Here is a 141438-nt window from a genome sequence, read left to right on the forward strand (position 1 = left end):
AAAAAACACTTTGTGCAGTTTATTTCCTCCAACATTTTAATTTCTTAGTTTACCAGACCTAAAACATTATGAACTTTCTCACCAGCTGTTTCCAGTCTGAAGTCATAATTTGCTCCTGATCTATATCAAAAAAGGCTAACTCTAATATTCTATTCCATTAACTAGCTTGTAGAAATACATCTGAATAATACCAATTTATTTTTTATGGCATGTATTTATTATTATTACAAATACATATTTTGCAATTCTTTTTCTTTTTCTGAACTTCACACACATATGTCCATGTATACTTCCTGCCATGCTCCTGTTTATTTCCTACTTATGGAACTCTGAGATTCCATATTGTCACTTATCATTTATTGAATTGCTCTGTTATTAAAGTTAGCCCCAACAGATTGTCATCTATGCGAGCTCCATGTCTTCAGTGAAATTGTAATTCATCAAGCAGAGAGGATCAGTTTCCCCTTCAAACTGATGGCGGCTTAAGTTTTCTTTTTCAGCCAGAGATCAGAATCTATGCAGACGCCATCCTGCACCAGGACGACTGATAACTTGTGAATCCAATTAGACCCCACAGACCCGGATCAGGATAAAACCCTATGCGAGGCCATCTCCCACCATCAAGATCAAGGGAACATGGCTTTGACTGCAAATGTAGAGTATAATCCGCTCGGTGGGTCTTCATGGAGTCCCTCTGAGTCTTGGGTCTCAGGTTTTAAACCGCAAAAAGTGTTAAAGATCAGAGCGAGAGGATGAGTTTTATGTGACTATGAAAGGAGCGAGCGCTCACTTTAAAGCCTGAGGAGACGTGAAGCATGTCTGTTCGTACGTCATAATCATCTTTGTAGAGCTCCTGACATTTGGGCAACGTGTGACCCCGGGCCTATAGGAGGTCAGCCTGAAACCCTAGCGCCATTTAACTAGCTTTATGACAATGGATTGAAATCAGATTCTGGTCACACTTTAGATCAGGGAACCCATATGGCCATAAATAATGTACTGCTGCGTATGTGTACTTGCAGCATACTAGCTTGAAATTCATCATTATAAAGTACTCATCAGTGTCTTGATAATTCCGACTATGCCAAAAATTGTACTGTTTATTGACTGCAGTTTATTAATATGGCTGCCCCAATCTAAAGTGCTAGCCAGTTTCTTAGTTACTGCATATTATTTTAATATTTTTATTTTGTTTATGTTATTATTGCTTTAATAGTATTGGATTTTTTTAATTGAAGTTTATATTTTCCCAAACTAAAAATTAATGTTTCTAATGACATTTTTTAATTTAAAAAAATAAAAAATCAAATACCATTTTATCTTTGGATCTGACCCAAATGTTTGCCATCTCAAGTTGTTTTTTTTTCTCATATAATTTAATGAAATATTTTTTTTTCTGAATATTTATCTAATTATCATTAAAATATTTCTCTAAAAAATAAATTAGATGAGATTAGATTAAATGACAATTGAAAGTAAAATGTGTGAATATGTATTTTCTCATTCAGAATAATGTCTATTTGTCTTCTACTTCTTCTTCTTCTCATTATTATTGTTATTATTATTATTATTATTATTATTATTATTATTATTATTATTAATGCTTTTCCCTGTTTCATCTAAATTGTAATAGACCCGTCTGAAACTGAACTGACCCACCTGCTTCAAATAAATTTCATCAATCATACAATTTCATATTCATAAATATCCTATATCATTTTTAGCAAGTTTTTCCACTTTGATACCAGTGTGTTGCTTCTTAGCTCGCCAGCATCACACAGTCAATCTCCACTCAGCTCACCCATGTCCGACTTTCATCTGCAACATAATGCCAGAGTGTTCAGGGTCTGGCCTGTGGGCCACTTGTGACCCATGATCAGATTTCAGGTGGCCAATAGCCTCAGCCATAAAATGTATTATCTGTGGCTCATAAATAGTGTGAACCAGAGATGGGAAAGAATATCTATATTTTTTAACATTACATCAACACCATCAAGCACGGCGCTAATAAAAGAACTGGGCGTCTCTTTGAAAAAATGTTTATTTATAGTTTAAAGGATTCACTTGTCACATAACTAGGCGGCTGAAAATAATCTTCTCTCCTCGAATAAGGTCGAACTTTTTTATTTCCTTCTAAATAATGCATTGCCTTGAGCTAAATACGCTGCTGAATATGTATCATGAAAAATGTCTGTTCTTAGGGGAGCTCAATAATAAGGAGTAATTAAAACATCTGCACAATTGCTGAAACCATCATCACGAACTTTCTGGCATAATGACTGTGCTGTTCAATATTTAATGCTGCCACTTGGTTCCAGAGAGTGTGATTTATATTTTTATAGATAGATTTATAGTTTTCATTTTAACTGAGGCAGGTTGGGATGAAAGGAGTTCATGTCACGTCCGCACTTTGTTCCGTTCATTTTTGTATTTCCTCTGTGTTCTGTCTCGAGCTTTTATTTTGTTTCTCTCGGTTGTTCCTGTTTCTTGTTCCTCCTTTCTCTCCAGCTTCAAGGGCAACACAGCTGGCGTTCATTTTCTCATCAAGCCTTCCAGGGATATGAACCAGTCAACGCCAGCTCCTGTTGCCAGATGGTTGCTTCTCGCTCCGTTACGGTAACTCTATCAAGACTTCCATGCTCTCAATTTCCTCCCTGACCTTTTTCTAGATTTCTCTGCACGCTCGAATCCCCATTCAGCCGCCTCCTTTAGTTCCTCGTTCCTCCTCGCTCCGCTTCTGTTTCTCCTCTTCGCCATTCAGCCCGCGTGTGAGCTGTTTTATACTCTCACTTTTCATTTCTCTCTTCGACGTAGTTTATTCCTTGTGCGTGTGTGTGAGCGTGTGTGTTTCTCCACCACCGAACGCTTTCTGTTTATTGCCGCCTTGTGAGCTTAACTCCGCGTGTTCGTGTTCTCCCAGTTTTTAGGCTTGAATTCTAATTCGCCTCTCGAGTGTTTTCAGATTCTTCCCTAGTGCCTGCGTTTTCTTCCCAGTCTGCGTTCTGGTCCCAGCGTCTTTTGTTATCATTACTTGTCTATTTATTATTTCCCTCGATTAAATCTCTGTAATTTAATCCCGTCTCCTGTGCCTTCTGTCGACCAGCACTTCCAGCACTTGGGTCCATCCTTCCGAAATCATGACAGTTCAGCCGTCAAAGTGAAGATGGTGGGGCAGAGGAGGCTGGATTTATTTAGAGGCCCCTATCTGAGTCCTTGACGCACTCTGAGTTGGGGGACAAACCTTTTGGATTATAATTTAATATTCCTACAAGACAGACGAGTCACAGCGAAACGAATCAATGGCTGGAAGTTGTCTGCTAGCCTGAAGCTAAATGTCGCCAATAGTTCTTGACCAAAGCAAGAGGCGGCAGTACAGCTCGATGATGACACACTTCGCTCGTGAATTATGCATTTCATTTAAATGCTGAGAAACACAAGCAAGCGCTTCCCTGGCGACTGTTTCTCCGAAATAGCAGGTGATCCTCTTCGCTCCGCTCCGTCTTGCATCAGACTGTCAACAACAGATCTCGTCTGAGAAAAGCTGTTGAGCCAACTGACTTATTTTTGGAGACAGTCAACAAGAATAATTCAGACCCACACTGAAACTTTGTTTTGGCTGTGATTTGATGCGATGTTTCCAGTTCAGCATCTTTTCCCGCTGCTGTTAACCCACCCTCCCTGGGCCATTCTCTGGGGTATGGTCTGCACTAATAAAGTCGCATGATGCTGTGATCTCTGGGGGAAAAAAAAGTAGAGTCTAAGCATGTATGTGTTTCATTAGACGGATGAGACCCAAGTGAAGGCATTACTCCGAAGAATTATCCCACCAGCAGCCAATTAAGCGAAGACATTCAGAGACAAAGGCTCTCATTGATCTTCACTTAAGTCAAATGTCAGAACCTTTTTTCCTCTCGCACAGATACGAGGTACATCAATGGACCAACGTGGTGTCGAACATTAAAGACTCTTTCTTTCCCAGTGATGTGAAAATCTAATTCACCCCTGCTCTGACAGACCTCACGTCTCCTCTGGTGTATTGATGAGGTGATCATCTTCTCCAAACAGTTCTGGAATCCATCGCTCACAGCTTTACGGAACAATGTGAACAGCTTCCTTTTATCAGCACAGGGCTTCTGTATCCACCTTTGTTTGGCCTGCATGGGCTTCTGTGGTGGGGAATTCATATTTCTGAGTTAAGTAAATAAAATGAGTAGCAGACTGTATGATTGTGATTTTAAACATAACATAAAACAGATTATTAATAAATATACAAGCAGCACTGGAAATGTAGAGAGGCACTATCAGTTTATCATAAATCAAAAATATGTATTAAATAATTTCATCAAAAGGTGCTTTGCTGCAACTAGTAGCAACAATCTTGGATTAGCAGCTATGATGAGAGAGTGTGAGCGTGATAAAGACTCAGCACTGCAGTCCCATTCTAAGATTTTGAATTGAACAATATGAAGTATTCAAGCTATCAATTTCTATTTTTGGAAGGCATGAAAGCAGTAATATATTGTTTTAAGTTTAGATTGTATTTGTGCTAAGCAAATACAAAATGTGAAAGAACAAAATGGAATAAAAACAATAGAATGAATCTTTCTAAACTATATATTCCAACACTACTCTGCGATATGTGTTCAAAACATTCAAACAAATCTGCTGTTGCTGATGTATTTGTTTGTCAGAGAGAGCACCTGCTGGTACTACTGTAAAGAAAAGGATTTTGACGCCCTCCAATTGACCCCTGTGTATTCATCTTTTTGGCTGCCCGTCCTCAGCATCAGCAGCTCCGCCATCTGGTTAAGTCCACACCCACCCGAGCTCCCTGGTAGTTGGCCGCGTTGAGCAAAGAAAGTGATGAGACTCAACAGTGATGAAGGTTAAGAGACCACATGAGAGATGGAGAAGAGACAAGCACAGTGTGCTCTCCGCTCTGTGTGGGATGTTTATTTCTGACAATAGTAGATGGTGCTTAACACTGGATTTATTTCAGTTGTGTGTGTCAAACGTGGCACTCGCTCTCAACAGCACACAGTCCTGGACTGAGTCCAGCCACGAGGCCACATGAGACCCCTCACCTGGATCACTTTTTCAGTTCAAATTATGTTTAACCTTCCACAATATTACTGAGAGACAATGCAAGTATTTAGAGTATTATAAACCTTCTGTCTATCCTGATAGTATTTTATACCTTTCATTCACCAGTGCAGTCTCATGAGTCTCCTTCATGGATGATGTGGCTACAACACTACACTGTGGAATGGGGGCAACAAAAACTTTGTTGCTTTGTTGTCATAAATTGTTCAATATGAATGCATTAATGTATTGAAAATATCTTGACAGATCTTGTTCATACAGTGAGCCGTGGTTGCAGTGGTGCTGTCAGCGCCGTAGAAAGTGGTCAGTGGGGCATTAGTCACTTCCAAACTAGTTTTGAAAACAGGCTCCAGCATCGAGATTTACTCATGAAACAAACTCTGAAATGTTGTGAGCTTGAATTCTGAACATTTTTTCATTGACATGAAAGTGCTGAAATTCAGGTGTATTTACCTGCCTGTCCAAAGTTCCGACCCCACAGCCGGTCTCAGCTGCTGCTTCTCGTCTCCAGTCGTCCAGGACATCGGCTCAGTTGGTGAAGCTGCAGACACGAAGGTGAAAACAGCTCATGTTGAGCACTTTAAGGAAAATAAACTCCTGTGATTTCATTGGTTTGATGTGACAAACCTCAATATTTTTGGCAGCATGACGCTCTTCAGCCCGTAAAAAAATGCACGCAAAATGTAAGCGCACCCAGTCGCACGTCATCAATGTTTACAAACTCCAAACTGGGCTAATTGTGTCTTAATATCATGTACATTTTTCAAATGTTAATGCCTAGATATTTTCTACAGGTTTATGATGTGTCTATAAAAATGACATGGAATGTACCTATTTACTGTTTTTTTTTTTTGTTTTTTTTTTTACGGGGAAAATGATCATAAATACATTTGTTCCTGAGTAATGCAGGTAGATTTAAGTAAGAAGTGGAAACAAGGCCAGATAGACGAATCAGATCACAAACAGAACTGGCAGCTCAACAAGATTTAAGTCAACTGTATTTCGATTTTACTTTACTCCAAGCACAGGTATGGTTAGCCATTCCAGCTTCTTCCTCATATTTATTCAAGTTTCCATGCTGGATATAAAACCTCTCTTGGCATTTGAAGGTTAAATTATAATAAAAATGATGGTGCCTTCGCACTGCAGTGCCCACAAATTATTAAGTGTTTGCTCGCATGAGAAACAAGCCTGTGTTCAGTTCAACCTCTTCCCATAAATTGGAGAATAATTCCCCCTCAGCACAACACAAATCAACAGCCACACACTTGTGCGGGTTGAGCAGCCGTCCGGGATCAGGAGTGTGTGCGGCACCTGTGTCGCATGTGTGTCCACCATTTGGTTTTTAAATGATCATTGACGAAGCTGTTTCTCAGTGAGACACTGAGTGGCAGTTTAACGTGACTTGTTGACTTCAGAATGAGGCACTCGGAAACGCCGCGAAGTGTTCACCTCATTCATTATTCATCCATTCTGGGCCTCGGAAACATATTCTTAAACAAGCAGGGTCACGCAGTGGTGAGCGGCGTCACCTCACACAGGAGGCTACAGAGTGTGAGCTGGTGGGTTACCGGTATGTATGTGGCTGTTCGCCGAAAATAGGACCTGTTTTTGACAGTACCCAACAGAATGAAATTAGCATCTGTATGAGAATGCTTGTTTAAATCCAACTGGGAGGGATTCTGGTCCCATCCGCCCAACGGTGCTGGTTGTTGGGCTTCAACTGTCTCTCCTATTCCTCCCAAAGTTTGACGCGTGTCCTTCTGCGACGTGAACAAAGGTCGTAGTTCCTTGTGTGGGGCAGAAGGTTTAATCTGGATATGACTTGGAGGCTGCCATATATCTGAAAAGAATCAGCCTGATTGCATAAGTGTGGCATCCCTATGGAGGTCAATGGTCGTTGTGGACGTCATGAAGTGCTGTTGGGGTGCACTGTTTAATGACCAGTATTGATTAGGATGAGGTCCTACAGCAGCAGAGCAAGACACGATGTGAGTGAAAAACTGTCATGTCCGCGTTTTATATGTCTGTATTGTTGTTGTCACGTCCGCGATCCTCCATGCTTTCATTTTTGTGATTCCCGTTTTTTCCTTTGTTTCCGTTTCCTCTTCTCTCTCCATCTTTCCGAGCGACACAGCTGGCGTGCATTTGATCATCACGGATATCACCCCCTCGACGCCAGCTTGTGTCGCCAGATGGTTACTTCACGTTCCTAATGGTAAACTCTCCCACGACTTCTCTCTTACTAAGCTCCCTTGAATATTCTAAATTCTGTGTGCGCTTGATTTCCGTTTCAGCCGCTTCCTTAGTTCTGTTTCTTCTCGCTTTGTTTCTGTTGTTTTGCCTGGTAGATTTCCATGTGTGAGTAATTTGTAGATCTCACTTTTTGTTTTCTCATCTATATTGTGTGGGTGTGTGTTTTCCACCACCGAGCGCTTTATGTTTATTGTCCTCGCAATTAACCCCCGAGTGCGTTTGAGTCTCTAAAAATTAAATTTTTAATTTAATGTTGTCTCTGTGCCTTCTGTCGCCCAGTAATCATTTGACAAAAGCTTTCCTGAGAAACGCACAAGGAAACCTGGTTGTGATCACAAGTATAAAATATGAGACTTTAGTTTGATGTTATTGGACTTTTTGGATATGCAAGTTATAGACACAGTCAAAGTTGAGAAAGTTTGCTATTTACTGCTACACTGTGAGTGGCAGCAGGATGTTGTGTTAAAAATGCATCCTTTTGGGTTCAGGTGCGCCAAGTCAAGGTTTGTGACCTCACTTGGGTTGATGACCTGACAATGCTGACTAGCACGGTGGTGGAAGTTGGGAGAAAGCGTCTTCTTTCCAAACTTAATATAACATTTTTTGCATTATGTCTTCGGTTGAGTTTGTATCAGTAAAACTGCCATACTACTACTATATTGAGTCTTGTTCTAGTACCCTATTTTTGAAGGAAAAAAATAAATAACACAAAAATTAAACTGAAACTAAGAATTTTTCATTTATTAAAATGAACTATTTTTCAACTATTAAAACTAGCAAACCCACTCTAAAAATGAATTAAAACAAAAATTCTAAACTAAATAAAAATAAAAACTTATGAAAACTCCAGAAGTATCATAACCTTGGCAATGACAGAGACCTTTCACACTGCGGCAACGAAGACAGAAAACTTGGAACAGGAAATACCTGACTTTAAGTAGATACATGCCAATGATTGAAGGGACGCAGAACTGCAGCTGCAGGAGTGTGTGTAGAGTGGAGTAGTTGTTAGCCACCCTGTCACGTGAGAATCGTCATCGGTGCTTCGTGGATTGAAAAAGGCGACGTCTATGTAGAGTTTATGATAAGTGTTACATAGAATGGTCCGCTCAACGCTCAACCTCCTTAACCTTCACGACTCCACATCCATGTTGTCACAAAAGAAGCACTTTGTTGACTGCCTTGGAGTCCCACTCACTGGTTATAACATAATGTTTACACCGCACTCTCACCAGTAAAATGCGAATAACATCTACACATAGTGCTTTATCATGAAAACTTTAGTGGATTCACATCACCCTTTCTTAATACAACCAAGAGCAAATGTGTAAGAAATGACAACAAATAAAATCTAGTTCTACAGTACCTCGCAGCACTAGCGGTGGGGACTGCAATGGGTGGTCATAATGTTATGGTGTCAGAATGCATGGCGTCCATCACAGACAGTCCTCCTATGTAAGCCTGGTGGATAACTGTCTCCCTGCATGAGACAGTTCTTCATTATTTAGAAGGTGTTTCTCCCCTCCTGTACTGCGGTTCTACTCTGACTAGGCATCCCCTTCATAGATCTATTATTGAAGACGCTCACGTATGAATCTTTCATTGTTTTTAGAATACCCATCGGGATGTATTATTCAATCTTCTGCGCCAAATTTCAGCTACAGGATTTCCATAAAGTGAATTTACCAAAAATACACAAGGAGCGTTCATGAGGATGCACTCCACTTGATGATGTTATGTAACACAAACAAACCGAAAGTGAAAATTGCTGACTGTCTTACGATGTTAAAGATGACAACGCTTTTGTCATTGTATTTGTCTTTATCCTTTTAATAAACCACAGACTAGGATTAATCACCTCATGTTTCAAGTTTTTCCTACAATCATTTGAACGTAATTCTCATGGCTTCTCGCAGTATTTTCGGTTCTCAATCCAGCATTGTTGACATATGAGCATGTGAGTGTGACAATGTAACTTTGAGAATTCAGCCAAAAAAATTGCTTTGATGCGGATATCTTGTTCACGTAAATCATCAATGGCTCTGTGTTGCAGCAGGGGTCGGATGAGGGCTTTGGTACGCTCATCCCTCATGAAAGGACTTGGTGGAATTCGATTTGCCACATGCAGAGGTTTTCTGAGCCTGTGGCTATATATCACGCTGAGGGTTGAACGTGAAGCAATTAATATCATTAGAGAGTGATAAAAGATCAACAGCTCTGAAGGTTGTAGGTTATAATATATTCCGTCATAGAGATATGTATACAGAAATACCAAATATACATGGTCACAGTCGAGAGGAAGCAGCGATGCAGTGAGTCATTGTTTGAAGGACAACACAAGTATGAGCTAGCATTAGCACTTGCTACAGTAAATGACTTCTAGTCTTCTCTAATATGAGAGTCAGACTACACATCACTTTCACACGTTCATCCACCCTTTTCTCACCCCTTTTCTGGGTGCCATTGTATAGGAGCTTAGCCTTGCTACGTTGATCCCAAGTCCCTCCCCCCGTGACATCACCCGATGTAATGCTGCGTTCCAGTTACCTCGGCGGTGGGAAGTCAGCGCTGGGAATGATGTCACAGCTGAGTTCAGCGCGTTCCAGTTACCAAAGCATAAACAGCGTTTAGGCATCGACCAAGCTAGCCACTGTTGCATGAACACTTAAAATTACCCAACAGAAACATTTCTATGAATAAGCGTAACACTACTATGTTTTCTATGATTTAGAGCAAGAAATATGCAATATAACAAGGGCTCTACATATTGTTTATGCTCCGGGCGGACATCTTGGATTGCAAGCTCAGGGCAGAGTCGGGAATATCCCACTTCAGAGGAAAAAGCAGCATAATATTTCCCCGTTGGAAGATAGGATAATTCTCACCACAGTAATCCAAGATGGCTACTCCAAACAGGAAGTGGAAGTTTTGAATGAATGAAATGTACCGAGCCCCTAAGGGGACATGACAAAAAAAAAAAAGAGAAGTTTAGCGATATCTCGCAAAAGTATTGCGAGATATCGCTAAACTAGTATTACGAGATCTCGCAATACTAGTTTGAAGTGACAGCGAATTACTTCCGGATCAAACAACCATAACCTTGCTGAGTCAGCATCCGTGGGAAAGTTTCATTGAATTTTATTTCGAAATGGGACTAAAATATGAGGACATACAGTCCGTGCTGTGTCGCAAGCATGGTTTTGGTCATCCTCCATGACTCCTCTACTTCTCGCAGCAGAATCAATACATTTGAACGCCGTGAGAAGTTGCAAAAGTATTGTAGCGTCTGCTGGTAGTAGACAAAAACAGCCATTCTGTCGTTCAGTTTCTTCTTTTATTTTACTCGAACACTGTGTAGTGGTCTGCAGAAAACAGAAACAATTGCAGCTCCTCGCTCTCCTCAACAACTTCCAAAAAACAGAACTCTCTCTCACCCCCAGCGCAGCATCTCGCTCCACCCTCACTCACTTGTCTCTATTGAACTCTTAGAGGAACAGTAGCATAAACCCAAAAATCTTGCAAAACTTCTTTTATTTTTGGTCATATCCCTAAGGGCTCCGTGGAAATGTGCCAAAAGAAGCAAACAATTCCACAAATTTGTATTCTCTTCTGCCTGTGGGTTTTCTAGTTTCAAACCAAATGCATATTGATCAAGAAGTTGCTTATGTCTTGACAACACATGTGAGATTATTCTGTGATTATTGTTTGTCGTGGTTCCAGATGGTTGAACTGATGGTTGAGGCATTTATTCAGATCAAAAAAAGACACTCAATTGACATTTTCATTCAATTCGAACTCCGATTGTGCTATGATGCTAGCAATGTGTTATTAGCTGCATCTTCAGCTAGCTTAGATGCAGCATGAGTCACAGGTAGTTGTACATTGTTTGCCCATCTTCCAATTGTTCATGCTTATTTTTCTGAGATTTAAAATTTTGTGTTCAAAAGTCCAAGCCAAAAATGAAAACAAAAGTAATGACAAGCTCACACTGTAGATCAGGAGCTCTCCCACGCAGCTTTCCTCCCCTCGCATAACAACTGGAAGAAATATCAGTGCCCACAAAACTTTTTCTTTCTTATCTATTATGTTGGACGGCTTAAAGCTTTGTCTTATATATTGAAGGATTTTCCTGTTCACTTCTTTACCCACTCTTTGTTTGTGCTGTCTGGCTTGATGAAGTTGCTACATCTGCACAAGCTCAAAGCTGTTGGGCGAAACAACACGTTGGAGTGAGGGACAGTGAAAATCTATCGCCTATCTTTTGGTACAAGGAACATTTCATTTGTCTCTGTATACTAATAAATCCGCCTTCGCTGTGGTCCAGTGAGCTTGTTCAACTACAGTAGGGCTCTGATCCCGCCCTGAAATGCAGCAACACCCCTCAGTTAATCAGCTGATAGTCTGTCCGTGCGGAGACTCATTTTGATATTCATACAGCAGCGGGACAGAATTTATGATGTATTTTATGGCTGTGCTAATTTCATGGACCATCACTTTCTTTTCTTTTTTTTTTTTGCTATTCAATTGATTTTTTTCCCTCTTGCTTGTGCTGCCTGACTTGAGGTGTCTCTTGACCTTTGTGTCCAGTGAAACGGGGACATTCTCTCAGGAGACAAGCCGCAGGACTACCGTCACAGAAGCTGAACAACATCTCATTCATGTTGGAGTGCACAAAGAAGTTTTTTAAATCCTTTCAGAATAATATGCGCTGTTAAATATATGCTATTTATGTCATCAATTTATATCTGCGAAGATATAGTTTCATGTGTTACAGATAAATTCCTGACCTGCAATCGTTGTCTTGGCTCTTTCCTCTACACTCTCTCGTTCCTCTTACTCTTCCTGCTGCTGTTGTTGTTGCTCTTGCTCATACGTTTTTTTTCTTAGGAATTTAAGATGAAAGGTTGTAAGCGCTCCAGCGAAAACGGCACTTTTCTCATGCAGTGCTGGTGCTTGAGCACCTCTCGTGGTCTATCTGTGCACCAGTTAGTTAGCTGGTGCAAGTTATCTTGTCGAAACACGTCACAGAAGGTCACCTGATGAACATCACTGGACACAAAAATAGAGCCACCAGACTCTGATATATTATAATTATAAATGACCTGAAACATCATTTCATGACTTCCATTATTAATGACTGGTCCGTGAAATGCACTTCCACCTCTTATACAAGACTCATAATGCTATGCAAGAGATGAACAAAGCTCTTCTAGCGGCTAACCTTAGCAGGCAGGCAGTTCATATTCATGTGTTGGAGTGTTGGTCTCCGTCAAAAATAGGTTCGAGTTGCTTTTTCTATTCTAGTTATACTTATTCTTCTGCTTATGTCTCGCTGCCAGTTTTTACATCACCTTCACCTTCACCTTCATCTACCGCTTATCCGGGGTTGGGTCGCGGAGGCAGCATTCGGAGGCGTTCTCAGGCCAGACCAGAGACATAATCTCTCCAGCGAGTCCTGGGTCTTCCCCGGGGTCTCCTTCCGGTAGGACATGCCCGGAACACCTCCCCAGGGAGGCGTCCAGGGGGCATCCGGATCAGATGCCCAAGCCACAGTGTGGACGAAAACCACACTGTGGCACAGGAGGAACAGTGTGGATGAAAACCACACTGTTCCTCCTGGATCTGAGTTTTTACATTTCATTCACAAATATTGCTTTATTTCCATTTTTTTCTGTGAATGACTGCTACACCGACATCTCTGAAGTGACTCTCAAATAATAGTCACTTTTGGTCTCACACACACTAATGTGGCAAAAATAAAACCCATGCTTCACAGACCTCAGCTTCATAATATATGGCAGCCTCCAGAGTCAATTCAGTATCTGAGATTTGCATTCAAACCAGGTGCTAATCTTCTTCATCTGGACATCTTGAATACATGATTTCCATTAGACACGTATGTGAATCCAGGTTTTCTGTGTCCCCTGTAAAATGTAATTAAGCTCAGATCTATTTATGGCTGTAAACCGTCCCCTTCACACGTGGGCCATTTGTAACGTACTGTACGCTTCACCAACACTTTGAACACCACAGAGTTGATGGATGGTGAAGCATCAAAGTGTTCTAATTATGGTTTTGTCGAGGGAAGGAGGCACTGTGCTGGTTGCCGCAGGAAAGAATCTATCTGGGTGCAATTATCTCCATCATTTTTCTGCTAAACTTGAATGTCATGTTGTGTTTCTTCGCCCTTAATTGGCCTCTCCATTGAACAGCATCCTTCTCGGCCGTGCGGCGGCATCATGTAAATCACGGGCACGAAGCATCAGGGGTGATGAATGAGAAGAGGGCTGGGTAATTGGGATTATATTTATGACCTGGGAGCACCCGCGTTGATGCAAAAGCCTGCAAATGAGTTCATGGAAATTTAAAGCACGTATTTTCAGTCGATGAACTTTAACCGCTTTCCGTGATGTGGGATTGGATTTCCATCAATCACTGGAAACAAGAGCCAAACCCGACGTATCATCAGTCTGTGTTTTAATTCTTAAAGTTCAACTTTAGCATCGCTGGTGTGAGGGTCAGAATATAAAGATGTTGTCCATCAATCGTGACTGCCTTATAACACATCAGCTGCAAGTGCTGCAAAATAATCTGTTGAACAACAAATCTTTGAATGCTGTATTCTTTGTGGGTGCTGATATCAGCATTCATCAGAGGGGATTAATAACCTGAGCACTTTAAATCACAGATGATTTCATTTTGAGCCACCACCATTTGTGGGTTTAAAGCCTTCACAGGCCACAAAAATGACTTTGCTGGCCGGATGCGGCCCCCAGACCTTGAGTTTGACGCTGAGGTCCTCAGTTGCAATCCAAAAGCAGACTTGCGTTCATCTTACAGTGTTCATTGGGCTGATATTCAGGTTAGTCGGAAGACTGTCATAATTTGGAAATAAATCAGAAAAAATAAACAGAAATAAATGGAAATGTTCTGTATTTATATTTCTACAGTTTCTTTCATTTCCCCCACGTTCTGTAGTTTGCTTTAATTACTATTATTTATTTATTTCCACATTATTATTTTCTTCTTGACAATTATGGCACTTCTAACAGTCAAGGTGTCTTTTCGGATTATTTAACACAAAAAAAAGATTTAAAAAAAAAAGTCAACAAGATGGAAAAAAAAATAAAATACAGTTCTGTTTTTTTCCTTCTCTTATCTGTGACTGCAACTTTGGTTCACATATATTATATTATATTATATTATATTATATTATATTATATTATATTATATTATATTATATTATATTATATTATATTATATTATATTATATTATATAAACATCATTTACGTTACTTTATTTCTGTCCATGTTTTTTTTTCGAATTATGACACTTGTGTTGCTTGTCAAAATTAAGTTATGCTGTTTAACACAACGGCCTGCCAAAAAAAAAAAAAAAAAAGTTGCGTATGAATTCATGGATTCATCCGCTTATTTATTCACTCTGATTCGCGTTTCTGTTAGTTGATTCGTTTGCTGCTAACGAAGTAAACTGAATGTGTACTTCTACTTACCTCTAGTGGTGAATGTTTGAAATTGCACATCAGGAGCCAGAGAGAATGTTTGGAATGTGCGACCATCCGGCAAACTAGTCTTCATAACCGACAAACATGCCTGTGTAAAACAAACAGAACAATATAAATAAACACTTCATCCTCCACAAACCTGCACAAAGAAATTCTTCAGTGAGGTTTGCAGATGTCAGCCCACGCTGGAAACTTCTCACTGTGCTGCTACAGGAATCCAAACACAGGAAAAACCATGGGCTGCATCTGAATTCAGGACAACTTTGCTGGAGTTTTTGACTTGTACTTCTACTTTCTTTGATACAAATGTACTCTTTCTTAAGTATCATATTTTGGATAAGTCCTCTCATCATAAAGCTAGGATCATTTTCCATGTTCCATTTTCTCTGACGCAGACTCACTGTATGATGGAAATATTGGAGCACAGAAAACCACAAAATATATGTTGCAGCCATGGTTTATGAGAACTTGAAGCTCTCCCCAGGTCTGGTGAAGTGCATGATTCAAACATGTTAAATGGATATCTTGCACTTTCAATCAAAATTCCATTAGAATATGAAACGTCCAATAACATTTTTAAACCAAGAGTGCCACCAACGAAGGAACTCAACAGGAGCAGATGAAAACTATCCCAGTACAATTCCAAGTTCAGCTGGTGTTGAGTGTTTTTTTATTTGTGTACATGAGTGTGCTGCAGAGGCTTTCCCACATCACACCCAACGTGCTGAAAAACACTTGCATCCCACAGCGTCACCTCCTCACCACCATGACCCCACAGTTGGACTTCAGGGCTCCTAGTAGCCATAGAAACTTCTGAAATAGTGTTGTTTTTCTCCCACGTTCCACTCCAGCCTGACCTGGCACCCCGGGGTCACGCTGTGGAATGTTGCACTGCTACCTGAGTTCAAAGACGGTAGCAGACAGGGAAAAAAACCAAGGTGACAACGAAAGGAAGAGGGAAGTGAGTAATGGTTGGGAGAAAAAAGGAGATGGGAGGCCCTGAAAGACACAAGGAGGGGAAACTGAGACGGAGCACAAGCTGTAATTGCTTGTGAGGAGGAGCAGACAAGTTAAAGTCAGTTAAGCTCTAGTTTCTCCTCAGACTGGCCAGAGACAGGTGCGACTGCTGTCTTCAAACAGGTGCTGCAACAACACAGTCCAAGATGGGTTCATCTTCATTTTACAACTTGAACTGTTGCAGTGCAACATGGGATGAAGAGACCTCGGGACACTTTTTCCAAGGGGCCACGTTGTCTACTGTGTTGGGCCGCAAAGCCAAAGACAGATGAAAGACTCTTAAATTTTGCTTCCAAAATATTAGAAAACATAGAGTAGCATACATCATGATATTACATCTATGCTTAATAAATATTCTCTATATTCTCTATCATAGAAATTGGATTCTTTTTTGTTGACTGTATTAATCTGTTGCTTAGAATCTTACATTTTATTTATGTATTTCTTTAGAGGGAACAAGACAACATAAACAATTGTGTCAGACATTAAAATAATCTAACTTCATTTATGACTCCTTAATAACAATTAATATAAGTGGGGGAAGAAAAACAAAATGGCAGAAAAATGGTCTTTTACATCTTTTACATCGAACAGTTTTATTTAGTCAATACGTACTGCTCCTGGTTTGTGCTTTGCTTTTTGTTTTTCTAGAGGCTGCTGTGAACAGTTGGAGGCTATCTGCAATCAGACCTGCAGCACTGAAAAAGGATGAGTGTCCCTGAACGCATTGGCAGGTGATCTCATCTCCTGTCCTGGTCTCAGTCACGCGTTATTTTGATTGACTGTCTCGTGAACCATCTGCATTTCAAGCTACCGCATTGCAACACTCACAGTTCTGACTTAACAAGGTCCACATAAATGCAGGTAAAGGACCGCATGTGGCCCCCAGGCCGCACTCTGCCTACCTCTGCTTTAGAAGCTGTTCAATTGCGATTTCATAACATAGGTGGAAAAAAAAATGTCAGCAGAAAATGAAACACAGGAGGGCAAAATAACTGAGACATAAAACTGGTTGTATTTGTGTGTTTTTATACAAAAAAAAAATCCTTCTAACTTCTGTTCATATTTGAAACCAGTAGCAATCCACATTTGTCGGTTGGCACAATAGTGCTCTACCCAAATTTTTCAACTCAGTCTCCAATTGATTTAGTGTTTGTTTTTATTTTGAAATGTAGAAATCAAACTGGATCAATGTGCCAGTCGTGTGTGTGCATCACAACTAATAATAGACCTCTGAAGTCATGTCTGGCTGCTGCCTCCAGCTGCTCCAGGTTTACATTCCATTAGAATCACATTGAATGCGGTGACGAAGCCACAGCTAAACATTTAGAAGAGAGGAGAGAACCAAAGTGTACTTTTACTGCTGGTGATAAACTAGGCTTCAAATTAGCTTTCAAATGAACAGCGACTTTAGGCACTGGACGATATTTCCTAAGTCTGATGCGGATTTAAGTGGCACCACACAGAGAACATTGTCAGAAAAAGAATTGGCCTCCAATGAAGTGAATCATCTTTAACAGCAGTGGAGACCTTGAAGTAAAGAAATTTACTGCCACAATTCCTCTTCACAATATGTGTTCTTTGGAATTGTTTTTGATTTTGATTTTTTTTTCTAGTTCACTAAACAATGTCAGTTCTCATTCTTGTGTTTACAAATTGTATTTCTTCACCACATGTTTTGTATGCACCCTCAAGTCTCACTGATATACTGCATACCTTTTTTATGACACTCAAAATAGTTCTCTTTTTGTTTTAATTATTCATTTCAATTTAAATTCAAAGTGTTTTTTGAAAAGATTTCATAATGTTCTCATACATATATTTTTTTCATGAAACATTTACTCAATATTAATTTCATTTTCCTCAATAATATGCCTTAGACACCAGCTAAATTAAATTAAATTACATTACATATTACTCATTTTCAAGTCAGTTTTGTAATTGAGTATAAATTTAATCCAGTTTAATGACACAGTTCCCGAAAAAAAAAACACTTTAACATTGCTTCATTTAGAGTATTTGTGTTTAGCAGCGAAAGACTAGGCAGCCAGCTTCATACAAAACAGTTGGCCCTGACCTCTGACCTCTCAGATTGAACTCTGACCACAGCTGCCGGAGCTGATTTGGGTTGAGCTGCTTTGACAGGCTTCTGCTTCAGGGTCCTGCTAAAGTAATTCTCCACATTCGAGGTGAAGGGAGGTGAAGAGGTGACGCAGACTTAGACGTCTAGATTATCCGTCCTCAGAACATCAAACCTGAACATGCTCATGTCTGATAGTTTCAGTAAAGCAATAGTTTCCACGGGGAAAGAGATTTTTTTTTTGTTACCTTGAATAAACTTTAAGTACTTTCCCCAACATGACAGCAAACACAGGCCAACATTATTTCCTTACAATTGTCTCATGTGTCTATTGTGTCATTGACGTTTTCAGCATTTGAAATATCATTGATCGCAATGAGCTACAGATAGTGGCAATAGCATTCCATCTTTAGCTTGCAAGAACAAAGCGGTCCAGCTCACTCGACACAGAGTGAGACGAATATTCTACTGATTCATGGATCCAGATGGTCATTAGAAACACCCCCAAAAAATGAAGTCATCTGTTCTTTTTCCCATTAGCAACATTCCCTGACACTTTAATGGACATATATAAAGGCAAGAGGCTGATCTTTCCCAGGGCTGGAATTTTAGGAGTAGTTGAATGATTGAAATCTGGACTCCACGCTCAGAGTCGAGAGGATCATCCAGAATGAAGAGAACCTGTTTGTCCTCCACCAGATGGAGACTTCAAAATAAAACACATGTCGCACACATTTGCCATCTGGTTGATATGAATGACCCTCCCTGTCTACAGTGCGCAGCGCCAGCCTCCGACCTTTGACTGAATTCCGTCTCTGGACATATATTGCGCCCCGAGGCTGAACAGGTTTAATATCGACCGTCACTGTAGAAATATGTGATGTGAGACACACAGACGCTCCACCCAGCATTCCCTCCAGAGGACACGGCTCAGATGAAAGAAATCTGAAGAATCTTTCTCTCAAACCGCCCAATCATCCATCACTGCGCTGCGTATCGGCCTTCATTCCCAGCTTCCTTTCTTTTTGCTGAGTCATGCGAACGTGTGTCTGCGTTACCGGAGCCTCTGAATGTTTCTCAGACAAAGTGTAATTTCTGTTGCTGAGAGACAAAGTTGATAATCAATCACTACATTTTCCCCTGAAGTTTCCCGTCCCCTTCTCCAAGTATTTCTTTTTTTCCCTCCCGAAAGTCTTTTGATGGGTGTGAAAACGCTGACACACCAGCCCGCGTACACTTGGCGCTTGTTTACTTTATTTAACCTCCAAGTGTACATTCCAGGTTTAGAGGGCGGATATCAGTGATGGATGTGAGAACATGTCCCTGGCCACTTCTGCAACAAGTCATCTATTTCCTGATGACTTGTTGCAGAAATATATGAACTATAGGTAACACACATTTACAAAGTGATGCTGTTCTGCCACTTGTGTAAGGTTGGATCATAGGGGCAGCTATAATCCATTCAGCGTGTCCTGGGTCTGGCCATGGGTCTCCTCACAGTAGGACCAGGTAGAAGTCCTTAACACTCTTGAGACACTCTTGACAAGATAGCGGAGAATTTGTTCTCTCCTTGAGGAGGAGCTGAGATGACAGTGGGAATGTTAAGTATTGAGGTTATTTTGGTGACAGTACCTCTGAGAATCTGAGGCGGTCTGGGTCAGAACTAAACTTGAGTCTTAGTCTTGATACAGGAAGCTGTTTTATATGTCCTTGTTTGAGGACAGTTTTTGTTAGTTATTGAGTGATGACAAAATAACAAAATAGGACACGTTCCTAGTGGACATGGAACACATTATTAAATTTGGGTGGTATTCTGAATTACCATACAGTATGGACCTATGAATCAGAGTCGTCTCTTTCGTTCTTACTGTGAGTTGTGCATGTAAGTTTCACAGCAGTACTGCCTCCTGCTCTCCCACTGATCTTACAGCTTACCACTTAAACTAGATAAAAAAAGGATTTTCATTTTGTCATTTCATAAACATGGCTATAATATTAGTTTGAAAAGATTTTTGCTCACATTGGTGCCACCTTTTTCTCACTGAGCTATGCGGGATAATGTTATATCACCATAGGAATCATACAGGTAAAGTCCCAGAAAGTCAGCACTTTAAAAAAAAAGTACCATGGTGCTGAAAGGAAGAAGTTAATGGACCCATACGGATTCTGCAGGTTTTGAACGATTAAATGTCCATTTCCATAGGAGTCATGTAGAGGACATGGTTGCTTAAATTGAGCCATGGTTATTCCTCTGTCTTTGTCAGCCATTCATTCATGCATTTCTCTTCCCAGATCTCCATCGCCCCCGTCTGCTGTCCCCTCCCGCTCTTTACTCTGGCTATTGTGCGAGTGAAGCCGGGGCCTCCCGATGACATGAGCCCATGTCCTGTAAAACCAATAATGACGGAGATTTGTGCGGGTTTAGCATTCCTTCCCTCTTTCAGTGTAAGATAGTGGGATTGCAGAGAGGAGAGGAGGAACTGCCAAGGTGGCAGTTAGAGAAGTGCGAAGGTATTACTGTGCGAAATAATCACTTCATAACTCGAGCATTGTTTCACACAAGGGTCCATAGGTACAGAGAATAGAGAATAGAATAGAAAAGAAATTAAAGGCACTTGGAAGCTAACTGTAGGTGCTGTTTAGCCAGAGACGTAAACATTTGAATACACCTCTTTTATCTTTCGCCAAAGTGCTAGTTTTCAAGACAACGTTGTCTTGTAAACTAACGCTGTTTACAAGATACCGTTAGTTTAAAGTTGCGCTGTAACTTTAAAAGTACATTTGAGTCAAATACAACGGATGCAACTTGTTTGGGCTGACAACGTTACAGTGTCGGCACATTTTTAGCGGCACAAATACTGAAGTTGAAAAATCTGAACACGGATGACAAGTCGAGGAGCGTCAACCAATCTGAACCTTGATTTCACGTTGCTGCAACCAGAGAGCGATTTAGTGAAGTGGACAAGAAGCTAACAATTGCTAGCATTCACGACTCACCAAGCTAATAGCATACATGAAGCTAAACATTGCTAGCGTTCGCGACTCACCAAGTTAATAGCAGACATGAAGCTAACCATTGCTAGCATTCGCGACTCACCAAGCTAATAGCATACATGAAGCTAAACATTGCTAGCGTTCGCGACTCACCAAGCTAATAGCATACATGAAGCTAACCATTGCTAGCATTCGCGACTCACCAAGCTAATAGCGCCCATGAAGGATCTGATGGTGACATACCTTTTCTTTACTTTTACCATACTTCTTCAGTAGAAAAAAGGCGCCAATCTACCATGTTGACTTTCCACTAGCCCACCCAGCTAACTGACCTACTTTTTTAACACCATTTCAGAAGGGGAACTTTTCTCAACACCGCAAGCTTCGCCTCTGATGATATCAACTGAATTGTAGCTTCATAAAAGCAATGCATTTTAATTTTGGTCTTCTATATATTTAAAATCTCCTCTGAGCCATATGAAATGACCTGGTCTCGGGGCCTTGTTTTTGACCCACTTGATTTACAATCTTCCTCCATCATCTTTAAGAACTCTGTGCAATATATCAATTAAAAACAGTTTTATTTTGTGCTACTCCACCTAATCACCACACATACTGTACATTCATAACTTAAGTTCCTCACTTTTTACGCAGTTTAATAGATAATGAAGCAGTGAAACAATATATGAACTGTCTCTCGCCGTCACCGAAAGATCGCCAGATGTGCTGTGAGATGAAACCAGAGGGCAAAGTGGGGGAGGTCTCACACTCACTGCCCTTTCAAACACTCCCCCCACCCTCCAATTACCCCCTTTCTCTCCTCCTCTCAGTGACATGTGCACTCACTGTGCAGGCAGACAGTTACAGCACTCCACAACTGATGTGCTGCTGTTTCTTCCCCTTTTTTTCTTCCTTTTGCTCCCCTCAAAACTTTTCTCTTCTCTCCCCTACACAGCCTCCATTCAACCTCGTCCTCCCCTCCACTCTCTGGCCTGCACTTTTCCTCAGGCGGATATAAAGGCAGGTCCTGTTGCAGGGAGAAGGCTTGTGTAATCTCTGGCAGCACATGAGCAGCCAGAGAGTCCCAGCCGAAGAGCCAGCGCAGTGGAACCTCACACTTGAAAGGAGGAACTTTGCGGGAAACGGAGAGGAATACCTGAAACGCATGATGTCCTGCAGGAGTTTTGCACTGAAAATGCCAGCTGCTGTGGTGCTACTGCTGCTGTCCCTGCTGGCCCTTTCCACGGGAAGTGATGCCAGAAGACTCAGGAAAAGAGCACTTACTCACAAGGTGGGTCTTTGATCCATGCATTTGCTCTTCTTTATGAAACCAGGATGCTGCGAACACAGGTTTAGCTGAGTGGAGATCCAGCTGACTTGAACTTTCTTGTTACAGTCTGACTGCTACTCACATCACTCACGCATTTTAGGAACGTATGCAGCAGCTCAACCTCCAACTGTCTCGAATCTATGAGCACAGGCTGCCCTGCCACTGACCCTTCCACGAGCTGAGTTCACAAACTGATGTTCACAACATATGTAACGTTTCAGCACCAGAATTCAAAATTAAAACTCTTCACTTGCAGTAATTATTGTATTATTAGTTACTAAGAGTACTAATAGTACATCTGGAGTATTGAAGTGGACAAGGGAGCTAGCCAACTAGCCTTGTTGCTATTGATCCAGTAAATGTTGGCGGGTAGCATCACTGTTGCATTAGTTCATGAACAATAAGAAATATTTTTCAACTCCTCTTCTGTTCTCATTTGTGAAGGATCACCATGTTTAAGCATCAATCCATATTTTCTGGTGTTAGCATGCATAGTGCAGTTATATTTCACTTGTTAACAGTCCTGTTTTGACTCACAATTGCATTGGATTGGATTGAATTATTATCAAATCACCTCCTTAAAATGATAGATAATACTGGGCCCTTGTTCTGTATTGAACATGAAGTACAGAACCAAATGTGTTACTATAAAACAGATAATGTCTGAGATCACATTTCCATGTGAGTAATTGTGAAGCACACGTGACGTGTTCTTGAGTGGATGTGTGTGAGCACATGACCGCAGGTTGCTCGTAGTGTGGCCCCCCGCTAGTTAACTCCGCTCCGATTGATCATCTTTAACAAGCGGCCACTGTAGCGTGCTGCTCTCGTCCTCCTCACAACCTCTCGTGCGCTCATGTTCTCACTTTCTGACTGGTCTGTGCACCCGTCGGCCTCTTTGTCCTTCCCCATTCCCGGTCTTTATCTCGCCCCTCTTCCCCCCTCCAAACCCCCAACAGAAGATCTACTAACTTTGTCCCATTCTTTGCTTCTACATTCTCTGGCTCTGTTGTTTTCCCCGCGCTCTGTCCAGCTCTGCAGGATGGACTTAAACCCAGTGACTTGCTGGACTTTGCTTCAAAGCTGACTACTGACTCAAACCTGAATTTGCACCACATGTAAAATAGTAATAAATTGTTTTTTTATATTACATTAAGTCCTGGTATTGCTCGTCACTGTACCGCTATGCGTTGTGTTTTTGCAGTGCAATTGTGTGGTGCCGCACTCCTTCATGGCATGTACAGTAACACAGCATGAATAGTTGAATGCGAGGTAGTGTGCACTGTTAGTCATGCCACATTGTTGATTTATATAGTTCAGCTTAGTGTCACCCAGTTTTTTGTGTGGTACACAATGGTACACAACAACTCCATGGTCTGGTAAAGTATGCTAAACTACCACATTATGCTTATATTATTTTATTATTTTTATGTTATTATATTTACAGCGTTTTCTGTCCAAGAATCTATTGTTCCATGAAACATAAAGACGGTTAAGTGTCTCTTACTCACCCAGCTGCACTTGTCAGTTCCACACAGCAGATTATTTAGTCTAGTTCAGCCACAACAGTCTGGCTCACACACCTGTTTGGGCACGTCAGTGTACATGAACGGCAAGGCTCAAATCATCTCCCCGCACCGTTTCATTTCACTGTAAGTGCTGTGGATCATCCTGACAGCATCGCCACAAACCTCCTGTGTGAATGTGCCCGGGGAGGAAGGCACCAGATTATACACACCAGGGGTAAAATTAGGATGACGGACACAACATCTGCTGAGACTTGAGACTTCATGGACATTACAATATACATCAACTTAATTTGAGACCCACTAGCTTTGCTCGCTGCACAGCTATTACACAAAATCTTTGGGAATGTCAGCCAAATTACTGAGCATTTCCCATGAAATATTAGTTCCCATAACATCACCAATCATACCTCAGAAGGCAGAAGCGACTGTAGTCAACAAATGCAGTGATATAATTTTATAATCCATCTTGACTGGTCACCTCTGTCAGGGTAATAGACGACAAAGCAAAACTCATCGGGGGATTGAACCAAAAGTTGCTTGGCACATTTGAATGTGAGTGATACGTCATATTTCTAAGAAGTAATACTTTACCCATTTACTATAACAACAATGCTTATTTGATCATTTTATAAGACCATAAGTCGCCATACTAGCTATCATGCTGTGTGTACATTATCTAACCATTTTTCTAGTCGCCTCAAACTCAAGGCCCGTGGGCCAAATCTGGCCGGTCAGGTGGATTCATGTGGGCTGCAAGAGCTTCAAATACATATTGTTGGCACTAAATATATTCAATACAAACTTTACAGACACCAAAGTCTATATCACCTCCGGGGTGAGTCTATCATTACCGTGATTGCTGTATTTCAAGAGTTGCCATTTACATCAGGCTGTTTTCCAGCCCCTGCAGATGAAGTCTTTGTTCGGCCCTCGTCTTGGCCTGAGTTCAAAATTTTGCGTGACCAAACAGAACAGGAAACACAGTCCCAATTCCTCGCGATAAACCAAACCATAAATCTTTTCGTTTCAGTTACTGTAACTCCCTCGGCTTACTAAGCCGTGCTCACTAACAGGTTGGTCAGCAGTGCTGCTCGCTGATGTGGGTCTAAGTGGTCCTAATCCAAGTCAGATGACAGTGGCATGTTCTACACTTCCACTGGAGCTGATTCTCTCCAGCCCGCATACGTGCTGGCCTGCGCTGTAGCTTCACTCCTGTCTTGTCAGAACTCATTACCTTTATTCACATTTATTCAACCAAGACCCCACTTTGCATGAGTTTAGTCTGGTTTTTATCACTTCAAGGTGGCGCTCTACAACAGACTGGAGGACTGACATTGAACAGGTGTGCGTCTTTCGGGTTTCTGTTTTAGGCCAGAATCTAGTCTCTGACAGAGACCATCTCACCGCATGTCTGCTGGCCCACTTACTCTTGAGGAAATCAATGTTGTTCTTATGGGATAAATGTTTGTAATTGGCAAAGGATGTAATCTTGGTAACAAAAAAAAGGAAGGAAGTTCAGTATCAGTCTGTGATCTTGCAGCAGAACCACTAACTGCTCTGAGTGGCGTCACAGATAAAGGTCTTTTACCCCCCCTACGTGTCGTCCTTTTAGCAGCGTTGAGAAACAGGCCATTAGAAAGAGAATCAAGGTGAAAGATGAAACGATGAGAGCGTGATCACACATGATGTGAAGATCGCAGGCTCCCAAGAGCAAAAGTAAACAAGATGGAACATCAGAAAGAAGAGCCTGGGCTGTAAATCCGAGCTGGGTTGACGCCACAAGAGCAGACACATCAAAGACGCTCACTCAAAACGCACATAAACAAGCGCATATTTTACAAACAGGAAGGAGGATATCAAGTCATCCTCCAATCAGAGGCGCTCTTTTGTCGCCATTCATGAGTCTTGAACCACAGCAGCACATATGCCATGATATGCATTTAAAACTCAGAATACTACAAACAGGTTTTTGCTGTCACTGCTTTCTGGATTTGAATAAAATCAAAGACAAACAAAATCCTAATAATTCCCCGCCAACCAACCGCCAGCTAATGGTGCTGCTGCCAGAACAAATTAAAGTGTGTTTGAGGAGAAAGCGTAACCATGGTGTGTGCCAAGCATTTGCTTTCACTCTTTCCCCTCACTTGCTTTGGAAGAATATCGGCCCAGCTTGCCAAATAAACAGCGCCGTTTTAATGATGTGTGTGCGACACACCAGCTTATTATTCAATTAAAGGAATCAAAGAATCCCCTCATCTGCCAAAAATGAGGTTTGATTCAGAAACACTTTTAAAATTTCAAGCGATTGTGTCTGTGCGCCAACTCTTAAGAACCATAATGACATTGTTATTAACTCATGGTGACTCATGCTGTCATGAGGGTGAACAACTGTGAGCGATCATTTGCAACACGAGACTATTACTGTATACAGTATATCAGAATTCTAGATAGTGATAGTTAGCTGAACAGTCCTTTAATATGTTTGTCAACAATATGAGTTGGTGATGAAGCCTCATGAAGCAGTGGCCTCATTTCAGTAGGTGGCGCACTTCAAAAATGAAGTGACTAGCAAGACGTGAGTTGCAGCTAACTTCCTGAAGCATCATTAGCTCATCGCTATGCATCAGCGACGTTTATAAATTTAAAACATTTAATTTAAATGCTACTAACTATCAGTGGTGGGATGATGATGGTTCAAGAAACAGTGACATCATTTTGAGAGGCCACTAGATGGCGCTCTCCACTATTAATACAAGTAACATCCGACTTATGAACGGGATCGGTCGAAAGTCCGGTTGGATGTAAGTCGAATGCCATTCAAAATGCCTGACGCGAGGGTTATAGGTACTACTGTATAGGATACACAATGTCAGTCTGTTGCGTTTTTAAGCAACCTTTTCTATTGAATACTATTATATACCAAGCTGTTTACAGCCGTAACTGTCGTACGCGATGCCGGGCTGCTACGTGCTGCAGTGCCAGACATTGAATTAAAAAAAGCATCTGCTGGCTGTGGTCGTAACTATAGGTGGACGTAAGTCGAGCGGGTCATAAGTCGGATGTTACTTGTATCTATCTTTAAAGAAAACAAATCTCACATCATTTTTGAGGCAAGAACGACACCTACTGATCTCTGAAAATGTGTTACTTTGCATTTTCATTTTCATCCATTGTGTAAGTTATCGATGTTAACCTGGCTTGACATCTTTAGCTGCGACAAATTTTAATTTTTTCCACACACAATTAGTTTGGGTTATTAGCGGTGTTGAAGTGTGTGGCATGTTTGACGCTGTTTCTGTGCGTGGACAGAGAAACCCGATGAGAAAAGGAGAGGGTGACTCTAATTTAAACTTCTGGGAAAGTTTTGTTTTTAATACGAGCCATATGTTCTACAGAGAGAAAAAAAATGAAGCGTAGCATTGGGGTTAAACTAAAGCCAGGTCAGTGGTTGTGTTAGCTTCTGCTGCTGTGAGAGAAAACAACTGTGTCCCTTTTGCTGGGCGCGTGTGCGGCTCTGCCATAATTGCGGAGGTGTGAGAATCCTGTTTCTGGGCTTGCGGTTTTGTGGCCTAGTTCCTTGCTTCGAGTCCAACCAGGGAAGTGTTTGCGCTCACAGTAAATCACCTTCCAAATCCAGGTCAGGAAGGCAGAAAAGCCTCAGGGCCTCTTTCGTTCTGCGCATGTTTGCAGTGCTGCCCTCTGGTGGTAATTGCCTATGAAAAACACCATTACATTATAGATAAATGCCATTTTAACCTAGAACAGATTAGCAAAGGAGAAACAGACTTTTGCTGAGTGAATGAATTTACAGTTTGTGTGGCAGCACTGCAGTGTTTGATGATTCAGTGGCTTCAGTGGATGATAGATACCTGTTGGTCGCTCGACTGACTGGTACTTAAATACAGTGACCCAGATGTAATTCTCAGTCATTATACTTGTATGTCATTTCCCCTTACCCAGGACTACGAGTATCCCAACCACCCTCAGTCCACCCAGCACCAGAAGAATGACCGCTGCCCTCCTCCTCCACAAATGCTGCCGGAGAGGGCCTGTGAGGTGCCGGGCTGCCGATCCGATTCAGAGTGTGAACGCCACAAGCGGTGCTGCTACAACGGCTGCATCTACGCCTGTCTGGAGTCTGTTCAACCCCCGCCAGGTCAGCAGAGCGCTCATGCAGCAGACAGAGGGTTTTCTGACTTTCTAAAAGTGTTTTTTGACTTCTGTCCAGTGCTGGACTGGCTGGTGCAGCCAAAACCTCGGTGGTTAGGAGGCAACGGCTGGCTGCTAGATGGACCGGAGGAGGTTCTGCAGGGTAGGTGTTTTAAAAGGGTGGCAGCAGTGTCCAACTCAACCGAACAAGAGAGTAAATAAAGACACAGGTGGAAATGACTTCTATTGAAAGGACAACAACTAATAATGCTTTGATATCAATAGTTGTTAGTATTGGAAGCTAAATCAGCACAACTTTATGACCCACATCCGTTTTTTGTTTTTATTTATTTTTGGACTTCTCCCTCCAGCTGAGGCCTGCAGCACAACAGAGGACGGAGACGAGCCTCTCCACTGTCCAACAGGCTACGAGTGCCACATCATCAACCCAGGAAATCCTGCACTTGGCATCCCAAACCGTGGACAGTGCATCAAGCAGCGTGTAAACTCCGGTAAGGAACTTAAGACAACTTAATCACCGACCCTGTGTTGACTTTACAAGCATTTCCCATATTGATGAGATCAAATGGGAACAGTCTGATGTTTGTGTTGCTGAAAAGCACCGCAGGGACTCAGGCACGATCAGTGTCTGCTCCAGCAGATGTTTTCTCTCTGATCTGGAATCTCTTGGCACATCAGAAGGAACTCAGTGCCAAGTTCTGCGGAGAAATGGATTGTTAAAGGGATGCAAGGATTTCTGAAGGCATCGAAATTATTACTCCAAAAATGTTGCTTATTTTATCGCGTTAAGAAATTCCATACAAAACCACAGGATTGTGTCGAAATTTGAGGTGGTCATAAGTTTGACACAGTTTAAGGTTATTTGTCACATTTTTTCCAAGAACTCATATACAAGTCGAGTGCGCCATCTAGTGGCTTCTCGGAATGAGGACACATTTCATGACAGTTCATCTCCACTGTGAGGAATTTGCCTCTTATGAAAACTCCAGTTTGCTCCCACTGCCCAAAATAAAACAAAGGTTTGTGGATGACTCAGTAGGTGTGACAGTATTTGGGAGGGCGAGCCCATGGTATTGTCTGACTCTGGCCCCGGGTAGCTGGGATTGTGACCAACCCTCTGATGGGATTGTGCAACGATAGAATGAGATGAATGAGGAAAATAAAATGAATGAACAACAATAACAAACTCTTTATCCGACTGTGTTGTTGTTCAATTTAAATTAAACTTATGTATGTTTTGTGACTCTGGGAGTAACCAGAGGAACCCCAAACCAACATTATCACCTTCACATTAATGCTTAGATTTTCAAACTAAACTCTACAGTAAAGGCGATATATCTTGTTTTCTTCTCTCCACAGATGGGCGAGGGCTTCGGCACAAATACTTCAAAGACTACAAGGACTACTTAGGTAAGTGAGGTAATGTGGTCCAACTTCTGAAACTACAGAATCCTAATGAGAGGCGTTCTGTCTGTGCTGACGGGAATTTCTCCATGACAGGTGTCGGAACAAGCAACACTGTTGGCTACAAGAAACACCACCAAAAGCAGCTGGGATTAAGCGCACACTAAAACTTTGACTTCAGACAAGCCCCATGTTTTCAAACCCCTGACTTCAATCCAAGCCTGGTCCAGCTGCCTCGACTGATCGTGGGTCGGACACCTGACACAGAAAGCTTCTACCTCCTTTTCTCCACCTTCATCAAAAGAACACTGCCAAAGGAAAACCATTCAAGAAAGAAAACCATAAACACCAAAGCTCTCAACCAAATAGTGTCTCCCCAGTTCTGAATAACTTTACTGAACCAGAATAGTTATGACGCCGTTATTAACCTTTTTTTTTTTTTAATGGCTTAGCTCAAATTCAAGGAAGAGATGGGTCTGCAGTAAAAACCATGTGGTGCTCAATTTCTATCTTATGTAAAGGTCAAATTTCTTTCTCACACTGTGTTCCATGGACAAATGGGTCATAGAGAGTGAGAGCATACCTGCCTCAGTTTACTGAACCAGCTGAGAATCCAAATGTCATTGGAGTCTTGGTTCGCTTTGAAAAAGAAGAGTGTTGTTCTGTAAATCTTGCAGGCTGAAATGTAACAACAGATGACAGCGTTCTGTTGTTTCTATACTAAAACATCACACTAACATTGTGAGGCATTTTAATGAACGTCAGATCGAAACCATCTAAAAGGAGTTGAGTCAACGTTCTCATCTGTCGGATATGTTGCTGCCTTTGTGTACAGAACAATAAGCTGGCCTCACTACTGAGACTGACTCTTCAGTGTACAGGACTGAAGTGACAAGCTCTCACTGCAACTGTCTGTTTCAATAAAGCTTTTGAAAATCCCTGTCTTCTTTCATTGCTATAGAAAAATATATAATACGTAGGTCTGAAATACTAATGTAATTATCATTAGTGTGATTTATTGTTATTTTTGTGGGAAACATCAAAAGAGAACACATTAAAAAACGAACAAAAAAATCACAAAAACATTGCATTAAAGTCACTGATGTCCTTAGTGCTCTGTTTCATACATGTTGCGCCCGGTAACGGACGTTGTATTGGTTTATGCCTTATAAGGCATCGCCTTTGCACTGATACATCTTTCATATACGCTCCACACAACTGGGCACAAACCAATAGCGAAGTCCGTTTGAGGGCGAGCAAGTACTCATAGAAGTGCAGTTTACAGAGCAATCGGTAACCTTGACTACACCCAACGTCCAAATGGAATCCCATGGAGACGCTTATTTTAGCTATCATGGCCCAGATCTACGGAGCCTACACTTGAAAAAATGTTCAGTGGATGCAGAAGTAAAATCATTCACAGGGTGACATTTCAGGTGCCAAAATAACCAAATGAATTCCACAGGTTGAGTTACTAATGGTCTAATTATTAACAGTAAAATGTACATATTTACTAGCCATAATGACTGGTGTGGCTTTTGACAATCATAAACACTGTCACAAAGAATATGACGGTACTCTTTTGCTGGGTTCAAAAGCAGTCAAATACTACATGAGAGCTCTCAACCTTTAAAACTGTATTTTAAATGGTTTCATCAGATCAGGATTCCTTATACGTGAACGGTCTTGGTGGGAGTGGATTCCAGCTACTTGTTTTTGGAAAGCCATGCAAGCACAGGTCACCAGAGAAATATGAGGATAAGAATTTCACAGAGTGTCGCGTCATTTCCTGCAATTATAAATCACTGTAAGAAAATGTGACAATATAACAAAATCATTTTTTCATAAGCAGAATAAGGCCCCCAGATTCTTGGATTTCTCAATATGCTTTGGCCAACATGTAGTAAGTGACGTCCAATGGCACTACTCCCTCATTCTGCCTTTGAAGACAGACTGCTGAGGACCACTTGTTCTCACCTGTGACTTCTACGTCTATGTCAGCACTGTCAACAGGCTTTTTTTATTTCATCCAACACCATATGTAAATACATACATCCATCTTCAGTTAACCAGTTGCAGGGAGTGCTATCCCAGCAGTCATTGGGCGAGAGGCAGGAATATACCCTGGACAGGCGTCCAGGCCATCGCAGGGCACACACACCATTCACATGCACAACTACGGTCAATTAACCTAGTAAGCATGTTTGTGGGCTGTGGGAGGAAGCCGGAGTACCCAAAGGAAGCTCATGCAGGCACTGGAAAACCTACAAACTCCACCCAGATAGATTTGAACCCTGAGCCTGCCTGTTTAGAGGCAGCAGTGCTAACCATTGTGACCCTGGGCTATTTTGTAATATGTATATTGGTATATGTTGATCGTGTCACAACCATTTTTTCAAAAATTCCCCCACTTTTGCATTTTAATCAATTTCTTCGCTTCCGTAGACGTTCAGATGGTGCTATTGAAATACAATTGAAAATTGGAAGACCAATTTTTCTAAAAAATAAAAAAAATCAACTTTTTTTTATTTCAATCCATTTCTTCGCTTTCCTTTATGTTCAAATAGTCCAAGGAAGCCATTTAAGTTGTTTTTGGGTTATTTTTTTAGTTTTTAAAAAATTTAATTTTTTTGGCATTTTGAGTCAGGGCCTGCCCTGTTGTCGTCGTGTCAGGACCAATTTTTTAAAAAATCGACTTTTTTTATTTTAATCAATTTCTTCGCTTTCCTTGATGTTCAAATAGTCCCAGGAAGCCAGTTAAATTGTTTTTGAGTAATTATTTGAGTTTTGAAAAAAATTGCATTTTTTAGCATTTTGAGTCAGGACCAGCCCTGTCGTAGTCCCAGGAAGCCAGATAAATAGTCTTTGAGTAATTTTTGGAGTTTTGAAAAAAAAGTTAAGAAAGTTATTAAAATACAAAAGTCGAATTTTGGTCATTTTTTTGAACAATTTGGTCCTGACTCGACAACAACAGCGCCCGCCCTGACCTGAGTCAAAATGCCAAAAAAATGACATTTTTTAAAAACTCTCAAAAACTCAAAAACAATTTAACTGGCTTCCTGGGACTATTTGAACATCAAGGAAAGCGAAGAAATGGATTAAAATACAAAAGTCAAATTTTGGTGATTTTTTGAAAAATTGGCCCTGACACGTCAACGACAGCTGGGGCTGGTAAAAGGGGAGATCTGCAGGCTGTTTACTCGGATGCCTTTGGGTTCCGTAGTCAATTTTGCAGTCTGATGCAACAACTTGCTTGATATTCCATGTGTATTCTGTTATGTCCTGCTCTTGTGTTGTTTTCTTTAATCTTGTTTCTGTCTGTCCGAGAGCTTCACAGTCCTGCTGCATGTGCGGCTGAGTGACCTGCACCTGAGATGATGTGGTCTTCAAGATCTCCTGGCTCTAAACAACATGTGCCAGATCTCCACTGTTCCTCACTGACAGTCAGGCTCTGGTCTTGTTCCTCATTCTTTTTTATTTATTTATTTATTTATTTTAAGACCAACCAATCAAAATTTCCCCTGGCAAATGAATGAAACATATGATTGCCAACAATGAAGTCTATTGTGATTTTTGTGCGATGTAAAAGAAAGACAACCCTTCGTTCATGCCAGCCAATCACGGCGTGTGGTTCAGCCAACACGGAAGTGGTAGGACCGACTGGGCCGGGGTGAAAATTCCTTGGTAGATGCACATTTCCCCCGGTGATTAAATAAAAACATCACTGGAGGTGTATCATTGTCTAATATGATGTCCATTGTGATTTTTGTGCCACATAGAATAAAAACAATATTCCGTACATACCAGCCAATCACGACGCGTTGATCCGCAGACCGCGGAGAACGACGGACAGAAACGTCGATGACAAACATCGTATTTTGTGGAAATAAATGTTAAATATGTGGTAGAAAGTACCATCAAATCCTTCATGTCAATTTTCTGTGCCTCATTACAATGTCAATAAAGTTTTTAGCGGGAACGGATATGACGTCACTGTCCAACCCTGGCTGCGCTATCAAAACAATGGCGGACTTACGAGTCAGCATTCGCTTTTCAAAACATTGACTCTCACCTGGTTTCTGTGTTCGTGACATAATGGTCAGATGATGTGAATATTGAGTCGTTGCAGTTGTTTCCGCTGCCTGTGTTGCGCATTGGCCGACATCATGAGCGATGTGGTGGAGAGAACCTTGACTGCTCTCCCGAGCCTGCTGTCTCTGGACTCCCAGACTGGATCAGCCAAACTGTCCTCCACCTCCAAATTGGGGAGTTTAATCCGAGGAATCACTGAGCTGACGTCCAAACATGTGAGTTTTTATATGCCTCTTGTCTGTCAAACCACCTCTTCATGCATTGCATTACATTGGACAGAAGTAGTTTGCTGTGCTGCTTTAGTGAACAACGCCTTGCCGTTTAGATATTTGCTCACAGTGGTGTATGGCGCTGCTTCCTCTCTAAAATAATGCGGACTAATCCTGTACAACGCACGAAGAAAGATGTTCCTACTAATTGTATTAAAGGAATCTGTATTTCTGCTCTTCAGGAAGAAGAGAAATTGATTCAACAGGAACTGTCATCTCTCAAAGATCAAGTATCGTCACCCTATACCTCTATGGTTTGTGTCTACAGGTTGTTCCCAATAAGAATAAATCAATTTTGTGATTATTGTCTTGTCTTATCTGCAGAGGCAGATGAAGGAGCTCATGGTGAGAGCAATCTATTGTGAAATGCTGGGTTATGAAGCTTCCTTCTGCTACATTCATGCCATCAAACTGGCTCAACAAGGCACTGGTTTGGAGAAAAGAGTTGGTGAGTTCTTTTTTTCTGGAGCTTTTTACTTGAACAAAAAATGTTTTATAGAACTCAGAAATTTGGTCTTATAGTACTGTTCTACTCTACTGACTTATGGGTTCTATTTTTTCTGATTCCAGGTTATCTGTGTGTGTCATTGTTCTTGAATGAAAGTCATGAGTTACTTCTTCTGCTTGTGAATACAGTTTTAAAGGTGAGAGATTGATTTTTGTTTGGTAATTTTCAGCTTTAGAGCATGTAAATCTAGACAGGCTTTGATATTATTACTATATTGTAAAGAAAAAATATTTTTTTAAAAACCCTAATGAGTGATATTTTAATCTTGTTGTACATCTAACACATGAAGCTCTGTTTATAGCTAAAGTAAGAGTGTTCCTCAAACTTGATTGAACAAGAGAACAAACTTTTCCTTGCAACTTTCATTTAAGAAGGTGAGGTTTATGAACTTTGATTTCAGGATCTACAGAGCACGAATCTTCTGGAGGTGTGCATGGCTTTGACTGTTGTAAGCCAAATGTTTCCCAAAGACATGATCCCTGCGATTCTGCCGCTGGTTGAAGAAAAACTTACTCACCCAAAGTCAGTCACTTTTTTTTGTCTTTTGCTGTGTATTTTATTTTGACAATATCTTGTTTTTTTTTTAGAGAAATCATTAGACGGAAAGCTGTGCTGGCTCTTTACAAATTCTACCTAATGGCACCCAATCAAGTTCAACACATCCACAACAAGTTTCGGAAAGCCTTGTGCGACAAGGATCCTGGTGTGATGACGGCATCGCTGCACATCTACCTTCAAATGATTACGGTGATATAAAAACTAAAAATCTTTTTGTATGTCCTAATATTGATTTTGTTTTGACACCTTTAGAAGTCATCATTGAGGTTTGATCAAAATGATCTACTCTTCTTTACAGGAGAATCCAGAAGGTTATAAAGACTTGGCAGCAAGTTTCGTCACGATACTGAAGCAGGTAGTGGCTGGGAAACTTCCAATGGACTACAACTATCACAGTGTTCCTGCTCCTTGGCTTCAAATCCAGCTACTTAGGATACTGTCTCTACTTGGGAAACATGACCAGAGGTATTTAAGTCGACCTTTTCTGCAGCATTTTTGGATGTTCTTCACTGAGAGTTTTCTTTCGTCTGACAGCACCAGTGAGATCATGTATGATGTCCTGGATGAGTCATTAAGAAGAGCAGAGTTGAACCATAATATCACATATGGTGAGTTGAGTTTTGACTTTTAACTTAGCAATATGGCTGTAGACTTTTTATGCACAGTTTTCTTTAAAAAAAATGTATAAGTGTGTAAAAATGTTATAATTCAAATAATAAAAATGTTGAGATTAAGAATCAGAATACTTAGAAAAGGTATTTATTATTTTATTATTTTTATTATTAGGTATATATTATTATATAGTAATACTACTGTCATTACAGCAAGTTTGACATCATTCATGTCATAGAATCTGTGTTTTGTCTCTTACAACATGCATGCACGTTTTTTTTTTTTTTTATTTGCATCCAGCAATATTATATGAGTGCGTGAAATGCATTTACACCATCCATCCCAAATCCGAACTCTTGGAAAAGGCTGCGAAGTGCATCGGGAATTTTGTCCTCTCACCAAAGATAAACCTCAAATATTTAGGTGAGTTACTTGCGGTTGTGGTTTACTGATGTTTGAAGATTTGTGTCATAACATAGTTTATTTCCCGTGTTGCAGGTTTAAGGGCACTCACCTATGTCGTCCAGCAGGATCCGAAACTGGCCCTGCAGCATCAGATGACCATCATAGAGTGTCTGGATCATTCTGATCTCATCATCAAGCGTGAGGTGGGTTTTTTTTATTTGGATTTTGACTGGAATAGTTTTTCAACTCTGATCCATTATTTCTGTTTAGACTGTGGAGTTACTCTTCCGGATCACGAATGCCCAAAATGTCACGGTTATAGTGGAAAAGATGATTGAGTTTCTCCGTATCAGTGAAGACGACTACACAACTACTAACCTGGTGGGGAAGGTTGCTGAGCTGGCAGAGAAATATCCTTTTCCTGTGCATGTCTGTGCCCCCATGTTTGTTTGAGGTACTCAACTCTTGTTGATATGTAAGAAAGAGTTTGGTATGTTATTTAACTTGAGACTGCTTACTAACAACCTATGAATATGTCAAATTGTCATTATGGACACCTTTAAATGTAATTATAAATTAGACGTTAAAAGTTGCAGCCATGTTTTGTTGGTCCTTGGTTATGTATTTTCCTATAAGCTGCTGTCTACATATGCACCAAACAACAAGTGGTTCATCGACATCATGAACACAGTGTTTTCACTGGGTGGTGACACAATGCAGCCTGATATTCCCAACAGCTTCCTTAAACTGATGAGTGAGGGTGAGGGATTGTCTACTTCAAATAGCTTTTCATGCCCCCATGTTGGTTCTAACTGCAAATCTAATGATGTTCCCTCCAGGATTTGACAACGAAGAGGAGAACAGGGAGTTGAGGGAGTTTGCTGTGGATTCATATATTAATCTGCTACAGAGTGACTTCAATAAACTGCCCCAGCGTTTCCTCCAGGTCATCAGTTGGGTGAGTGTGGTTTTTAGAATGAAATCATCATCAAATTAGATTACTTAAATCTATTCTATAATAGCGTCACATATAAAATAATATAATATAATCGTCACAGGTTCTTGGTGAATATTCCCATCTAAAGGACGGTCTTGACTCTGCCACAGTCATCTCACTTCTGGCAAAACTTTTGGACATGAAACACAGCAGCAGTGAAACAAAGAGCTGGGTGCTGATGTCCATGACCAAGCTGTGCCAGGGCAGCGCAGGGGCTCCTCTGCTCCAGGGTTTTTTTGAATCATACTGCAGCTCCATGGACACTGTGTTGAGGCAGCGTGCTGAAGAGCTCCAGCACCTCAGCCTTGATACCGAACTGCGAGCCCAAGTGCTGACTAGGCATGACGCGATGCAACCTCTGGAGGTAAATAATCATTTTGCTTTATCGCCCTCTTAAAAGTTATATCGCGTGAGAATGCCTGCCCTGTTCTTCTGTGTTGCTTGTTTGGAAGTAGCGACAGAAACACGAGGTCTTAGCAACAAAATGTTGTCCATTGCCAAGAATCTTCAAACAGAACTTCTTCATTTGTAAATTGCTCTGATGAATCCTTGTACTCATTATATATATATATATATATATATATATATATATATGAGTAGACATAACATGTCGACACCTGATTTTTGGAAGTTGCAATAGCTTTACATGCCTAATAATTATCGTGTTATTAGCTCCCCCTGAAGGTAACATGTGAATTCAGTTTCAAAAGGCTCTGAAGGAAAAGGCTGGAACAAAACAGGGGACGTCTTGTCAAGGGCGTTAATAACAAAGAGTTCTTTTTTATTATGACTGATGATATTGTTGTTACTTGAGGCAAAAAACAAGTGGTGTTTACAGGTCGATTCTTCACTCTCCTTTTTGGACGGATTTGTGTCGGAGGCGTTGGCTGCTGGCGCAGCGCCTTACAAGCCTCCACATCAACGGCAAGAGGAACTGGAGCAAAACAGAGGTAAAACACACTCACATGGACCTAGATTTGTGCTGACATTTTGTGTCCTGCCTCAGCTTTGAGCCTGCAGCCCTACATCAGTGTGTCTGGCTGCGCAGCAGCAGACAGACAGTCGCCCACACTGCTGTCGTTGAGCTCTGGTCTGTCAGGGGACAGCGTTGACCCCTCACACAAAGGAAGGTATGTGACCACTGTGAAGTCTCACAACAATAATGTAGACAGTTTCCTCTTTTTCCGTCCACTCATATGAACAGAATAGGTCAATATTTGGAGAGAGCCATTCATAAAACTGCCAGGAATGAGAAGATAAAGGGGTTCAGACAGGAGCTGCATGGAAACAGGAAGAAAATTAGAGAGGATGTTCAGGTAGATGAGGAGGAGGATAGTGTGAGGGACAGAAGGAGTTTAAGTCAAGATAATAAAGTATGTAACTGACTTGGTTCTGTTCCAGCTCCACCACTTTGAAACTAGATGGAGTGAAAAGATTATGGGGGAGAGAGGGTTATCTGGTCCAGAAGGGACCTGCGGAAGAGACAGCCCAGGTTGAAGTGCCCAGTCCAGTCCGGGCCCCGAGCCAACAGGCGGAAGCTGAAGCCACCAGTCATCCATCTGTAGAACAAGACAAGCTGCAACTGGCCTCCTCTCTCTTCCAGGGCCTGGGCTCACAAAGTTCTCTGTGTTTGGTGAGCGCATTACTATTGTTACTATTATCGTCAAAGTTGTTCTATCATAGCTTGGTGGACATACTGTGCATTGAAGAGGCAAGTATCACCTATGTTTTCTGACCGATCTTTTTTCGCTGAGCAGATGGAGAAGTCCGACCCAGCAGTTCAACGCTCCAGACGAAAAAACAAATCCCACTCCTCCTTCGCTGAAGTTAAGGAAACAATGTCAAACACTACACTCCCTGCTTCTGCTAGTGCTGATAACTTGCTGTCTCACGATCTCCTCAACTCCAACCACCAATCACCCACATTAGCTCAGACATCTGAACTCCCTCAGGAGTCAAGGACCTCCAATGGCACCTTAAGCACAGACGACACAGACATCACAAGGGACGCCATAACAGCAGCCTCTGACCCAATTCAAAACAAAGAGCACAATAGTGCCGGACACTTGAGTCTTTTATCTCAACTTCCGGCTGACTGCACTGGAGATCCTCGCTCTGACATCACTCCTCTGTGCTCCAACCAAAGTCTGGAACTTTCTGCCTGTCATGTACAGAAGGAGGACTTGTTAGTGTTTGTTGTTTTTGTCACCAACTTATTGGACTCCAACATTCAACACGTGCAGCTACAGTTTGACTCAGATGATCTGCAGGTAAACTAAGAAGCTAAATCACAACGTAATTTGCTGATGCTTGACCATTGGATCATGTCTGTTCAGGGGACTTGTCTGTCTGAGAATCCCATCGTTGAGGTGAGAAGACGCAGCGTTGAAGTGTGCCAGTATTCACTCACAGTCACAAGACCTGCAGTTCACCTTCCAGTAGTCGGATTAGTGTCCTTTCAAACACCCGATGGCGCTCTTCAGACAATGAACTTCTCCTATCAACTTCCTCTCACCTGCTTCATCAGGTAATGCTTGAAGGGGCACATGGCTTTTTTCTTTAACTTTAAAGTGGTCACTATGCTTCAGTCTGAGTTCCTGCTTGTGTGCCTGAACAGACCCTTGCTGGTCTCCACTGAGGAGTATGGGCAAATGTGGCTGGACTTCTCTAATGACACAAAACAAAACCTGACCCTGGTCAGTGATCAGGAGCCACTCAGAGCCACGCTGGATGTGCTGAAGGAGAAGCTTCACCTCCATGTTGTGGAGATCATAGGTAACCTGCCTGTGGATTGCTCTGAAGCATTTGTGTGAGCGTGGTCGTACTTTGGTGTATTGTTGTTGTATTGTCTGTAATAATTAAATTAAATCTCAATGCCATAACAACATGCATTTGTTCTCGACAGGGACAGAGGGAATCGTGGCGTGCCGGGTGCTGAATGATAAGCCCTGTTTGCTGCACTGTCGAGTTCATGCCGGCTCCCTGGCCGTGTGGCTGCGGTCACCAGTATCAGACTTGCCCGACTGCCTGCTTTACCACTGTCAGAGGGCTGTGCAGGAGCAGTGACACCACTGAGCTGCAGACGCAATAAAGCAACAGCACACAGAGAAGGAGGAAGAACAAGTAATGGCTATCTTAGCTTCCTTATGTTTACATTGTATCCATCCTATTCACAATAGGTCATGTATTACATCGCCAGTGTCTGACAACCCAAGTCTTTATAGAATGCAGTATTTAAAGTGAGTGTTCTCATATTCTCAGGCTTAACTACTCAACTGGTTTGTTTTCACAATTGTACTGATGTCGTAACACTCATAAAAGGGCTCCAGAGAAATTGAAATGCTCACAACTATTTGTTTTTGTGCTCAGCCTTATTCTTATTGAGGATCTTGCATGTTTTAACAAGTTTTCTTCCCTGTCACTTTGACAGCCTCCATCTTCGTTTAAAAGTTTTTGGGTCAAAATGAAACCTAACTGTCGCGTGTTCTATCCAAAAGAGCCTGCCCAGACACGCGTCGGGCAGTTGGCCTTCATTCAGGATCAAACATTGTCAGTCTAGCTGTTTTTTAATGTCGACTTCACATTATTGAACATAAAACTTTATGCGACAAAATATCACAAATATGTGAATCAAATTTAAAAATGTATAGTCATTGAATATACAATTATGAACTTTGTTAAAATGTCACAAATTACTATTTTGAAGTACAATTAATATTTTTTACATTTTGATTCTGCTGAAACTTCCTCATGTGTGTTTGTGTGTCTGTGTGCGTCCATGGCAACACGAACATGCACTATCATTGCTAGTCGATAGTATTGGCTATATTTTTATATCAATGCAAGCCTATTTATTCGTATTTTCTTTTTCCTGAAGATTTATTTTCAATGTCATTGACAGGGAAAGGGAAATGGATTGTCTAATGATGCCATGGCATAATTGTTTTTAAAATGTTGCATGTCTTTATTTGATGTAGAGCTGAAAACCTAATGCCTTATTTTTATGCTGAGATATTGTGCCTGTGGTACAAAAACAAAATCACTGTCTCTGCAATGCGTTGAACTCAATAAATCTAATATTTGGAGAAAGTACAAAGAGTGTTTTTATCTGACTGTAGGACACCCCAACTGAACCTGAAACCCTGGTGAACAAACTTCTCAGTCATAATTTTCACATGTGATACATTAACACAGATCCATTTCCAATATTATTATTTTTATTTCATTTTTATTTATGTTTTATATTGTTGTGTACATTTTTATATTCACAGGTAATACGAAAAAAACAGGTTTTAAGTTCAGTTCACTTGCACACAAATCATGAGAATATATGCGGAAATACCTGTTGCAGATTTTACGATTTGTTATATTTATAATGTCAAGTTTACAGTTGACTGACTCCTAACATCAAAGCTGCTTGAATATATTGTATGAAGAATGGATGAAATGTTTTTAATGCAATGCACTGTAAATCAAAAGTAAAAGATCAACCATTTTTATTGTGTTAAACTATTTCCATTTTATACCTTATGACTATAACTATAACCCTATCTATAGACAGATTTAAAGAAGAAATCTGTGGTTCATGTACTGTAGGTCACATGACCCCGACGCTATTGACCAAAGCTTTGAATCAAGCTTGAACATATTTTATCTGATATTATCTTCTTCTATATCCAAAGAAAATGGCCCCTGCCCTATGAATTCATATGCTTATGTACGGCCGTCCTGGTCTGCCGTGGTCATTATGATTTTAGTGCTGTCAGTAGATCGAATAGAAATGTTTAATCTCGCACCAAAGCTGAGAACGAAATGATGAATTTATCACACATTTTCCACCTGTTCTAAATGTAACTTACTGTAAAGGAAGATGTCATCAACACAATAGCAGCCATTAATGGTTTCCTCATGCAAACATTTGTTGACCCCAACAACCCAATACTGTCAAGAACACTCATGCACAGAATAACCTCAGAGGCACATTGTAAGCATTAATGACCACATGTGTCGATGAAATGTCCCTTTAAGATGCATTTTAAACTCATGCAAAATGGTTAGTTTGCCAATAATCGCGAGTTAATTCAGCTTTAGTTCGATTAATTCAGATGAAAATTTTGATCTGTTATCTATTTCATCTGTCGACAGCCATGAACAATGCATACAGCATAGTAAGTGTTCAGGAGACTTCTTGGTGACTCAGTGTTGCACGTGTGGCTGAGGCACGGTCCGAGGGATGAAGCGCATGGTGAGACTGTGCTCGTCCTCCACTGGATGCTGGGACAGGTTGTTGGTCTGCTTGATGCTGCTAAAGCTGCAGCCTTGTCGCGGACACACGGTGTAGCTGGACAACAGAGTAACCAGGATGGCCTTCATCATCACCATGGCAATATGTTTACCCACACAAGAGCGAGGCCCGCAGCCGAACGGCTGGTAGTAACGCTTTGGAACCTGCCAGGAAAAAGGTCTGTAACCACAGGGATTCAGCACCACTTTGTTTGTCAGACTCACGTTTTTGTCAAAGTTGACCAAATTGAACTCTTTTGGTTTGGGGAAAAAGTCATGGGTCTTGTGCATCAGCCCGATGTTGAGGATAATGTTGGTGCCTTTCTTAATGTGGATGCCACCGATGTCATCGTCCTCCAGTGCTTTCCTCATTGTGAAGTCCACCACGGGATGAAACCTCAAGCACTCGTTGATGAAATTTTCCAGCACTTTTAATGTTGAATAATCCACATGTCCGTCCCCACTTCCACCTGCAGGTGAAAAATGCTAATATAGACACTCGTAAACAGTTGGAAAAACAATGGCTTAAAAGTGACAAAAGCTCATCAACTTTGATGAACGTGAATAAGTTCATTTAATTCAGTACCTTTTAATATTTAAAGTCTTTTGCAAGTAATTGTTTTGAAAAAATGTTGAAAAAATGGAGCAGCAGTTAAATGTTTTTTGGAAATACATTTACCCCAAAATTAAATGCATATGGAAATAGGGAGCTAAATGCAACTTAATATAAAATTAAAATAAATTAATAATTTGAGGAATAGAATAATAGAATAATAAGAATAATAATCATCATAATTTATTATTATTTTATTATTATTGGTTTATGGTCATTAAAATATTCTACTTTTCTTCAGCCAAAATCTAAACAAAAACATGCTGTATTTGTGGTTTGGTTTACAGTGTAAGAAGGCATCACATTTTCCACCACTGTCGCTCATTCTCTGGTGAGTCAGTTGATGGCAGGTCAGAGGACTCACCCATGGCCGCCTTCATCTCCTCCACTATCTGTTCCTCCACGTCTGGGTTCAGTTTCAGCAGCATCAGCATGAAGAAGAGGCTGACAGAGAGCGTGTCCGGGCCTGCTATCACCATCTCCAGCACACACTGTCTGACGTTGTCTGCCGAGAGGTCGCCCCGGGTCTGTCAAAGGTCACCATGCTCAGCAACGCACACGGCTAAGATGATGCGTTGCCGTGGACACAAACCTGAGCGAAAATCAACTCAGTTGCAAAGTCAAGATTGTCGTCCAGCTTCTCTGCTTCATTAATCATCTTTCGTTTCAGCTGCAGAATACTTTCCATAGAATCTTGTAGCTCTCGACTGGAATATTAGCCGCAGAGAATGGAAGTCACTGCCCACTCACCGTCCATGCATTAGCGCGTGTATAGAACTTACGCTGCTTTTATACACTTGCTCGACAGAAAGCCGATATTAAAGAAAATGTCCGGCTTGATCAGGACTGTTTGCCAAGCTTCAAAGTACTTTTGGATCTTTAGCAGCAGGTCCTTCTCTGCGTTTGGAGATACAGCAAACATGACGTGAGAAGATGGATGTTTCTGGACTGGTGGTGAGAAGAACACCCACCTTTGAGAGGAACACGGAGGAACAACCTGTTGGAGACCTCAACCATGATTGCTCTCAGAAGATTCAGAGCGTCCACGTGTCCAGAGGAGTCTGTCATCTCCTGAAGGTTGTCCAGATGTTTCTTAGTGGAGCTCACACACGTCGCTATCGTCGTCTGGAGGCCTGGTCCTGTCAGAGCTTCAAAGGCAAAGTCATTCTTGATGAATATACAGGAGGCCTGGATCCGATGTCACCTTTGAACAGGGGCTAAATACAAATAGTTGACTGACAGACCTTTCATGAAATAGGCCCTGTTTTTTTTCCAGAGTGGGATGTCGCTGTTAAAAATGATTCCCTTTCCCTCCATGCCGATGCACTCCAGACCTCTCTTGCTGCCGAACCTGGCTGCGTAGAGGTCGCTCTTCAGGATGTGGTACACAGCTGAGGGCCTGGAAGAGACTCGCAGAGTTCAACTGGTGGCCAGTGCACCACAGCAGCAACTGTTTTCTTGAAGCATGGACTTGCTTGCTAATGATAATGGTCTCCTCGCCATTTATCCACACACGCACAACACTGCCGTATCGGTTGTTGAAGTAGTTGCATGCGGTTCCAATCCCAGTCCAAATAAACCTGCTGTAGGTGAGGAGAGGGCCGAGTCCTGCTAAGAAGGGCGGGCCTGGCAGGGAAGCAGAGACTATGCTGTGATACTTGAGAATACTTTGCTTTGCATAAAACTGCTGCAGTCATTTCTCTCTCAGCCGGGGGATGAAGCAGCCTTACGTCTGGCCAGTTTAGATTTGTATCAGTCACTCGCCTGATCTACAACTCAAGCTCTGACCAAACATACTGCTGTGATATCATATTGAAGACCCTTGATCTTCACTTTTACAGTCAAGAATTGATCACCTGAAGAAAAACCTTGTAACGTCGCACTGACCTGGGATCTGAGACTTGTTATTCTTCCTCCAAACACTGAGCAGAAAGAGGAGCAGCAGCAGAAGCATCAGTGTGCCGACCTCAGACACTGTCTCTGCCATGACAGTCCCACTGGTCGGCTTCTCCTGGGGCAACATCTTTCAATACAGCTGTTGGAGACACATTGCCAAGCAGGAAATGTATTATTTTAATGAAACATAGGAGAGTTGTGGTTATGAGCCCTGGCAGTTGAGCTTCCCATGAGAAACGTGTAGGTGGAACTAATAACAATCACACTTCCTCTTTTGTATCTAGTCATATACATATCTCCATCCATCCATCATCCACAAACCAATGAAACCATCATTCACCCATCCATCCATGCACACAAGCCCATCTATCCATCATCTTAGCCATGCATCCATAATCCATCCATCAGTGAATCATCAAAGATTCCGGTCACCCAGAACACTGACTGTTCACCCTCCTGCCCTCAGTGAGGCGCTACAGGAGCATCCGGACTAAGACCATCAGGTACCAGAATAGCCGAGTCCCCGCAGCTATCAGACTCCAGGACCTGGCCTCATGACATCTGAATACATGCACTTAATATCTTTCATTGCACTTCTGTAAATGCTCAGCAGATTAATCTTGAGATCATATACCATATATTTCTAATGCACTTGCTGAGTCACCTCTGGATAGATGCAAAATGCATTTCGTCGCTCTGTTCTTGTGACATGCACAACGACAATAAAGCTGAATTCTATTCTATTCTATGCATGGCCTGTCCATCCATCCATCCATCACCGAACCCATTCATTCATCAACTATCCATCCATCCATCCATAATTCCATTTCATTCCGTCTATCCATACACACAAACACCCACCCATCTAGCCATCATCCCCTCCATCATCATCCACCCATCCACCCATCCATCCATACATCCATCCATCCATCCATACACACAAACACCCACCCACCCATCCAAGCATCCATCAATCCATCCATACACACAACCACCAACCCACCCACCCATCCATCCATCTATCCATTCATCCATCCATCCATCCATACACACAACCACCAACCCACCCACCCATCCATCCATGCATCCATCTATCCATCCATACACACAACCACCAACCCACCCACCCATCCATCCATGCATCCATCTATCCATCCATACACACAACCACCAACCCACCCACCCATCCATCCAAGCATCCATCAGTCCATCCATCCATCTATACACACAACCACCAACCCACCCACCCATCCATCCATGCATCCATCTATCCATCCATCCATCCATCCATCCATCCATCTATACACACAACCACCAACCCACCCACCCATCCATCCATGCATCCATCTATCCATCCATCCATCCATCCATCCATCCATCCATACACACAACCACCAACCCACCCACCCATCCATGCATCCATCTATCCATCCATCCATCCATACACACCACCACCAACCCACCCACCCATCCATGCATCCATCTATCCATCCATCCATTCATCCATACACACAACCACCAACCCACCCACCCATCCATGCATCCATCCATCCATCCATCCATACACACAACCACCTACCCACCCACCCATCCAAGCATCCATCAATCCATCCATACACACAACCACCAACCCACCCACCCATCCATCCATGCATCCATCTATCCATCCATCCATCCATACACACAACCACCAACCCACCCACCCATCCATGCATCCATCTATCCATCCATCCATCCATACACACCACCACCAACCCACCCACCCATCCATGCATCCATCTATCCATCCATCCATTCATCCATACACACAACCACCAACCCACCCACCCATCCATGCATCCATCCATCCATCCATCCATACACACAACCACCTACCCACCCACCCATCCAAGCATCCATCAATCCATCCATACACACAACCACCAACCCACCCACCCATCCATCCATGCATCCATCTATCCATCCATCCATCCATACACACAACCACCAACCCACCCACCCATCCATGCATCCATCTATCCATCCATCCATCCATACACACCACCACCAACCCACCCACCCATCCATGCATCCATCTATCCATCCATCCATTCATCCATACACACAACCACCAACCCACCCACCCATCCATGCATCCATCCATCCATCCATCCATACACACAACCACCTACCCACCCACCCATCCAAGCATCCATCAATCCATCCATACACACAACCACCAACCCACCCACCCATCCATCCATGCATCCATCTATCCATCCATCCATACACACAACCACCAACCCACCCACCCATCCATCCATGCATCCATCAATCCATCCATACACACAACCACCAACCCACCCACCCATCCATCCATGCATCCATCTATCCATCCATCCATCCATCCATACACACAACCACCAACCCACCCACCCATCCATCCATGCATCCATCTATCCATCCATCCATACACACAACCACCAACCCACCCACCCATCCATCCATGCATCCATCTATCCATCCATACACACAACCACCAACCCACCTACCCAACCATCCATGCATCCATCTATCCATCCATCCATCCATCCATACACACCACCATCAACCCACCCACCCATCCATCCATGCATCCATCTATCCATCCATCCATCCATACACACAACCACCAACCCACCCACCCATCCATGCATCCATCTATCCATCCATCCATCCATACACACCACCACCAACCCACCCACCCATCCATGCATCCATCTATCCATCCATCCATCCATCCATACACACAACCACCAACCCACCCACCCATCCATCCATGCATCCATCTATCCATCCATACACACCACCACCAACCCACCTACCCAACCATCCATGCATCCATCTATCCATCCATCCATCCATCCATACACACCACCACCAACCCACCCACCCATCCATCCATGCATCCATCCATTCATCCATACACACCACCACCAACCCACCTACCCAACCATCCATGCATCCATCTATCCATCCATCCATCCATACACACCACCACCAACCCACCCACCCATCCATCCATGCATCCATCTATCAATCCATCCCCTCCATCCATCAATGAATCCATCATCCATCCTTGAATGCATCTATCCATCAATGAATTTCCCTGATTTATTATTCATTACTATTAGTTAAGTAATTGCATATCGTCAGGGTTTTCAGTCTACTAATCCATCCATTTATGAAGTCATTTGTTAAGTTCATTTAGTCATTGTTTACTAATTTATAATCAGTCTTCCTGCTGTGCTAATCCAATATTTTCAATCTTAGTTTTAAACAACTCATTTAATCTACATGGCCCAAAACAGCGACTGGTTTAACCTTGCAGTACAGAAGCCACTTTCACCCATTGAAGACAAGAGAAACATAAGATAAACATCTGACTACACAAATAGGAAGTGTGATGGACGCCTTACTTTTCTGGAGTTGTCCTCCTCAGCTCAGATGAGAGACTTGAGAAATGAAGGAATTCTTCAGCTGGTTTTTGAAGACTAGCACTGTTCCCTGAAGAGTTGCGTGGTAAGTAAAATGTCCTCACGCGGTCCTGGGAAACACTTCAGAGACCCAAATATCACAACCCAGACTAAGTAGCTGCTCCAAACAGAACCCAGTCCAAAAAAAAGCCAGCTCTTTAATTAGCAAGGTTGAAAAAGTGAAGGTCTTGAATGAGGTTTTTTTTTTTTGGCAAGACTTACATCACATCCAGCTCTGTTGTGAAGAAAAAAAAAACTGTGTCCAGATCTTTCAAGTAAAGGAGGCTTTTCAGGGGGGACTGAACTAGCTGGGTCACAGTGACCCCAGTCTAACAAGTACGGGATTTATGCAGCAGCAGCAGCTCACTGGCAAAAGAAGGCACTGATGACTCTACAATTACAAAAGACCAAACAATTAACTATTACATGGTCTGTTTGCTTGTTCTGGTTGATCTTGGTACAAGCTTTGACATGTGATAGGCAGGAATTATTGATGCTCGAAGTGATTCATGGTCAGGGTTGAATAGCAGGTGAGCTTTTATTGCTGACACTGAGGCGGATAATTGAGGCTTTTTTTGGAACAGGGTGTTCCTCTTGAATAAAAGCACATTATGAAATGCATTATAAAACACAAAACCTGGAAAAAAAGGATTTCTGTTTTGTCATAGCCGAGCACATTATGTTCTGCTGGAAACCCATAGAGTCCCTTTGTGTGCCAAATAATGTTCCTCTTGTGTGTCTCTGTGTAGGACGGTAATGAAGGAGGGGAAACCCAAAGTGGTGGGATTTGTGTCGTGGCGGAAATATTTCCTTTCATTGCTACAAAATGTAAAACAGTTTCCCAGATGCGTGTTGTTGTGTAACAGGTCACGTACAGATTCTGACATGTTTATCGCTCTTCAGCAGTTTAGTTTTCCACTGATGTTTCATTTGCTGGCAGTCTGACAGAGCGGCGCTGCCTGTACTTGTGAATGTTAAACGCCGTATCAGAAGCGGATCGCAGAGTGAGTGCAGAAATATGACGGAGAAGAATGGACTTTCCCCTGCTTGGAGAGCACTGCTGGTGGGACTGGGTGGTCTGCTGCTCCTGGTTTCAGCAGGTCTGGTCTACCTGCTGGCTCAACACCAGCAGCTCGCGCGTGACGTGGTGAGACTGGACGCAGAGATGCAGCTGATGTCGCAGAAGTGCACCCTGCAAGAAAAGCTCATGCAACCGAGACAGGCCTTTCAGCGGCGCCAGAGAAGGGACCAGGAGGAAGAGCCCTCGGATATGATGGACAAATATGACAAGGACATGCTCACGCTCATGGCTTCGTCCTTGATGCAGGTAAGACCCTCTAGTACTTTTTATTTGAAGTAAGTTTTATTATGTTTTTAACCCTATATTTCACTGCAAAAGCACTGTTCAATCTTTCAAAAATGATGATGATACTTCTGTCAAACTTAAGTGTCCCGCCCCTTCCTCCTCCAGTCTGTGCTGTCTCCGTCTCTATGCAGTGAGAAACTACTCTGCGGCCTGTTTTTGGGAGAGAGCCTGAAGAAGCAGTCCAAATGTCTATTGTGCACACGTTCCTTGGATCTAGCCAGCACTTTGGAGTCACTACTTCAGTGACCTGGGCCCCAGGTTTCACGGGTCAGATGGTGTCATTATCATGATGTGCACGAGGTGCACTTACTGAGTCAGAGCCTTGAACACTTAATACTATGTTTATGTCAAACCAAAGCATGCAGGATACAACAGGAATCGACTGCGTTCAATCCAACACCTCGTGTTTGAGGACTTCACTCTCCAAATAAATGTTTCTGATCGATCGAGGGTGATGTTTCTGTGGATTTATGCAAGTCATTTAAAGTCCTTGGTGTTGGTGTTATGGATCGTCTGATGGAGTCCATAGAACACTAAAATCAGTCCCTAAAAAGTGCCTGATCTGTCTCGTTTTTTTTTGTTTATTTTGTTTCAATTCTTGCACAACAGGTAGCATGGCGCTGCAAAGTCAAGTATTTTAACATCTGTTCAAGTCAGTCAGAGTCTCAGGGAAATCTCCAGAGAGTGATCGGTTTACCACTTCTTTTATTTGGTCTGAAAGTTAAGCACTAGGAACTAAACAAACTTTCTAATCTCTTTTATTTCCCCCCTCATATCTTAAGCATGAATTCATCTTTTCACATGGAATAATGAGGTGTTGGTCGTGGGAAAGATCAGTTGAATTAATGAGCTCTTTTTTTTTTGTCTTATTTCAGGTTCAGTCGATGATCGAGTTGTGCAATATCTCCAGTGACATTTGCCAAGGTAAGCTCCTCTATTACTCATCCGTTTAGAGAGATGTTTTTTTTTTTCTGGCACATGATGTTTGAGTGATTCTTATTGCTCTTATTATTTGCAGGCGCAGCTGGACCCCCAGGTGGGCAGATTCACTACCTGGCACCATTTCATTTGCTCTAATCTAACACTTCTGAGTTCCCAGGATTGCCAGGAAGAGAAGGACCTCAGGGGCCTCCTGGGTTGCCAGGACCGGAGGGGAGACGTGGAAGAAGAGGTGAGGAAGATGCAGTGATGAATCAGAGAACAGTGAACTATGTGAAAATAATCTTGCTGTATAGCTGTTTTGAGTTGTCAGGTTGCAACCTCATGTTTTATTCAGGTCACCCGGGGGAAAGAGGAGAACCAGGACCTAAGGGAGAGCCAGGACAACTGCCACTGAAGGCCGAGGCAACAGACATTCTGATCGAGGGTAATTTTTTCACTCAGTTGTCGTAACTCAGGTGTAATACACCTCAACTAAACAATAGTCTTCAGCAAATGTTTATCCATTTCTTTTTTATCTGTATCAAAATAAATCTTTGTCATCATTGTGCTCACACATATAGAATGTGTTTTAAAGTTTGCATATATGTGATGATGTTGTCTGAATTCAAATGAAGGTCCTCCAGGTCCAAGAGGTCCACCTGGGCCACAGGGACCACCGGGTCTATCCTGTGCTGATCCCTGCCTTCCCAAACACATTATAGAACAGGCTGTTCAAAGAAATATCTCCGCTGGTAAGGACCTCTTAAAACACAACATGGTTTCACTGGAGGAAGACATGTCACCATGAATAAGTAACTTATATAAATAGCTTATTCTCCTGTGTATTACCAGCATAGTAGCCAGTAACTAATCATCATACAGTACTGATTTGCATCTTGTTGAGACTATATTTCAGCAGCAATGTCTAGTGAAAGTTCACTCTAAACCAGCAGTTCTTAACCATTTTGATCCCAGGGCAGAACACACGGACCCAGGGCCCATTCAAGTCATAGAACTGATTCATTACTCTTGACTTCATTTGTGATCAATAAGCATATTTAATCTACTTACACGTAAACAAACCAAAACCTTGTAAAATGAGATGAAACCATGTGAACATCGCAATTATATTTGTCATAGAAAAGTCCAAACCAGTAGGAGAACCAGGCGCAAGTCACATTCATCAAATTTACTAAAGAAAAAAAGAAAAAATAATACACTTGATGAGAAAAATGGAAAAAATGAATAAAAGAAATATAATAAAACCATGTCTAAATATATCATAAAATCAAAATAATATATTTTATTTAAACTCCAAATAAGATATAAGTAAAGTGTAAATTAAAGTATTACCATAAAATGTTACAGTTTTTTTCAAAACTACTTCAACAGGTGCTTTCATGAACAGTTTTTACTGTTGGGGGGTGCAATCACTTTTTTCATCATTTTTTCTTCTATCACAGATTGGCAGCTGTCAAGCCAGTTCAGTGACACACTACAGCCACCATACGTGGCTAATGTATTAAAACTGAGCGTCTCGCGGCCCTCACGACACAAAGGTGTAAAATAAAGGGTGCTCGCAGCCCAACCATCCTTAACTGCACCGTATATACGAAAGTAATCGGTTTATTAATGGTTAGAAAGTGTTCCACAAAATATAAACAGTGAAAACAATATTCATCCCATCTAACTACCTCGAGCCATTTCAGACACCTTGGGTGTCTCGCCGTTTTGTGGTCATGTCAGCCATGTTACGAGGGGTCTTCATGTTTACGTCTTTTTAGTTGAAGCTGACATTTTACCCTCGACAGATTCGGAGCCACTCATTCCTTTAACAACTCAAGAGACACAGAATGACACAGATCAGTTGAACACAACCACCTGGGCAAACCACACGTCAGGTAGTAAAATGTTTGATACTCTCCAGTTCAGATTTGATCCTTATGACCTGTCTCCTCCTGTTGGACATGTAATTCCTCCTGAAGCATTTCCTGCTGCTCCGGTCATAGATGCCTTGAATGCATCTCTTTCTGAGATGCTTTTTAACATCAGCATGGAGAGTGGTAGGTGTCTCATAACGTTCATGATTTATAAACATGGCTGACATATTTCGTTTGATTTATGCAGGTCTGAATCCAGAAAACGTCTTCAATGACAGTGGAAATTCTTTTGATGGAGGTGAGGGAAATGGTATGCACTTTATAGACTTGGTACCACCTATACTTACTTACTGATAAACATACTCATTCAGTTATTGAGACTTTCTTAAACACAGTAACTGTATTTCTTCTCAGACACTCATTCTCCGATTCCCAGGAACAGTACAATGAACATGACCTCGTCCCTCACTGGTGAAAAATATATGTGCTGACTACAAACGTCAAAATGTTGTTCACTTGTATTGCTTTTATTCCCCTTTTTGAAAATTCAGACTATAGGGTTGCAACGGACGTAAACCTGTTCAATGAAAGCAACATGGATAACGGAACAAGTGTGGTAAATTCCACATGTAAGCAGTTTGGGTGTAATTTTTTTAATTAAATGTTGTTTTACCTTATTCATGTATTGCTTTTGCTGCAGTCATTGTGTCCCCAGATCTTCAGGATGATGAAGGCCAGACCAAAAGTGTGACTGAACCAGCGACAACAAGAGGTGACACAAACGTCTGTGTGTTTTACTGAAAATGTGATTTCAGAAGCAGAAAGTCTGTCTGAAGTTGAAAACTTTTATCACTGATCTTGAACGGGATCATCGCTCTATGAGTAATCACCGATATGTACGAGTGGTTATTTACATTAAAATGCAAATCCCTGCAGACCTTTCAGCCTCATCATCAGACTACGACCATCAAGATGATCTTGGAACCAGCAGCACCGCATCTGTCACACATGCGACAACAACAGGTGAGAGGAACCTGCCGACAGTTATTAAACTTACTGTATATATATATATATATATATATATATATATATATACATATATATTAGCGAACAAAAGCAGTTTTTGTTTGCTTTTGTTCAGGGTTGTTTTTTTTCGCTACACTGCCACCATCGTGATTTATTGTGCTATTGTCAAACTGATGCAAAATAAACAATATTTTGTTGTTTAAATGTATGTATGGGTCCATCATTTGATTCAGTAATATACCAAATTCATTCAAATTGAAAAATGTGGCTTCTTGTGGCAAATATTTTTATGCCATTAAACTGCCACTAAACTTTAGTGGCTTGCACCTTGCGAATGTTTACATCTTGAGTACTTGAGTTCAAGTGGGATTGATCAGGAAATAGATGTTTTTTTTCTCTTAAACCTGAGTGGCGAGAGGAAATCTCTCTTCACTCTGCTTCTCCATTATTCATCAGAACTAACAGGGTCAGTGTTGTGAACATTTCTTTGGTTAGCTTGTAGGCAGACACCTGAGCAAGTGATATTGGGGAGATGACTCACTTTACTGTGACATTTATGACATTCATTATGTAATATATTGATGTTTTTATTTTTAATTCACAATATTGGCGTCCCTTTTAGATGACTCCAATGACAACATGATTGACCTTCCAAACAGATTCTGGACTGATACGACAACACCAGAGTTGTCTACAGGTGGGAAACGTTTGATGGACGTTTGAAGTTGGCATGGCAGCGATAATAAAGCACCTTTGGCAGGTGATACATATAACAAACAACAAGGTGACAAAGACTAGTTTTTGTTTCTGCAGAATCGACAACACTCACTACATCTGAACACAGTCTAACTACTTCCGGAGTCACTGAATCAAATGTGATTTGGGGTGTAATACCTGGTAAGTCTCGTCCTGCAGATCGGTTTCTCCTGCTCTTTATATTCAAATGTATTTGCTTTTACAGAAAGTGAGACCACACCATGGGCAGGTGACAATGACATCCAAACGCAAACAACAGATCACAGTACAGGTGAGATGCTCTGCTAGCACCATTAAAATGAACCTGGATAATTTATTCATTTTAAATTTCACAGTTGTAATGACCACTGAGTCCACACAAAGTGAAACACACTTAATGAATGATGCAAATTCATTGGGTAATGGTATGTATACTGATTTATTTTTTCCTTTTTTTTGTTACTTGTTTTATTCAACTTTTTTAATAACTTATAGCTTGCTAATACTTTAATGTTTTTCCTTTGAATCTTTTTGGAATGTTTATTATTATTATTATTATTATTATTATTATTATTATTATTATTATTATTATTGTTATATTTTTTCCACTATAATCTTTTCTAGTGGTGAACAATAGTGTGCAGCCGTACAATGGCAGTATGATGTATAACGCAACAGGTATGGTGACATTATGGTCTCATTTTTCAATACAAATCTGCATTTTCACGCATTTGTTTTCACTTATTTATTTAATCTTTTCCTTTAGAGTTTATTTCGACAAATGAAGATGATGATGTATCTAACAGCAGATGGGTTGATGAGAGAATGTCTGGTGAGTAAAATGTCAATGAACGACAGACGTTTTTTGTTTTGTTTTGTTTTTTTAATTTCATTTTATTTTTTCGCTTCGTACGTTGCACTTTTTAATACATGTTGCACAGATCACCACAAGGAGGCAGTAAAGATGCGTCTTAAAATATGACGTCCACTTGATCAGACAGCAGCAGCGGTTTGAATTAAAATTCCTGAAGTGCAAACAGATACCGGCTACATTTTTCTTTTTTATTCTCATACAGAGCTGATGTGTTTTTACAGGCTGTTGACTGTGTCTCACTTTTGTGGTGCCTTAGTGGTAAATAAGTCACAATAGATTTTCTTTTCAGATCAAATATCTGTATTCAGGTGTGGTTTTTACGTAAATGTAACATTGTGGGAGTGCTGAGATTTTGACAGTATTTAGCCCTATATTTGTGCTGTGTCTTCCTCCAAGAATGTCGTATTCAGGCAATAACATGCTCGGAAGAAGGGCTCAACATGCAGAGCACCTTTGGGACCCTCATGTCAGATGCTTATTATCCGAGTGAAGACCATCGATACTGGCTGGCTGAACACTTTTCCGGTACTGCAAATCCACTGAAATGTGCTTTAAACCAAACTGACTGTAATGTTCTCGCCAGGTCGACTTTTGACAGAGTTCAGTGGCAAGGTTTTATTTACAAACAACAAAACAATCAACCTCAGGACGTATTTTCAGGGTTGTGGCCATGTTGTCTACAACGGCTCTTTCTACTTTCATGTAGCTGGGACTCGCAATCTAGTGAAGTAAGTGACGTGTCGTTTCCCTCCATCATCACAATAAAACGCTGCCTGATGGTGTTTGTTCTCTCTCCAGATTTGACCTGGCTACCGGAAGAACAACCACTCTGACTATGGCGCAGTGCAGATACAACAACCTGAATTATCTGTTCCGGAACTCAAAGACTTATTTTAAGTTTGCAGTGGACGAAAACAGCCTGTGGGTCATCTTTGCGTCGGACACAGAAGACAACACCATGGTGGCCAAACTTAACTCAGAGTCTTTCAGGGTGGAGAGGATCATTAATGTAGCTTACCCGACAAGTAAAGCAGGAAACGCATTCATCCTCTGCGGTGTTGTCTACATCACAGATGACAAAGACAGAAGCGTGACCTATGCTTTTGATCTAGAGGAAAACATTTCACTTGATGTCAATGTGGATTTCAGGTCAGCCAGTGGCATTCTGTCTATGCTGTCGTACTATCCCGACAAAGAGATGCTGTACTTGTGGGACAGCAGTCATTTTAAGATGTGCAGTGTTCGACTGGCACGGGCGTAGAAATCGACTTACACAGTATTTGTATTTCAGATACCAAATATTTCAATACATTTTCAAATACCTGGGTATGTATTCAGTTGATTGTTAAAGATTACTGGTTGTTTGTGTGTCTTAGGTTTATTCTTGAGACCTCATGTCACTCTATGTACCGCATGTATACATCCAGACTGCTTTTGTCTATTTTAATATTGTTTATTGGTCTTCTTTTTTTCTTTTTTTTTTTTTTTCAATTTAACACTGGTTATGTAAACATATCACAACTTTTTTGATGTGTGAACATTTAAAAACATTCTAAAATTCTTTTATTCACAGCACATGTTGAGTTTTTGAAAAGAACCTGTTTGATTCAATTATTTGGCAAAACAGGAATATATCTGCACTTAATGTTATTATATGCCGAGCAGTATTTTGTCGTTTCCACCGGGGAAATGTTCCAGTTCCATGTTCACAGAATTTACTGTAAGTGGGATCAGTTCTCGCTTATCCTGGGATGCATTCATGGACTTTGTGCACATCAACAATGTTTTCAACAAATCACAACAACTGGATTCTTGAGTTTGTCTTTTGAAATAAATTGCAGTGGTGCAAAATATTCCGTTTGATGTCATTATTGCTTTGTTTTGTTCAGAGACTAAGTTTCATCAAAATGACGCCACCGACCATGATTTAATAAAACTGGAAATATATTGTACGAGGATCCCTTGAACGTATCAAAGAATATGTCATTCTTAGTAGATTTCTAAATGCTCTGGATGGGTGGTGAGGGCATATACGTAAGACTCCTCCATGTGCGTGTTGCCTTTCGCGTCATTGGTAAATCTGGCTAACAATGCTAACCGCCTAGCCGAATAGTCGACCTACTTCATAACAGCGAGTGTTACATCACTGTGGGTCGTGTCCCACCTGGAAATATCGGCCTCTACAAGCCAACACTGTCGGGCTCCCTACACATATTCTACGACACTAGCATGTCACATTAAATAGACCGGCAGAAAGAACAACAACCGTGTCTACTTTTGTTCCGGGGGCGACTGTTCATCATTTTTGTGAGTACGTCCGCTCGGCTCGCTGTGCCTTTAGCTAAATTAGCAGGTTGCTACACTTACATGTAGTCGAACATTAAGTACTTATATAGCAACATGTCATTGTTTTTACTATGGTTTTCAACCACGTTTAGCCAGCAAATCAGGTCATTCTGTTATAGAACGCAGCCCTCGTGTAGTCCTGTACGTTTTCGAGGCGTTGTGTTTATTTTTGCAATGTCATGTTTGTGTCGCATCGACACAGCTGTCAGTCACATCCAAAGACAAGATTACTGTTTGAAATTATACTGTTTTGGTCAGCTGCTGCGCTCACACAATCGGTGACACTCAAGTTATGAAATATCTATCGGCCTGTTCGTGTTGACACCGAGCCAGTTAGCAAGCTGCTAATTTGTCGTTCTCGAGTCTGGACGCCTTTGATGTTGTTTTTCTTTGTAGGATTGTGAGACAAACGAAGAGTTATGTCCTGTCCGTGCACATCGGCTGCCAGGTTGATTCTCAGTACAGCCCATCGAGGTAAGAGAAAGTGCCAGTTGGCTAACGCGGCATGACATTGTGGTATTTGCAGCGCAGCTAAAGTAGGTCTCCAGCTAACCTAGATCCCAGTTTGTTTTGGCACCTGTGACTCTCGAGCTGGAGCTCAGCTCACTCTTACGTGACTGGACTGTCTTGAGAGAAAACCGTTCACGTTTACGAGAGATATTTACTTTCACCCAAAATAAATGCTAATCATGATCGAGTCGATATACCTTTTGTTAAAGAGCTAAGTCTTGCTATATATGTCTGTAGTCCATCTGAAGTGAATATAAGAAACCCAGGAAGGACATTCCATACTCTCTGTATGACTTGCTAATGGCACAGTTGGTGATAGAGCTTTAGGGCAAAGATGCCATTAAAGGTTGTCACTATTTTGTGGCAGTTTTACTGGATGTATCGAAAGGAAGTCTTCACAAATCTTTCAAAATAAATGTGCAGTAAATGTCAAAGATATCAACATAAAAGTAGTTAGTAGTTCAGGTAGTTATCCACACACAGAAATGAAGGATGTTTGTTCTGTAGTCTATACTATGGCCAACACATAGTCTGATACGGTCAACATAAATACTTATTCTGTCTAAGCCAGGTCAACATATTATCATGGAATGTGATGAATTGCTGCTTATATTGTATTGTATCTGTCATTTAAGTATTGAACTGTAAAAAGAGAACACTTTAATCACTGTAGAATATTGACTCCCAGCATAGTATGTTGTATAATTGTCATTAACAGAGAAAGAAATCAGACAAGCCTAAAGCACATGTAAAGAAATATCTATAAACAAACCCTGGTCCCTAGTGTTATGGGGTGACCCCACCCCCAAAACTCTGACTTGAGTCTAGACTGGGTTCCGCGTCATTCCAGAGTACAATGGATCACTTTGGCAGGGAGCCAGTCAAATGAAAGCAATGTGGATCCGACAGGCCTGATGATCTCACTCGAAGCTTAACACCAGAGACGAGAAAAATGTTTGAAAAATGAAGAGCAAACATATAAGACATAGGTCAGACAGTCCAGATAGCCTTAAACTGTTGTTGAACCCCTCCATCTTGGTCATTAGACTGTGTTGTCGGGGCTGAAGTCATGGCACAGTGGTGGAGCAGGTTGCCAGTTTTCCTACCGCAGTCTCACAGGGCCTGCTTGAGCTCCACGGCCCCCTTTTGTTTTTCAAATTGCAGCTTTTGTGATTCGGAAATCACAGTCTATTTCATTGTAATGATTTTCTCAGGCCTAACAAACTAGAGTAACAAAAATCCAGTTATTTCAGTATATATTATGATCTAACATACATATTTGTTTATTGGTCATGCGTGCTTGAGCATGTATTTGGTCCTAACAGTAACACAACATAATTTACATTTCGCCACTTGTCGAACAGATGTAAAGCCCTATCTTTCTGATTAAGTGCTAGAGCAACCACATGCCATGGATAACTGTGTTGCTTTTCAGGACTATCCTGCTCGAGGGGCCAGCTTTATTCTTTGAGTCGCCATGGTTCTCGCGAGGCTCACTTTCCTACTGGTATTCGGGTGAGGTCCTTTTCAGAGACCACAATATGCTTTGCTGCCAAAGATGGTACAACAAAGGACGGTGGAAATGATGGGGGAAAGGTAATGATTATTACTGCAGGTCAGTCAACCTGATTGGACTGCCGTAATGTAACTCGATATGTGCTCCCACAGAAAAGTGTCAGCGAGGGGAAGAGGTCCTCTGGCTCTGGCGGCTCTGGGAAGGGTGGTAGTCAGCTGCGATGTCCTAAATGTGGCGACCCTTGTACACATGTAGAGACGTTTGTAAGTAAGTACAAAACAGACGGTAGGTCTGACGCGACAATCTTCAGTGAATTAAGTGTTATAAGGCACTATCTGAACTCTTGACCAATCTGTCCTGCGGTGACATTCAGTCCACACTTTAAACCCAAGTCTCTCAGCGCGAGTATCAAAATAAATAAATTTTGTTTATGTGTGCCTTGGGGCCCCTCTAAAAACCACGAGCCTCTTATCTTTACTTGCGTGTTTTTATAGCCTTGACACAGAACATTTGTATCTCTGAGTAAGATAGGGTGACTGTCTGCTCACCATATGTAACAAAAATGTTTCAGTTCTATCGCCCTTCTGATATGGTTTTCATCCCCTTCACTGTCCGTGTTTTTCCATTGGTACTCGTTTCATAATAATAATTACTTTTTGTTGTTGTTTTGCAGCTTCAACTCGGTTTGTAAAATGTGAGAAATGCCATCACTTTTTTGTGGTTCTGTCTGACACCGACTCCAAGAAGGGGCTAAACAAAGAGCCAGAAACTCACACCGATGCACAGAAACCACCACCTCCCCCGAAGAAGGCAAGGAAGTTAAACAACAAACCTTATTTGTTTTGAGTGGGGCGACGTGGCAAACAAAGCTGTCATCTTTCTTCTTTCATTTCAGATCTATGCTTACCTGGATAAGTATGTCGTTGGCCAGTCCCACGCTAAGAAGGTGCTGGCAGTTGCAGTCTACAATCACTACAAGCGCATCTTCAACAACATCCCAGCAGGGAGTCGACAGCAGATAGAAATGGAGAAACAGCCCTCCCTGACGCCTCGTGGTCAGTTTTGATTGTGTATTTCTCACTGATTGCACATTCTACTGCGATACTTCTGGTGTGGAAACCTCACCAGAGCTACTGTAATGATAAAGTCAGGCCTTTAGAACACAAGCAGCTTTGCTGGTATTTACCATGGTCATGAAGATTGATCAATAAGAGTTAGAATTGTTTTTGTAATTTAGTTATTTGGCATTTGTTCAATATCTCTTATCCCTAAACTAGCTAGTAGGACTGCACGTCTTAGGAAGTATATTGATTGGAGTACTGTCATCCTCTCCCTGTAGAGTCAGAGATGAGAAAACGAGAGGATGAATACAGATTCACAAGTAAGTGAACAGCCGTCACAATTGGACCTGGCCTTAGTTAGCTGTAATGCTTTTTTGCATTTCCATTGCAATTGGTTGCACAAATGCCAAAATTCCAATTCCTTTTCTCCCACAGTTGTTAACATCTGGAGAGTGAGTAGCGCTGGGCTTGATCCCAACTGAGGAATATATTCCAGCCACTTACTGTCCATAGTGTCTTTCAGAAGGATTTATGGCTCTGTCAAAAACATCTGCTTGTTAAATTGCCATTTGATCTGGCGACTGATAGGAGCGCAGTCACCCTGTGTTGGCAACATCTCCACTCCTCAGCACATGCGATAAGCTCACCCAGTGACCTACATTCACATTTGTTCTATTTACAGTCGAGTAAACCGTACTTGTGCTAGTGATGACACCAACATGTTTTTTAGCTTAGCAGCTGACGCTGTTACGCTCATGTCTGTCCTCATGAATAGTCAGTAAACACACTGACGCTTGACTTTTGCGTTTTGTTGCAGAGCTGCTGCAGATAGCAGGAATCAGCCCAAACGGAAACGCGCTGGGAGCCTCCATGCAGCAGCAGACCAACCAGCCGCCGCCTCAGGAGCGCAGGGGCGGCGAAGTGCTGGACTCCACTCATGTTGACATCAAACTGGAGAAGAGCAACATTATACTACTTGGTCCAACTGGCTCTGGTATGCCAGTTCCAAAATGGTCATTACATCCATGCAGCATGTCTTATTTAGACCAGAGTTGTTCGAGATAAGAGTTTAAAACCACTTACTGTCAGGACGTCAAGAGATGAGGCTTCAGTTGTAGTTCTGCTGAGGCCGTTCATGGTCTCATTTCATCAGTCAGATGAGTTTAAAAGTTACAGAACTTGACTTTTGTGTCTTTTTTTTACTTTCTTTGAACAAAGGGCAGACATGTTTTTAGTTCATCCAGAAATAAACTCTAAATGTTTTGAGAGTTTCTCTGCGTGACAAAAGATTTTTCACTGGTTCATGTGTCTCGTACTCTTCAGGAAAAACATTGCTGGCCCAGACTCTGGCTCGCTGTCTGGACGTTCCCTTTGCCATTTGTGATTGCACCACACTGACTCAGGCTGGATACGTGGGAGAGGACATTGAGTCCGTTATTGCCAAACTGCTGCAGGATGCCAACTACTCTGTGGAGAAAGCACAGCAAGGTGAGAAGACAGCTCACAGCGTTTGCTTCATTGTCAGTCGCAGGAACAGGAAAGCACAAACATGTTGCAAATTATCTTAGTCTTAGTCAAAGCTCAAAATCACTTAGATCAAGTTTCTTTGTTATGGTGCTGTTCTGTATGACACTTGGTTTCATGTCGATGGAAGCAACTCTCAGCTTCATTTAGACGTATTTCTCTCTGGAGGTCTACTTTTTTCTTCACTTTTGATTTATGTGGAAATAGCTTCCAAGTGACTCATACAATAAATAATTTCCGGTGCTTGAAACAATGCCGAGGCAAAGTCCAACGTATTCCTTCTTGTTTGATCATGCGTTCAGGTATTGTGTTCCTGGATGAGGTTGATAAGATCGGGAGCGTCCCTGGCATCCATCAGCTGCGGGATGTGGGAGGAGAGGGCGTCCAGCAGGTCTGTGTCTCTCCCGTGTTACAATGTCCTTCAACTGCTGTTCCGCCCCGTAATTGTTGTCATCCATGCCAAAGAAGCTGTGAACGCTGAAGCCAAGGAGCAGAATTGAAACACTGTGTGTGGTGACTCTTTCTCCACTTTAGGGTTTGCTGAAACTGCTTGAGGGAACCATTGTCAATGTCCCTGAGAAGAACTCCAGGAAGCTGCGTGGAGAAACCGTGCAGGTGGACACCACTAACATCCTGTTCGTTGCCTCCGGTGCCTTTAACGGACTTGATCGAATCATTAGCAGAAGGAAAAACGAGAAGGTATTTTTCCCACCTGTGGAATCATTCTGCAGGTCTGCCAGTTGTCTCAACACCATTCTTCTGTCCTGCTCAGTACTTAGGTTTCGGGACGCCTTCCAACCTGGGAAAGGGGCGCCGCGCCGCGGCAGCCGCTGACCTGGCCAACAGCAGCGGTGAGACTGACACCGTGGCCGAGATCGAGGAGAAGGACCGGCTGCTGAAGCTGGTGGAGGCTCGCGACCTGATCGAGTTCGGAATGATCCCAGAGTTTGTGGGGCGTCTGCCTGTGGTGGTCCCTCTGCACAGCCTGGATGAAGACACGCTTGTCAGAATCCTGACCGAGCCCCGGAACGCTGTGGTGCCCCAGTACCAGGCGCTTTTCTCCATGGACAAGGTGAATAGACTCCCGCTGTTGTCTGTGCACACTTGCTTCATGAGACTGATGTTTGCTCTTGTGGCAGTGTGAACTCAACGTGACGAACGATGCCTTGAGGGCCATCGCCAGGTTGGCCCTGGAGCGGAAGACTGGAGCCCGTGGCCTCAGGTCCATCATGGTGCGTTCAGATGACTCTAGTGATAGAGGAACTGTGGCGTTGTGTTTTTGACATTCAGTCGTGCAAGAGCAAAGGTGATGTCATGGTTGACTTAGGCTTCTCTTGATGTCATTGGCTGCATGTTAGGAGAAGTGCCTGGGTAGATGTAACCAGGCTCATTGTTTAGTGCTTAGAAAAGAAGAAGACAGAAGTCACTCAGCTACGTGCTCTTTTCACTCCCTGAAGGAAACACTACTCCTGGAGCCGATGTTCGAGGTGCCTCACTCCGACATCATGGCGGTCGAGTTGGACAAAGAAGTGGTTCAAGGAAAGTCCCAGCCTCGATACATCAGGTCAGTGTCGTGACTCCAAGTCAGAGACTCTCTGGCGAGAAAGAACCAAACCTGAGCCTCCCTTGCCATCTGTGTCTCAGAACTCCAGCCAAGGAGTCCTCAGATGAGGAGTACGACTCCGGGATCGAGGAGGAGAACTGGCCACGACAGGCGGACGCTGCCAACAACTGAAGTCACCCATTTCACCTCGAGGCGCGGCAGCGGGACGTGGTTGAATCCTTGAGTTTTACAACACAGCAGTGGACGTTTTAGTGGACGATGAAGGCCGGCCGATCTCGCTGCGGGGCGTTTTAATGACGAACAAGTTGAGATAGCGTAACAACCTCTTGTCCTGTGCGTCACTTGTTAATTCTCTAGCAGTGCACTCACAGGTTGGACCTTTCTAAAGAACATTTCAATCTCTGGGGATTGTTAACATTTTTATCTATATAAAGATAATGCAATTTTATTCATAAGGTTTGTAGCTAGTCTGTTTTCTTCTCGTGCGGTGATGGGCTGGAAAGGAAAGGGAAGGGAAGCGAAGCGAAGAGAAGAGGTGGATGTATCGGGGTCAGCCTGTGAACGCGGCTCGCTAGCACGTCTCCATGTCGAGCCATGCCTTAAATCATGAGGGCATGATATTCCATGAGCCATCAATATTTTGATGTTTTCTTCCTCCCACCATTGTGACAATGGTGTCGACAGTAGAAAAATGGGCTGTAAGATGTTCAGCTACATCGTGTAGAGAACCTTTGTATGACCTTGTATCAGGCGGGTTTAGCACACCAGCACAATCTACGGCAGGATCTGAACCGCTGGTGACCTTTTTCCAGGACAGAATGGTTATTTTTCAGTGTTGGTTTTTTTTTTTTTCCCATCCCAGTCCTGCTCATTTATTATGGATTATATTTGCTTTACGTGTGGCCAGAGCAGGATGTGAAGATTTTGGGTTTGTTAACCATCAACTCCAGACTGACTTGGGTTCTTATTTTCAAAGGCGTTGTTGCTGAAGATCGATTTGTCTTTAATTTAACCTCATGTAAGAACAAGAGTGATTTTTTTTTTTTTTTTTTTTTTTTTTTTTAAACAGGCTCTCTCAGTTGGATACTGGCCACGAGTGATGTAATATCCTGTTACTAATTGGTGCACGTCTGTAATCGAACCTCAACCCAAACACTCTGACCGAACCGCTACTGTACTCTCTGCTGTGTGTGTTAAAATGAGATTAAAGCAAAATCCGCTCATCCTTTTCTTCCACATTTTCCTTCCGTTAACTGTTTTCTGAGGTCTGTTACAGAACCAACACACATTTGTGAATCTTAAATTGAAATGTGATTGTTAAAAATTATACAAATAAAATGTATATCTGTACACAACTCGTGTGTTCATTGTCGAGCTTAACCACTCACGCAGCTGACCATCCTAACGTTTATAGTTGTGTGGAAGTTGCCCAACCGCTCGGCTGCTTTGATACACAGTCGTGCGCGTCTCTTCACGATGACGCCGAGGTCTTGGTCGTCACATACTCCTTTATGACCTTTAAAGTGAAAGTGCTCGTTTGGAAAATTGTGCAACACAGGGACCAAGCATTGGTGAGTTAGTGAAGGTTATTTTCAAGGTCAATCGTGGCGTCACTTGTCTCAAGATCTGTTGACTCCTTAACAAAATAACTCCGAAACGGAACGTATGTCAATAATCAATTTTATGGCAGACTGGGAATGAGTTCGCTTAGATACCAGAACCGACGAGCCCTTCTTCGTCCGCCCCGGGTGATCGTGTTGTAGGCCCTGGGACGCTACTGCCATCTTCTGTCCAATTGAGCTCACTGCAGCGGGTCATTTTAGATATTTTACACCTCATTCTCCTTCATGCATTCTTTTAATCATCCACATTAGCCAACTATTTAACAGCAGATTAAAAGAAAATCTGTATTAAAATATGAAAAACTCACTCGAACTTTAAAAAACGAAAGAAAGAATAAACTAGTAAATAATAAACGTCTGTTACGTATTAGTATTTATTGTATGAAATAATATATTGTAACGCCATTTGAGATCTGCAGATAAAATAATATAACTGGTAAAAAGAAATAAATAAATTTGCAAGATGGATCTTACATTGGAGAAAAGTCACCCAGACCTCGACGACAGAGTCAGTGTTTAGTTCATGACCCCGTCTTTTGAATGATCAGCTAATCTCTGTCTCTGTTTCCTCGAGGCTCAGCGTTTCCTGAGCAGCCTTAAGCTTCAGACGTTGTCAAAGTGCTCAGCTGATGTCAGAGGCTTACGGAGGTTTATCACACACGATGATGATCGAGCCACCTCACACTCCTCCACAGGTGCTGCTGCTGTCGTCTTCTTTTTCAGTCAGTCACGACAGTCCTTTTTTCTGACAACAGGCGACGACAGGAAGATGAACACGCTGGAGGACGTCCCGTTTCAGACCCCTCTGGGCTCACTGACAGAGCAGGTTCAGCTGGTGTCGCCTCCTGACATCAACATTCCAGACTGCCACAGGATACTGCAGGAAACTGAGGTAACCCGTCACCAGGACACGAATATGAGGCGTGTCCTTTGATCCACACAACCAAAGTCTATGTTTGTGATTATTCGGAGTAAAAACGTATTGCTTTGTAGTACACGTTCAACCTGGAGAAACTGGTTTTAACCGCCCAGCCGCTGCTCTCCATGGCTCCCTCCTGCCCTCCTTACTGGTTCATGTTCGGCAGCCCTCAGGGGCCCAGCAGGGTGATGCCCAGGCCCCGGCCCCGCAGCCACAGTCTGAACTCCACAGACGGCCACCGGCTCCGCCACCGCAGCGCCAGGTTACTCACCTCCGAGTCTGAAGATGAGGACGGGTACCATGAAGACAGCGAAGGCTCCTCCACTGAGGACACACCCACGAAGATCAGGCCCCGCAGCGCCGCACCCAGAGACCCGCTCTGCAGGGTCAAACACATGCACGTCGGCTGCTGTCTGCCTGACACCCTGAAGACACCCAGAGGCCACAGAGGGGGCTCGGCCGCTCCGCAAGACAGGAAGACCCTGGAGCTGCAGAGGTCTCAGCTGAGCAGCAAGAAGAGACAGCGGTCCCTGGGATCAGCAGGCAGACTTCACATCCAGAACTCCCCACCTGCTGCCTCCGCCAGACTCCATCAACAAAGACCTTCATCAGCAGGGCCCGCCGTCAGGAACCACAGGGAGAAGGTTCTTCACTGAGCCGTCACAATCTCACCCCACTCTTCTGCTCCACTGACCGCATCTGTGTGCCACACCCAGGTTCTCTGGACAGGAGGTTCACGGGGGTCTCACCTGGACTCCGCCACTGAGCTGCTGTCGGCTCTGTGTCAGGAGGAGAGGGACCTTTTAGAAGCCGTCACTGAGAGAGGCTACGCTTTACGCACAGCCATTGTGGCGCTGCAGAGGACCGGCTACAGAAGTCCAGAGAAGGTGGGGAGAAGAACAGTGATGACTCATACGTTGGCTGACATGGTTTGTATTGTGCAGACTTGACTCTTGCTGGTCCTTCAACCGTTGTGGGGGAAATTATTTCTGCTGTCAAGAAACCTGGATGGAGTCTCTCTCCTTGTTTCCCTCACCAGATCCTGAAATACCTGGCTGCCACGGAGCGACTGTGTGAGTTGGGCTACGAGAAGAGCCAAGTGGAAGAAGCTCTGGAGATGTTCCAGAACTGCGAGAGCAAGGTGAGGTTGATCTGATCGCTAAATAGTTGAAGACACCTTGTGTGAATGTGTTTTCTACCTTTTCCAGGCGGGAGAGTTCCTGCGCCTCCTGACCCAGTTCAACGAGATGGGCTTCCAGCAAAGTGCCATCAAGGAAGTGCTGCTCATTCACGAAAATCATCGAGAGAAGGCTCTTGAAGAGCTGATGACACGCATGAGCTGAAACCACGTGCTTTCACTTGGATTAAAACAGGAAAAAAAAAACAGAAATTTCTCGGAGTGAGATTCATTTCTATTCATTTACGACAGACAGAAGCAGTCGAAGCCAATGATACAGATTGATGGGGTATAAACCTTCTCTCACAGGAACCATTCCTCTGTGCACCAACTCCAGATGCAGTGTCATACAGTGTGCTGTCATCACTGAAACATCCATGACGAAACAAACACTGAATGAGGTTGTGTTGAAAATTGAAGCTGAGAAAAACTTCGGGAGGGAAAAAATAAACATGTACACTGAAGCCTTCGGTCATCGTCCCACCTTTGAAGCTGCGCGCACAGACTCAACTTGAACCCAGTCAATCTGGTGTCGAATATTAAAATGTTATTCTCGTAGCCAACAAACTTGGGACCAGTTGGAGGCAGAGAGTGTGGAGGACAGCAAGGGTTGATTCCAAGCTCGTGATCCTTGTTCCTTTCTGAGTTTGAACTCTCCTCTGCAGTGAAACAACACAGGTTTCTTGGTCCATTCTGTGCAGCAGTGAGTGGCTGGGTGTCCGGCGAGAGGGTCTATTAGGCAGGGAAGGCTCCAGGCCTCAAGTCCCAGTAGAAGGAATAAGTGAATGAAGGTTTTTATTTCATGTTTGTCACAAATGAGTCAAAAAAAGAGTAGATTTCCAGAAGTAGATTTCATGTCTTCGGCGAGTGGAGACTGGAGCAGAGTTTGTTTAAGTAGCACAGAACCTATAGTGTCTTTGCTGAATAAAAAAGTGCTTATCAGACAAATTGTAGGCAATCCATCAAAAATAGCTGCACATTCAGATCATCCATGTTCACGCAGAATGCAACGTCATAATAGCGACTGAAGAGCAGCCTGGTTGACTGTATTTGTCTACACCAGACCTGGGCAAAGGGCGGCCCGATGCCTGTATTTTCGTGGCCCTCTTTGACGTCATACTAAAACTAGAACTCATATGTTATTTTCTGCTATTTTTTGTTCTCTCTCTTTTGGTCACCACCGCCACTTGAGCACTAAACATAGCATGTTCTTGTTTGAAGACTGTCATTTTCTTGCTTTCATTGGCCATTCTTGTGTTTTTCTTGTTCCTCAAAATACATTGAAGGAATATTGAAAATACATTTTAATAAATAGCATTTTTGTCTTGAACATCCATAGTTATGTTGATTTATATTCATTTTAATGCATATAAATTTAAATATTTCAACAGGTTTCATGGTATATTTACGCTTTTAATATACTTACTTACATTTAATATTTTTAGTTTCATTTTGTCCTTGTTACTTCAGTATAGAAATTGGATGTTTTTCATCATATCCCCCCCACCCCCAGAGTAAAATTGTCCACAGCCGAACAACCAGGGGATTATGGTCCTAATCTCTTTGGCATGTCAGCAGATAGGTACAATACAGAAAGGACTTTCATATTTTGTGTAATCACAGATAAAAAAAATGTAGTTTGTGGGATCAAGTCAAGAGGCACCACACCAATGCTGATTTTACATTTTTTTATTCGATTTTTATTCACCGGCAGATGAAACATGTTGCAGTCATCCTACTTGGTGACTCAATCCTTAAGAAAAAAAAAAAAAGAAAAACAAGAAAAAATGAAAGCGATTGAGAGTGTAATATCAGCATCAGAGCAGGAAGAGAACCAGAGAAGATGAAGCTATACAGAACAGGACTGAAACCAGAGCAAATTTTTACATTGTTTTTTTACATTAAACTCTTGAAGGTGAGCAGCGCCACAAAACCTCACTGGTGACTCACAGTGGAGTTCAGAATCCCTGTGCTCACGCTTGATTTAGAAGCCTTCGAGAGATCTCTCTGTGGGGGAAACAAACACTGGTGTCAGGGTCGGAGGTCAAGGAAGTGTCGGCACAACGTGAACAAAGCATCTGTGTTATTTGCAGCAAATGTGTCACATCGATCTGGAGGTCTGAAAACATGCTGGTGGCTCGACTCTTTGGGAACGCAGGTTCAAGTTTTACGCTAGCTCAATGAACCTCGAAACGGATGTAAAACTGCATTTACCGCAAATTCCAAATAGGAGCTAGTGGTGAAGGTGTGATCTTGAGTATCCTGAGACCTGAGTGCTCCACTTGGCGTGTTTCTGTGGAGGTGGGAGATGTTCTCCTTGTTCCTGTCCAGTGCTCGTGGAGTCCTGGCGTGTCCCGGGGTGCGCAGACTCTAAACAGGTGTAAACCAGAAATGGCATCGGCTTCAGGTGCGGCGGACATGAGAAAGATCTCACAATAATGATATCCATTAGGGACGCACCAAATTTAAAAATCGTGGCCAAAGTCCAAGACAATTTTAAATGGTAGGTCGAGGCCAAAAACTACTAGATATCCAATGTTGCTAAGAGTTTAGGTATTAAAGAAAAAAAAATTGTCAAGAAAGTATTAACGTACATGTTAGTCAAGAAAAGCGAATGTTTAGATGATAGAATTTGACTCTTATATTTCAGACTATGCTTTTCAAAAAAAACAACAACATGTAAACAGAAGGCTCTAGTTCAGTTCCATTCTCCCACACCTCAAAAGAACTGAAAACTATATGAAGCCATGGGGTCTTATTTCATTTTAACTGCATTTGCAATTTGGGTGAATATAGAACAGGATACCACTGGAAGTACAAAGTTGAAATGATACATTTGAAATATCTGCAGGGGGAAGTGACTCATTTCTCTACATTTATATTGTTAAATAAACTTAGATAATGTAAATCAATTTCTTCTGGTTCTGACAAATGCAAACTTTAATGTGATAAATCGACAAAAAAAAAGATATGTAATAAAGGGCATATCGCCTAGCACTAGTTAGTGACTAGAAGTCCATTTCAAATAACCAGTAGAACCAGGAACATTCAGCAAAAGATAGATTACATTTTGTATATCATTTAAAAAGGGACTAATCCTTTAAAAAAATGATACTGGACCCCTATTGAACACATCAGCACGTTTCTGTCAGCACTGAACCACCTCTCCATGTGGTTTGTTTAGAGATGGAAATACACCTTTGGTGGACCGGAGGACAGTGACGTCACCAGAGCGATGGAGGAGAGCCGATCTCCAAAATCAATAAAGAGCGATTTTGAGTTTGCTATTGGTGTAATGACTGAGACTCGGCTCAGCAGTGTCTGCCACTTCCGCTTCAGCCTGAGATGACCAACGCTTGGGAGCATCAGACATAACATGTCTTGTTCTCGAGTGTCTTGTTCATGCAACAAAGCATCTTCATGATGATGGACTTGCTGCATCAGAGAGGACTTCAACATTTGAAACATATGCATTGAGTCAGGAAAGTAAACAATATCAGTCTTCACGTTACAGTCTCTTCAGAGCAAAAGCGTGTGAAGGCACCTTGCTGGCGGAGAGTGGGGGCTTCAGGCTGGAGGTCTGGCATATGGTCCCACCAAGGAAGCTGTTGGGTGTGGAGAGTGTCGAGGTTCCGTTGAGCTGCACGTGAAGGAGGGGGGGGAAAAAAAGCAGTCAGACGCCTCTAGATGCAGCAAGTTAAAGCAAAGTTCGCCCCTACCTTTCTAACTTTGACGGGCGTGGGCGTGGTTGCTAGCCGCCGCTTGCTTGGCGTCTTCACTGTCCCATACAACATTTCTTCCTGGATCATTTTGGTTTTCTTCATTTGCTGGAGCAGACAAACACTGTTCTCCACAAATGTTTCACAACAAATCTACCGACGCGTAACACAAGTCATCACCAACCCTGTCCATTTTCTCCTTCTCTTTCTCGGCGTGATGTTGCTCCCACTGCTGCTGCACATATTCCAGAAACTTCTGTCCATTCACGTAGAACTCCCGGCCGTGCTCCTGCTCCCAAACATCAATTTGGGCCTTCAGGTTTTTCTCCAGCTACAAATACAAAACAGTCGAGTCAGCACTGCACCTGTTACACATTCAAATAGTGACACAGTGAAGTCCATCTACTGCTATCGCTAGAAAGGCAGCTACCTCTATGAAACCTGATCATTTGCGCATGTCCCCTGACATTTTTAGCCATGTTTGGCCCCTCACCTTGGGCAAACTTTTAGCCAGGTCGTTCCTCTGCTTCTCTTCTTTCAACAGGTTTCCTCCTCTGTTGTTGAACCTTGAGGGGTCACTGGCTTTTCTCTAGAACACATCAAAAAGCAAAGAATGTTCGATGTCTGTCGATGCGTTTGTGGATCCCAGCCTCAGCCTCGTGCTCACATCCAGCTCCAGGTACACAGTCCAGTTGTTCTGCCACTTTGACACCCCGACAAAGAGCTCCTTGTGGTCCTCGAAATACGTCTTCAGAGTTCGCACCTCATGCTCGTGCAGCTCAAGGAGAGTCTCAGTGAAGTCGTCTGAAAAGGAACACGGTTAACCAAACCAAATCATCATGACCACTGCGAGTGTGCGTCACTTGGCGCATCGTACCGCTGAGGTAATGGGAGAAGGCCTGCTGCTGGTCTTTGCTGTAGAAGCACTTCTCCCACAGCACAGCAATTTCTGCTCTGATGGACTCGATGACACTTTTCATGCTCTGCATTTTCAGCAGCTCCAGATGCTGCAGCTCCTCCTGTAGCTGAAGACAACACATAGCTGCTCGGAAATACTGTTTAACCACAGTGTAGCTAAAGTAAACAACAAAGAACAGGTACAGAGTCATCTCATAAAACCCTATTGATATTAGGCACAGGACTTATGATTATCCATTCAACAAAGAATACAATTTTGTTTCCTATATTGTTAAACAGTCTGGTCACATGGCCGTTCTTTCCTTCTGGTTGTAATTCACCATGTTTTAGGATCATATCCTTTCACACAAGGGTCTGAACTGATCTTCAAAAAGTCTGCTGTGGGTCCAAACAAGCAGCACCAGACTGACAAAGAACCCACTAGTCTTCATCTGACTGGTGAGCCTGTGTGCCACCGCACTCAGTGACCTCTTTGTGGAATAGGTCATTCCCATACATGTTTATTCAACTGCAGTGGCATAAATGAGAGCCACACATGATGGTCAAAGGTAATAAAACCAAGTGGAAACATGAAAACAGGCGGCTAACACATAATGGATCACAAAGGTAGACATGATGGTGGTGGTTTTCGGCATGTTTTTAACGGAAAATTGGCTGAAGCCTGTTGCTCACAGGAACTTAAATGAAAGAACGGACCATGTGAAGACGGCTGCAGATGAGAGATTCACTCATGACTAAAAAGTCGCCTATTCAGTAACTGTCAACACTTTCCCTTCCTCCTTGGTTATTGCTTCCTGAATGACTGTGTTTTCAGCTCACAAGGCATGGAACATCCCACCTCATAGCACTATCAACTCTCCTGAGAGCTATGGTGGATGGCAAAATCCACACCAGATATCAGGCTGACACCACCACAAAATATGTTGTCCTCTTACTGCTTCAATGTTCTTCCTCTTCGAGTTGACCATGTGCTCAGACACCATGTCGCGCTCCGCTTGGGGAACCTTAAGTCTCTCCCAAAGCTCCTGGACTTTGGTGCGAAGTGCTGAACAATGGCGCTCCTTCTCAGCTTTGCGATCTTTTAACTGTCAAACAGGAAATCAAAATTAATCACGAGACAAACGTAAGTATTAAAAAAAAAAAAAAAAAAGACAGACCTGATTGAGGAGAGCTTTGAGGGCATCAATGTTGTCAGTGGACAGACAGAATGCCTCTTCATCTTCACACATCACATCCACTTCAAAGCTAGTCTCCGGTTCCTGCTCCAGCTCATCCATACAGGAAACAATCTCCCTTTTCACACACACAAACTCCTCATGACGGCGCTCCTAAAAACAATACATGGTCAATGGAGTTCGCCTGAACCAAACTTGTTTCTCACTCTATGCAATTTTTCTTTGTGTGAAAATAATCCTGTGTTCAACTCTTGATATAATGAATAAGCAAATTAAAAATTAACCATCAAATACTGAAGTTGAGAATATGATTCATGAAATATCATCAACAATAACACGACACCTTCTCTTTGTTGAGATCAGCCAAGTAGTTCCGAAACTCCTCCAGTTGCTTCAGAGATGGAGTCACGTCCTGGTCGATGCAGAAGGGTTTGGTGCACATAATGTCGCTCAGCTTACGGTCCTGGGCAATAAGGCTCTTCAGCTCTTCAAGCCTCTGCTTCTTGTGGCCTTTCATCACCTCAAGACGGGTGCGGCTGTTCTTTTCCATTTGCAACACAGTGCAACCATCTTCTTCCTTTGGGTGAAGACAGAAGTTGAAATTGAAATTTTGTAGTTCAACAAAAGGAAGGTCGACAGCAGTTTGTGACGTTCACCTCAAACGGAGGAAGCTGGAGTTCCTGGCACAATTGACTGAGCTCACGGACACAAGACTCAATGTCGAGTTGCAATCGCTTCTTGAGACCTTCCTCTTCCGCAATCATGAGATCCAGAAGACCCTGTGAAATTGGTGAGGCCAGACATCCATGAAGACAACAGCTCATAGCATAAAGCTAAAATTCAGGCTCATTGTTCATATACTTGAGGCTCACTTTGATATGTTTGTGAACATCATTGGTTCTCTGGAGACGCTGTTCCTCTAGAATTCCGATCTCTTCCCAAATGTCCTGCAGCCTGGCCAGTGCCCTGTGGAGGTAGGCAACAGACTCCGCAGCATGGACTTCACTGAAGAGTTCAAACACGGAGGGAGAAATGGGTATCTTCAGACGTAAGCCAAGCACAAGTCCAACAAAATGCTGCTGAATAAGACTTCGCACTGTATTCTATTTTTCCTAAACAACACATTTTCAATTCAAAACACGTGCTGGTATGGAATTGTTCATACTATTGTCAGTGGAACTTGAACGAGCCAACGCCTTGGTGGTTAAAGAAATCCACACCGAGAACATAGCTACAGATAAATAATCTTACTGTTATTGCACATACTATTTACCAACAAACAACGCTTCAAAAACATACAGAAACGCTTCATAAAAAGCATATTTTTTAGGAATCGTCGAGCAGCGATATTAGCTTTGCTGCTAACACCGACTCTAGGAAATGCTAATAATACTTTCGGTAAACCAACCTGACTCTCATAATGTCTCTTCAGACGACAGAAAACTTGCAAAGTGTCTTCTCACTTATGTTAAAATGATTTAAAAAAAAAAAAAAAACATTAAAACAACGCAAAATAAACGCCTGGAGTGCAGCCGCAGAACGCGGTGAGCCAAACGTTTGTCTACCGAGCGGCGTTTAAATTCAACGCATCACGACGCCCGGTGCTCTGATTGGCTGGAAGCGTTGACGGAAACGGAAATAAAAAGGCGGAGCTACGCTGCGTTCAAAACTGTCAACAAAAGAGAGATTTTAAAAAATCATCGACATTTTTTCTCTAACCTTGATATTTTCATCGTTCATAAGATGTTTCTCAACAATGTGATCTAACACGTAATTAGCAGAGCGACAGTGTTATCATCGTGTAAAAGTATTTTGAGTCACAGAATTAAAATAATAATAATAATAAATGATTTGAAAAGTATATATATTAAATGAAAAAAATGTGTGTAAGACGTAACTTCAGAAATCCAAGAAGATTTTAATGCTGTACAACAGCACGGATGAGAGACAAATGTAGCACGAGGACAGTGGAAAGTGTATTTTAGTATAGTATGAACATTGATCTTAGTCGGGAGACAAGGTGAGGTGGTTTTCTAAACAGTCCTCACCGCGCTCTGTAAACTCCATATACAGTCAAGGTAGTTGTACAGGTGCAGACAAGCTAGTCTTGATTTTCAGAAGGCTGATAATAGTTCATCACATACCATGTGTTATAAAGTCAGGATTCCAACTTGTTCATGTATCTCTCTCTCTCTCTCTCTCTCTCGATATATATATATATATATATATATATATATATATATATATATATATATATATATATATATATATATATATATATATATATATATGCCTATTGTGGACAGTCTAAGGCACACCTGTGTACTAATCATGATGTCAATACTTGAGAGGAATATTAATATTCTGTATCTTGAATAAATTTGAGATCTTTAAGTCCATCTTATGAAAAATGGAAGCAAAAACAAAAGCGTTTATATTTGTGTTGAGTATATATATATATATATATATATATATATATATATATATATATATATATATATATATATATATATATATATATATATGTCACTTCAACATGTTATGGTCAATTATTATTATAGTTACCATTTCAGAAATGGTGTCTACCTGTAACTGAGTGCAGCACTACATCTCATGTCAACACACAAATGGGCTGAAGTTTGAACATGCTGGTTTAGTCCATGCTGCATGAACATTTTCGAGCCGAAACATTAATAGCCTGAAGTTAAATGCTGTTTCATCCTTTGAAACAGTAAAAGATAATGTGACGCATCTGCTCTTTCGAAAGCTGACTTGATCCGCAGAAATGGTGCCTAAAAAAGACCACCGTTCTGTCTCAGACGGCATCTGAATAAACTGTCAAACCAGCCTGTTTTTTTTTTCTTTTTTTTTTTTTTTTACTCCAGCTTGGATCCACTCCTCCAAATCTGCGGGCCTTTGTCTCTGTTTCCAAATATTGACTCTGTCTCCATCTACTGGAGGGGACCGCTGGAGTGGCCACTTCCCAGGCTAGACTGAGATCACTGGCGGGAGGAGACGTCCAAAACATCTTGGCTCTTATTGTGATTTGATTTCGGCCGATCTTTCCGGCGATGCTTGACAAATCCCAGAAATGAGTGCTCGGGGAAGCCCCCTCTCCTCAAGACTTCCTGGCATCGCCGAATCTCCTGCTTCCCTCAGACGCTGACAGCCGCGGCGGCCGAGCGGAGTCCTGCTGCCCCGCGGAATCATCCGGCCACACACGGATGGAACATGGCTGCTATGAGGACTTTAACCGTGGCCGGACTCCTTTTGGCTTTTTGTGCGCTGGGACTGATCGCAGTGGCCATCGGTACTGACAACTGGTACCAGACGGACGCGAGGAGGCATCGAAAACGCTGCAAGAATTTCTCGAACAAAAGGAACGACCCCGGTTACATTTACAACTCCAACCCCAACCTTCCCCTCCGAATGCTGCCGAAGGAGAAGAACGCGGAGAGGAAGAGCTCGCTGCTGCGAGCTAAGCGGCACTTCCTGCCTCCTGCTGCGGCCATGGAGTCGCTCTGCAATCGCCACTTCAACTCCACCATCACCGGTCTGTGGAGGAAGTGCCACCGGGAGGGATACGACCAGGAGACGGAGGATCTCATCTTTAAAGGTGTCGCATCGAATCGTCTCTTTTATTTATCTGCGCGTGTGTGCGTGTGCGCGCGCGTTGATGGGAGCGCGGATTTGCGCTATCCGTGGTGCTGATGTTGCGCACAGACCGCGAAGGCCCGAGGAGAGTGATGGCAACGCAATGTAGTAACACAAGTCCTGCGTTCAGTGGTGTGGGTGGGTTGATAGTGTGGTTTTAGAAGCGATGGAGTCCACTTCACCTCCTCCCTCTGACAAGCTCTTGGTGTTGTTTACATCCCCAGGATTGGTTCCTCGCTGCACGCCAATAAAATACTACTACTCATCCTCGGCGCTGCCCAGGAACCTGCCCATCAATCTGACCAAAACAATAAGGCAGGATGAGTGGCATGCCCTACGTGAGTTCCACCCCCCCCACACACACGCACACACTCCCTCCCGCCATTCTCATCGCGGCGGGAAGTTGACTCCACACGCTCGTGCTTTGCAGATCTCCAGAGAATGACCGTCAGTTTCATCGGCATGGCGATCTCCATCATCCTCTTCGGCTGGGTCATCGGCCTGCTGGGCTGCTGTAAGGAGCATGATCTGATGCAGTACGTCGCAGGGCTTCTCTTCCTAATGGGAGGTAAGAGGTTTACATAAAGTGCAGCAGCCTTGCTAGCCACACGGGGGCAATAAAGCTTTATCCCCCTCGCCCCCTCTCATGTGCTGGCGCACCATGGAGACGATCCTGTTTGACCCGAGTGTTTCCTCTCCGTCAGGTACTTGCTGCATCATCTCTCTTTGCACATGTGTGGCTGGAATCAACTTTGAACTTTCCCGCTACCCCCGCTACATGTTCGGAATACCAGAGGACATCAGTCACGGATACGGCTGGTCCATGTTTTGTGCCTGGGCTGGACTGGGCCTTACTTTGCTGGCGGGGTTCCTGTGCACCCTGGCGCCGTCTCTGTACCCGCCACACACCCCTGTGGCTCACAAGCCCAGGCAGGAGAATGGCTGCGTGTGACTAGAGATGACTAAAGATCTGATCTGAGGACCGGCTGAGCAGCAGGGACTGAGCAGAGAAAGCACAAAACACTGACTCATGTGAAGATGACCACCGGGTCACACGAGACTGAGGAGGCTCCTCTGGTGCTTTTGTTTCTGCCCTCCTCATCAACAAAGCGTTCAGTGTTATTGTTTGCTCCTTCCGAGGAGAAAAAAAAAATCTTCCTGTACTATTAAAAAAAAAAAGATAAACAGGCAGAATATGAGCAGCACAAAAGGAAAAACTGTACTGGATGTGTTAGCGTCTCAAAGGGCAGCCGTGTACCATTATGTATTCATCCGAAAACAACGTTAAAGTTCATGTACTTTTTGACCTGTATGTATGCAGATGCATTTGTGTTGATTCAAGGGAAAATATGAGCATTAACAAAAGTCTTTCGAGGAAAATGTTTCGTGGTTCTTTGGCTCGTACCACCTCAAAATATTTTTGAAAAATAAAACAGCCATGCAAACATTTCTTTGTGTGTAACACAATGGAAAATTGTTGCCTTATTCTCTCTCTGTTGAAAGTTCCTACTGTCCGTGCGTCTCCCTGGGACTCCTGGTGCGAGGTGTTTTGGGTTGCACTGTAAACTAGACCAACTGTGACACCCCGATATAAATGTTTACAGATTCAACAAACATCTTCCTTTTTATTTGTCACACATGTCCCCTGCATGTGGCGTATTTTAATAGATTTTCTGGAGATGTGACAGCATGAACACATGAAGGTCGGAGCAGCTGAAGAGGCTGATGGTGTCACCATGTGGCAGACGAACTGAGGGAGGAAGATTCTCCATATATATAGATATAGTTATATCTATATCTATATATAGATATAGATATAGATATAGTTCTATCTATATATGTGGAGAATGTCATATGTATCTATTTCTGTCTCTCTCTCTCTCTCTCTCTCTCTCTCTCTCTCGCTCTCTCTCTCTCTCCATATATATATAATAATATCTCACTTTTTAAAAGTGCGGGCCACATTATGAACTGGAAATGTGAGGCACGGCTCGATTAAAAAAAAGGTTTCTACAAAAGATAGAAGGAATGGAAAGATGGGAGAAAGGGAAAACTAATTCATAAAAATGCAGAATTGTGTGCGTAAGCTTTGTGCATCTGCAATAAAAGGGGATTGTTGAGCTCTTCATTATTTTTGTTTTGACACTAAGCAGTCAACATGTACTGAAAAGGGTAATATTTAGGTCAGAAATACAAATTCATTTCAATAGAACAGTGGACTAAAATACACAAATCACGCAACATATGCAACACATGTGTAAAGTAAACATAATTCTAATAAAAAGAAAGTAGGTTTTCCTTCATTCCTTTCTGTTGCTTGTTCCATAATGGCCTCACAGTGGGCAGCTCCCTTCTCAACGCCTTGAGGCGAGAAGTGGGGGTCACCTAGATTAGGCAATTTAAGGTTGAATTTACTGGCGTCAATTGGATCGATTAAAATGTTGTTTTGTATCATGGCTGTTAATAGACAAAATACATATTTATTTCTGATTTGATCTGATTTCTCAACTATGTAGATGACTAACTCTTTGCCTTGCGATTCAATCTCAGACGGGCTGAGGGGAACAAACTTCCCTCTCAAGGGGGCTCAAATTAGACATGACCTCAACATGAAGTCACAGCTATATATACACATCAGTAAACCAACCCATTAGCATTGTAAGATGTGCTTATAACGTATTTATATATGATGTCATAAAAGGGGTTGAAGTCAAGAAGGTATGTTTCGTGACTGTTTTTACATTCACAACCATAGAAACCAGGGCCATTAATATGTGGACACGCACCTGCTGATTCCCTTCAGACTCAACTCAAATGCTTGAGAAACAATATCCAGTTTCCATTTATTAGATTTTCTTAAATCAACCTGTAGGTTTGCTGATGACAACAACTGTGTTATAAAAACAATAGCTGCATCAGATATCGCCATCTGTCTCTATAGTACTGCGTAGGTATTTGGTTTCAGGGCTCTGAGAGAGGGGTCAACTCTGGTCCACATTCCTGACCTTTCTTTGTGCTTTTCAAATAAGAAGTTGATGAGAACTAACCACTAGGTTTCTTTCAGTAAAGATGACTTGTTCTTGAAAAGGTGTTTCATCAGACAAAAACTGGACTAGAGTTTATATTCTGAGGCAAAGCTGGCAAAAATAAACTCAGAATGAATTCAGAATTCAGAAATATTTGCACACTCACATTTGAGTCTAAAGTACATTTTGGTTGAACATATGAGATTAGAAGTTATATATTTAGTGCTGCTGCAAAACGTAGTAATATTTTTCTAAAATTTCACCTTTACTTTGAGTCATATTTTTCCTGGGGAAGGCTTCTATTATTATGCTGCGCACACACGGGCGCATGTCTAAGGTTCCTGTGCTAACAGAGCTCCTGCAGCTCGACACTGCAGTGGTGCACAGTGCTGTTTTCAGAATGAGGGTCCCTGAGGGGAGGCTGGACTGTGAGGAAAACTAGAGAGGAAATCACACCCAGTTGCGCCCATCTGGCCCAGTTCACATCTGCAGATACAATGTGGGTCTGGAAATAAAGCAGGCACACTTTTGGCGCTGAGCTTGCGGCTGTTGACGTTGGCTGGAACAAGAGGTTATTATACAGTAGTAGAAGGCTTAAAGTACACAAATACCTGCCAGTGGAATTAGAAGATAGTCATTCAGAGTCATGGGCAATTCAAACAGTGGCTTCCTTTGTGTTCTGTCATCAGCGCAGCTCGAAACATATCTGATCTGTAATAACACAGTAGGAAGAAGCCTATACACATCCTCCACAAGTCTGTTAACTTTATATAAGGCCAACAAAACAATGGAGTTTTTATAAGTGGAGATCATAATGGCAGCGCTGCTTTTAGACAAGCATATTTTTTACTGCCGTCGATGGCTTCCAGATGGAAGTGGGTGGCAGTGACAGAATTTAGACAGCAGTTAAACTGAGCCACTTAGCGGCGCAGCGCGTGACAGACGCGCCAGAAATCCAACGCAGGATGAACAAGGTCGGCTCCAGTTCACATTTGAGCTGTTTAGGAATTAAGCTGTAGCACAGCTTAAAAATGAAATGCATCTTAAATGCAAAATATTAAAATTCCTTTAATATTTTAATGTAAAAAAACAACAACTTCCAGGTTGATTTTACTGCTGAGGAGTCCCACACGTTTGCACACGGCTAAATCCAGACTTCATATACGTCCATGTTTCCTTTTCTCCCGACTTGGAAGAATGTGCTGATGTTCATGTTTTCATTCGAGCTCCATTAAAAACATATTTCCACGAGGTTGGGGCAAGGCGAGACATTTGAGACTTTCTTCTCAGTGGCAAACACCCCGGCAGTGGTGGTTTCACTCCTGTGTAACTGCCTTTGGAACGGACTGTGAAACAGCATGGGATAGATTTGGACCAAGAAGTACCACATAACTGGGAAATCCAAACATATTCTCAATGCAGCTCTGGGATCATTCTTAATGTCCATATTGGCATCTGCAGTTATACTGTACAGCTCTTTATTGGAATTATTCTTTGGGGAACCTTGGAAAACCAAACCATACACACAAAATATTAAACACAAATTCTTATATGTAAATCATACACAGCCACCTCAGACAGCTTCCACCATCTTGACTAAACTGGTTGCTGTGAACGTTTGAGAATAGCAAACTAATAAATAACCTTATACGATAAAGCTCGCCGACTGAAGAGTACACATTATACATACGATACAAAAACCAGGCAGTCAGGCTTCCTCAGTTGATATCCATCACAAGGGGCTAAAATTATTCACCAGCTGTGGGTTATTTACATTTATTGAACGGTCAATAACTGGCAGGCTTTTAACAGGAAATAGGAGTCGAATGTGAATATCTGCATTTTACTGGGGTAAGTTCAGCATAAAGCAGCTTTCTGGTTCATTTCCGGCCCAATACACAACAGACTCATACATCTGCTTTCCACCCTTATATTGAATTCCCTTCCATCATCACCTTTTCTTTTGTAATTTGCAAGATAGTGAGAGATCTCTGCTTGATCTTTGTGACTCACATGATTGACATGCACTGGAGGGGATCCAGAGTTTGGAGACTAGTCTGATCATTTTGACAAGGCTGGGCTGGGTTTGTAACCAGAATTTTGGAAGGATGAAATGCACCTTTTAACAGGCAAATCTGCCATTTTTATCGGACGACTTTAGATCTGCAACGAATTATACAAAGAGTTCTGTGTGTAATCTGCAGAAACCGTAGTCAGAGTTCAACCCAACACAAAAGATCTTCCAATAAAAGCTTCTCGTTTAGTGGGGGGTGGTGAAGTGCATCTAGGAGTCAGGGTGGAGATACTGGGTCTTCAGGCGGCTCAGTCTGGTTCCGTGGCTGCGGACGATGAGGGACAGCAGCTCGTGCTTGTCTCTCAGCCCCGCGGAGATGTCAGTGGTGTGTCGCAGCGTGTCCCGGATCTCCGCCACATGCTTGACCGCGTAGCCGCTCAGCTGCTGCTCCTCTCTCAGCTCGCTCTCCTGACTTTGCTTGAACTTCACCTCCAGCTCCACAAGGGACTTATCCACGCCGGAGAAGGCCTCCCGGATCTGGGCGAGCTCCCGGTTGAGGAGCTTTCCGTAGCTGTCCTCCCCATCCAGGTCGCGGGTCACCGACCGCCCGATGCCCTCCAGCAGCCGCGCGGCTTCCTCCGCCTGCAGCCGGGCGATAATGAGGTCGTCCCGGATCTCGCTGTCCTCCGAGGCGCCGCACCGATGAGCGTCGGAGAATTTAAACAACATCTGGCACTTCTCCAAGTCCTCCGTCTCTTCGTAGTAGCCATCAGGGACGAAGTAGTGGTGGAAGGTTCCGTTGGAGATCTCGGCCTGGAGGGGTCCGTCATAGACCGCCGAGCAGCAGCGCAGGCTGGTGAGCGCGCAGAGCAGCAGCAGCAGGAGCGGCTCCATCGTGCGCCTCCTCTCGCTCCGTCTGCGCTGGAGCTGAGAGCCGGAGCTGTTTTCTCCCCGACTCAGGTTACACATACCCCCGTCACCCTGACTGAGAGCCAGTAGGGGCCCCTGTGGTCCCGGGACTGACTCAGTCACAACATGTTTTCGCTCGGAATGTTCAAAATGAGGTTGGCAATTATGGAGTCTGATGGTTTCTGGCGCAGTAGACTGATGATGTGCGGTGCTTTCACTGTGGATGTTGCGCACCTGAGAGGAGAAAAAGCAAGCGAGGCCCTCGTCAGTCTCCTTTACTGAAACATACGCCATGTGCTACACTTAGGACCCGTGTCTGGAATAAAAACAACTGACCAATTTCATAATTCCAGCCACTGAAAAAACACAAGTACAATTCACAAATGCAAACATTGGTCATCCAGCATCAGCTGGAAAAAAAAAAGAATTTCAATGTCAACTGACAGGTAGCAATAAATATGGCTGAATTAAAAAAAAGAATACTGTATATTTGACTTTGTCGCGAGCACATGCCGATGGGATGTGCGCGAGGAAGCCATCTTCAATCACGTCAGTGAACTGACCCAACAAATGCAACGTAGACAGCAGCAACACAATGAGAATTTGCACAACAATTGCTTGTCTGACGTCATCACCTGACGTCAGTGTTCCAGCATTGATAGCTCCAGAAGCTCAGAGTGAAACAATGGTTGTACAAGTAAACTCACAAGTGCAACATAATATCATAACATTGTTTGACAATATTGTCCAGTTACATTGTGACATTGCATCATTTCCTGATATTTCTTATGTCATGATATTATTACATGTGCCAAGGTGATGACAATTGCGGTGCTTTGCTGGCCGAAATGAGGGTTTTCTTGCACACTGACCATATTAACTGTCAATTATGAGAATTTTATTCATACAAATGTGTCAAGCACTTCAACAAATACAAGACAATTACTCCTAAATAACGCAATAATATAAAAAAAAAACATGATAAATGTCACAAAATAACAGGATAATTTCACAAAATAATTTGATAATATTACAAAATAGCACGAGTATAGAAATGAAATGATATCAGGAAAGTATCATAATAAAATTATTAACATGATTATGTCATAAAATAAGGTGCTAAGTATTATGAAACAACACGATGATAACATTAAATAATGTGATGCTTATCACAGAATAGAATGAGAAGTATTGATCCAAAAAAAGCTTTGCCCTGAACTTCTCTTGCCGAGGCCAATGTTAGAGTCTAACCAGAGTCATGGACAAATCAATTTGCAACATCACGAAATAGCTTTTGTTTCACTTTTTAAATTAGCTTTCAGAGGTATTTAGAAGAGTGATGGTCGGCATGTAGTGCTGAGATCAGGGACCGAAACACAATGAATTCATTCAATTAATAATATTCGGAAAAATGACATGAAAAATAGCATGAAAAATATTGTAATTTTTCATCTCTCCTTATTGATATTTGTCTTTCACTGCCTGGATCCACTCAAAGTCATGTAAAATATCCATAGACAAGTTCATTTTGAAGTTTCCTTTTTCACTCCCGTCATGAAATAGGGAGCAGCCATTCTGTCATGAACGGGTGAATAATCCTGTCATAACAATGATGGAAAGAGTTAACATCAAAGCAGCTTTTGTTTAAATCTAATCCTCAAAGTTTATTTTTCCTGCTCCTGCTCCTGTCAGATCAGCGCAGATAAGGCGGAGGAGTTTTCTGCTCAGGCTACGGGGCAGACAGTCGCTCCAATGTCTGGCTCGTCTGGGTCAATTTAGGACAATTTAGAAAAAGACAGCCGTCTGTCATCACATGGTTTTTCTCCTCCCAGAATGACAGAATGTTCTTTCACACTTATCCCCCCTCTCTCTCCAGATACGGTCTCTCCATGTGCCCTGGAGGGGATGTGATCTAACCCCTCCTATCCTGGGCTTCAGCCTTCGCACAGACAGAAAGATTGAGTTCTTATGTTCTTTGACTTTCCACTGTTTAGTTAAAGTGAATGAGTGAGCAGCTACCTTCAGTCTGCTGGAAGCGCTAACAGGCTGAACCTTCGTTCCTCTGAAGTCTATGAATTATTTAAAGTCTGTCACAACTGAGTGGTCTGTCCTGGAGTGACTTCTATGCATCTATGAAAGACCTACTTTTATATTCTCATCTTGGACCCTGTGAGGCAGAGACCTCCATCTTTTTTTGTTGTTGATGAAAATCAAGCAAGAAGGAAAAGTGTTTTCGCCGTATCGTTGACCCTGATAACTTTCGACAGGTGATCGGATGAGGAGTGGAGGGAGGGTCTCCAGGCTAGATCCCCTCCGCTGCATATCCTGTCTCAGATAATTGCATCAAGCCGGGGTGGTCTCCTCATGTTAGCATGGCTCGCACAAACTGGAAACATATGCTGACCCCTTCACGCAGAACAGGAAGTGGCTATTTCACTAGATAGTTGCAGAAAAATGACAGATGACATTCATTCATGATGAAAGGAAAATCAACTATTTGAACTCTATGTAGGCCTCATTCCTAGATCAGTTTCAGTTAAAAAAAATCTGGTTTGTTCTGGAATACATCAAAATGCTGCTCCAATATGTAAAAGATTTTAGAATTTTTTTGTTTAGATAAAATGACTACAGTTTCAACTGCTGCTGATGTAGCAGTTGCTAAACAAAAGTACCTTTTGAAAGCCTTGTGTGGAGAGATAAGAGAGTAGAAAGAAGCTTGAGCTGAAGAATTCCGGGAATATAAACTTGGCTTTGAGGCAAATGGCAGATGATTGGCAAGCTCAGGTCAGACGGAGACCTTTCCAACAAGAATCCAAAGTGTCATCACCTGGCTGCGAGTCAGCTGGACGCAGTTTCTTTTTCAGCACCACACTATTGAGGAGAGACGGAGCAAGAGAACTTGACATCTGAAATGTAATTTAGGATTAAAATTGAACGTGAAAAGCTGGCCGAGGCATTTGGGTTTATAGTCAGATGGATGGTGTCAGGAAGACAGAAAAGTCAACAGTTTTCTTGACCGACTAGATTCTGCTGCTTTGCTTGTGAAAGTCCATGTGATGACATTCATCTGTTCTGGCTGGAAGAAGTTAAAATAAAATAAAACATGGCGGAGCAGATGAAGGCAAAGGGGAAACTGGTTCAAGTGTTGAAGACAACAGTGCAGCTGGTGACCGAATAGACGGCCTCAGTTTGAGTGTTCCCTGACTTTGGGGTGTGACAGTGATTGTTGTGCCTTCACCTGAGAACTGACGGCTGTTTTTCTTATTATTGCTGCAACATGAGCACACAGTCGAGTGACGTGGACATGGAGATCAAGAACTGATGGAATAACATTGAATCATTGCATCAGCTCACTGTGAGTGTGTGTGACAATATTTTGTAATGAAAGTGTATCATTACATTTTATAAGTGAAGTTTTGAACTTGTGTTGGTTGTTTGTTTGTCTCACCACTGTTTCTTTTGTTGCAGCGTTTGTCCTGCTTAGTTTCACTCCCACCGCACATGAGTCTAGGAAAGTTTTTTTTTTTTTAAATTTAATATCAAAATCCCTTCTGAATCTAATATATAAACAACTCCAAAATCAATCTGTTGTTTTTCTCCAGTCATATTTTCCAGTTCGATGGCACATGATAACATAAGCCTGTGGTTTGTTTGGAGGAAGGAGAGAGGAATTAAGGATGGTGCTTTCAGAGGGGACACCAGGAAAGTTGTGGCCAGAGAGTGGACAAAGACGCAACGTAAAGAACGGGACAGTGTTTGAGTGACTTTAATATTTGCAATATGTTTTATGGCAGAATAGAAAATTGCCTTTCAAACTGGAGTTTGAGGGGAACTGAACTCTAAAGGAGCTCTACTGTTTATGTTTCAATCCGTAAAGACTTCCAGAGGCTTCAGGATGCGTCTGAATCACCCCAGAATCCGGAAGAAACCACAGCAGGTCAAAGGTTACTGTCAAATATCTGGGTGCTCTCCAGTGAGCACCTGAATAAATACATGTCTGGCAGTATAAACACAGAGAGAGTAAACTAAGCGGGTCAGTGCGGGGTTGTAGCAGGGCGAGCGGCTCGCAGCAGATGTGGCAACAGATGTCACAGCAAATATCATTTAGAGGAGTTTTGGGGGATGTCCTTGTTGATCCTCTGCTGTCTTACGTGCTGTATGTTTGTGTGTGGAGAGTGTGTGTTTAAACTAGGCTTTGAAGGCTGAGCGGACTCAGATGGTGACGAGGGGTTTTGCTGCTGCAATGCTTTGAATCGAGATCAGCCATCGGACACACAGCCTCAGCGGGTTTTCACATGGCTTTGAAAAGAGTTTTTCAAAGCCTTAGCGTTTATTTTGCTCCAATCCACACAGAAGACTTCATCAAGAGATATCTCACCATCGATTATTGTAGTTGTTTTAACAATCCAAATACATCTGGCTCTACTTACAGTGAGACACTTGAACAGAGACAGGGTTTCTTTCCATATAGGCGGCATATAATTGTTTTATATTGTGGCATGAATGTCTTTTTTTGAAAATAATATTAATGTGAAGTGTGGCAACCATTCACTTTATGAACTAAAATAAGAAATCCCTACTCCACATGTGGTAAACCCAAGGTCCAAGGTCCAAATCTCGTCCACCAAGTTATTTTACGCGGACGGAGGATTAAATTCAATACAGATTAACATGCTCTCACTGACATCATCTGTGAAGCGTCTAGTGCAGTGGTTCTTAACCTGGGTTCGATCGAACCCTAGGGGTTCGGTGAGTCGGTCTCAGGTCCACCCCTCAGTCTAGTCTGCAGTTAGTGGATCATATTATATTTTTTACTAAAGAAGGGTTTGGTGAATGAGCATATGAAACTGGTGGGGTTCGGTGCCTCCAACAAGGTTAAGAACCACTGGTCTAGTGTTTAAGATGGTGTGATAAATAGACAAATGTGGAGGGAAGGAAATATGACGAAAGCTGGCTGTATTAAAAGTAAGGGAATTACAGTACTTTATTCTAAATGCTGAGCTAGTTATGCTAAATTTAGCTTCAGTTAAAATCACGACAATTTAGAATCAGTTAGAGATTGTTAAGTACATTTTGTTCAGTCTGTGACTTGGATGTGTTGAAGATTTGGTCCCCCTTCTGTGATGGAGTGTTATTGCAAAGTTGAAAAAAATTAAATTATAATAGTTTACTACTAATTACATAGGATTTATAGAAAATATAGAGGTGACAGTTTAGACTGAGGAACACATATTTAACATTAATCAGCTAATTACTTGCTTATTTGCTGTCAATAATGACAATATAATTATCATTAATAAATATATAATAATCGTAATAATGATGTAGTTTAGAGTGAAACTTTGGTGACCAGTCCTGGCTAAAATGTCCTCAGGCATTACGAAACACAGTACTTGAATAATGAATAACTGTTTTATTTACAGGCTAATAAGCTGATGATACACATCAAACAGGTAGTATATCATCAGAGATATTTTCAAATAAATCTAGAGTAAAAACATGGTCAAAAACATATGAGCAAATAATGAGAATGCCAAAAATAAAAAAGAAATAGCATAGATATAAGCATATACATATATATGGGAGAGGGCTGACATGCTGTGGCAACCCCTCATCTGTTTTTTATTCAATATCTGTCTGCTTTTACATTATTATTCTTGTGTGTTTAGGTCAGACCAAGGCAGAAGATTTCAGTATTGTTAAAGGAGGCTTTTGTCTGAATGAGAATGACAACCAGCCTTAAGGTTCTCACCACATGTAGATGACCCAAGTCTTCTCTTGAGTCCCTCTGAGTAATCCAACTCCCCTGCTCCCACAGAGGCTTAGTAATGGTCTTCAACCTGAATTTAGAAGGAATGAATGGAACCAAGCCATAGGAGGAAATGAGCTGCTTGGCGGAGGGCTGCTCGCTCACTGCGCCTCTAGTTTTCATATTTTTGTTAGTCCAGCCAAGACAGTTTTTGTTATCCGGTCGACTGCAACAGGATTACACCCAGCTGGTTTGCAGATAAACAAAAGTGAGTCCTGAGCTAGTTTCAAAACTGCAGGCTGTGTCTCTGTGGCCCAGCCAGGCTTCACCTGAACCTCAAGACAGAGGAGAATTTACCACCCAGCCACAGCTGCTGTATCGCTCTGAGCCACACACACTCACACCTCCCTGAATCAATGAATTTACCTGCATGGCTGGTGACCTTTAATAGTCCATCACTTCTCAGTTCCATGATGTCTCCGTCTGACCTTGACTGGTAATGGAAGGTTCCAGCTTCTCTCCTCAGCAACCCCAAGTCATCTTTCACTCGGCAGCGCAGCTGAGTGTTTTAACCACCTTCATTCTTCACCTCCCTGCTGTGACTCCACTGATGCCATTTCAGGGCAGCAACAAGTACGAACTGTTACTGCATTCTTGAATTGTGAAAAACTCTATTTAACTCTGAACTTTTTTCATTCCATAATTCTATAGGAAATTATTCTGTCTTTATGGAATTACTTTTACCGATGGTGTTCCTGTTCCGACCTTCTTTTATTTCTACCCTTCCATATAAGGCGTTGACTGTTATTATCGTTTTAATATCACAAAGCACTGGCCCCTTCAACATCATATGATTTTAAGATTTGCACACCTGCGTGGCAGCGCTGACTCCCCCACGCTTGACCACACACAAGCAGGGATTTATGGCCCGGGTCTCCGAGAGCTGGCTGATTACCTTCCTAACCTGCACAGTAAATCACCTCTGTGTGAGCAGCAGCGCTCGCGTGCAGGAGCGCGTGCAGACGGAAGGGAGAGGAAGCTGATTTCCTTTCATGGAAAAAAAAATCTGAATAGTGCTTCTTTTGTGTGAAGACACGGAAATGGCTTTATTTCCTTTCGAATTTGTGCTTCTAAGTGGGTCACGCTTGAGCTCTGCATGCTTTTATTATTGCTGACTTTCTGACTCGGTGGACGGCTTCACATCCAAACGTCTGACTTGAATAACTAGCAGCAGATTCATGTTACGATCCACTCCTTAAACCTGTTCTCCAGTCACTCCCTGAACACTCACTGCAGTGGAGAATGTCTCCGATTGTAAAAAAAAAAAAAAGAGAGAAGTTAGCAAGGTTGTTCATCAAAGGAAAAAAAGAAATATAGAGTCCATTATTAAGAGGGACTGATGGTGTGAATCTTAAATAAATAATTAATAAGATCAGATTAGCCCTTTCTGAACTGCCATTGAATCAGACAGAGCTCTTTTAATGTGCAGGAGAGTATTTTGTTTTGGTCCTTCTCAACTTGGAATCCAAAGTATAACATAACATTTGCAAGTAGCTCAAACTCTAACACATTAAAATGGCACACATTCACTGGTGTGTACAAAATAATTTTGATGTATTGTTCTTCCTCATGTGGCTTTCATTTTATGGGCATGTAAATGAGAAAACACGTCCCTCTGCCTTCCTTGCTGCTCTTGAGCAACACAATGTGATCAGTTCATCATGAGACATTTCATCATTTACACTTATTTGCTTCCAAATCTTTCCTCTTTATATGAATATTTTCTATCATTCCTCCCAAGATCATAGTCACCGTGACATCTCTCTTCAGTCTTCCTCACCAGCATCTCCAGTTGTTTACAGAGTCAGACAATTCTTTCATTCTGATAAATTTCCAAAATCCTGACTCACTGATTCGTTTTCAGTGCCAACAGCAGAGCCAGACAAACCTGTCCAAGTTTTTGGGGAGCAACAGTTGGCGTGAAATACGATTAGATGAGTCTGTCTCTAATCAGAACCAGACTACTTCATGAGTGTGTACTGTGTGTATACACACCTTTAGTGCACCATGAGAATCCACTTCTTTAGCTGCTGGAGAGGAAACGCCCGACCAACTAAAGATCCCTGAGTTATATCTTAGATGATGAAGTTACAGGAGAACGTTTGGCTTGCATGAGCTCATGCTAGCTAGCAGAGAAATGACGTGAAATGCTTTCTCTTTTGTGCTGGAGATTTTGTTTGAAATCCAAAACCAAGAGTTTTGATTGATAAATTTGCTCAGTTTAGTTTTGCTGTGCTCTTCTGTACACTCAATAATGAATTTCTTGCATTCCATCAGAATAGTTTATTTTTTTATGGTATTAACAAAATAAATTACATGTCCATAATATTTGTGCAGTGCTTTTCAGGATGCTCTTACATGTGTTATGCCTACAGTTCGGGATATTCCAAAAGAGAAGTGAGGACTTGTGTTTTTATTTTTTTAATTTTTATTTTTTTGATCGCTCTGTTTTGCTTTTTTAGTTTTAGTCTAGTCTTAACATCAAGCTGTGATAGTTTTTATTATTTTTGGCTTATACTTCTTTTTGGTGTAGGCCACTTTTAGTCGACTGAAAGTCTTTCAGCATTTTAGTCTTATTTAAGTCAAAGTCATCCATGGTTATTTTCATTTACTCTTAGTAAACTGATGACATTTTGTAGTTTTAGTTAGCGACTATATGTATTTTAGTCTATTTTAGCTGATGAAATCTATTTAATCTTGTGTAAGTCCAAACTGTTTGAAAGAATAATAATAATAACAGCAACAGCAACAACGACAACAACAACAATAATAATAATACCATGGTTGTTTTCTGGAAACATAGACTATAAGCAGTTACCAAAACAAGAATGAGACAACCAGATGGATGGATGGAAATAGTCATATATGTGTATTTTGCCTGCACTTTCAGTCATGTAACAGTTTATTTTGTCCTTGCAGAGTTGCCACAGATGGCAGGGCGGCGTGTATATGTTTGCGGGGTGACTGTGCACAGGTGTACGCAAGAGTACTGGTGGGGATTGAAGAAAAAGAAGAGAAAAGAAAAGAACGCACCATCTTACTGCACTTGAAATCTTGTTGATACTGACTGTTATTACTACTCTTCTGTGTACAATATTTAAAAGCCTCAGCTGCCTTTAGTTGATAGAAGTTAGGATAAAATACTTTATAATTTAGAGTTTTTTTGTGGTTTTACCTCCTAAAAAATGAAATATTTTGTCAGGAAGTTTTTTTTTTTTTTTTTTATACAAAATTTCCACAAAAATACAAACATTGCCATGAATGTTAGTGTGTTGTGCTCACAGTTTTAAATGAAAGACTGTGAAGTGTGTGACACAGTCATCTCTATTAAGAGACCAATATAACCATTGAAACGGTAGTACACGCAAGAGCGCTTTAACTAAAAGGAAACAGTAAATGACCTGACAAAAGCTGCCTCTTTGGATTAGAGCTGTTAGAGGGGAGACACAATGAATGTCCTGCGACGCTGTGTACACTCAGCAGTGGTGGAGAGGAGTCCAGCGTAACATTGCCTTGACACCATTTGGACTGACTGGGAAGGACAACATTAGACACAAGTAACTCAGAGGGACAGCTGTTGAAGAAAAAAGTTAGAAGGACGTGCATGGTGGATGGAGAGCAGGCTGCGTGTATTCTGAGTTCCAAGTGACTCACAAGACAGTGAAGGTTTCACAGATAAATATTTGTCTGACAGGTCGTCTGTATCAAATCACACACACACACACACACACACACACACACACACACACACACACGCATGTGTGTTTTGCTATTTTTGTGACGTGCTTTCTCCAAACTCTTAGCCTTAACCATCCAAAACAAATGGCTAACCTTAACCAGAACTCAGAACCAACCAAGATTGTGCCCAATTATAATGAACTACTTTTGCTGACGTTTTAACCCTTAAACCTTGTGAGGACAGGCCAAAATGTCCTCACAAAGCACAGTCTCCTCACAAGAAGGTGGCAACTCCAGTGGATCAGAGGTAAGGACACGGTCAACGGTAAACTGTATCCTTACTGGACCCTTTTGGAGCCCTAGCAAGGCGTTAGAACTAGTCTTTTTTTGGCCCCTAGTGGTGGGAACACACAAATACATGTACCTACGTGAGACAAACCAACCCAGAGTTCTCCCTGAAAACACACTGGAGTTGGAGGTGAAAAATGAGGACATGAAGAGGCCTGGTGTGATGAGGGAGGGCGATCGAGTTCTGAGGTGGCGGAGGCTGCTGACCTGCTTCATGACCTTCCATGACTCCAACATGACAACATTCTCTTTTCTCTTCAACACTCATAAGCATCTTAGTTAATGTAACGTTTCATTGTGCAGCAATGGAAGCAGATGCACCTTGTTGGGTTCAGTTGAATTCACAAACTCACGTCACTGATCAGACTTCAACACGTGTTTTGTTTTAGGATGGTGAGGGCAGAAATGAAGGTCTGGCGGGGCTCCTTTCACAATATTAGAGAGGAAGCGCAGCTTAAAGAGAGTCTCCTCAGAATCCTCCCCAGATCGCAGCGGAGAAGACAGTGACTGATCTCCAAAACACAAAATCCTCCAGCGTTAATTTTATTCAGAGCTCCGCGGCTGCTGAGAGACTCTTTCTGACAAAGTTTGAACCTTGTAGCGCTTTAATGCCTCGGTGGATTTGTCATGTGGGATTTTGGGACGGCGTTATTCAAATGAGAATGAGCATTCACTGCAAGGCTCACCTCATTGTATGCTTGGCTTGTCAGTTTATATGAAACAAGATCTAGTCTTTCATTTCAAACCAGCCTCATCTGTGGAAGAGATTCTCAAGCGAGGACGCCGGCAGCCGAAGACAACAATTACTAAAGGAGGCAGCAGGTTTGCAGGCTGGAATGCAACCTCACTGCCTTTTCTTATTTTCAGTATTCAACACCAGAATCATCCGAGCAGAAACCCCCTTTTGGAGTGCTTACCTTCAGTGTGAAAGACGCGGAGAGGAGCTCAGACGGACGGGAAGGTTGAGCTGGAGTGACAGTTAACTCTAATAACAGGGAAATCCTGCAGTTTAGAGAAACACAATCTCTTCAGACATCTTCCATAAATGCCTTCTGGCGGGAGGATTTGTGGTTTCTTATAATAGCGGAGAGGGGGGGAGAAAGTAAACTTCATTCTGCAGAACTTTGTTCCATCAGCACAATCTGATAAACGGCTGCTATTGAAGAACAAATCAAAAGTTTAAATAAAAAGCAGCTAGGATTTGCCAAGCAAAGAAATGTCTCATCCATGACTTGTCATTGCATGAGGAGGTACCACTGAGGTCTCATCTCCACAGCCGGCCATGGTGCATGATGCCACCCCATGTTGTTTAGTTTGCTCTGGAAATGGATTCTTTGAGCGACATCACCCTCTGGTGCAGGAGCTAAAGTCTTTGCTCCTCCACAGCAGTTAGAGTGGGTCTCACCATGCCACCCCCGTAACACCCTGCAGACCAAGTGTAATGTTAAGTGAAGGACATGTATCACTTTATCATGGAGACACACTAAATTCATCAGCCCTAAATTTGATCCAATTTACAAACAAACTTATAATTTCTAATGTCAAATTGAGAAAAATATTAAATGTGAAAATAAATATAGCGCTGGAAATGGCTGGAAATGCGATTTATTTTAAAAAATCAGTATAATAGTTGATGAATTCCGTATAAACTTTTGATGTGAGCATTATTCACTGCATCAACTCCAGATGCACCACATTATTCAATGTGATGTCATGAACCATAAAGTCCATGATGAAGAAGACAACATGAGGATGATGATGATGGATGAAAAATGCAAGCTTTTGTTGCAAACCACTTACAAAGGCTTGAAGAAAAAGGGAATGTGATGTATATGCTATTTTATTATATTTACTTTAAATGATGATGGAGTGGAAATGAAGCATGGAGGAAGAGGATCTTAAAAAATACAACTCATAAATGTTTATAAATGTGGATTATTCCAGTGACTCCTTGTAAATATCGGATAAAAGCTGCCTTTTAAACATTTTTATGTACTTTTTCGTGATTTTAAATGAGAGGTCTCTAAATTTATAAATGTGTGTGGAGGCTTTATTTGTCCTCATGGTGGCTACAGATGATTGTAAAAAAAAAAGTTTTTATGCTCTGCATCCTTGTTAATGCATCTATTTGGAACCTGGCATTAGGAACCGTTAAAAACAAGAGAGTTTGTTAACACTTGACATGCAGACTGGGAGCACAGACACTCCAGAGAAACCAAACGTTTCCTCCTTCTGACACTTCTGAACACTGCTAAACTGGATCACTGATAAGGTCTTCATTCTCTGATCGTTCTAATTTCCTTGAAAAGCTGCTTGAAGCAAAACCAACGTCTTCTGAGTCGCAGCCAAACAAAAACAAGATCACAGGGCTTCACGTCGCATTTTGTCACGACACTGAAATGATGACTGCGCTCTTTAAAAGATACAATCCATGATTTATTGCACAAAAGAAGTGATATCCAAATTTATGTTACACTGTATATATTTTTTTATACATTTGAATGTTTGTACATGTAAACAGGACGAAGTAAACAATGTTACTGATGCACTTCATATCACGACTGATAGCATTCGACGGTTGATGAGTAGCATCTCTGACACGTCCTCGCCGCTCCTGATGGAGCCGTTCACTGAGAACAGAAACGCTCTCTCTCCTCCTTTCTAATCGACTGCAATGTTTTTAAAGATGTGCAAGGTCATGCCATTATTACTTTTGTACAATACTGTAGAATATTGTGCTATTGCCAGCAATAGAAGGCTCCAGAAACGCCCTCCCCCTCCCACCATCACATGTGCAGCACGGTAACCCAGAGAACAAATAATGTGTCGGTTTGAACGTCAAACGTCGGCTCCTTCATTCTGCTTTGCTCATTTACAAGTCCCAGCCGCTCACACTGGTCAGACTCAAGACGGCACAGGAATCTTCTGAAACGCGTCATGCACACTCACATTTATCTGCTCAAACTGAAGAAAGGAAAAAAGAGCATGCATAGATTTCACTGTTCACATCGCAGGGAAGATATTCTCAGAACCTGAACTAGAATCTTTTCAAAAGATTTAAATCTAAAGTGGCTGAAATCATCATTGTCCTCTAAGTGCGAGCACAAAACTAGTTTTTTGTGTGTGTGTGTGTGTGTGTGTGTGTGTACTTGTTTGTCCTTGTCGTGGGGACCAATTCTGGACAAAACACTGTCCTTGTGGGGACGTTTTGCCGGTCCCCATAGGTCCAAACCTCAATTTGAGAATGAAGAGTTGAAAATAACTGGGTCATTCCGATTTGGTTTCAGTTTGGTTAAGAGTCCTGGTTAAGCTTAGCCATTTGTTTTGGATGGTTAGCTTTAGGGTGAGAGGCTGGGGAAAGCATGGAAGTCAGTGACAAACCTCACAATTTCCCCACGAGGACAGCAATCCAAACATATGTCTGTGTGCGTGTGTGTACATCATGCATATGTCTACGAGGGCAAAAACACACATCTGCTTAGGTTTCATAAAACTTTAGGTCATCTTGTAAAAGCAAGGAAATATGAGTTTATAAAATCTGATCTAAACATTCAGAGGACACCTGAGAGATGTGGGCGAGGCTGTCCGAAGGTGAGACCAGTCGGGCAGAAACAAAAACATGAACATAACAAAAATGGCTGCACAATACCTGCAAATCACAAAACATTCTGTTTCTCATCTTTCTAGATTTTCTGACAGTAGATCTTTTTTAGTGTGCATAATTAAAAAAAAATCTAAATTCTGACTATATATATATATATATATATATATATATATATATATCAATGAAAATGTTAACAAGCTAAGAGAGCAAAAAAAACAATACAATTATTGAAATTACAATTATTGATTATTTTGTCACAACCTTCCCAGCAACTTAAAAAAATAAAATTATATAATAAATAAATAAAAAGTGTAGTAATAAACACATATATTTAAACAATGGTCCCTTTATTTTTTTATATCTATTTCATAGATTTATTAAAATATGAATTATGCTTTTGGGAATTTCTTATTCGTAAACATTGGTAAAATAAAGTTCATTTCCACATCACCAGAAAAGGAAATGAATTAGCTATAATGAAGGTCATTAAAAATGAAACTTCACATCGCAGCTGTGCTGACAGATCCGTTCTCTCAATACTGCAAACCGAATCAGGGCCAACGTCGGCTAAGGAAAAGTTGAGTGCTTCATGTGGGACCCCGTTCAAATCTACACAAGAATAGAGTGGAGATATTGGTGGTCATAATAATCTCCAAGGCAAGTGCCTTAACGTCCTCGGAATGGTGGCGAAAATAAGACATTGAAATGGGGTTCGAATCTGGATCAACGCAACATGATCTGGGTCAAGTGAAAACATGGAAAGCGCATGAGAGTAGCTCATTAATAAGACTCGCCACAAACATCATAACTCTCCAGCGCTGCATGAATGGAACAGGAAATGAGTCAAACTGTGCCTCACAGATGGATGTGTCGTTCACGCTGTTTTCCCCGAGTCGTCACAACGTGTTGTTTGGATCTACAGCAGCAGGACGACCACTCAACATCCATGTTTTTTGAGTGTAAACGCAAACATGATGGGATCGACTCCGCTGGTCTCTGAAGTTCTCTGAGCAGAACAGTGGATGTTCTTTGTGAACTGCAGGCCACAGGTATGTCAGAGCGCTCCAAGTTACAACCACGCTTCAGGGCTTCCGCCAGAAAATGAAAAACAGGCAGCCAGCCGACTCACGGAAGAGCAGATTTGGGGCTGGTGTGCAGACATACACATTGTTTATAATGCGAGCCGTGTTCCGAGGCGACGTGGCGCGGCGTCCAAAACAAATCTTTAGAGTTCAGGAGGTACGGCTGAAGAAGAATGATATTCTTGCACTTAAACAAAACACGTGCAGCACGAGCAGGCACACGTGAGGTCGGTGACACGGTTGTGGCGCGCAACTGTAGGCACAATCAAGAAGTTCACCTCTCAGCAACACAAGGCAGTCAAGCTCAGCTGAAGCACAGACAGATCGACAGACACGTCCCACAGACACACACACACCCCGAACAGGCGACAGATTTTCCCATCGAAAAAACAACATGCAGTTTTAAAACGTCGCTAAAAGAGAACAATCCTCCGAATGAGCAGTTTGTTTTTCCTTTGCTGAATAGAAAAAGGCTGCTGATGTCAACAATCCACATGCTTCCATCACCATGGACATTGTTAGGTCGGCACATCACCAGATTCACTTTTACAACAAGACACTCAGCTCTGAGAGGAAGTCGGGGGAAAACATGCCGAGAGTCAAAGCTGCCACAGAGAGAAAGAGTGCACGATGGGCGAGTGAACAGTGGAGAGCTGCAGCCCTTGATCTGCATAGTAAACGTTACAATTGCACAGGTAGGATTCCAGAGAAGCCGTGATGAGAGGAGAGCGAGCGACCTGCTGGGTGGTGAAGAGTCAGAGCCATGAGACAGATGGCGAGGGAGTGGTCAGGCTTGCAGCTTAAAGCAGGTTGTTTTTTTTTTTTTTCGGGGGGTGGTGGGAGGATCTCGGTGTCTTTGGTGTACAGAATCAGCCAGTGAACTTTCAAAGCTAAAACACAGAGAAAAGCAGGCAGAGAGGCCGCGCCAGGTGGAGGAGATGGGTGGGTGAAGCTAAGGCCACTCGTGGTGATAACGCCGTCCGTTCTTCTTTCTCTCCTTCTGCAGATGCTCCAGCTCTGCTTCGTACATCATCTCCTGCATCAAGTACTTTTCCCTGCGCATGCGGTCGCAGAGATCCTTGGGCATGTCGGGAATCAGGTACGCGATGAAGGACTTGATCCCAAACACAAGATGCTGCAGGGAAAAAAATGAAGCGTTTCACCCAATAATAATCCTGATGTATCAAACGTAAGGCGTGAGGGCCACATTTGGCCTGTGATATCATTAGCTAAGGCCCCTGACACAATTTCATTAATATAACAATGCCCCAGCAGAATGAAAAATATAAAATGAAATTCATAATGTACTGCAATAATTGTCTGTCACATTAATTTAATTTCATAACAATAGCAACATGAATACATTTTTGTATTTTTTTGCAGAAATAATCAGCAGATTAAAACAAGCTAAAGTTGGCATTTTAAAAGATTAAAGGATTTTAAAACATAACACTAAAAGCTTCATGAAGAACAAATCTTTCTTCACATTCGATTTTTTTATTATTTTTATTATTATCATTACTACTATCTACTACTATCACTACTACTTTTTTTCCAGTGAACATGGTTCAGTTATTATTACTACTAAACTATTACAATTTTGTATTTTTATGTCAACACTCACTCTCAGTGTAATGTTCATTTTTTTCAGACTGTGAAACCTATTCTGTTCTGTTCTGTTCTATTCACTTTTGAGTGCTTTATTTATGGTTGACTAATTTCTGACTACTCAGACTTCAGACATAAATTTTTCCATTTCGCAGATTTGGATTTTGATTGATGGAGTTAGCGCTTGTCTTGACAAATTTTCCGTCTGCTCTTTGTGTCAGCTCTTTTTTTCAACTGTTCCAACAAGCTGGAAACTCGTGAATCCCATCACTGCTCTTAAAACTTCCCAATATCACTGAAAACAACAGACACATACAAATGAAGAGCAGACCTCAAAGACGATAATGAAGGCCAGTCTGGCAGCCAACACGTGCCAGAACTGCAGAGTGAACTCGTATGGCACCGAACTCCAGGGCGGCGCTCTGTAGTCTCTGTATCTGCAGTATCTGGACTGAGTGAGGTTGTGCAGCACGCCCATGTCGAACACCGACAGGCTGCTGTTCATGTATCCCCGCAGACACCTGGGGAGGAGACGCTGTCAGACCACAGCACGCGCTCACACGTGGATTAAAAACATACTCGTCCTCGTGGTGATGTCCAGTGTCGGCACAGGGGCCGTATTTGAAGGCGTAGACGAAGCGAGGGATGTAGTCCGAGGTGATGGCGATGACAAAGGCGTTGGTGATCACGGCCAACACACCGATACCTTCCAATATGCCGTGCCAGATACCTGACAGAACACAGGAAGGAAGAATTGACTGTATTATGATCTTAAATAATGTTAAATTATATAACACTTTAGGTCATCTGCTATATGTCTCAGCTTTCTAGTTGAATATTATGTAGTCATAATCACTAGACTGGCTATTACTGGAGGCACAATGATGAATGAAACAGCTGTGGGCTTGGATGGAGATCAGCTCATGCACAACACAGGGGAGAGAGTTTTCCTGAGTGAAACTCGGAAACAGCAGGCTTAGATTAGTGGATTAAAAGGAGTGAATTCATAGGTAACTCTACAAGGGAGCAGCAAAACTACCAACTCCTATACGCAACACAAGCTGAGCCAGAAAATGGGCTAAAAAAAAATCAAAAAGAACTACAGCTGTCGCAGAACAAAACAGCTCTTCTTCACATGCTTTCATCTTTTATGGGCATCACTCCAGGTTATCTGTTGGAACTGGAGCTTGATGTTATGGAAAGGCACCAGCCGCTGAGCAGCATATGGATGTACAGAAGGATCCAGAGTCACATGTTTCTCTGCAGGTGTGTCAGTATTTGGCTTCCGTTGTGACTCTCAGTTGGACTTAAAGGAGCCCTGATACCAAAATAGAAGAGACATTGTGTTCAGGCCACTCGGGCGGCCGATCACACTGACCTATGTCAGTGGCTCGCGCAGGCATCGGCCTCCTCCACTGTGTGACAAACTTGTAGGCGTCCAGTCGAATCTCGATGATGTTGTTGAGCAAGGCGAGGAGAGGGGCCAGAGGGAACGCCGCTACAAAGATGGTTGTGAAGCCAAACTGCAGGACTGTAGAGAAAAACAAGAGACAGTGATCATTCCATAACAATGCCATTTGTTCATCTCCAGTTTTACCCATTTCCAGATACTCGTCCACCAGTCCGTGTGCATTCATCGGCTGCAGGTTCCAGTCTTTGTCCCACTGCGGAAGCTGGGATTTATTCTCCACGTTCTGACCTCCCGCTCCCCCTTTCTTTATCTTCCGGCGGGACCACCAGTTCTGTAGCAGACTGAGAGGGGAGCCGCTCACCAACTGCCATCGCTCTGCAATTATTTCTGACAATACACAGATCGCGGCAGGAACCTTCCTGGCTGAGCTCAGCTCAAGAGGATTTGTTTCTGCCAGAGAAAGCCTTTTCATATGCAAACAAGCGGAGATAAGAGAAAACTAGAATTCATTAAATGCCACTGGAATGAGCGAGGCGTTTTCATAAAACATGTTAATACTGCAGGGCTGCTGTACTCACGGATAACCAAGCTCCATGAAGTTGTTCCAGATCTGCTTGAAGAACATGATGACGCCCATTTGTAGGCACAGATCTATCAGACAGCCGCTCGGGTGACACTGAAAATGTAACACGGCAATGACATGCTTATTTCATGCTCAGCAAATGACTGTCATTAAGACACATCACATCTCTCCGCATCTCACTGTGTTTCTCATCTTCCAGCAGAAAATCCTGCTTATTAGCAGCGTAATGACTCACATGGAGAAGAGCGGATAATTAGGCTTCTAAAAATAACCCACCCCGGAAATCCTCAGCCACTTTTGTCACTCACCTCTTCCAGTCTCCATCGGTTGAAGAGTTTATTGTATTTCCCCGGCCTCCCTGCGAACCTGGACCGATGGATATCGGCAGCATTAGTGTGGGAATTCAATCACAGCTAAAGCTATCAACTACAGAAGAGACAAAACGGCACTCAGCGATGAGAATTCGATCACGGCTAGATTGAATTTCTGAATGCTGATACTGAACGCGGAGAGAGGTCTTGGCAGAAGTGGTGACTCAGCATTTTGCTTGTTCCACTTCCAGCAGAAGTGAAGCTGTCATGGCTGCCTACCTTCCAAGGAAGAAGGCGATGTAGAACGTCGAACTGTTCAGATTCACAAACTGGAACAGGAACATTTTCAGAGCAAAGCTGTTCTCCCACTCAGACTCTGTCCGTGGGTGCTCTAAGTGGAGAATATAAGAGATGTGGGACTGTTTGTCAGGGCAGCGATGAGTTCATAAAAGCAAAGATGGGCTTTCAGTGTCCTTTGGAGCAAAACTCACAAGCACAGTCACACACAAACACATTTGATGTAGGTTGTGGGAACAGGCTCAAAAGTAGGAGTAGAATCACTCCACCAGGTTTAAAGTCCATTATTTGTCTATTTACAAAATACGTTTCTATATAGAAATAATATTTTGTAGCAAGTTCGCACCGCCCTTCAAATTCATGTAGCCAGTTGGACAGCGGTTGAGTCTAGAAAGCAACATGAAAATGACTTCTTCTCTGTCCCACAATCTTGTTCAGTTTTCCCATAACTAGTTATTTAAAACCACAATGTTCAAAGTAAATGTTGAAAATAACCACATCACATTGTTGTCATCAGCATCAGATAGATTATTCTTTAAGAATTTCCCACCGTAGGTAATACTGTACTCACTGTTTCTGCAGCTACATAGACATGATGGGCCTCAGCAATAACTATTCAATAACTTGAATACTGAGTGAGAAATGCAGCTCAAAACTGTAGCTCAATACTGCTCGCCGTGTAGGACTGAAAATAGTCAGCAAAAGGCATTTCATCAGCAAAAGGGAAACGCTCACCTAGATTGGTCAACAGGTACGACACCTTCTCATACACCTGGGAGAAACCACACATGAGTGGAAAGTCAGTGTGCAGACAATGTTGCGCAGGTGACCAGCGCCAGACACCCACCACGTTGAGAGACATGATGATCATGAAGTTGATGCAGACGCCGGTGCCGGACGTGGCAAACTGCCAGTTCTTTTTCACAAAATGCCAGTTGAAAGACGCAAACTTCTCCATGGCGATGAGACGGAAAACCACCACAGCAAACACGGCAGTCAGCACCAGGGAAATCTGAGCAGGAAGGGAGATTTGAAAACACTCACAAAAAAAAATGGAAAAGATCAATTATAAAATGGACACATGAGAGGATTTTTTTTTGTTTTTTTTTTTGTTTACGTCTTTCTATTTCTATTGCTTCAGCCAGATTTGTACTTTATTTCCTCAATAAAAATAATTGAGATCATTCAGGAAAGTCACTTGATTATATGTATTTTATCATTTCATGTTCCAAACTTAAATTTGAAACATAATACATTTAGTTGTAAAATGATAGTCAAATATTTCTTTTAAGACATGCATAACTCTGCATGACACAATGTCCCCGCACACACACTGAACATATCTTTAATCTTAAAACATATTTGTAAACTGTGTCCATTTCTACGACGTAGCTAAGATTTTCCAGTCTGAGATGCAACGGATTAGAGATGAAGGGCAGAAGAGGACACTGGAGTCTCCATTGTTGTGGAGTGCTGTGTTTGACCAGCAGAGGGACACGTTTAGCTGCTGCTGTCTTACTGCATCACTCCGCAGTCACAAGAAGGCTCACCTTGGGCTTCAGCCCCAACAGGGCAGATTGAGGACAGATCAAAGGACTCACCATGAAGAATATCCCAGACACAGACACCATGAGGCGACTGAGTTTGTCCGAAAACGGCTGGAAGGGCTCCGGCTTGCCTGATATGGGGTTGACTCGCTCCACCCTGGAGTACTTTGCCTCAAACTGAGGCCTCAGCTCCTCCTTTATGAAGAAGTTGCAGATCATCATCATCGCCATCAGACGACATCTGATCCATGGAGGAATATCGCAGACTTACTTCCTCCTCCTCCCAATCAATGAGATCCCAGTCATAAGTCAGTTCCGCTCTCCTCCTCTTCCAGAACTCCAGGAAAACAGTGGCTGCAACACACCAGAGGAATCAGTCACCCTATTGATCCGCTCTGATATGGAATCTACAGTCTGACTGATGACAACATGATGTTGAGGAGCCAGTGGAGACGATTAAGAAGCCAACAGCTAACAGCCATTAGGGAGACCGATTACAGCTTTGTAGCTCCCCAATTTCTTTTGAAAGCGGGGACAACAAAGCGAGTCGACATCGCTCAAACTGTGCTGGGTGATTTAGCTGGTTCTTCTTTAGAAAAGTTTATTCTACACTTATAAAACCAGTCAGCAGTGAAGTGTGGCGGCGCGTGACGGATGGAGCAAAGAGGACAGAGGTGGTGAGGCAGGAAAAGAAAGAGGAGAAAGTACCTGGACCTTCATAAATAAAATGACCTCAGACAATTTATATTTTCCTGAGAAAATCAGGCGGCTGAAGTAATGAGGCTCAAAGTTGTCTCCCACCAGCTCTTCTGGAGGAACATAGACACCGCTGGTGAACTGAGAGATGATCTCTCCAGGGTTAACCCAGGTGCACTTCCAGGGGCCGCCAAGGCATCAAGACATGATACCTCGACTGGTTTGGTCTACTACAGCTCCAATATTCTAACTATAACTTTAGCACACTGCAAAAACAGTGAATAAAATACAGGCAGATCCATTGTAGCTCATGTTTTACAGTGTGTACGAGAGGGGAGGAGAAACATCAAGTTGTGAGGCAGATGTAGATAAAAGAGAGAAGAGTGCACTACAGAATAAAGCGGTGAAAGTCAGTCAATATTTTTGATACTTTACACAAACAAAGGAACAAAGTGTGAGGTGAAAAGTGTGGAAGTTATAGGAGAGAAATAAATGTAGAGAAGAGAGTTGAGCATCAGACAAACAAGTTTGTACTATAGTAGAGTAATGGACAGTTTGATACATCAAGTCAATCGTGATAAAGCTTATTACTGTCCACACTCTCTGGGTACAGTTACACACACTGAGCTACACAGTGGAACGTCAAAAAATGGAAACAGAATGTATCAGGAAAAAAACATATATATTTATCGGACCACTTAACAAACCTAGTAGAAGAAGCTAGCCATGGTATTTTGGTTTTAAATACCCAGACACAGACTATTAAAAGTGATTGGGAAGAGGGTAGCCTTAGTCCTAGCTACACCAGTACGCTGTTTTCAGCAGCGCATCGTGGAGCTTGTATTTTGAACTAGTGTTAATGTAAAAAATGACAAACCTCTTACCTACCACATGGTGATCTTAAATGAGCCCTCCAGGGTAGAGCCATGACTTTGGGACCGAGAATGGTGGTCCTCCAACATGAAGCATATTTCCTACTTTATTATTTATTTGAAGAGTTAAATGTTTCTATTTTTTTAACCCCAAACTTCAGGCTGCATTAGTTTTTGGTGAAGAATGTATTTATTCAAATGTCTGTTAAAAGCACTATTTTTAGTGTCGTAAAATAGTGGATAAAAGCAATGTGTACCAGAGGAGCATCAGAAGCAAAACTGCTCTATGAATCCTCAGTCAGAGCAACTTCCTCTCCAAAGAAATAGAAGTTTAATATAGCTTGACCCAGTTTTGTGTAAAGAGAGAGAGAAGCTGGTTCTGGTGCCTACATTCGGTCCCCAGGGCAAACCAGTTCCTCATCTATCGCTCTCACACACAGAACCGGCGAGCACTGCAGTGTCCCTGCACGGCTCTGTGTTGCCAAGAGCATGAATGTTGCAGCCACAGTCAGTGAGTCGGGACCTCCTCGGGCTCTTCGACTCTCTTTGGCCTCCGTTTAACAAAACACAACAAGCCAAGCGCTCCCTCTGGACTCAGGTGATTATTTACCACACTGGCAGAAAGATGGATGTGGGCCGGATGCTGCTTAGCAACACTCAGTCTGCATAGTGAAGACAAACAGAGCCGCAGCTCACACGAACCACGGCTTAATCCTGCATCCCTCGTGTTTAATTAAAGCTAATGATACAGTTCATCAGTGGGAGTGTGAGCGGGGGCTGTTCAAGACAGTCGTGAGGAACTCAAGAGTGTGAGCTGGACCACCAGGAGATGTTCAGAGGGGCAGGTGGATCCTCACTGACTGACTGATGCAGCAATAGCAGTTGAAGTAAAAGGAAGGTTCACCTACCCCATATGGCCATGAAGATAGCAAAGAAGACAGTGCCTCCGTTGTCAAACAGATGGGTCACCTGGCAACACAAGAAGGATCGATGTGTGTTGTAAATGAAAACAATATTCTTCGACATATAACTGACCGACCTTTGCATAGACACAACTGTCGCTCAGATTCCAGGGGTCGCAGGTTTCCTCACACATGGGACACATGATGGTTGTGTTGGCTTCACAAATCTCTCTACTGGTGAGAGCAGGCAGAGAAGGACGTGTTTCACTGACCACTTTGGTTTCATTCCACAAGTTCTGCTGAAACAGACCTGACTTGGCTGGAGTCCATAGTGAAGAGACCGTAGAGGAAGACGAAGACCCCGACCAAAGCAGCGGGGATCAACATCCCGGTGTACCAGCCCAGCCAGGCGAAGTAAAGGCCAATTTTCTCTCCGAAATATCGCCTGGGAGAGAGAAGCGGAGCGAGTGAGTGGGGGAATGTGATTATTTAAGTGGCTTCCAATGGGCTGCTGGTCTAATGGATAAGAAGGCCAGTTGGGCAGAAGGTCATGCTACATAATGGTGTGGTGGACAGCTAATCAATGTCTTGTCCTGAACCAAAACTGTCAAGGTGCCCTGGCGCGAGACACATTAGAGTATTTAACAGCTGCTGCCGGGAGGCTGATCAGTGCCTATTAGCTGGATCATGTGACTCCCATGAGAATACACAACACTGCTACACTTGGCTGGATTTAAATGAAGCTAGTGATACATGCGGGTTAGAGAAGCGTCCACCCAGGACAACCTGAACCAATCACATCCTTTCTCCGACTTTATTCCAAAGCCAATGACAAAAATAAAACTGCAATCATTCAGAAAGAAAGTCAGAAAGAACTAAAAACAGTACCATGAAAATTCATAAACCTGTTGACAGACAAATATTCTAGGCCAGAGATAAAGATAAACATCATCCTTCATTCTGTGTTTAAAGATCACTTTTTCTCCTCATGACAAGCGTCCGGCTGGACCTCAGCCACTCATCCATTCTTGAAGCCAAGAACCATTTTTATACCACAAACAAGGACAAATGGAGGCCCACTATTTTGGTATGTTGAAAGCAGCCCAGAAGTGAAAACATAACAATGGAATCACTTGAGCTCCATTTTAAAACAAAAGCACCTTTTTCCCCGCCAAAAAAAATTCTTTAACTCAAACTGGGTATCACAGAGAGTAGAGCATAGAAGTAGAGAAGTAGAGAAGAAAGCAATAAACCTCATGTTGAGCATGGCAAAGAGAGGTGACACCACTACAGTAGCATGAATAAATGCAGATTGGGAAAGAGTGATAAATGAGTGGGCCGCTTGTAGATAATGAAGCTGCAAAGGAAGGACGATAATTTACTCCACCATCGATCTAAAACTGGCATCTGCTGTGTATTTAAAGACTCTAGTCTCCAGGAATAACCGAGTCCCCTGCTGTGAGGCTGAATACCTGATGAGGTCCAGCGGCTGATATTTGTACCAGATTCCCCAGCGAGCCCAGCGTTCGTACAGCAGGTGTCTGTGGTTCTGGGCCCCGTGCGTCTTTATGGGATGTCTGCTCTTGTATCCTCCCTGATGAACCAAAAACATAAATATGTAACACGTCTGTCGCACCTCTGCGGTGTGGTGAAATGAAAGATCCCACCTCATGGGGTGGAAACGCGGCTTCATATGTGTTGTTGCCCAGTAACCGGTTAATACCTGGAGAAGGAGGACATGTCAGAGGGAACAGTCAAACTCAAGCACAGAGGGTTCAAAAATGTCAGAGAACTGCTGATGATGCACTTTGAAACGCACAATATAAATAATAATAATATAATAAAACAATATAAATCTAAGCCATGAACTGCAACTGTTGCAGTGCATCATGAATAAATACATTTACACCTTGAACTTCACTTTTAATTTTAATGCAGGAAAAATGTCATTTCAATTCAACTGAAACCAGGTTTACATCTACAGCCTTTTGAGTCTAAAGATGTTAAATATAAACATCAAAGTAGTGACATTAAATATGCAAATATATACACGTCATCATGACGGAAGAAACTACATTTCAAACTACAACTCAACAAGGATGGAGGAAGATTTATTTCACGAAAATTGATGACCACTGAGAACCTGAACCCTGAGGACTAGTTTAATTCTAAATATATTTCTGGAACTTTTTCTTTTTTTTCCCCCACTTTACTTTCAAAACCTTTTCATGGATTATGTAAGTTTGACAAGCTTTAATGCTAAAGATTGCCCCTTCAAATAGATTAGAATATTATGAGTATTTTGCAATGTGTCATGTTTTTCACATAACTCTAGTACTACTATTATCATATAACCCATTTTATAATGTGTGATCACACTTAATGAAATCTGCAATTTTACCATTTGATCTTTTTTTCATATTTATTAACACTTTTATTGAATATTTCTTGTGCTCTTTACATTTCTCGTATATTTTGTTTCCTTATTTATGGTATATAATATGCCCGATCCAAGAAAATTCAATTTCCCACCGTTGCCTAATAATAACAGAACAGTGTGGATGGTCAACAAGAAGACGGTTCTGAGGAAGACCCAGAACATGCTGAAGAGATTCTCAGTTGTCACATGAGCACATCACTCTTCCTTCAGCGGGGGAGGAGACATTTGCATTGAACATTCACTGTCACACTTCATAACAAAGTGAAAACTGATGCGCAGACTTCCCTGAGGGTGAAAGCAGCATTTAGAACATAAAAACTGTTTAAAACCTGTTAAAACTATTTTGGGTGCACCAGTTGAGTTCATCTTTTCACTCTGTTATTTGCTATTTATTCACAAACAAAAGTGTTTTTGTATGATCAGTCACAAAGTTCATGTTAGGGGCCAGTTCTAATGTCAGAGTTGTGTCTCTTCCTTGGTTGGAGTTATCAAACGTCCCCTGCAAACAGCCAGCTACAGTATTTGGAATTGTCATTGGCTGTTCTCAGTAGATTAGAGAACAACTGACGCTCTGAGTGCTGCTAATACTCACATAATGAATTCCGATCCTGGATGTCAACCACACAGAGAGAATAAGATCCAGACAAGGCCCTGCAGCTGTAGTCATTTGAGTTTTGGCAGTGCTGTGGTCAACAGTATTAAAACATTCATGTGAAATCTATTGGAGTCGCTGGTAGGTAGACAAACATGTCGGCTGGCTGGCGAGATAGTGGAGTGAAAGCGGACGGATAGTTTAGGAAGTGCCGATAACTGAGCAAACAACAGCCAGCGGCCGAGGAAGAAGGACGCGACTCATTGGAATCAAGTCTCAACCACACTATTGCATCTCACTCAAGACAAAAACAAACATCTAGTGAGAAAGGGATAAATGATAGTGACGATGAGGAAAAGATAAGGCATGAGAAAGTCATAAAGTTGACCTGCAAAGAGGAATCTGGCCTCATGAAACTATAAGTGCTGAAGATGTGCCACTGTTTTACATTCCGTTGTTATTTTTTAAATATGTTTTTTTTAGAAATGTTCAATTATTATCATGTATTTATTCTTCGGTTGGTAATTATAATTTTAAAAATATTTTATTTATTAATATTTTATTAAAGGCTTTGATTTCCTTTTCCAACATGATATTGATGTGCCAGAGAATCAGCAGGTGACATCATACCCATCTTTGACTTTCCGTCCTCATACTTGGTGCGCTGCAGCACGTGGTGGACGATTCTGCTCCTGGTGGAGTTGGAGAAGAAGGTCTCTCTGTTGTTGATCGTGAAGCTGCCAAAGAAAGACATATATAAATACCATCGACTGCACACCACCAACGGGAGCTGAGGCACAATTACACGGCTGCTTTAAGTCCGGTGTTTCGAAAATAGTGACGTCTGAAATACCACAGATTTACCGGCCGTGGAAATATGAGTGACTCCTTTCATCCTGATATCTTCTATAGAAATAATAGTTGTGCTAGTAATGTAAGCAAGGTGATGTTGTCGTACATGTGGTGGTCACAGATACCCTTCATCACATGACTGATAAGATCATGCTTGTGTCATGACACTGCAGGCGAGTGTGTTAGAGTGGTTCTCACTGATGCATGCGGGCTCTGCTGAAGGGGGCGGTGTAGCAGTCGGTCTCCTCTAGGTCCGGCAGCGCCTCCTTGTCCAGCTTCATGGGATTTCGGGGAAGCCAGCTCTTTATCTGACGGCATTTGAGGTGAAATCTGCTGAGCAAGTAAAAGAAAAAGAAAGGATTAAAGTGAAGATATGAAGATAGTCTTTTTTTTACAGGATGCAACAACCTCACATGGCCTCAGACGCACTGCTGCACCACTTTTTAATTTTCAGCTTTACTTCTCTCAAGTTCACCAGCGACCCCACATTGAAGGGAAGTTTATAAAAGATTTATGTATTGAAGCGTCACGCTCTGGAAGTCAATTAAAAACCCTTGAAACACTAATTAAATTGAGAAAGACCTCCCTAATTCATCACAGAAGATTGAACGCCACTATTGTGGAGGGAGGGAGACGGCGTTCGATTCACTGATGACTAATGCCCCAAAATGTAAAGCTACTTGCTATTATCATAACGGAGGAAAACTATGATCAACAACATTTGACTCTGCAGTCCATCATCGTCGTCCTATTACCAGGAAAAACATGTCTCTAGGAAATGAGGAACCAGGACTCGACACACAAATGCATGCTGTAACCTAATAATTCCACATTCCTTTGAACTTGTATATGGATATATATATTTATTCTTTACAAATGAATAATTATATGCCTACATTATGGAAAGAACAAAAATATTGACCTTCATATTTGCTCATTTATTTCCATAATGATACACTTTTCCCTCTTTATGTTTCGTGCCCATCTCCACTGAACCCTCCGATTTCTTCCCACAGTACAACGAACAGCGATTAATATATGCTCAAACGTTGACCAGGGGGGGTCAAAGCCAAAATGTTAATATCCACTTTATCCACTTTAAAGTGCCATGCGATGCAGGATGCGGCCGCAAAGTGAAAGATGAACTCTTGACAACATCATATTTCAGTCATTGTGCTTCACACTTGTGGCTTAAAATTGCAGTATCCAGCTCTGCTGTGGACTGACCTTGCCGCTGGTTCAATGGCAGATGGTATTAGCTCTAGCCCAGTATGACCCTGCTCTGTTGTTGATAAGCAGAGGATGATAAACACAAAGTTTTTAGAGGAGATTAATGCCGTCATGGCTGCTAATGCTATTACGCTGGGCGAAGGCACATATGTATGTTTGTTTGTGTGAATTTTGCAAAGATATTTAAACACTACATTACATACATTCATGATAGTTCTTTAAATATTCTAGCTATTTTAGACTCAGGTTCATAGATGACTTTTGCTATGATTGTTGCGGTGCGCAGATGTGAGCCCAAGCAACACCCACTGCCTTTATACAGTTGGGTAAAAATGCCGTTGACAAAGCAGGATCCTTAAATCAAAGGCACCTGCCGTCAGCCGCATACGTTTAATAGACAGCGCCAGTGAGTGACTGCACAAGTGAAACATCAATTCTTGCTGCTACTGAAGCAGATTTATCGGTAAAGCTTCACAACAGGAAACACAAAAGGCTTCTCATTCTTCACTTGAACATAGCAGGCAATCTTTCATAGGCGGCAAATCCAACTGCAAGTACTTGTAGACAAAGAGCTGAGAATACATCTAGACTCAGGACAGAACAAGGTTGTTTATCGAGAAGACACGCTCATTTCTCGTAACAAGCAACTTCGGCCATGAATTGATGGAGATTTCTAGTTTTCTGTGCAGCTTGGACGCGACTGCATATGAAAGTACTAGTGTGTCTAAAAATAGATGGCAAATCAGCATGTTCAGCTGACTGTATTTGAGCTGTAGATGATACAACTGTGAGCGAAACCTGCGATTCATATGAAGCTCTAACCGTCAAACACTCTGGCCCCGTCTTGGACTCTGGTGCTTAAAAGAACACTCACTAATATGAAAAGCACATGGACATGTTTAAGGAACTGTTATGCAGGTAGATAGTTGCGTAAGATTTTGATACTATAGTTAAACAATAATCAATTTTTGCCACAATTGCGCACAGCTAAATACAGAGCGAATAATAATAACTGAATAAATAAATAACAAATCCCCTAGAATCCAGTGTTGCACACATTTGACCATCCAAGACTCTATCAATCTTCCTGCAACATTTTCATTTTGTATTCCTTATATCAATAAAACAGGCACCTGGAATCAGAAATATTGAAATTTGTACATGTTGGGTTCAACGTAGCATGAAGGGGGGTTACATTTTTTTATGATTCAGAAAAAATAGAGGGCAAAAAGTAAAAATTTGACATATTTTCAGCATTAAATGAAGAGGATGAAAATGAAGTGGCATTTATGGTATCAGTTATGGGGGTTAAAACCCTTGAAGTTAGCTTAGCATGCTCAACAACTGTTCAGATATGTGACATAAATGAGGAACTATAGATTTACTTTTTCATTAAGTTGCTTATTTTCATACATATTCCTTAGTTTCCCAATGTATTTCTAATGACAGAGTGGCCTTCAGGTGAGCTGAACCAAACGGTAAAGTGCGGGAAGTTTTTTGAGACTGTGCTGAAAAAAACTAAATAGTTCTTGGCTTATACGAAAGTGGCCAACACTATGGACTGTGCTATGGACAGCTTGGTCAAAGAAGGTGTGAATGTAGTGAGGCATCTTACCTGCCCAACGTTTTACTCTTCCAGTCAGTGAAGTAGCATTTTTTCCTACAGGTCAAACAAAACAAGTCAGATGCTTCCACATCATCAAGCTGCATGGCGCTCGTACCTGAAAGGCATCCTGATGTTCATCTGCTCAGCGTATTTGCAGAGCGTGTCCCAGGGAGCGTGGATCTTCACAAACATGATGTCGTTGTTGGTCAGCGAGGGCTTCAGGTGAGGAGAATGTGACAGATATATTTAATCAAACCTCTCATCACCATTAAAGTGATCTTTGAATACATGGATGACCACCTCCTTCTCAAGCATGAGGCCTTCCGCCCGCAGGTTCTTCTCAAACGTGCACCTCTTCTCCACCTGTGGACTGGATTTCTTGTACACCAGGATGTAGTCGATTCTCTTCTTCCCATCTCGGAAATATAGCCCGCTGGTGTCTGCTGGAGTCTTTCCCTACAGTAGAAGCAGCTCAAAGCATCTCTCCAAAACAGCAACACGACAGATCTGTGAGAGTTTTTTTTTTTTTTTGTACCTGGATTGAATCGGTGCGAGCTTCAAGTTTGGCACGAGTCACCGGCTTCTGCTGCAAGAGTGACTCGTCCACTCTGGTTTCACACGTTGTCGCCTCAGATTCTTCAGTGTATTGATCCTTGCCGTCCTCTGCTGCTCACAGACACAGGGTGATTCATGAGACATATTCTTGGTGAGATAAACACACACTTTACCTGCAGGAGCTCCAGCTCATACCAAACTGAAGCTGACTTCATGAGCAGTTAGCTGAATTAAAAACTGGGTGACTGAATGGGCTGCGATATTAAACGCTGTGATAATGAGCGCTGTCATTTGTCTATCTCCAGTAGTCATTAAATCTCTTCTTAAACCACAGCTCTACACCTCAGAACGGCAGCAGCAGCGCAAGGATAAGCAGACGGAGCATATTAGATCTCACGTTGAGGCTGAATTTACAATTCTTCCCCACTATTTCACCCCAATTAAGGCACATTTTTTGACAGGTTGTCTGTTTATCCAATAGAGGCAATAAAGAAATCAATGGGAATTATCGACAAAAACATTCATGAGTCAATTGATTTGATGTCTGACTGTGCTTAACCAAAGAAGCACTCTGTTTATCAACTCGGCCAGACCTTGGCAAAGTGCGGCCCAAGGACCATATGCTGCCCGATACCTGTATTTTTGTGGCCATTTTGGCGCCAGACTAAAAACTATAACTGATATGTTTTACTTTTTCTGCTTTTTTTTGTTCTTTCTCTTTTAGCCACCACCACCACTTCAGCAGTAAATTCAGTATGTTCTTGTTTGAAGACTATAATTTTCCTCTTTTCATTGGCCATTTTTGTGTGCTTTTCTTGTTCCTCAAAATAGAAGGAAATAGAAGGAATATTGAGAATATATTTTGAAATAAATTGCCTTCTGGTCCATAATTATGTTGATTTATATTTAATTTAAATGAAATATTTCAATAGGTTTCATGGCATATTTGCACTTCTTAATATCCTTACTTACATTTAATCCGCTTCATTTTGTCCTTGTTACTTAACTGTATATTTCAGATATTTTTCCATCATGTTTTGTAGTCATCTTTTGATGATGGCTCCTCACAACAGTTACAGTTTCTAATGTGGCCCTTAAGGAACTTGCCTCTGAACTAGGCTGTTGGGATGCCCAGACCACAATATCACCAGATCATATTCAATATATGGAAAAAAGTCTGTCACTGTATACAGCTAAAATCCACTGGCAACACACATATTATTACTACTACTGCTACTATTACTATATTATATTATTATTATAAGCATTATTATTAGTAGTAGTAGTAGTAGTACTAGTAGTAGTAGTATTTTGAGACTGACCTGGAGGAAGGAGGCTGCAGGAGGTGCTGATGCTCTGACTCAAACCCTGGACTTCTGGTTTGGATTCTGGACTCAGAGGCACCGACAGGAAGTGGCTGAGGTTGATGGGGTGAGTCTGACTCTGGGCCAGGCACGGCAGGCTGCGGCGAGACGGCTTCAGGGTCTTCTCCTTCAAGATCTCGCTGATGCTGGTGTGCATGCCTGCGGACCAGGAGAAAGGATTTACTTCATAAAATCAAAAATCAGTTTGGCTTACTTAAAACTCATTTTAAACAAGTTAAGGACTTGGCACACCAAGACTCCAATGCTCAGGCAAAAAAAGAGTCTCAAACTGATATTGGTTCTTAAGCAGTCTCAACTAATTTAGCGTTAATTATACAATTCTTTTTTCTTGCCAGCGTCGCCAGAACAAGAACTTCACAGCACTTTTGTGGAGCAATTACTGCCTTCTGATAGCAATAAATATCAGAGCCAATTTTCATGGTAAAGAGCTCATTCTTTTTTAAATGTATTCAGCACTTCTGGGAAATTGTTGCACAACGAACTGTTTTCCATAATAAAACACACAAACCTCTTGCACATCCAATGGGGGCATGTGAATGCAGAAACAATCCTGGGTAAAATTACTTCAGCTCACCACTGAAGCTCTAAAATCCTGCTCATCTTTATCATACTGTTACTGCAGCACCAACTGGCCACCGCACCCACCTCCAGTGAATTCAGCTGGACCACTGCCCATCTTATTAGCTTTGCAGAGCAACTTATCAAATGTGTTGAAATCTTGCTGTTTTACACTCTCTCACTCAAGTTCTGCCTCCTACGTGCCGTTCCAGTCTGCTTTTGCTTGAAACAGTTTACTTTGCATTGTTGTCGGAAAACTCTTCAAATGTGGGAATTTAAATTTGGATTAAACATAAATACATTTATTTCTTTTTAAATATACTTCATTTTATGTACACATTCATTTCCTTTTGTAGTCGCCAAAGCTCCTCCACTCTCGTGTCTCCATAATGTCAACACCATGGAAAAGACTTCAGACAGTATTGTGTCTTTCTGGCAAATTCCTGGCAGGAATACATGCTACCAACCATGAGAAGAGCGTGTAGCTGTTCTGCCAACTCTCTTGTTTGTTATTCACCTTTCCAAAAACAGTGTCCTAATTATGAAATTAAAATACATGATCCATATTTCTAAAACAAATGAAGTACAATTTACAGTGATCAGAACTCCCTTTCCCGCCCAAACTACATGACGCCACTGAAAAGCCCCTGAGGCACTTGTGTTGAAATAAAACCCGCAAAGTTGTTTTACCTGGCCTGCAACACATCACAATGCTTGGTGATAGCATGAGGCTGGAGGAAAAGCAGAGGGAGCCAACAGCAAGAGTACAATTGTAGACGCTTCAAGTTAACCACCAGTAATTCATACAGAATGATGCCATCTTCTTTTCTTTCTTTCATTCAACCTTTATTTAACCAGATCAAATACAACATTGAGATCAGGATCTCTTTCACAAAGGTGACCTGGCCAAGAAGTCTGTAGTACATTAACATTTAGAAGGCAGTGATGGCATATAATAAAGATGCAGATTTAAAGGTGCAGTCGCCTTTTCAAGTGTGGGAGCTTTAACAACAAACATCTTACATTTTAAAACTCAAGCACTTAAGTTCAGTGGTCTCTCGTTGTCTATCCTTCAGGATAGATGAGAGAATGTCATGTGGAATAAGTTCAGAAAGCATCAGTTCTCCTACTTCCTGTCAGACGCTTGACTGTCATGGTGCAGTTTATTTTCTTCTTCTTCTTCCTGCTGCAATTTGCTGCTCCTGTATAAAGTATCCTGAGCCACAGTGAAGGCACCGGATTGCCTTGATTCCTGCACAACAGAGCGAACATTTTTACCACTTTGAGTACCTTTTTTGTGTGTTTCGTCTTTAGATTAAAGACGGATCTACTGTTTTTTTTCCTCCTACAGTATGTGCTCTGCACATTTCCTATTGACTTAACTGACATCTGATTTAACCAGCACCTGCGTTTTTTGTGATTTTTTTCAGAGCAGTCTGATTGTCAAGCCACATCCTGTACCAGACTCTTCTAGCTCCTTTTGTCTCTAGGAGCCTTGGGCTCTTTGGGACTAGTTATAGGATCAATATATAATAATAAAAAATAAAAATAATTTAAAATAATTTGATTTTTATTTTCAAGTTGTGCAATTAAATCAGCTTTGAATTTCTTTAATCTAGATCTGCACCAGGGAATCTCGACTGTTTATAATAAATAATAAATAAATAAACATATATAATGTTATATAATGGGTTTCAGTTGGACACCCCAGCCTTAAGGCATAATCAGACAACATGACATGACATGACAAGTCATGCAACAGTTAACTAGCTAGTGTGATTGAATAAACTGTCATTTTGGACTGCATTCTTTGCTTTGTTTTAAGTGTAGAGTTGGCAGATTAATCGCATCCCTAGCCAAATGTCTGAGAATCTACTTGACAAGGATGATGCTAAAGCAGTTTCAGGAACAAATGATTCGAGCTCAGAGGAGGGGTATTTAAAGTAGCTCACCGTGGTGAACATCATCATCTAAACCAACAGGAAAACTGCTACATGGAAAAGGAATCTGGGAACGGATGCATTTTCATTTGAAAGAGAGAATTTAATCTTATTCAAAACTATTTTTTTCTTTTCTTACAGCTTATCTCTTTTTATACTAGCTCACTAATTCGCTGAGTCTGTATCTAGCCATAAGTATGAATTTCTTACCTTAAAATGGTCAGATAACTAACACCAAAAGCAACAGATCCAGGAAACACCTCTAGGTTATGGTGGATGTAGCTGAGCAGGTTTAAGTTGGAATATTGTGTGTCCACTGCAGCCATAAATCATTGTATGAAAAAGATGGGAGTGAGACGCCCTGTTTATGTAACTTAACAACCCTGATGCACCAGATGAAACTGAGAAGAATAAGGGAGAGTGGCTTTAGTCATCAGCTGCACAATCAAATTTATGGGCTCCAGTGTTGATAACATGTCCTTCATAGAGGAGGAGTGTATTAAAAACATCAGCACTCTGCGTCCATCAAATCTCTCGGTTCAGGACACACCAAGTGTAGCGCTGCAGCGCTGCGATATGCTTGCTGGTTCAATACGTAACTGAGAGGTGCTGGTCTTGTTAGAGGTCATCTTCACGGAGAAAGAGATCCGTTAGAGGTTTCTGCGAGGGTTAATAACCATAACCAACGTCCAGCGATAGATCCAGGTCATCGTACCCGCCCTTTGCATGAGGCATGAGCTTCAGCCGAGAAGCTTCTGACATCTTTATTCATGAAACCAGAGAGCTTGTGCTAATGGGGACATGACATTCCTTCACCTCCAGAGAGAATTTTCCTCAGTGACCTCACCAAAATGTTCGCCTGCATTGATCATTCACTCGCGGCGTGCTGCAGTCCACGCTGCAACCGGTGCAGTAACTCACTCCCCTGACATTGATCTGGATGGGATTTCCCAGCGCTGGAGGGTGAGAACAGCACCGGTTAGAGCTCCAGGGAAGCTCTGATGACAACGGTAATTTTCTCTGCTGCAGCTTTATTTGTACTATGATAAGAGGTTCATGAATACGGCTAAGTAGAACGCATATTAATCACATGCTCATTTACTGTTAATAAAAAGTAATTTCAGTGTTGTTTATGGTGAACTGCTGGTGACTATTCTAAAATAGAATGTCATTTTAAGTATTTTTGAAATGATAAATAACTGGCTAACATACACACTTGAGTGACCAGAAATATAATACCCCACATAATGCCCAAATATAACTCCAACATTTCTCCTTTATACCTTTCCCATAAGTGTGTAGCGACAATAGAATGTCTTCGACTTAACCTCTATACAGGGTTATACTATGCAATTGCTCTACCTGCTATAGTCATGTGCAGTGACCTCTCTGGACAATAACAATATGGAAATGCATAGCTGCAGAGTGAGTACACGCACAGTGCTTATATATTCACCCTGCAGCTTTCTGTCTTCATGAAGTAAATATGAACGCAACCATTAGGTTCGAAACGTATCGTAGAATGGGCCTCTATCTTTTTAAATCACAGTCATTATGCCAGTCTCTTCTGCTTATTGCCAGATGGAGTCGAAGGGGAGCTGGTGATCTCAGCCACTCGACAAACCTTTGAGCACACACTCACATCTACAAACCGATCCAGCTTAGTTTGCTTTGAGACTGTGAGAGGAAGGCAAAAACTCTGGTGGCTCAGAAGGGCAATCAAAGAGAAGAGCACATTCACAAAAACGGAATCATCATTACAAAACATTGAGAAAATCCAAACCAAGCTCACTGAAACTTCAAACATTGGGTTAGGTAAATTTAAAAAGGTTCTCCTTGGCTCCACCATTTGGAACCTACAATATCCCCTGAGAGGCTCTGTACAGTGTAGCACAGAGGTGGGCAATTCGATTTCCCAAAAGGCCACATGATAAACTGCGACTACTGGCTGAACTACTACTGACTACGAAGCGTCCAAAATCCAAATGATATACTAAAACAACGACAGCAAAAAATGGACTTAAAAGGTGAAATGTAAGTGTGGATATTAAGAAGTGTAAACCAAAAAAAAAACATTTTTACATGCATTTTATTTGAATATAAATCAAAATAAAACTAATCTACGAAAGCTAAAAAGGCAATTTATTTGAAAATAAATTTTAATTTCCCTTCAATGTATTTTGAGGAACAAGAAATACACACAAATATGGCAAATGAAAAGAAGACAAAATCGATTATTTTTGTCTAAAAATTTTGACTAACTAGTAATGGGTAAAATTGAAAAGGGACAAAAAAATAAGTCAGAAAATTACAACATATCTTTTGTATAGTTTTGGTCTGACGTTATGAGGGCCGGACACACACACATCAAGTTGACACACATCGGTCTAACCAGCAACAAGCCTTGTCAGTGCAGTTTGAGTTAACGTTGCAGTGGTTCTGTATGAACCTGGTTTCGTAACTATGAACCTGTTCTTCGGAGGCACCGTACTGACAACTATATTTCCTGTTGCACACAGTGGAGGTTCTGGATGTGACTGAAGTCGTGGAGAGTATTTTATAATCTGCAGAAACAAATGAGCTAAAAGTGAACACAATTTAATATTCAATCTATACTCGACATTGGTTTTGTCATACAGTTTTTGAGCTCCTGGTGTTGCTTTTGTGCTTTTGCCATTATTCACTTCAGAAATCATCTGCTCCAATTCGCGGACAATAACTCTGAATTTCTTGTAGCTGCAATTATTGCACTGTTATTTGTGAAATGTTTAAAACGCCTGCAGGTCTACAGCCCCAAAGGCTCTTTAATAATGGATTTATTTTATTCCTGCTACCCGCATCTCTCCTCCGCACTGATTGCGCTTGATCTTTGATAGGATCATCTGAATCAGCAATTGAAACCCCCTGGGGCAAGAGAGAATGCAAAGGAAAGAAGAGGAAAATGTACAGAACAAAAAGAAAGAAAAGAAAGAGGTATAGTTGATGAGGAGGTGGGCAGAGCCATGGAGTGAGAGCAGAAGAGAAGTAATACATGGAGGTGAAAATGGAGACTAGAGTAGAAGCTAACTTGGAAAGTACTATAGAGGAAGCTGGGAAATAACAGGGACTATAATAATAAACTTAATAACCCCAACTCTCACCATAGTTTGACTAAAGATAGGTTGGAGTCTGTGATGACCTGATAACGGCAAACTCACTTGAACAGAGGGTCAAGAAAAGCATAAACCAAAAGCAGATAAATAATTCAAAGTGCTCTAATGTTGAGTAAATTATAAAGATGTTTATCGTGCACAAAATAATTAAAGCATTCTCTCTGTCTCGATCTGAAGGGTGAAGTGTTCACGTAGGGAGTAATCACGGCAAGAATACACAGTTATTATGAAAGATGTGCATCATTACATTCTTTTCTATGAATTATTGAGTAAAGATACACTGACTGTAAATGTGAAACGCTACCGTCCTAAATCAGAGCAGGACCCCGGGACAGGAAACAGCACGCAGGTCTCACGTTCAAAGAGCTTTCCTCATGACTTGTGTTGTAAATTCCTGTCTTGTCCTGTACACTGGCAGCGTACAGCGGATTGAACAGATGAGCGGTCTGTATCTGGAATGTGACATGATGGGAATCGATGCTGCAGTAGAGTAATGCGATGCTTCTGAGCAGTGAACAAAGATGGAAATCTTAAATAATGGAGGAAGTTGCCGAAGAAGAGAGGACATGAATCTTCTCTCTGGAATTCAACAGACAATTTATCAGTTCAACTTAGCCCACTCTAGATGTAGGAGAATGCCAAACGTAAACAACTTTAGCATCATAACACAAGAAATTAACTGAAACAAAAAAACAAAACAAAAACACAAGCGAAACAACAAGCTACAAGACTACATTAAAAACCATGGGTGACTGTTTTTGTTCCCATACAATACATGTTCAATCCCTCCCTGGAATATAATGTTTAATGACAGAATTTAATTCAGCATTACTGTGAATGTATGCACTGAAAATAAAAATAAAAATTGAATTCTACGTACCAGGAACTGAAATATCTGCTATTAAGCTTCTTAGCAGAGAAAGAAGTTGTGTCACCATAGACTACATAACACAGAGGTGCGTAGCTCCAGCAGAGTGTATTAGAGTTCTGTTATTTGCATGACTCAAACTCTGTTTTTATAATCCCTTTTCACCCCTTATGACCTTGGTGGGATCATTCGCTTGTGTCACTCCGAAGTCTAATGCTGCAAGCCATGACACATGCATCTATGATTCTATGATTTGAAGTTACTTCTTAATAGCACCAGCTATTTGGTGGTGCATGTAAAGGGGCATCTTCAACAACAGCAGGGCTTTCAAGAAAAAAGGCAAGGGACTACCTGATCAATCTTGCCAGCATATACTCAAAGGACAGACCAATGACGTTATGTTACACGCGGCCTGTACAGTGAAACTGTGAAATACAGTAGATCTGCTCCAGGTGCTGAAGTAACACTGTCAGCCATCTCCTTTACGTGAACTGCCTTACTTCTCTGTAACTAAGCAATAAATGCTACTTGATACACAATAAATTAATTATAAAAAACATAAAGGGAAATCTGCAATGTCTTGAGGTGACTCGCAATACTGTGGCCCATGGTCCAGCAGATGGATCCGAAAAAGGAGAGAGACCCAGTACCGTGATTTTGTCTCAAATTCTGGCTCTAATACCCTCAGCCAGTCGGTGCTATTAGAGGTAACTGGGGAAATGAAAGTTTTAAAATCCCTAAGAGAACATCGACCCAGAAGATAAGCTGTTGGAAATCACTAAGCATCAAACGACAAATCGAACAGATGTTTGCTGCATTAAAGAAAAGAAAAAAAATACAAAAAATTATTCCTATTACTTGTTATAACACTTGTTAACACCTTTTTGTAGTCAAAAGTAAAATATAATGACAGCAATAACTTAACCAAATGATATGACTTTGCCGTGGAGCAACATTGGTGGCCCCTAACTTGCAGCACCAAACTGTAGCACAACTTAAAAGACACCGTCTCCACGGAGGGTTAGGGTTAGGAATGCGGTGGGTCAGAAGTCTCATTCCCTGCTCATATTCAATAGAAAGTAGGCGTCCTTTGAAATCAATAGAGCAGAAACATTTTTGCACATGCAGCTCCTTTGACAATTTGCACTCTTGATCTTTTGAGGGTGGTTTTCTTCACAGAGCAGGAGCAGCAGCAATAACAGACTTAATGACGGTCCTGTGGAGGCGTGTGAAGCCATTATCTCTCCACCTCTGATAAAGTATGTGCTTAATAAACTGCTCAGAGAGTTAACCTCATGACAAAATACTGACAACAGAAGCATTTCCAAAATGGAAAACAATCCCATAGGACACTAACAAGGCTGGACCGTCTGATGGTACATCAGAGCTGAACACGCTAAGGGACCTTGCAAGTCTCTGGGGACCACCAAGGTCGAAAACAGAACCCCGAATTAGAGAGTTATTGTTGTGTGAAATTACCTGTGTGGATAATTAAGAGCGAGAGCGCACAGAAAAGGTGCACGTCAAATCTGCCCGGAACATCCATCGCTTCCCCAGGGATCAAGGATTATTTTCATGGAAGTGTGGAACTTTGACCCGATGGTGGGGCAGAATCTGAAGACAGTCAACAGTGTGATTCTATATAAACATATAAAGAGCTCATCTGATGTGAAATCCAAGGTTTAATCTCGCAGTGTGCTGGCTGAAACTCGTTTATCAGGAGGAAGTTAATCCTGTGTGTCAGTGTGTGTGGACCGCGTGTGCTGATATGGGATGGTGGGAGGGGTGGCGACCATGTGGACAGGAGGAGGAGGAGGAGAAATCCAAAAAGAATTCAATCGGCTTAGAAAATAGAGAATGTGGTGAGAGATACGGGGAGCAAAACACCACCTTCAAAATATCTTAACATCAGACATGGCAGCGACTCTGTTTGCTTTTACAGACATGCACTGATCCGAGTGGGACGAGGTCATGATCCTGGATTTGGCATCTTCCTGTGCAGCTTGTCTACAACTGTCTTGCCATGCCAGATTAAAAAGTGTTTGTTCTCTGCTCTGTGTTTAGATCTCTATATGCAGAAGGACTTATACAGTTACAATTAGATTCCTTCCTATGGAAAAATCTGGCAACCTTTTATTGTCCTAACATTTCATCATGAGAGAGTTAACCATCAACTTTGGCGTGGCATTGATTCAACCATAGTTGTTCACAAGAGCCAATATTCTGCGCGGAAAACTCACCTTGTACTTTATAGACAACTTCAGTCACATTTCAGTTTCAGATTGAACCATGGAAGCGGTTCGACTCGGATCTCGTGTTTTACAAGGAGTAGATGGGGGAAGTAAATTTACCCTGTCCTGCTACACTGTTCAGCTTCAGCCATAATACATTTAAAAAATATAATATATGAAAATATTTATGTATTAAATAAACATATTGTGCTATTAAAATATCAATATAATCTCATGCCAGTAGAGTAGAGTAGAGTATTGCCATGTTTGAGTGCATCCATGTTTTCTTAGGTCCTTTTACAGACACCCCATTTCATCTCTATCCAACGCTTGTGTCCAAAGGTTCATTCTCGTTAAGAAACAAGTTTCCGACCAAGAAACATGGTTTCAGAGATAATCTGCTCTCTACTCTGTCACACTGTTGCCTCAATTACTTTCTTACCATCATTCCAGCTGAGTCAGTAGCAGATAGTAGCATTAAATAACCAAACAAGTTCACAAATGCGCAGCAAATTACAGGTTGGGTTACTTAAACACAGTTTATGTTCCAACTCCCAGATCTGTGTGAATGCAGATGCAATGAAAGAGAGTGTGTATAAAATTAAAATGGCTTTTGACGATACAAAATTTGAACAGAAGTTCAGAAAAGGCATACAAGAGGTGTTAAAAGCAGATATAACATTTCCAGACACACTCGAGCAACTCCACAGTAAAATGTGGGTTGAGTGATGCATGGGGTGTTGCATTAACAATCTCCACTAGTGTAGGAATTTTTAAAGGCTTGTGTGTCCCAGTTTTTCTCTCTTTGCCTTTCTGGGCCACTCGTGCTCCGAGGTTACCATCTGAATATAATATATATATATATATATATATAATATGAATTTAAATAAACAGACAGCCAAAGACTCAACACCAGATGTACGCAAACACCAAGTAGAGTCTTCAGCTCCCTGTATTTCACTCAGTATGAAAACAGGAGTGTTGCCTTCTCACTCCTCCTTTGTGGCCACTTTCTCTGTGTGTCTGTGGCGTATCTGCAGCAAAGCAGCTGCATGCAGCGAGATATTGGGTTGCAAAACGTGAAGGTTCAGGATCAATTGGACACACTGAAATGGGCCACAGAAATGTAGTAGAAGCAAGCTACATTCCCTAAAGACTGGGAGTCTGAGAAACGTGAGTATGGCGACGCCAACACTGAATCCAGGTCACTGGTCTGCTGCTCAATGTGTCGCCATGTTTCCGCGTTTTCATCCTCCATTATTCATCTGTGCTGGCTTCATAGAACTTTCAGTGTTTTCTCATGAAGTGAACTTAATACACAGTTACATTCACAGAGAATCTAGCACCAGCAGCCTGTAAACAACAATCTTCCAGAGCACAAGTGACGTCACACTCAGTCTAGTGGAGGTTGATTGCAATCACAGACCATCACTGGGAGGAGATTACATTTCACACAAGCTGCATTTGTTTAACATTTAACACTCGGATTATGGCAGTGTGTTTAGCCTTCATCCCTGGTGGAAGTGAATCACATTTAAAAACCTACACAAGGGCACAAAAACAATGGCAACACTCAGCGATTGTCAGTGAACTGGCTCTTATGTCAGAGAAGGCTTCACAACAAGACTGGGAAAAGTACTCAGGACTGCTGGGACAAATGGTGTCGCCAGTGGGATGGTCGCCATCAGGCAAGGGTATCAGTGTGTTTGAATGTGAGGTTGGAATATTTGAGGTACCTGTCATAGTGAAATATGGATGTTGGTCTGTGAAGGATGACCAGAGGAGGGGGCTGGGGGATGATACAACAGTAGTGTTGTTAACACTAATGCTTCTGTTATAACAACTTTGCGGGGAAGGAAGACATATTTTCCTCTGAAGTTGTGCGGCTGCAAAATAAAATTTATTACAATTCCTGGGTGTGCAGGTGCCTTCTTTTGGGAGACACCAGGCACCCGGACAGAGCTGTAATTGCTCTGACAAGCTTGCTCTCACACTGCACACTCTGTCGTGAGACAAAGCACGTTCGGCTCAGAAGTCTGAGACGTGAACACAAGCGAGTCGGGTTTTGGCCGCGGACTTGACCCCGGCTGGAAAGCTGCACATTGTCTCGGGAAATTCTTCACGGGGGGTCGACTCTGGGCTAGATGCCGGAAACTACGTGAACAGCGCGACTCCACACAAACATGATAGATGTCGGGCAGCAAAGGGTCTTATCGCTGATCGGAACTTCAGAAAAAGGAACCGGGACTGATGTGTGCGGATGCTTGATAACTGACCTGATTAAGTTGATAAACACCTGATTTTCATTCAAATGCTGCGCTCTTCCGTAACTGTTTTCACTGCTGTGATGTGGCTACAGCGCAGCGGTCTGCATGAGGACAGCGAAGAGGAAAGATGCTGATTTTTCCGATGGTGGTAAAGGTAAATAGGTTATCACTCGGCTGATGACGACTTCCTTGAGACGTGCTTCATCGTGGGTCACAAGCCAGCTATTTTGCGCAGAGCGCCGCCAGCTGGGGAGGAAAAAAGGGACATCGCCTGAGGCGCAGAGGTGCGAGGCTGCACAGCAGGAGGCGAATCGACCCCTGAGACAGTACCCGCAATGTGAAACCACCCTTACTTGCCAGCCATTAAGACCAGCAACCTCATACCCTCGCTGGTTCCCAGTTACCAAAGCGACTTTCTCGCCGCCTCTCGAATCTTGTGAAAAATTGATCAGTCAGCTGGGAGCAAGTTAAAGGTTAGCTGAAAGTGAACATGGCGGATCATGGTTAGTATATAAAGAGCAAAAACACAGCCATCTACAGAAGTGCTATCAGCCGGGTGAGAAACTGCTTCTCCTCTACTTCACTTCCACATCTTGATGAAGAAGGTTCCCTCTGTGTGTAGGCGACAGCAAAATCTGGGCTCAGACTGGTTACAGCACTGAATTTCATATTTTTCAACTTCAGCTTTTGATGCAACAAAAGTGAAAGATGTCACTTGAAAATCTGCAACCTCCTCACCCTTAACATGTTAAATTCCTCACTCCCACATTGTAGCCTGATAGTTTTACTCATGCACTCAGTCTCTACAGTGACTTGACATGTAAATCAGTGACTTTTGTCGCTTAAATAACATTTGCTGTGATTTGCTACACAGGTGCTATGGAGTAATGAAAGAGTGAACCCTGGTAACCATGCCTGGAGGGAGGGTTAAATGGTTTCAATCTAAAATTTTATGCGTTGAATTTTGTTACGGTTGGTCACCACATTCCAGATCATTTTAAGAGCTCATATCTAATCTGGAACCTCTTTTCGTTTGTTCACAATCATTTCTGTGGATGCAAAGAATTTAAAGTAATCCTTGTTCTCCTCTGTTTTCACATCAGGGATATCTATTTCCCCCTGAACCCCTCACAAACTGAGTCAACCTTTCTTCAACTCAGCAAAGCCGGTGTCACTCAGAGACGCATTCATGTTTTTGGAATGACATATTCACTCACTCGGGAGAATCACTTTGTAATACAAACACACAGACTCTCACGGTTACACCATCTCCTTCAGGAAACACATCTGCCAAACTTGTGTGCATAATGGCACCAAGAACAGGTAACCAAACATAGTCAACTATAGTCAGAAATCCGACTGAATTGATGAATTTTACACAGAGACGTCTACAGAAGGCATCGTAGGTAATTCCAGAGCAACAGAGGATTTGAACCCCACAGGCTCTACAGCGAGCCTGGCAGCTAGTCTCACCCCACAGACACTCAGAGGGCATTTCACCCTCTATTGGATGCATATCAAAGAAGCGATGCGTCATTGTTTACAGGGAGTGTTTGAAAAGCTATCATCAGGGCTATTGAATATTCAGCCTGTGTTTTATTTCAGAAACTGTGAATCACAAACGCCAGTCTCTGTGATACACAGAGAGCTTTATTTAGCATCTGAACAGATTTATTTCAGAGTAGCGAAAGAAGAAAAACTGCACTGAAACTTCAAAACCTTGAGTGCGACTACGGTGACACTGTCAACTGAGGACGACAAATGTGATGATAGAATACTGATAGAAAAGTAGCCAAACAACAGTAATTGAAAGCCAGACTATTTTCTACATTTCATTTCAGCTATGCTGGAAACACAGTGATAAAACATGCTTTGTCCTTCGGGCAAGATCTCTGAGGACACTGCTTTTTGCACTCATCACGTCTCACTTCTATGCTTGGGATTGGCTTTCCAAACACTATTTGGATTTTCACATTGACTGTTTGCTGTTGTAGCTTTTGACATCTGCTGTATTTTTTCTCCTCTTTTTTGTATATTGTGCAGCACTTTTATTTCATTTAAATATGCTCAGAGTTTTTGCCTTCTTTGCAACATGCAGATCACTTATTTTGAAGAAGTGAAGAAGAAGAAAACTCTATCCACCATCCCAGGAATCATACCTCAGAAAAGACAGTCAAACCAAATGAATATTAAAAACATTTTTATCTATCCTGACTCTGGAAAACGTCCTCACAAAATTTTCTTACCTTCCTGCCAGTGAAGAAGAGACAGTCTAGCCTGGAAATCAACAGTACAGCAGCAGCATCAGTTTAATCTTCCATATTAAATGTGGAGATTTGCTGGGTAAATAAACTTCTAAATGTCTAAGTGCTTAACAAAGTCATGCCGTTTATTCTTGGACATAATCAACAAGTCATTAAAACGGTAAGTGGTCCAGTGAAAAACCATAAAAACACACACATATCAAAGGGCTCAATAGTTGGTTACTGTTCGAGTTCTCACAAGAGCAATGCAATATAGTATACACGACAGCAGGCAGCAAACATGGACAGTCACATGAAGAAATGTTTCAATTAGCTGCTGGTTTTTCATACATCTTGAAATGTAACTCAACAATATATTATTTTCTATCAGAAAGTGAAGCATTTTAATCTGGAGAAGCAAAATGAGGAGCTAAAATAATCTTGGATTTCAATGACAAACCATCAACAATCCTAGTGGATTGGCTGTGCTGCAGACACGTTTGCTGGTGTGTCACGCGCCGCACCGCCCTGAACGCACCTCGGAGCAGATGGCATTTTTCCACCAATGATTGTATTAGACAATCATCCTGGCAGAACCCCTCGATTGCATCATTGAGGAGATTAAAGACATCTTTCTCAATCTCTTCATTCCCCTATTGTTTTGACGTCACACTATCTTCTTATGGTTCATGGAGATATCTGCGCGTGACAGGACAGACAGACGCACTATTTCTTCCTTCAGGGAATAGAAGGGACTTGAAGCTGAGAAGACTTTCGCCACATTATTTTATAACCATGACAACAATGACTATTTCAAGTGTGAAAAGGTAGGTGGGTTTGCTAAAAGGACCACATATCTACATCCAAAAACTCATTGAAGAGAAAGATGAATATAATTCACACATAAGGTGGAAGCTGTCCTCAGTCGCTCATTAAAAGAACAGATGATTCTGTATATGTGCACTCCCTAAATCTGCTTAAATTAATGTCTGAGTCCACAAAACCATCTGCCCCCTTGCATAAGAGGACAGGTGGTGGGTTTGGGACTGTGCATGAGAGCAGTCACTGCAGCAACAGGTTAATAAACTGTACCGCATTTGGATTGGAGTGAACTTAAACCTCTGTAGAAATTATAAAATAAGTGCTTCGATGATCAAAACGAAATGGAATGGAATTACGCAAAATGTCCTACTGTGTGTAGTTTTTCATACAACATGTAGTCAGAGAGGTTTCCGTTACTGTATATCATCAATGAGCTGAGCCAGGAGGCAAAGTTTTCGCAGCCGTCCGAAAATGAGGCTCAGACAAATTGCATGCTGCCCAGTTCAAAGTTCAGACATGTTTTTTTCTCTGCTGTTGCGCTAGCTTCTGTTCTTAGACTATTGCAAAGAATGGAATTGAACGTTTTAGACTCTGAAAATAAACATTTTCTTCATCTGAAAAATATCAAAATTAGTACATTTGTCTTCTTACCAGGGATGCACTAATACTCTTTTTTACCAAAACAGGTAGTGTACTTGCATTGGCTCACTGATACCAAGTACTAAGGCTATTACACAAGTTACTTTGATCTTTTTTATTTTGCCATATATATGGTTATTTGAACGACATTCTTCAGTATGTTTCTGCTGTAATATAAGAGTTAACAATACTTAAATAAAGTTTGTAATCTGGACTAAATGTGGAAACGTGACTTAGGGAATTAGATACACAACTAAATAAAAAATAAACTGATCATTAACTGACTGATTTTTATTACTATTTTAATTCCTACATTTCAGGTTCCTCACACTGTTTAAAAACAAAGCAAAACAAAACAAAAAAGTGAGGTTGATTGAGTTGACCGTGAGACTGACTGACAGCAATTCCCACAAGGTATCGGCCTCTAACCTCAGCTGGAATTGTCAGCAGTGTGTGCAATAATGTTCAGGACAATTCTTGGCAAACAGTACCTCTGAAGTGAAATTGTTTCAATAATAGAGGACTAGAGACCCAGCTCACCAGGGACCGTATTCTTCTACAGCAGTCACTACAGCTAGTGACTAGCGTGATTTGGTCAAATCCAACATGTTTGAGTATTGTAGAGTGGCAGCAGGGCTTTTGCAAAGCAAGGCTAACTAACCTTCCAAAATAAATCCTCTCGATCGTGTACATAATGGGGCACTTAGCCGTCACTGGACTACCGAGCTAGTCCTCCGCCCAGAATGTAAGCTGATATAGTAGGCTAATTTCAGCCCGCTGGAAAAGCTTGCCGCCAGGAAACGGTCCACTCTTTAATACATAATGCATTATATACAAGTGAGGAATTTCAACTTGAGGAAACAATGCGCACTATCCAACACAACAACACTAATATAGAGATAGACAGGTGAGCGTTTAGGAAAGGCATGGTGGCAAAAAGCAAATAAGATAAGGAGATGACGTGATAGCTATGCTGCAATATGTAGCACTGAACTGATGTTAAATGTTGAACACTCTTCCTCAATAGAACAGGGCCTCACGAGTTGACATATGGATCTATTAGCTTCATTGACCCGTGATAGTCAGTGCTCACTTCTTCATGGTTTCATTAAAAGTGGGCTTCAATTCCAGCAGGACAAACGTTTCAAACCTTCTCTTCGATATTAAGTCTGTTCCTCTTTCACAGACAGTATCACTCTCACATCCATCACAGTCCACCCAAACCAGCTCCGACCGAGGACTGTGAGATGTTCCCGAGCAAGATTGGAGATATAATGGCTCCCCATTCAGGCCAAACGTCAAGCACACAAAGTCAAGGCCCCAGGAACGAGTGAAGCCAAGTCATTTTCTGTAACTCTCCAGTTTTACAAATATATTGTTGCTCTAAATGAAAAACGAATTTAAAGCACACCGAGAACCACTGCAGTGCTGTCGATCACAGGACCTACGAAGATTGACTTTCCACAGGCTGTTCAAAAGCAAGCAAAGTTCTTAAATCCATTAGAAATGAAAGACGAATAACTGTAACAGGACGGTGAATGTTTTAAAAATGCATTTAGCAACTTGGACTGTGGCTAATTTTGAGCCCTTGTGTTTGACAGCTCTGTTTTAAAGGGAGTAAGCAGTGTTTTTATGACATGCCGTAGCCAGAACACTCTCTGATAAAAGATTCAGATTGTTGGATCTCTTTGTTCGTGACACATACTGAGAATGTCATGAGATCTTTATATTTGAGTGAGACTGGAAGACAGCACGGTCTACAGGGAGGAGGCACCGGGGCAAACCCAGAACGTGTTTTATCAGTTGGGCGAGATACTCCTCAGTCTTCGGTCAGGAGGAGCTTTCAGGAAACAGAGAGGCATAGGCCTCTGCACTTTGACTTCTGCCTCTGATACCTGACCTGGACTAAGCTGTGGACAACGGATGATTGACAGGCTGACAGCAAGGTGGTGAGAAACTATTTGCCATGTCAGCTCAAATGGCAACACTGTTTCCCAAATTTAGCTCAGCAGGACATGAATAATTAACTCCAGATGCTAAAGACAAACAAAAGCTCCATTTAGATCCCCAAAATCAACCAGGACAGAACTAATAATACACAGATTGATGACTCAATATTCCTCGCAGATGTGGTTTCCTCACCTTGTTGAGATGGAAATATGAGATATTCATTTTCACTGTCACACATAAACAAGATCAATGTGGAAATCCATCCGCTGATATTCAAACCTAACTGGCCATGTTTCTTCGTAATAATAAGCGCTGTGACAGCATGTTTTTCATATTGACAGTCCAGAAAAACTTTTTTTGCCCTCCTGGGGAAAAAAAAAAGCTGTACGATTGTTTGCTTGTACGATGCTGTATGCTGTCCAGGCTCCTTTTTGATGGTGTTTATGAACACTTGGGGATCACATCCTGACCCAGGAGAGGGAAACTAACCATCTTGAAGTTTTGTGTGTGACAGTTTACGGCTTGTGTAGTAAGGTGGACGTTATTATATAATGTCTTTGTGAAGGAAAAGCTGAGTACAATGACAAAACTGTGGGTAGTTATCAAAAGAATAAGAGAAATAGATAAAAGTATCTTGTGTTAGAGTACTTTCTACTGCAGGACAAGTAAGAAGCTGTGTCACCAAAAGCACTCCTCCATATGGACAGAAGCAACTGAGAAGAGATGGTGACAAGATCAGGTCCAGACCAAATTGCTTCATTTGACTTTCAATACTGTGACATTATCTGGGAAAGCTGAGGTCTTGGCAGGATCAACCACACGTCTAGCAGAAATAATCTGCCAAGGTTTTACTTTAATGAGGTCAGGGACAACCAGCCAGTGTCAGGCCTTCATCCATAGCATTTAAGCATCTCATGCAGCAAAGAGAAGAAGTTCTCAAGTGTCGTAATGGGTGTGCCAAAACACTCACGAGTGTGTGACACACACACACAAAGGAGTTTCAAAATTTTTAAGTGTTGTTTTTCGTCCCTTAAGCCAGAAATCATACGTGATCACACATGATAAAATATCACAACGTGCAGAAGACGGATGCATTTTTTTGTGTTGTTGTTTTTTTAAATGGGAGAATTCTGAAAGAAACATCTTAACTAAATGACAGGGACACATCTGCCAGGAAGGAACAGAGCAGGGTGAGGACAACTGCAGCGTGAAGTGAGATTTTTTCTCAGAATTAAAAGATAGCGTTTTTATAAGATTACATTAGATGGCCTTTACTATTGCCATCAATTCAGCAAATGTAAAAATGTCTCCCTTTGCTTCTCCTTGACTGGCTCTGTCTCATGTCAGAGTCCAAGACATTATCATCACTTCTTCCACAGTCCAATGTTGGTTTTGTTGTTGTCATAAATGATTGACGTGGCTGCAACCCTTGGTGGATATATTGGTGAACAGCAATACCAACATAAAGAACGCATGCAAGTGTGTGATCAGTCACGGTTTAAAAGGGATGGATACATTTTCATGAAGGAAATTGAGCATAAATGGACCTCAACACACTCAACGGTTAAGATATTCAGGCGTTTAGCATCCATTCAGGACAAAAACAGCCAAATTATCGCTAGGTGTGTGGCTCCTTTGAGCTATACGACTGGGTCAATGACCTTGTGCAGAGTCGAGAATCTTGAAAGACGACAGAGAGGTGGTTTGTCTTGATCACACCTTGTACAGCAGTCAGCAATGTTATAAAGGTTTGATAGAAGCAGGGAAACAGTATCTGATGTATGTTCTGGGAGCAACTAGTGTTAAGGAGCATTTCAAAGTTTTTCTATATTTTAAACATGTTTTGCCTGTGGCTGGCATGACTGGTTTGATGCCATTATTGTGACCATCTCCCTTCTTCCATGACCCAAAGCAATGACAGAGCAGAACTGAGGAAAGGTTTCACTTCAGTCATAGCTAGCTGACAAGCAGTCAGCTAATTTAGGGAGTGGGAGGGGCACCTGCAGTTCTGAGTGGATGCTGCCAGGGGTTGGAGATAGGTGGAGCCGTCTCAGCCACACCTGAAGGAATTTACAGATACAGATCTGATTCATAGCAGCAGAAGAGCGTCATGGGAGAAACCTTAAGACATCCACACTACAAAGCATCAAGATCAAGAAACAGAGAGGACTGATAGAGTCGAACTGGAAGGCAGTAAAGGGATCAGCTCCAAATGTTTTATGATACCATGCTTATTTGTTTGCCTTGCAGAGCAAAATAGTGACACCATCCATTCAAACTGTCAGGCAGGTGTGTTGATGACATTAATGTCACTGATTTATGAAGAAGCTCTAACCCCTTGAAATAAATTTCATAATCTGCCATCGTAGCGATTTTACAGTGGGAGTGCAGAGACATGCAGATACAAATTTTGCACCTCTTGGCGGTGATTAATGTGTCAATAAAAATGATGTCCAGAAATGAATATATTACTGAATTACTGTAATCCTGAATCAACCCATTCTTATTTCATCACTATAGAATAGTTGTCAAGTAGATATTTTCTATCTTTGCACCATCACTGTCTGAATACAGTTAATCTCCAACTTTGTCTTAATTCTCTACTCTGGAAAAATCCATTCACATAAAGTGGAATATAATAGCCCTCATTATTGCGCCAATAAAAGTAATTCTTCACTCTGACAGCTCGGCAGGAACTTCAGAAAACAAACCTTTGTCTTATTTCAAGAAGAACAGCAAATTCTGAACAGAAAATTCCCAGTACTGTATAATCTGTTTTATTATCTGTATATTGCATGGTGTCACATCCTGACCTACTTTGACTAATGGACATATGTACATGTAATGGCACGTGTGAGCGATTTCACAAGAAACACAGACTTTGTTTTCGTGTTTTAATTGTTTTTTTGGGTTTTTTTTTTCATTCGTTTCTTCGTTGTTTTAAAGGTTGAATTGAACTTAATCAGTTAATTTAAACAGTTTTCTATGTACTGGGTTTAAATGATTTATTGTTAAGTCCGTGATTGTTTTGATCGACAATTATTAGGATGGAAAGACCAAAATAGCGATGAAAAACGCTGAAGGTTATTCGGACTTCACTGAAACTTAGCGGCGCTCAAATGAATAAACAGCCAAGGACGAGGAATCATCTCCATCCCCAGGAGGACCGTGACATCTGAGCGCGTCCCTCATCCACACAAACTGTCCAACAAGACATCAAAAGTCACAGTGCAGCTCACAAGCACGACCAACCTTTCTGCTGCTTGAAGGACTGGATGGAGCCCGAGTGGTGCACCATTGCGACGATCAGTCGGATCCCAGCGTCACTTAAATTCTCCAAAAGCGAAATCGCGGGAAACATGTGAAAGTACTGCGCGGGAGCGTGGGTGTCCTCGCAGGTCGCATGCTGCCAAACGATCTGGCCGCCGATGCGCAAACCCCAGCAACACCTGTCTCAGCTCCGCATCCCCCCTCCGCTGCTCCACAGCCGCCTCCATTCACGGCTGTTGTCATGGAGACGGGCGGTAGAGGGAGGTCCTGGGATGGACACGCTGCCCCCCCGCCACCACTCCCTCCCACCGTCCTGATTTACTGACTTCAAATAACCACCGGCAGCATCTCAAATGTTCCGACAAGTATCGATCAGATGTTCGACCGTCGCCTTTTTCTCGCACTGACGTCTCATATGGCGGCAGAACTGACCTCAGTGCAGGTGACCCTGGAAGACTCCGGGTCGTGAACCAGGTAAGCGATGGTCAGAAGACAGGGCACAAACTACACTGTCGACAAAGCAATGTTAAGTGTGATATTTGTATAAGTAAATAATAAATTAATGCAATATTAAAATTGCATTAAAGCTAACTATTAAATAAAACCAAATACACAGTATACAAATGCATTCTTAAGAAATCAAAAAGAGCTATAAAATATACATAAAACAACTCAACTAAGTAAATTATTGAAGGAGAAAAAAATATATAAACATCTCTCAAAGGATACAAGAATAATTAAATGGAAAATAACATGCTGAATAAAATGGATTGCAATGGAAATAGTACAACTAGCAGGAATAATATTTAATTGACAATTTGAAAATCAAGATTGGACGAAAGTTCAAACAGTAGATTTGAAAGACAATAACAGAAAGTCTGGGATCCTGATGAACCATACAGTCAAGCTGCATTAATACTGAAGAGTAATATGTGGGATTGTGCTTTGATTCTACAGACCACAGAGGAATATCTGATGTATATAACCAAAATATATTTCAGTCTTGGTGTGTACAGTCGGGATTGTGGTGGAGCACCTGCTTCATGTGAACTGGCCTTGAAGTCCAGGAAAGATTTTTAGGACTTAAGTGACACTCAAGATGGTCACCATTCATACGACACTGCACTGCAACAGTTCAAGTGCTTCAAACCACTTCAAATTCAAATTTGTTTTGCTGAAACGTGGGTAGACCTTAATTCAACCTTCACAACTTTCTGGGACAGAAAAACAAGCTACATGATTTTAAACATAGCAAATGAAATACACCTGTAAATCATCCAAACAAACCCAGGATAGGTTTCTGATTTAAACAGGCCTTTACCCCAGAGACAAGATTAATCAGAACTGTTTTCATGTCAAACAGAAACTCTAATCAGATTGAAAAACAGAACATAGGATGGATGATTAAATTGAAGAGATGTTGACCTCCTTTGTGCTTGCTGAGTGAAGTGCAGCGTAAATACACAGTGACAACGCTGTGTGCCTCTGAGCTCAGAGAACTGCTTCTGCTGAATCTCGAAGACTCCGAACGGTGTGTCAGTAAAACTCCAACAATCAATAACTGCAACTGTGCTGAATCAAGGATTCCCAACGCAGGACACACTCAGAAGTAACTTTTCGTCAGGTATAAAACTGCTCTTGGGTTTTACAGTGCGTAAACATTTCACAGTTTATTGGATATACTGACTTTGAAAGTGGTATTTTCTGGACCGGGAAAGAAGAGGTGTAACAGACACACTGCGCTCAAGTTTACTCGAGTTTATCGTCTTCTGGCATCGTCCATACTGTATGAATACAATGGATGTTGGTGTCTATATTTGTTACATAAATATAATAACGCAGATTTTAATTAAAATTTCAGGAAATGAAATAGATTTTGGGAGAAGGAACCACATTTTGGTGCTGTTCTGGATGATGTGGACTAACTGCCTGAAACATCGCAACCAGTTTCTGTCCTGGGTTGTGCAGGTAAGTTCCAGAATGCTACTGCCACTTGCTAACTCCATGAGCTTATTTGAATTAGATTATTACTAATATCATAGATTTTTCAATTTGTAACAAAAAACTAATTATATGGATAAAATAAATATCTGTTAATAGGTTCCATAGTTGTGGTGCTAGGCTCAAATATAGCGATGCTTGATTCTGCAATATGTTATATTTTTGCTCAAATATCGCAATACTATATTGCATGATGTCTTGCTGTTTTAAGTTGTCTATATCAATATTTAATACATAGACACTTAGATATGCACCTGCATTTGTGATACGCACTGGAGCTATTTTGTTAACAAAGGGAGCGATTCACTCCTCTGTTGGACTGCAAAATTTAACTGAAAGTCTAACTGGACTGATGTCATAACATTAAACCTGTTTACATGCACATTATATTCTACTGCAGTATCTGATTTTCCTACTTAAAATGATGTTGCTTATTACAATATATCACTGAATTTAAAGTATCACAATATATCGCAATGTATCATATCACCACTCCTGTGTTGGAATACGTATCCCTGCCAATGCTTGGCCTATTAAGTAGTAGGTTAGAACCATTTTAAGGGAACAAGCAGAGAGGCAATGAAGTAAGAAAATGCCTCTTTGAGCTGTTGTAGTATAGAAGTAGTGGTAAATGCTGTAGTTGTATCTTCAGTAGCATCAACTCACTAGACCTTGCTGGTGTCCTCAGTGGATGGTCAATTGAACAACTTGACATTGGTCAACACTGTGTTGCTGATCACAATGTGGATAACTGTCTGTCACTGACGCAGCACCATCGGCTTCCATGCCAAGATACGGTGCTTCCGGCTGCCAGTGAACATCTAGTCGGCGGAGTGTGTCCAGCGTGATAAAAGGAAAACCTGAATTTTTCGGACTGGGTCCGTGCATTAATAATGCAGAAGCTCTTTTGGGGTCAGGTCCATTTAGGACGTTCTCCATTCGGGCCTGTTATTTCTAAGATGTAGGTCAGATGACAGCACTGCAGAGAGAGCGGGTCGCAAGTCAGAGTAAACACTGCCACCTTGTGGTTCATGGGTTGTATAACTACTTTTCCAACTGCTGAAAAAGTGTTATTTGTTGGCTTAACATCGGAATTTACAGACGTTTCCATCCACTATGGCTGCAGAAGATGAATGTAATATGGTTAGTTAGTTTATATTCAAAATTATATATAGATAATTTTAATTTAAAGGTCAAAAGTACAAATAATTTCCATAATACAAGTAATTAACATAAGCATTGATTTACATAAGCATTTTATAATAACACTTAGTTTATTTTATTTTATTTTGGTTTTGTTCATGACAGCATGTTATTCCAAAGCACTTTCCTAGTTGGTGGGATCCCCACTGACCATGGCAATAAAGCCATGTAAAAGAAATACTTAATGTGGGTACATGAACTCATGTGATAAATAACAGGGAAAATAAGACCACTGCAAGTCAACCTTTTCCACCTCAACCTATCCTGATCATTCTCCCTGGTAACACCTCTCTTCTTCCTGTCCTCATTTGCTGCACCCATAAACCTCAATGGTTGTCTTCTTCTTCACCTGTTACCCGCTCAGTCCTTGTTCCCAGTCCCTCCTCACCATGTGTCCAAACCATCCAAGTCTGGCCTCACACACTTTGTCCCAAAACTTCTCCATATGAGCTGTCCTTTCTTCCAATTACTGTTCAGAGAAGAAAAAAAAAAACATTTTAAACTCACCACTGTTTTCGTCCAAATCTGTGTCCCCTGAGTTCAGACTGTCTGCAGCGAGGGAGCTCCAGGACACCGAGTGGCTGAGAGCTGCATTGATAGACACATTCTGGTCGGCTGCACAGGAGCTGGACGTTTGGCCGTCCAGCAGTGGAAGGTATATGGAGGTGTCCTGGTGACATGGTGCTGGAAAAAAACACAGCACATAATCCATACCATTTTGAAAAACTCAGGAATACATACAACCTACACTGGCCCATCAATTATGGTTTACATTGGACCCCTTTTTGCCCACCATGTCGAATGAATGCTACATACTGAAAAGCAAAATGAATAGATTAATAAAATTAGTTCACAGTCTGTTTTGCTGTTCCAATAAACTGGTCTTTCTCTGACTCCAGAGATGTAACTATTGATGTCAGTTGTAATTGAAGGACGTTGTTTGAGTACTGACTTCATTAAATTGTAGGAAAGTGGGTTGTGGAGGAAAAAAAAAAACATGACATGTATATGAGGACCAATCGGAAGTGCTGCAGGCCACACAGCCCAAACATCATGACTCACAGACAGAAGGCATCATTGTACCTGACAACACGATCACTGACAAGTTGAACTGCAGAACCTCCCTGATCAAATCAGCCAAGAAACAGGCTTGACTTCGACACGTAGATCAAATCCATGAGACTTCCTGCCACTGGCAACACTTTAAAACCAGTGAAGAGCACATTGGTTTAATTTTAAAAAGAAAGAAAGGGAAAACAAATACATTTTGAAGCCATTGACGGATAGTATATGGAAGGAAAACACAATACAACAATCTGTTGTGTGCAGTTAAATCCGTTTTCTTCGCTTGTTTGTTTGTTTGCTTGTTTGTGTTTGGATTAAAACAAAAACAATCCACAGACGTCCCCACAGTTGCAGTTACTTCCGTTCACGTGACTGATCCAGTCCTAAAAAGAAGTACCAGTGTAAAATCTCATTTTATAAAAACACTATATACGCAATAAATAAACTTGTGTTTTGACTCTTTGAAGGTTATTGATCCACCAACTACGGAGCGGATTGATGCTACTGCCACCTACTGACCAATTCAGCACATTGCATTCAGAATATACTTCATACAAATGATAGGGATTTCACACAAGTAGAGGAATAGTATCTACATTTACATTATAATCCCCCCAAAATCCTTCTTTTCAGACCCACAGCAGCGACTCTGTTACATCACGTAATTTTATATAGAATGCTCCAATGACTACAAATGTCGCTGAACGTTTCGAGCATTGATATTCATTTGATAACTTGACAGAAAGCTTGGTTAACAGCTCTCTTACAACAGCTCTGACCAGAATCACTCTCCTTATTACATCTGGGAGTCTAAGTGCAGTGATGTCCACTTTCCTAAAGACCACTGAAGTACAGCCACATTAGCCAGATCAATTGATGAGCAGGTACTCACTGCAGGAACTTCCTGGCTCATTGATTATTTATTTGGGCAAACTACATTTGAAGGCGAGGTTCACTGAACTACTTTCCTGATGTGAACCAATAATGAGACTTTTAAGGAGTATTCACACCATGATTTGCATAAAGTTATTTTTGGATAGGGCAAGAAAGGGGAATGTAGAATGTACTTCATTTTTTGTCAAAGTAGTTTTCCATAATAAGTCAGTGAAAAAATACTTACTAGAATCAATTTTGATGTGGAAACATTTGCAGCACTTAAATTGTCAGCAACTGTTAAGTGAATAAAACGCATCAGAGTTGATCATCTACAAACATAAATATCAGTGATGAAAGGGTGTGCGTCCACTCTGATGTGCGTTCATATTGTAGTGGCTCCATTACAGTGTCTCACACGCCAGTAAAATGCTTAAGTCAGCAGTACTGCCGGGGATTCAGATACACTCAATAAAACCCTCGGAGGTGATGATCTTAATGTGGCCCAGCAAACTTTGGTTCCATGCAGAAACACATGCTGCAAATGCCTGGTTTGTGTCTTGGTGGTGGAACAGCGATTAAATGCTGCTATTGAACTTTTTTCCCCACACAGTCATGTACCTATGATTATCATACAGTAGAGTCTGCTCAGCATGGAATAAAATGGGCTATATTATCAGACATTGAATTTTTGTGCATACATTGTTATTGCATTCTGACACCCCATAGATAGAATTCACAGGGAACTCATGACAATACTTCACCGCTTTATGCTACCAAGCCCCTGCTCATGTCTGGTGCATGAGCAAAAGAATCGCAAAAATAAAGAGAAATCTTGTAAAATAAATGAAAATAAAAATTAGAAATATTGTTTTTTAAAACATACAGTACAACATTTTCTTCAATATTATTTAAGGACTTTTTCCCAGAACCCTTTTCATACATTTTTTAAAGATAAGACTAAGTAGTTAACAGCTAAATCAAACAGGAAAAAGATTACTGTAAAATAAGAGATGGATGAAGTCAACTTAAAAGGTGCATTCAGGAAGGGTTTACTCAAAATAGTGTAAACTCACTGTTGTTGTGCTGCCCATGGGAATTCTCAATCAATTTCCATTATATGTTCCATTTCCTGAAGGTTTGGGTTGTGACCTCAGAATGAAAACCATCAAGAGACATTATCATATGGGGCTCATGAGGGCCTTGTCACAGCCTTTGACAGAGAAGGGAGAGCTCGGCCACAACACAGAGAGTGAAGGTAGTTTTGTTATTTCATCCACTATAGATTTTCCAGACCAGGGGATTAACACTACTGTGCACTCTCTGCCTCTCTTTAGCTCAGTGGAGGCACAGCACTGTTGATCTTAGAAACACATACTGCACCTATCTTAATTCCACTGCTAATAGTTACACTTGCCTCGTTCATCTATTTAAAGTCGACTTTCTTTTTCTTTACATTTTTATTTTCTTCCTCTTTCTATTATTTTCAGTGCAGCTGTTAAAAGATGCTTTTCTAATCTCTGCCAGGACAATATATTCCTGCAATAAATTGAATATCAGAATATGTTTCCTTTTTAACCAGTTTTCCAATGTGGTACCATCACCCTAGTCGTAGCATACTTGTTTGCACCATTGTTTTTGCTTTTATTCATATCTCTCTCTTCAGTGTATGCATTTTGATGACTATTATTTGTTAATATATTAATGATTTCTTTTGTGCATTATTTCGAATAGCATTGTAACTCTCTTTGAACACATTTTCACTGCACACAAAAAACACTATCTAGACAACAAACCCTGTAAGAGTCTTATTACTGTTACTCTATATACAACTGGTATTTAAGATCATAGTCATAAATGATTCTTAAGAAAGTACGTCCACCACTTTATCTATTAGTCGGTGTTACAGTGAAGAGAGATGAGACGATAGAAAAGCCTTGGAGAGAAGAGGACGCTTTATGAATAAGCATGCAGGTTGTCAATATCATAAACAAAGAATGAGGAAATGGGTTTGATGAAAATATGATTTAGAGTATGAAACCACATCCATTTAAATTGTGAACTTTGACCCCTATTAACCTCCTATTGTGAAGCGCAGGACTGAAACATACACAGAGCACAAGGGAACGTGGTGGTAAATGAGATCGATTGAACCGTAAACGTTCATTCTCCACTCCTCAACCACTTTGAAGAACGTAAATAAAAACAGTGTCCTAGTGGCTTCAAGTTTGCCATTTTTAAACTCGCCGGCGGCAGCGGTGATTTAGATTGTGTTTTCATGCATTAGAGCTCATTAAAGTGAGCGGCGTCGGACGTGTTCACTGGATTTCCCTGGAAAACAGTCACGCTCTTCGTC

The 141438-nt window shown here is 41.8% G+C and overlaps 10 protein-coding genes across 23 annotated transcripts; 6 read left to right on the top strand and 4 right to left on the bottom strand.

Annotated features, from left to right (window-relative positions):
- Positions 1-16581: 16581 nt before the first annotated feature.
- wfdc1 (WAP four-disulfide core domain 1) lies at positions 16582-30328 on the top strand. Of its 2 annotated transcripts, XM_053885972.1 has the most exons (7): positions 16582-16636; positions 21932-22267; positions 27796-27991; positions 28064-28147; positions 28356-28496; positions 29365-29415; positions 29506-30328. In XM_053885972.1, exons 2-7 carry the CDS (start codon positions 22043-22045, stop codon positions 29574-29576), a joined length of 768 nt encoding a protein of 255 aa, XP_053741947.1. In that variant the 5' UTR covers positions 16582-16636; positions 21932-22042; the 3' UTR covers positions 29577-30328. The 2 variants fall into 2 exon arrangements, with proteins under 2 accessions (XP_053741947.1, XP_053741948.1); XM_053885973.1 differs by lacking the exon at positions 16582-16636 and having other exon boundaries at positions 21835-22267; positions 29365-29424.
- Positions 30329-33428: 3100 nt separating this feature from the next.
- Positions 33429-40934, top strand: ap4e1 (adaptor related protein complex 4 subunit epsilon 1). Its single transcript, XM_053885417.1, has 21 exons — positions 33429-33716; positions 33953-34024; positions 34095-34218; positions 34341-34414; positions 34679-34800; positions 34866-35025; positions 35135-35301; positions 35371-35444; positions 35749-35871; positions 35947-36056; positions 36124-36263; positions 36501-36613; positions 36693-36811; positions 36912-37214; positions 37689-37800; positions 37857-37980; positions 38252-38483; positions 38608-39120; positions 39187-39377; positions 39468-39625; positions 39756-40934. The coding sequence occupies exons 1-21, from the start codon at positions 33576-33578 to the stop codon at positions 39914-39916; spliced, it is 3333 nt and encodes a 1110-aa protein (XP_053741392.1). The 5' UTR covers positions 33429-33575; the 3' UTR covers positions 39917-40934.
- A 173-nt stretch (positions 40935-41107) lies between these two features.
- On the bottom strand, positions 41108-48464 carry LOC128770399 (brain aromatase). 2 transcript variants are annotated; one of them, XM_053884812.1, is made up of 10 exons: positions 48080-48464; positions 44634-44781; positions 44222-44372; positions 43991-44145; positions 43718-43894; positions 43529-43643; positions 43339-43453; positions 43111-43273; positions 42359-42603; positions 41108-42298 (listed from the first exon to the last, which is right to left on the bottom strand). In XM_053884812.1, the coding sequence occupies exons 2-10, from the start codon at positions 44767-44769 to the stop codon at positions 42047-42049; spliced, it is 1509 nt and encodes a 502-aa protein (XP_053740787.1). In that variant the 5' UTR covers positions 44770-44781; positions 48080-48464; the 3' UTR covers positions 41108-42046. The 2 variants fall into 2 exon arrangements, with proteins under 2 accessions (XP_053740787.1, XP_053740786.1); XM_053884811.1 differs by lacking the exons at positions 44222-44372; positions 48080-48464 and having other exon boundaries at positions 44634-44726.
- Positions 48465-49064: 600 nt separating this feature from the next.
- On the top strand, positions 49065-56778 carry LOC128770398 (gliomedin-like). Of its 3 annotated transcripts, none has more exons than XM_053884808.1 (22): positions 49065-49463; positions 50378-50426; positions 50521-50538; positions 50602-50673; positions 50779-50868; positions 51059-51175; positions 52235-52324; positions 52409-52486; positions 52551-52613; positions 52718-52774; positions 52855-52932; positions 53004-53075; positions 53240-53326; positions 53952-54026; positions 54143-54226; positions 54291-54356; positions 54421-54489; positions 54689-54742; positions 54831-54896; positions 55335-55463; positions 55522-55666; positions 55737-56778. In XM_053884808.1, exons 1-22 carry the CDS (start codon positions 49155-49157, stop codon positions 56197-56199), a joined length of 2331 nt encoding a protein of 776 aa, XP_053740783.1. In that variant the 5' UTR covers positions 49065-49154; the 3' UTR covers positions 56200-56778. The 3 variants fall into 3 exon arrangements, with proteins under 3 accessions (XP_053740783.1, XP_053740784.1, XP_053740785.1); XM_053884809.1 differs by having other exon boundaries at positions 52551-52601; XM_053884810.1 differs by lacking the exon at positions 52718-52774 and having other exon boundaries at positions 52551-52601.
- A 238-nt stretch (positions 56779-57016) lies between these two features.
- clpxb (caseinolytic mitochondrial matrix peptidase chaperone subunit Xb) lies at positions 57017-64519 on the top strand. Of its 2 annotated transcripts, XM_053886551.1 has the most exons (15): positions 57017-57245; positions 57681-57758; positions 59230-59390; positions 59463-59577; positions 59984-60120; positions 60206-60365; positions 60650-60691; positions 61189-61365; positions 61695-61859; positions 62198-62286; positions 62430-62594; positions 62668-62967; positions 63035-63127; positions 63353-63459; positions 63540-64519. In XM_053886551.1, the coding sequence occupies exons 2-15, from the start codon at positions 57704-57706 to the stop codon at positions 63628-63630; spliced, it is 1857 nt and encodes a 618-aa protein (XP_053742526.1). In that variant the 5' UTR covers positions 57017-57245; positions 57681-57703; the 3' UTR covers positions 63631-64519. The 2 variants fall into 2 exon arrangements, with proteins under 2 accessions (XP_053742526.1, XP_053742527.1); XM_053886552.1 differs by lacking the exon at positions 60650-60691.
- Positions 64520-64932: 413 nt separating this feature from the next.
- LOC128771293 (ubiquitin-associated protein 1-like) lies at positions 64933-68420 on the top strand. 6 transcript variants are annotated; one of them, XM_053886642.1, is made up of 7 exons: positions 64942-65030; positions 65656-65776; positions 65837-65973; positions 66075-66644; positions 66717-66929; positions 67040-67141; positions 67209-68420. In XM_053886642.1, exons 1-7 carry the CDS (start codon positions 64971-64973, stop codon positions 67341-67343), a joined length of 1338 nt encoding a protein of 445 aa, XP_053742617.1. In that variant the 5' UTR covers positions 64942-64970; the 3' UTR covers positions 67344-68420. The 6 variants fall into 6 exon arrangements, 5 of the variants coding, with proteins under 5 accessions (XP_053742619.1, XP_053742617.1, XP_053742615.1 ...); XM_053886643.1 differs by having other exon boundaries at positions 64983-65030; positions 65662-65776; XM_053886644.1 differs by lacking the exon at positions 65656-65776 and having other exon boundaries at positions 64933-65030.
- A 455-nt stretch (positions 68421-68875) lies between these two features.
- LOC128771292 (protein regulator of cytokinesis 1-like) lies at positions 68876-74549 on the bottom strand. Of its 2 annotated transcripts, none has more exons than XM_053886639.1 (14): positions 74398-74549; positions 73862-73994; positions 73646-73768; positions 73333-73566; positions 72972-73142; positions 72750-72899; positions 71774-71921; positions 71564-71700; positions 71390-71485; positions 71081-71227; positions 70897-71004; positions 70722-70817; positions 69447-69547; positions 68876-69184 (listed from the first exon to the last, which is right to left on the bottom strand). In XM_053886639.1, the coding sequence occupies exons 1-14, from the start codon at positions 74406-74408 to the stop codon at positions 69151-69153; spliced, it is 1689 nt and encodes a 562-aa protein (XP_053742614.1). In that variant the 5' UTR covers positions 74409-74549; the 3' UTR covers positions 68876-69150. The 2 variants fall into 2 exon arrangements, with proteins under 2 accessions (XP_053742614.1, XP_053742613.1); XM_053886638.1 differs by having other exon boundaries at positions 69392-69547.
- A 1381-nt stretch (positions 74550-75930) lies between these two features.
- On the top strand, positions 75931-78730 carry tmem276a (transmembrane protein 276a). The gene is made up of 4 exons (XM_053885742.1): positions 75931-76605; positions 76868-76981; positions 77074-77211; positions 77348-78730. Exons 1-4 carry the CDS (start codon positions 76221-76223, stop codon positions 77593-77595), a joined length of 885 nt encoding a protein of 294 aa, XP_053741717.1. The 5' UTR covers positions 75931-76220; the 3' UTR covers positions 77596-78730.
- A 2011-nt stretch (positions 78731-80741) lies between these two features.
- On the bottom strand, positions 80742-82647 carry fibina (fin bud initiation factor a). The gene has a single exon (XM_053885968.1). It carries the CDS (start codon positions 82575-82577, stop codon positions 81954-81956), a length of 624 nt encoding a protein of 207 aa, XP_053741943.1. The 5' UTR covers positions 82578-82647; the 3' UTR covers positions 80742-81953.
- A 13734-nt stretch (positions 82648-96381) lies between these two features.
- On the bottom strand, positions 96382-134159 carry ano3 (anoctamin 3). 3 transcript variants are annotated; one of them, XM_053886509.1, is made up of 25 exons: positions 133923-134159; positions 113938-114138; positions 112596-112726; positions 112361-112516; positions 112176-112276; positions 112070-112114; positions 109423-109554; positions 109003-109109; positions 107008-107063; positions 106813-106934; positions 105651-105785; positions 105478-105574; positions 105347-105407; positions 103142-103224; positions 102925-103065; positions 102171-102335; positions 102059-102095; positions 101306-101417; positions 101024-101081; positions 100711-100808; positions 100319-100473; positions 100100-100252; positions 99301-99451; positions 99053-99242; positions 96382-98248 (listed from the first exon to the last, which is right to left on the bottom strand). In XM_053886509.1, the coding sequence occupies exons 1-25, from the start codon at positions 134029-134031 to the stop codon at positions 98066-98068; spliced, it is 2979 nt and encodes a 992-aa protein (XP_053742484.1). In that variant the 5' UTR covers positions 134032-134159; the 3' UTR covers positions 96382-98065. The 3 variants fall into 3 exon arrangements, with proteins under 3 accessions (XP_053742484.1, XP_053742485.1, XP_053742483.1); XM_053886510.1 differs by having other exon boundaries at positions 105478-105571; positions 109423-109557; XM_053886508.1 differs by having other exon boundaries at positions 109423-109557.
- Positions 134160-141438: the final 7279 nt, after the last annotated feature.

Source organism: Synchiropus splendidus, chromosome 14 (genome assembly GCF_027744825.2).
Source record: "Synchiropus splendidus isolate RoL2022-P1 chromosome 14, RoL_Sspl_1.0, whole genome shotgun sequence".
Classification (NCBI taxonomy): domain Eukaryota; kingdom Metazoa; phylum Chordata; class Actinopteri; order Syngnathiformes; family Callionymidae; genus Synchiropus; species Synchiropus splendidus.

Bases quoted from the DNA above. Each gene is read 5' to 3' on its own strand.
- wfdc1 (XM_053885972.1), top strand. From the start codon at position 22,043: ATGAGCAGCCAGAGAGTCCCAGCCGAAGAGCCAGCGCAGTGGAACCTC. The intron at 22,268-27,795 runs GTGGGTCTTTGA...CCCCTTACCCAG, and splicing joins AAAGAGCACTTACTCACAAG to GACTACGAGTATCCCAACCA. The intron at 28,148-28,355 runs GTAGGTGTTTTA...TTCTCCCTCCAG, and splicing joins ACCGGAGGAGGTTCTGCAGG to CTGAGGCCTGCAGCACAACA.
- fibina (XM_053885968.1), bottom strand. From the start codon at position 82,577: ATGGAGCCGCTCCTGCTGCTGCTGCTCTGCGCGCTCACCAGCCTGCGC.
- LOC128770399 (XM_053884812.1), bottom strand. From the start codon at position 44,769: ATGTTGCCCCAGGAGAAGCCGACCAGTGGGACTGTCATGGCAGAGACA. The intron at 44,146-44,221 runs GCAAGTCCATGC...AGTCTCTTCCAG, and splicing joins GAGACCATTATCATTAGCAA to GCCCTCAGCTGTGTACCACA. The intron at 43,454-43,528 runs GTAAGTTCTATA...CTAATATTCCAG, and splicing joins AGCAAGTGTATAAAAGCAGC to TCGAGAGCTACAAGATTCTA.
- LOC128771292 (XM_053886638.1), bottom strand. The intron at 71,005-71,080 runs GTTGGTGATGAC...TGTCTGCTCCAG, and splicing joins AGAAGGAGAAAATGGACAGG to CAAATGAAGAAAACCAAAAT. The intron at 70,818-70,896 runs GTAGGGGCGAAC...CTTCACGTGCAG, and splicing joins CGCCCGTCAAAGTTAGAAAG to CTCAACGGAACCTCGACACT.
- ap4e1 (XM_053885417.1), top strand. From the start codon at position 33,576: ATGAGCGATGTGGTGGAGAGAACCTTGACTGCTCTCCCGAGCCTGCTG. The intron at 34,801-34,865 runs GTCAGTCACTTT...TTTTTTTTTTAG, and splicing joins GAAAAACTTACTCACCCAAA to AGAAATCATTAGACGGAAAG. The intron at 36,812-36,911 runs GTGAGTGTGGTT...TAATCGTCACAG, and splicing joins TCCTCCAGGTCATCAGTTGG to GTTCTTGGTGAATATTCCCA.
- tmem276a (XM_053885742.1), top strand. From the start codon at position 76,221: ATGGCTGCTATGAGGACTTTAACCGTGGCCGGACTCCTTTTGGCTTTT. The intron at 76,606-76,867 runs GTGTCGCATCGA...TTACATCCCCAG, and splicing joins GGAGGATCTCATCTTTAAAG to GATTGGTTCCTCGCTGCACG. The intron at 77,212-77,347 runs GTAAGAGGTTTA...CCTCTCCGTCAG, and splicing joins GCTTCTCTTCCTAATGGGAG to GTACTTGCTGCATCATCTCT.
- ano3 (XM_053886508.1), bottom strand. From the start codon at position 134,031: ATGTTTCCCGCGATTTCGCTTTTGGAGAATTTAAGTGACGCTGGGATC. The intron at 105,786-106,812 runs GTATTCAGCCTC...TCTCTCTCCCAG, and splicing joins CAGCCGCTGGACCTCATCAG to GCGATATTTCGGAGAGAAAA. The intron at 100,474-100,710 runs GTGAGTACAGCA...CTCCCCTCTCAG, and splicing joins TTCATGGAGCTTGGTTATCC to TCTGCTACAGAACTGGTGGT.
- LOC128771293 (XM_053886640.1), top strand. From the start codon at position 64,971: ATGACCTTTAAAGTGAAAGTGCTCGTTTGGAAAATTGTGCAACACAGG. The intron at 65,974-66,074 runs GTAACCCGTCAC...ATTGCTTTGTAG, and splicing joins GGATACTGCAGGAAACTGAG to TACACGTTCAACCTGGAGAA. The intron at 66,930-67,039 runs GTTTGTATTGTG...TTCCCTCACCAG, and splicing joins CTCATACGTTGGCTGACATG to ATCCTGAAATACCTGGCTGC.
- LOC128770398 (XM_053884808.1), top strand. From the start codon at position 49,155: ATGACGGAGAAGAATGGACTTTCCCCTGCTTGGAGAGCACTGCTGGTG. The intron at 51,176-52,234 runs GTAAGGACCTCT...TACCCTCGACAG, and splicing joins TCAAAGAAATATCTCCGCTG to ATTCGGAGCCACTCATTCCT. The intron at 54,490-54,688 runs GTATGTATACTG...AATCTTTTCTAG, and splicing joins TGCAAATTCATTGGGTAATG to TGGTGAACAATAGTGTGCAG.
- clpxb (XM_053886551.1), top strand. From the start codon at position 57,704: ATGTCCTGTCCGTGCACATCGGCTGCCAGGTTGATTCTCAGTACAGCC. The intron at 60,692-61,188 runs GTAAGTGAACAG...GTTTTGTTGCAG, and splicing joins GGATGAATACAGATTCACAA to AGCTGCTGCAGATAGCAGGA. The intron at 62,287-62,429 runs GTCTGTGTCTCT...TCTCCACTTTAG, and splicing joins GAGGAGAGGGCGTCCAGCAG to GGTTTGCTGAAACTGCTTGA.